At 41.9% G+C, this 141,066-nt stretch overlaps 11 protein-coding genes and 1 long non-coding RNA gene across 17 annotated transcripts in view; 5 read left to right on the top strand and 7 right to left on the bottom strand.

Moving 5' to 3' along the window:
* tmcc1a (transmembrane and coiled-coil domain family 1a) overlaps nucleotides 1–15,555 on the bottom strand; it is a 61,437-nt gene extending 45,882 nt beyond the window's left edge. The window contains exons 1-3 of one of the 3 annotated variants that reach the window (XM_080763972.1): nucleotides 15,473–15,555; nucleotides 4,596–4,645; nucleotides 824–1,149 (exon numbers count right to left, since the gene is read on the bottom strand). In XM_080763972.1, coding sequence (XP_080620098.1) covers nucleotides 824–1,149; nucleotides 4,596–4,602 — 333 coding nt within the window. In that variant the 5' untranslated portion in view covers nucleotides 4,603–4,645; nucleotides 15,473–15,555. Of the gene's footprint in view, nucleotides 1–823; nucleotides 1,150–4,595; nucleotides 4,646–6,414; nucleotides 6,436–15,472 lie in introns of those variants that run through there. The other 2 variants (XM_080763974.1, XM_080763973.1) reach the window with 2 other exon arrangements.
* Nucleotides 15,556–49,521: 33,966 nt separating this feature from the next.
* Nucleotides 49,522–52,185, top strand: trh (thyrotropin-releasing hormone). The gene is made up of 3 exons (XM_080764099.1): nucleotides 49,522–49,618; nucleotides 49,865–50,074; nucleotides 50,723–52,185. The coding sequence occupies exons 2-3, from the start codon at nucleotides 49,882–49,884 to the stop codon at nucleotides 51,325–51,327; spliced, it is 798 nt and encodes a 265-aa protein (XP_080620225.1). The 5' UTR covers nucleotides 49,522–49,618; nucleotides 49,865–49,881; the 3' UTR covers nucleotides 51,328–52,185.
* Nucleotides 52,186–56,125: 3,940 nt separating this feature from the next.
* On the top strand, nucleotides 56,126–66,182 carry rbsn (rabenosyn, RAB effector). The gene is made up of 12 exons (XM_080764579.1): nucleotides 56,126–56,225; nucleotides 57,115–57,387; nucleotides 58,219–58,353; nucleotides 58,966–59,066; nucleotides 59,178–59,223; nucleotides 59,309–59,470; nucleotides 59,927–60,198; nucleotides 60,998–61,068; nucleotides 61,176–61,262; nucleotides 61,385–61,487; nucleotides 61,859–61,963; nucleotides 62,117–66,182. Exons 2-12 carry the CDS (start codon nucleotides 57,228–57,230, stop codon nucleotides 63,215–63,217), a joined length of 2,343 nt encoding a protein of 780 aa, XP_080620705.1. The 5' UTR covers nucleotides 56,126–56,225; nucleotides 57,115–57,227; the 3' UTR covers nucleotides 63,218–66,182.
* Nucleotides 66,183–67,458: 1,276 nt separating this feature from the next.
* mrps25 (mitochondrial ribosomal protein S25) lies at nucleotides 67,459–68,897 on the bottom strand. The gene is made up of 4 exons (XM_080763883.1): nucleotides 68,705–68,897; nucleotides 68,458–68,564; nucleotides 68,175–68,262; nucleotides 67,459–67,754 (listed from the first exon to the last, which is right to left on the bottom strand). The coding sequence occupies exons 1-4, from the start codon at nucleotides 68,836–68,838 to the stop codon at nucleotides 67,562–67,564; spliced, it is 522 nt and encodes a 173-aa protein (XP_080620009.1). The 5' UTR covers nucleotides 68,839–68,897; the 3' UTR covers nucleotides 67,459–67,561.
* A 6,639-nt stretch (nucleotides 68,898–75,536) lies between these two features.
* LOC308315236 lies at nucleotides 75,537–77,468 on the bottom strand. Its single transcript, XR_013964008.1, has 3 exons — nucleotides 77,372–77,468; nucleotides 76,419–76,499; nucleotides 75,537–75,612 (listed from the first exon to the last, which is right to left on the bottom strand). It is a non-coding gene; the product is annotated as an uncharacterized lncRNA (long non-coding RNA).
* A 1,930-nt stretch (nucleotides 77,469–79,398) lies between these two features.
* nr2c2 (nuclear receptor subfamily 2, group C, member 2) lies at nucleotides 79,399–99,447 on the bottom strand. Of its 3 annotated transcripts, none has more exons than XM_080763989.1 (15): nucleotides 99,290–99,447; nucleotides 96,644–96,728; nucleotides 96,078–96,119; nucleotides 94,275–94,478; nucleotides 93,535–93,640; nucleotides 92,706–92,885; nucleotides 91,905–92,061; nucleotides 90,800–90,890; nucleotides 90,355–90,500; nucleotides 89,503–89,680; nucleotides 88,270–88,391; nucleotides 87,903–88,042; nucleotides 84,917–85,054; nucleotides 84,191–84,296; nucleotides 79,399–83,658 (listed from the first exon to the last, which is right to left on the bottom strand). In XM_080763989.1, the coding sequence occupies exons 2-15, from the start codon at nucleotides 96,701–96,703 to the stop codon at nucleotides 83,484–83,486; spliced, it is 1,845 nt and encodes a 614-aa protein (XP_080620115.1). In that variant the 5' UTR covers nucleotides 96,704–96,728; nucleotides 99,290–99,447; the 3' UTR covers nucleotides 79,399–83,483. The 3 variants fall into 3 exon arrangements, with proteins under 3 accessions (XP_080620115.1, XP_080620114.1, XP_080620113.1); XM_080763988.1 differs by having other exon boundaries at nucleotides 96,078–96,154; XM_080763987.1 differs by having other exon boundaries at nucleotides 84,191–84,326; nucleotides 96,078–96,154.
* Nucleotides 99,448–101,998: 2,551 nt separating this feature from the next.
* On the top strand, nucleotides 101,999–104,162 carry b3galt4 (UDP-Gal:betaGlcNAc beta 1,3-galactosyltransferase, polypeptide 4). Its single transcript, XM_080763617.1, has one exon. The coding sequence runs from the start codon at nucleotides 102,445–102,447 to the stop codon at nucleotides 103,558–103,560; it is 1,116 nt and encodes a 371-aa protein (XP_080619743.1). The 5' UTR covers nucleotides 101,999–102,444; the 3' UTR covers nucleotides 103,561–104,162.
* A 4,324-nt stretch (nucleotides 104,163–108,486) lies between these two features.
* wdr46 (WD repeat domain 46) lies at nucleotides 108,487–118,287 on the bottom strand. 2 transcript variants are annotated; one of them, XM_080763529.1, is made up of 17 exons: nucleotides 118,209–118,287; nucleotides 117,133–117,333; nucleotides 116,348–116,419; nucleotides 115,987–116,058; nucleotides 114,917–114,976; nucleotides 114,712–114,792; nucleotides 114,504–114,616; nucleotides 114,120–114,207; nucleotides 113,937–113,998; nucleotides 113,166–113,270; nucleotides 112,902–113,052; nucleotides 112,408–112,643; nucleotides 111,666–111,819; nucleotides 110,867–111,014; nucleotides 110,272–110,462; nucleotides 109,374–109,487; nucleotides 108,487–109,246 (listed from the first exon to the last, which is right to left on the bottom strand). In XM_080763529.1, the coding sequence occupies exons 1-17, from the start codon at nucleotides 118,284–118,286 to the stop codon at nucleotides 109,127–109,129; spliced, it is 2,046 nt and encodes a 681-aa protein (XP_080619655.1). In that variant the 5' UTR covers nucleotide 118,287; the 3' UTR covers nucleotides 108,487–109,126. The 2 variants fall into 2 exon arrangements, with proteins under 2 accessions (XP_080619655.1, XP_080619656.1); XM_080763530.1 differs by lacking the exon at nucleotides 115,987–116,058.
* Nucleotides 118,288–120,339: 2,052 nt separating this feature from the next.
* On the bottom strand, nucleotides 120,340–120,603 carry LOC308316359 (small ribosomal subunit protein bS21m-like; the record flags this gene model as incomplete). The annotated part of the gene is made up of 1 exon (XM_080764933.1): nucleotides 120,340–120,603. The coding sequence occupies one exon, from the start codon at nucleotides 120,601–120,603 to the stop codon at nucleotides 120,340–120,342; it is 264 nt and encodes an 87-aa protein (XP_080621059.1).
* Nucleotides 120,604–125,029: 4,426 nt separating this feature from the next.
* sult1st4 (sulfotransferase family 1, cytosolic sulfotransferase 4) lies at nucleotides 125,030–128,242 on the top strand (the record flags this gene model as incomplete). Its single annotated transcript, XM_080763807.1, has 7 exons — nucleotides 125,030–125,120; nucleotides 125,229–125,357; nucleotides 125,725–125,825; nucleotides 126,259–126,385; nucleotides 126,484–126,578; nucleotides 127,277–127,451; nucleotides 128,104–128,242. 7 exons carry the CDS (start codon nucleotides 125,030–125,032, stop codon nucleotides 128,214–128,216), a joined length of 831 nt encoding a protein of 276 aa, XP_080619933.1. The 3' UTR covers nucleotides 128,217–128,242.
* Nucleotides 128,243–128,913: 671 nt separating this feature from the next.
* LOC308315770 (serine/threonine-protein kinase OSR1-like) lies at nucleotides 128,914–130,497 on the bottom strand (the record flags this gene model as incomplete). The annotated part of the gene is made up of 1 exon (XM_080763903.1): nucleotides 128,914–130,497. One exon carries the CDS (start codon nucleotides 130,495–130,497, stop codon nucleotides 128,914–128,916), a length of 1,584 nt encoding a protein of 527 aa, XP_080620029.1.
* Nucleotides 130,498–131,806: 1,309 nt separating this feature from the next.
* LOC308315777 (large ribosomal subunit protein eL37-like) lies at nucleotides 131,807–132,200 on the top strand. The gene has a single exon (XM_080763910.1). It carries the CDS (start codon nucleotides 131,825–131,827, stop codon nucleotides 132,116–132,118), a length of 294 nt encoding a protein of 97 aa, XP_080620036.1. The 5' UTR covers nucleotides 131,807–131,824; the 3' UTR covers nucleotides 132,119–132,200.
* The last annotated feature ends 8,866 nt before the right edge of the window (nucleotides 132,201–141,066 follow it).

Here is a 141,066-nt window from a genome sequence, read left to right on the forward strand (position 1 = left end):
TGCGTGTGCGTGCCTGTCCACATCTCGCTCGAGCCTGAATAAATGCTGTTTGTGCTCATGGGAGATTAGAGGACAGAGGACAAAATATAAACAAATGTGTATAAACAAATGCGATTTCCATCCATCTGAGCTGGACCAGAGTATTGCTGTCCCCAACAGACAAAATGATCAGAGTACTGACAAAATGTCATGATAGAACAAAGCAGCAAAGTACCAAAGGGTGCCTAGTGGCTCGACCAGTTCGCACATGAACACCATCCTACTCAAATCCGACTACCGTCATGTTCCCTGTCTCTCGGACCTCAGACTCCTTGCGGTCCTTGCTGACCGGGAACGTGATGAATAAACAATCAGATATTCGCGTTTTGCGGGGATGCTCTCATGACACAAATATTTATCGCACAAAAATGCATTACTATCGGTCTGGGCCGTGGCTCAGCGGTCCAGGCACCTTGGCTGGTAATCGAGTCTGGCAGTGTGCCGCGGGTTTGACTCCCGATCCCGACGGCCTTTACTGCATGTCACCCCCCATCTCTCTCCCCATTTCCTGTCAGCCTACTGTCTATGCTTCCATAAAAAATATAAAATAAAGGCGAAAGAAAAAAACATAAAAAAAAAGAAGAAATTCATTACTATCTAGTATCTACAGTAAAACCCTCAGTGTGAATTTAACTCTGAGAGTGTTTAAATTTGGAACCAAATATGGTTCCATTTGTAAACCGTTATTGTAATACTGTTTTAAACCTAACCTGACCTGAAGTTCAACCCACAGCACACACACTGATCCCACCTGTGAATATGCTTCACAGCTGCTGTCACTCACCCGGTCAGCCTCGTCCGTCGACTGGTAGCCCGACGACAGCAGCACGTCGCTGGGTGGGTGTCCGGGGGCGGGGCCGCTGCAGGGTGGGTGTCCGGGGGCGGGGCCGCTGGGTGTGCTGTCAGAGGTGGAGGACGAGCGGCGGCGGCGGCTGTGGTGCTGCTGATGCTGTGGATCGTGCGTGTGTCGCCGATGGAGGGCCTGTGGGCTGCCTCTCAGGAGGGGGTTGCGGTCTGCGCTGCTGGACCCCGACCCGGAGCCCTTGCTGCGGCGGCTCTGCAGGCTGGTCCCCCGCCTCATGGTGCCCGCGGGGGCCGAACCCCGGCCAGCTGGGGAGGGAACCACAGGAGCAGAGGGGGGGTCAGAGTCATGAGGAAGAGGACAGCGGGACGCCGCCTGGGCATCCTCGGGGGCGGAGGAGGGAATGCTGCCGGTGGACACCACCGAGGAAGAGGATGAGGAGGAAGAGGAGGAGGCGATCGTGGTGGCGGAGCGTGCGAGGGGCAGACGCCTGCGTTGCTGCTGGAACAGCAGTCGGAGCCCCTGGCCGAAGACCCCCACGCTCTCCCTGGCACTTTGGCCAATCCTACGGAGAGAAGGGGGCTCCGACGAGGACAAGGCCCGTCTCAGGGTCCCGTGGCGCTGGGGAGTGGGACCCCTTGAGGTTTCCCTAGCCCCGAGGCCTGAACCTAAATCTAAACCCACGGCATCCGGTACCCTCTGACTGTTGCCCTCCTGTTGCATTTGGCCCCCTGCGGACCCCTCCTGAAGGTAACGATGGGGCCGTTGCAGTCGGTAACACACAGTAGACGGGGGACAGAGTCACAGAGAACAGAATCACTTGCCTCTCTCTATATATATATGGCCTCTATGGGGACAGAGTCACAGAGAACAGAATCACTTGCCTCTCTATATGGCCTCTATGGGGACAGAGTCACAGAGAACAGAATCACTTGCCTCTCTATATGGCCTCTATGGGGAGCGGGAGTCAGCTCGTCCCGACCTTGTCCCGTCACCTGTGTGGTGACTGGAAAATAACATGCATAGTAGAAGACTGCAACACAGCGGAGTCTGAGAGCAGGGAGGAATGAAGAAGTGGGGGTTTTCTGGGAGAGGGTCAGAAGAAGGGCTCAGCAGCGGTCAAAGGCACACGTCCACAGAAGAAGCATGCATCAGTGAATCAGGAACAAGTAGCCATGCTGGTCTAAGCACAGAGAGAGAGGAGATGATGAATTATGAGATGCTGGAATCATGTAGCCTGGACCCTGAATCGCTATGGTTTTCATTTTCACTCATTAATCATGTGACTTAATTTGGAATTCAATGATTCATGAGTCCAACAGTAGATCCCTCTGTTGGAGGCAGAATACAAGCATTCTCTGGCACATGCACTCACATGCTCACTGTTAGCATGTGCTTACAATGTACATGCATGTGAGTACACACAGCAACTCTTTGCTACAGTGATTTATCAGGAACGATCCAGCCCGAGGTTTGGCCAAAAGGAACTCCGAAAATCTTCCCAAGACAGCAGCTGAAGAGATGCTGAACTGTAATCGAACCATGGGCTGATTTATGGTCATAAATAAGTCAAAATATTGTCCATCGGTTTATGTGTTAGATCTGTGGTCTGTCATTGACGAACCAGATGGGTTTGTTTGAAAATCATACTTTCATCATGCACATAAATGAACGTACAACAATCGCTGGTACGTTGTTTTGGGGAAACAAAATGTATATCCTATTCAAATTTGCCAGGCGGCGGGTCACTATGACCCAGACATAACAAACCTGATATGCCCATTGCCCATAGGCATACTGTATGTGAAGATCTGGTTGTTCACAGCCACTATGCCAATACTGTATATGGTCATGTGCATATGGGAGCTGAAATTCAAACTTGGCATTTGCGTGGGAAAGAACCGGATGGATTGCGGTGCCCGCTATCGAGTCGTTCGGACTCGATATGCAGTTATCCAGAAGCGCCAATCCGACAGATATGTCCATATATAGGCATATAATATATGAGTCTGTAGTTGTTCAGAACCGCCAATCCAACGTAGGTGTGAGGGCCGCGTATCGGCCCGAACCTCTAGATATAATATATACACAAGCAGAAAACGCAGCACGTGTTATGAGCTTGCCCACTGTTGCTGTGGGTTATGGCACTGGTAGTAGTACGTGTTATCAGCTTGCCCACTGTTGCTGTGGGTTATGGCACTGGTAGTAGTACGTGTTATCAGCTTGCCCACTGTTGCTGTGGGTTATGGCACTGGCAGTAGTACGTGTTATCAGCTTGCCCACTGTTGCTGTGGGTTATGGCACTGGCAGTAGTACGTGTTATCAGCTTGCCCACTGTTGCTGTGGGTTATGGCACTGGCAGTAGTACGTGTTATCAGCTTGCCCACTGTTGCTGTGGGTTATGGCACTGGCAGTAGTACGTGTTATCAGCTTGCCCACTGTTGCTGTGGGTTATGGGTATGGCACTGGCAGTAGTACGTGTTATCAACTTGCCCACTGTTGCTGTGGGTTATGGCACTGCCCACTGTTGCTGTGGGTTATGGCACTGGCAGTAGTCACTGACACCTTCAGGTTTTTGGTAGCCTACGCAGCATTGGACAGGTTATCACGTAGGCGAAATAGACTGTCTCACTTTCTCCCTCTTTCTTTCTCTCTCACTCCCCCTCTCACTGAGTCAGGACCAATCCTAATAATCTCCCCCCCTCCCCTTCAGCCTACGTCTTGGCACTACCCCTCTATTACAGTATGTGGGTTCACGCGTAGGTTAGGGTGTCCCGTTCCTCTTAGCGCATCAAGGCGTAGGGGCCATCTACCCCTCCAAGCGTCTCTCCATCTGTAGCAAATGCTATGTGAGCTTCAAACCGTAGGAGAGACAAGTGTTTTGGGAAGTGTGAACGGAGCTTTTTGCAAATAATCATATGCAAGCATTTTAAAATCCACTAGAGTATCTTAGTTTAATGTAGATGCACTTGCATATGTCATTGATCTTTCAGCGATGTCAATAGAGCCCTGTGTAAACGAGGAGTGACAGTTATTTCCATGTCGCGTGTATGATGCTTGAAAAATAAAACCAGCAGCGTCACCGTTCATCTGATATCAGTGCCCGTCAGAAAAGTATATGGACAGGAGTGGACTAATGCTTATTCATTCCTCCGTTGTATGTGTTGCTCGCCAAAAATGTACAGTATGTGAGCTTGTTGATATTTTCAGCAAGCATGGCTTAACATCACACTGACATAGATGGTGTGTAAAGAACCATCCTGGTTATTGTCAATTTATTAATTGGTGTTCTGTTCTAAAAATAGGTGACTATGGTTGTTTATAATGGCAAAAAGGTGGACAGAAAGCGGACAGAAAGCAATATTAACACGTTAGTTGACACTATATGTTACTACTAGTACAACCGATAAAGATGATGGACAATATTTGGACCTTCTGTATATCAAGATGTAGCTACACAAATTAGGTTCCACCAAAGTTCGACAGTGCTTTAAAGTCTCATGAAATGCTAAATTTAAATGTGTTTAATGAGCGAATGCACTGTACATGAAAGTGAGTCATTCCCACGCACCAGGATCCAGGCTAACGTGATGACACACAGACTGATGCAAGATATAGTACAAAAGGTTGTAAAGCAGACAGACCCATGCAAGCTGAGAGAGCGGAAAATAAATGACTAATGTAGAGGTGAAAATACAGAGAATGAGAGAGAGAGAGAGAGAGAAATAATGGACAATATAAGAGGAAAACCCACCTACCATCAGCCCAACTGGCAGCCTAGTCTGACTCAGTGTCCTGGATTACCTTAGAGAAAGAGAGAGGGGGAGTATAATCAAGTCAATATCTCATAGAAATCACTGAACATTAGTTACCAAAAAAAGTGCTGTCACCTCCTGTTGTGATCAATAATCACTTCCTCCCTCAGCTGTGGAAATACTGGTTACTTGTACTGTACTGGCCATGAGTGTGTGTGTGTGTGTGTGTGTGTGTGTGTGTGTGCTACTGTGCTTCCACCGGGAGCTCATTTGGCGTCCCTAAAGATGTCACCTCCTTACCCTGCAACTAGGGACCAGGGTTTGCACACAAAAAACAGACGATTGTCCTTTCAGCCACATTATACACCCATATCATAGATAATATACAGTATTAATTCAATAATTAATACTTTTTTGTAAAACGGAGTTGGAGCCAACGATCAAAAGACCAACAGATTTCTTACAGGAAAGCATGATGTGATGATGATGTCATGTGCAAGTGACACAGCTGTACTACAAAAGTATTAGGCTTTTACACAATGGGGGAAAGTACTAAATAGTAAATACTCAAGGACTGTTACTTAAGTACAATTTTACTCAGTGTTAATGTTAACTCTGAGAGCGTACACATGTAACCAAATGGACACATGCCGACATACGCTCTCAGATTGTGTTATAGTGTGGCAGACTGCTCCCTCTAGCCACACATGCATGCGCGCACGCACACACACACACACACACACACACACACACACACACACACACACACACACACACACACACACACACACACAACAGGGGGCTTTTAACTGTAATAACAACACTCGGCTTGGGACACCTTGAACCTGTTGTTACCGATTATGTCCTTCAGAGAGCTGTGCACACATACGTACACTACTACACTTGCACGTGGCCCTTGTTTTGACAGCAGCCATCGACGAACAGCTCAATTTGATAGTGATGTAGAGATAATCCGGACCTGAGGGCCGTTCTATCATCTAACATTATGTTATCCATGCAGCCTGCAGGACTGAGGGGATACAATCACGCAACACTACTGGAATGCTTTCTGCATTGTCTACCGTTTTAGATTCTAAATCCTCTTTCAGGAGCCTTTAGGGACAAAGCTCTACAGTCGGACATGACCTGTCACTCTGTGTGTGTGTGTGTGTGTGTGTGTGTGTGTGTGTGTGTGTGTGTGTGTCGCGCCGCAGTACACTGCTTAATTTACAAACGGTAGAAAATAGACAATCTACAAAGTGTTTTTTTTTTTAGCTTATAATGGTTTCAGCTTGTGACATAATAGGTGAAAAATATTCTCCAATAGAGGCTATGCGAGTGACATCATTATCAAACCAGGAAGTTATGCGGGAACGCCTACTGAGTGGCAAAAAATTACTTTCTGGCCTTGACAGCCCATACATCCAAACAGAAAAGTCCTATCTGATTGCATTAAACAACGTTAAACAATGTTAAACTCACTTTGCATGTTGCTTTGCCACTCAATGTGCCATTCACTTTAAGCATGCGCATACCCTCTATTATGACATGCCCAAATTAGGGACGTCAAGTTGACAGTGGTTCAAAGATCACATCACACAACAAAGTACATGTGTGGATTCTACACTTAACAATTCCTGCTGTAGCATTGCGGTTAACCCTGGCATCCCACTATTTAAAAAAAACTAAATAGCATCTACAAGCATCGCATCCTGAGGCGTTGTGAGATTGTAACGTATAAAATAGGTCTTCAGTGGTTTCTTCCTCCATACCAGTTGACCGCAAATAAATACACACTCTACGGAGTACTATACGGACCTTCAGCTGTCACAATATTTTCGGTCGCTTCTGTAAATCTACGTCATTGGAACCAGAGACAGAGAATTGTTTGTGAACACTGCACACAGAGCATTCCTAGAAACGTTCTAGTGACTGGACGTTCACGCTCGCTGTGGCTGTGTAGCCGTAGCAGCAGCAGCAGAAAACAGAGGGGCGATTATCAGAGTCAACAGGTGTCAGCACCAGCCACAATGAGTCAGCATGTTTCTCCCAATCACTGCTGCTCTGTCAAAGGTGGACGAGCTGCGACCCCGCGGACAATGGCCTTTCTGGAAGCTTGTCAGGCTTGCATCCTGATAAACACACTCGTGCACACGTCCGCGTGTGTGCAGGCCCTCGCTCCTGACCTTGTCCCTATAGCAAGTCTAGCTCATTCCATTCAGATGAGCTGTGGGTCTTCCTGTGCCGGTGTCATTGTCTCAGAGACAAGCTGAATGAGAGGGACACAGACAGCACACTGGTGCGCACACATAAACGCACGACACACACACACACACACACACACACACCAGAGGATTGTTACTGTGCTGGAGATTATTAGTAAATTGGACAGCAGAGCATAATACATAAAGAGATAAATAGCACAAGTATTTTGTTATTGTGGTAAATACTACACAACTCTGGTTCATTCTGGCTTCATTTAAACAAGCAAATCCATAAGGTATGGTACTAGTAGTTACAAATGTATTACAATCTGAGAAATGCGGATAAGGGCCGATTCATACTCTTATTTTACTGCTGTTTTGGCGCTGTAGTGCCGAAATGATTTCAGTAGCACCGAAGAGTCGACTTTAGGACGGTACCCGCCCCCCCGAACCTCAAATGACGTCACATTGTAGGCTCTACAGAGCCGAACCGACTTTTATTCGGCTCTAAAATAGGAGTATGAATCGGCCCCAAGTGTTCACACTGCCTCCTCATAAGTAGACCGGCTACTCACTAGAAAATCAAAAAAGCGGAGATTTTTTCTATAGATGTTTTATCCTGATTGATCCCAGGAGTACCATTTCACTATTTGAGTGGTGCAACTACTCCTACAACCAGCAATGTCCGTGTTCACCTATGTGGCCATGAGCACGAGTATATGACTTATTAGTACCAGTAGGGGTCGCCAGAAACAGAGAGAGGGATAGTGCTGTGCCTGCTAATGAGAGAGAGAGGTGCGGGGGGGGAATTGCACCACTCAGTTCACACGGGTGTGATTTTTATATTTTGTATACCTGCACATCTCCTGAGCACCTGGTTGCTTCCTTGCCTCTGCCTGACTACTCAATAGTTTCCATCAGACATGTGAGTTCATAGAAACCTATAGTATAAACCATGCATCATTATTATCATGATTGAACTATATGAACCAAATCATATGATTAGCAGATCATAGCAGATGAAGTAGCACAATTACAATAGCACAAGCAATGGCAAAGTAGTCAAGTATAGTGCACCTGACAATCTGCAATTTAACTTGCAATTCAAGATGAATTATCTCATAATAGGCAACATTCTGCGGAAATAGCAGATTTACAAGCTTGTGTGGTGTGGTTAAGGAAAACGAGAATGTATGAATGAATGGTAGAACATTATACCCAAAATGTTCACATTGCAAACAAAAAACGAATTAAATATCAGCCCAGTTGTCGTTTGATTCCACAGTTCTGCCTCTATTCACCTGTCCATTTTACTTCACATAAAAAGCTTCAAACTCTCAGCAAAAGTGTGGTCGTCACTTTGCCCCACATTCTGTGACAACTGAAGCAGCCATGTTGTTGTTCATTGTTGAACCATACTGTAGGTTGACTCAAAATATGGCCATAGCTTAGACAAGACTGTACAGTGTTCTAGAAGAGAGGCTGCGATTTGATGTCAAACAGACCAGCCTTTGTTCCCCAGAGCCACGCAAATACACTCACACACACACACACACACACACACACACACACACACACACACACACACACCCCATCTCTGCTCTTTGTGCTGGGGCCTCTTTCACTGACCGACACACATCAATAAGACAGGAATTAGGCCAGAGAGTTCACGCTGCGCTGTGTGTGTGTGTGTGTGTGTGTGTGTGTGTGTGTGTGTGTGCGCGCGCGGGCTTGCACATGCGTGTCTGTGTGTGAGACAGAGAGAGCAAAATATAGGGATAATTTTTTTTTTTAAGAGTGTAAACGTACAGTATATACATTAGTGTGTGTGAGCGGAGCCCATGTGTTCATGTGTTCTCTTTGACACATGGAAATTTGACAATATGTCATTCTGCAGCTGTATAATGACAGCACAGGCAGGAAACAGGAACAATGGTTATTGCATTTGTGCGTGCGTGCGTGTGCGTGCGTGCGTGTAGGAGGGTTGGTGGCAGTGGGGCAGCGGGTAGGGCAGAGAATGGCAGTGTCAGTTCTTCTGATAGGCAGGAGACGTCTATACACCAAGCTGCAAATGGTATGATAAGTATGCAAGAGATGTGTGTGTGCGTGCATGCCGTATGTGTGCTCTCTTTCTGTTGCGTTGTGCCTGGCAGTGCAGGGTTGAACAGGTAATATGACTATGTGAATCAATAGCTGTAATAACTCACAGGCCAGGACAAAACGCCCTATTCTGCCGTCTATGGAGCCCTCTACCGTCTAGGGAACAGGACAAACCATAAACACGCACACACACACACACACACACACACACACACACGACCTTGGTAGTGTTAACCACTGATATAAAAGACATCCCATCAGAGTGTAGTCTAGTACTACAAAGTAGACTCTAGACCTAGCGATTGTCAAGCTGTGGGCCGGGGCCCACTGGTGAGCACTGAGCAGTGATCATATTACAACTAAGTGGGCCCACACATAATCACCGAAACACTGGATAATGTAAATAATATGAATATAAAACATCAACCCCGTGTGAAGTGAGGGTCACTAATATAAGTCTAACTCATGTTCATTAGGTGATGTAATGGTGATGTAAAACAAACGGTTCCAACACAAACATTAAACGCCATTAACAATAAAGAGACAATATGACGTAATGAGGTACATAATGATGTCAATTTTCACTTCATTGTCAATGACGATTACAAAACAAACATTGAAGTAAAGACAAACATTAAACCTGTGAAACATCACACTTGTGTGAAGTGAAGTGCACCCAGCCGCCCACTTAATTTATATCAGTCACATGATGTCTTACATTGTCATTTAGTACCCTAAACAAACATTAAAGTCCATAGACTTGGCTGGCAAATGACTAACATCATAAGTGCTCTAAACAAAAAATCCCATAGACTTGGTTGCCATCTTCGAAAGCCATGCATTGGCTCGCGCCCCTCAAAAATATTGCAACGGCTGCAGCCGTATTCGAACCGACAGGTGCTCAAGTCTGTTTAGAATCCTAACAAGGGGTGACAAAAGGGGACAGGGCTACACACATGTTGTTACTACCGACTTAACACGCAGGTATTTTTCCCTGGTAGAGGAAGCAGAGAATGTAGAGAGGCATACTGTATGGAGTGTGTCTTGTCCTGAGAGGTGTTTACTGGGGCCAGGTCTCTGGCTCATATTCCACAAACTCTGGTAACAAATCATCATCCTCAGCCGTCAGGTTGGAAAGCACCTGCATGGCTGCTGAAATCTCATACCGGAGATTAGGTCAAAGACAAGACAGAGTTGACGTGTGTGCGTCAGCGTCTGAGATCAAAGTGACCTGGCTGCTGTGAGGTTATTCGGCCACAGGGCATCTGCCTCCTAGCGGTGCCAGCGACAGGTGAGACCAAGTTAAATGCAATACCACATAAATAATCTCCCATCATCAGCATCTATTTAAATAGTCCCCTAGGCCCCTCTATCAGGTCCCTCTGAGCACAGGCAACTGGACACCTCTCTGACCCACCATCAGGGGCTAGTAAGGATCAGTACACGCTGTGGTACTGAAGCTTGCACTCGGAGACCGGGGAAGGGAGCCAACAAGTCAGTATTGGGCCAACAACCTCGACTTAACACCGTGGGAGAAGATAAGCACTGAAGGGTACTCTTCCATTCCTTCCATTTTTGTCCAGCAAAGAATTTGGTGAATTTTGTTCAATCAAAAGTTTTCATCGTCACAATTTTACAATCACATCCATATCATGGAAGCAATAAGACACCCAAGGTATGATATATTAACTGCATTAAACCATGGCCATGTGGAAGATGACATCTGCCGTGGTATCACTAACATGGTCAGATGAGACAGCAGACAAATGATCGCATGTGTGTGAAATGCTGGCTTAAATTTGAAAGCCAAGTTGAAAGCGAGTGTTTGAACTTCTGTGACACAGCATGACCCCGGCTTCTCTTCTGCTTCTTGGCTCCAGCCAGGAAGAAAGCAGGGGGAAGCTGGCAGCTTGTTGCCACTAGAAACCACAGCCTTTGAAAAGGAATTTCACCTTCATTCTGTAGTGTGGGAGTGTGTGATCTACTGGAGAGAACAGAGACATTGTGTTCAGAGCCTTAATCGAGAAATAAAAATAACGACTTTATTAGACGTTTATCTTTGCCGGTGATATTGGCAATGGATGACTTTCTCAAGAGGCTCACGACTTATTTCAGTGTGTGGATTCTAAAATTAGCCACACTGAAGGGTGATTTATACTTAGTTAGTTGTATGCCAGTATTGCAATTGAAAATAACAGATCTACAAGGCAAGCTCACAACGAGTCACGACACACTGTGAGCTTGTAGTCGTAGATCAGACATGCATGGGACATCTCTACTACTGCCCTGTGGCCTTTGTTACAGCATGAAGTAGATGGACATACGCAACATATGTAGATACATACAGGCTTAGTGATAATGACAAAATCAAATATGACTGTATACTGTATGCATATATTTTTGACGAAATGCCTCGATATTGATAGTGTGAGAACACTTATTTCATATCACAATATTACGATATCCAAAATCCAGGACGATAGGCCTATAGTCTCAAATCACAATAAATAGATGCAGGTATTGCACAGTGCTAATAATTGTCTTGCAGAGACTGAGAACATACTCTCTAGGTCGTCGTCAGACGAGCCCTCAATCGTTGCTTCCAGTCATACATCTGGCAAGCTCCGAGCTCGTTGGTTCCTCCTGCGTCTTTCTTGAGAACATCCATCCACATATGTTAATGTGGGACGTCCTCTTGACCAGTGCCCGTGTGTTGGTTCCCACAGCACTACTTTGCAGGCTGGCAGCTCTTGGTGTCTTTATCCTACTAGTCTCATTCTCCTGGCTGCTATTTTCTGGCTTACCCTTGGCATTCCATCATACAGGTTCTCGTTGGTAACATGTGTAATCTTGCTGATGTTAAGTGCTGCATCCAGCATTCTGCTGTAGTCTACTTCTGCATGGTTGGCTTCAATGTTCAGCATTCACTGGTATGGGAGAACAGACTCTACCATTGCATAGAAGAAGCTGAGTTTGGTTTGGTGGGGGAGGTTGGACTTCCATACACTGACCATGACGTTCAGGGCCCTCCATGCAAGTGCCTTCCTCATTTTAAGATCTTGTTCCGTTGAGTTGACCCATGAGCCCAGATACTTGAAGTCCTTGACTTCCTTCAGGCAGTGCCTCCTGTTGTTGTCAGAGGTGGATGCTCTGATGGGATGTTATAGGTCAGTGATTCTCAACCTATGGTACGCGTACGGGTGATAGGCCGGAGCCCGGAGGCCAACCTTTAGATATTTAGATATAAATGGGTGGCCACCTTTACACATGTCAGTATGTCAATTCATATAGCCTAGTATTATGCAATTTACTGTCTGTTGTAGGCCTATACATTTTTGAATGGCATTAACAAACGTAACTGAAATGTCTAGAGTATGACTAGAGTAGTTCTGATTTCTGTTTCTCAGGCCACAGAGGTTACACTGAACTGTGTGGGTTCAATAAAAACACGGCAACGAAAGAAAGAAATAACTCTGTTGTGAATTAAAAAAGGATGGCCATGAAATGAAACAGAGAGAGGAAAATGACTGCTTCCTTCCTGAGACACAGAAACTTCCTCCTGAATCACAGCTGCATTGACCCTGAGCCTTTAAATGGGCATCACTGAGCCAAATCACAATCTGCTGTGATGCTGTGTAGGGTAGAGCCAGGGAAAGTGAAAAGGAATGCCCCGCTAACATGGAGCCATGTCAATTTACAGAAATGAGACTAATGTAATTCACAACTGCTCTATGCACCTAAATAGTATGTCATAATCTGCAGTCCATATTTACAGGCAGTTGCACCAAACCAATCCCATTGCAGTATGTTATATTTACTATACATGTCGCCATAACTATAGCCACACACTCTGTTCCTTCCTTTCCAGACAAAACATTTCATATCACTATCAGCTTCACTATACAATAGCAGTCTGTACGTGTATTGCTTAACTACTACTAAACTGCAGGTTTGTTGCCACTCATTTATTACATAACACAACTAAAACCTTCCCGTTTGTCGCCGCCTTTGATTGAGTTATTTTTTTTCTCTTCTGCACTGTAACTGTATCTATACATTTTAACTTTTTTTGTTTTATGCATCCTAATGTCCTCCTTCCTTTTCTTGATGTTCTGTGTAAAGCACATTGAATTTCCTTGTTGTGGAAGTGTGCTATACAAATCAAACTGCCTCGCCTACTATATAACCTATCATATTTATAACTTTATGGAAACCCACTAGCGTTAAAATTGGCATCCATCTAAATGCCATATCTAAAGCAAACCATTCCTCCATTTATGTTGTAAAAGATGCCAGCAGCTACACGTGGTCCATTAATCAGCCGAGGGAAATCAGCTGAGCCAAATACTGAGCAGAACTTGGCTTCTGGCCGTGATCCAGGAGAAGCATATCTTCACCAAGTCCTTACCTTCAACAGTTCAACAAAATCGATCAGCTGAGGAGGCAACTCTGTCTGAGGTTGGCCCTTAGATGCCAGCCCTATATTTCCTCAGCAGCACAATTTTTCCCCAGCCCCATGTTCCCTCAGCCCCATGCTCCCTCAGCCCATATGCTCCCTCAGACCCATGTTCCCTCAGACCCATGTTCCCTCAGCCCCATGCTCCCTCAGCCCCATGTTCCCTCAGCCCCATGTTCCCTCAGCCCCATGCTCCCTCAGCCCCATGTTCCCTCAGCCCCATGTTCCCTCAGCCCTATGTTCCCTCATGCCCCATGTTCCCTCAGCCCTATGTTCCCTCAGTCCTATATGTTCCATTGTTCCCTCAGCCCTAGGTTTCCTCAAACACATTTCTCTTAGTTACTGTAACAGTTACTCGCTGTGTCCTTAACAACTTCTGTTCCGTTTATTGTTAACCACTTTCAATCTAACATCCCTATTTTGGGCATGTCATTATAGTTTTTTTACTGTACAAGCTAAGCTACGGTCAGGGGTGTATACAGACGCCAGATTAGGTGCTAAAAAGAAGCCATATTTTTTAAAGTGAAATAGCCCTTTAAGTGGTTAAAAGCTTAAACCCCAGAATCCATATCCATATTATGGGGAAAGCTTTCGCTGAAAATAGCAGATCGAAGTTGTGAGCTTGTCTCTCTCTCATATCGTCAGCTCCTGAATATAGGCAGGCACAACATGACTGGTTGGTGGAAGTGAGGGGTGTGTGTGCGTGCGTGCGTGCGTGCGTGCGTGTGTGTGTGTGTGAGTGACTGTGTTTGTGTGTGTGTGTGTGTCGTCATACTGGTGGTCTGACCAGCAACGTGAGACATGAATGGCTGTGAGGCTGGTGTCCTGAAGGGGTGGCCATGTCCTCAGCCACTTAACCCAGTGTGGTGAACAGATAGTGGGCATACAGTAGTTATCACTGTCACTCCCTCTAATGCTCTTTTTATCTGTGTGTGTGTGTGTGTGTGTGTGTGTGTGTGTGTGTGTGTGTGTGTGTGTGTGTGTGTGTGTGTGTGTACTGTACATGCGTTCTGCAATCCCAAAAACAAGTAACAGAGATAGGGAGAGCCAGAGTATCAGAATGGATGAGTACACATACACAAAGAGAATGACAACAAACCTTAAGGTCATAATTGTTATACCAAGTTCCATCCTCTATTGCAGCAGTGTATTGATAATCATAATCATAAATCAACTAGCCTACATCAGACTGCATGGTCAGTCTCTTCAACAAAGAGAACAAAGAGGGAGATCGAAGTTGTAATCATCTAAATTAATCCTTGGCAGGCAGTAGGCCTAGTGACTGTACTGTACTGTACACTGCCTTTGCCTTGCAGCATCAGTGGTACAGGAGTTTTGAATGTCCCATCCATTCCAGGCCATAATAGCCTTTTGGTTTGCATATATACTGACAAATGATAAACCAAACCAGGGTTGCAGAGCTCACTTGAAACTTGTGTAGCCTACATTGAAATGTGCCAATATATTTGAGGGCCAATGCCTTGGCTCTGAGAGCCCCTGTCATGACAATATGACAGCAGCATTTCAGTACAAAAAAAGGCTGTTTATTAATTAAATATATAAGTAGATATCCAAAGTAATAAATCACCTTTTCCCAATGCAGTGCTGTACTGTACATAAGCTTCTTGGCTTCAAAAAATAACTGTTTGCTATTAGCACAGTTAAGAAGGAGTTGTAAAATCTACAAGTGTTCTTTTAACACGAAATGGAACCAAACAGATAGGATTTTTTTTACTGAGTGTGCACGTTTAAGTAACCGGCTTTTGGACCAAATTGTCCCGTTGTGGAGGCACCAGAGGCGAGACTACAAACATCACTGATGCTACTTTATCAAACCACAGCCATTCAGCCAATGACAGCAACCATATTAAGACTTTAAAATAATTACCCACGGTAACAATGTAGCCGACACAGGTTGACAGCGCTACAAGTACCGCTACTCTAACTGAAGACTCACTCACACATCTGAAATGATAAAATATCTTATCTATATCGAAATTCAACAACAGACCACCCGCATGGCATACGGGTGTATAACAGCATACATAGCAAACTAAAGCATATCAAGGCGGTGAGCGTGGGAACATGTGAAATTGAAGTATAAATCGGCACTTACATTAGGCTACATGGGTGATGAGAAACAGTTGGAGCTGGCTGACTGACGTTCACGATCACCCCACCCCTCCTATGACAGTCGTTCACCCTCCCTCCCACAATGACGTATGGTCATTGGAAGGTAGAGTCGATATCCCATTGCCCGGGCGGACAATCACGCTGTGATTGGCTAGTGCTAGACTGCTAGTAAATGTTCGATTCACCCTGCGGCCTAGGCTAATTGTTTAGACAAAATAATATTTTCTCTGTGAGAATTTTAAAGAATAGCCTTGCCCTTTTCTCTTCGCCAGCTACCCTAACGTGTAAATGAAATGTACTAAAACCAACCGTTGCCTAACAACCAGCTAGCCAATCACTGCATGGTTGTACTGAATGTCCTCCGGGCTATGGGATTTAGACTAGGTCACTGCTGGCTTGCCACAACTGTTGTGATTACACAACTGAGCTGTACTGTCCAGTCCACGACCAGGCGACACATCATGATGTAGGCTATACAAGGGAAATGAAAAACTATGATGATCTTTAACTTTTATTTTTCATAACAATGCATATGAACTACAGGTATGGGAATTTATATAAAAGTTGAATGAACCAGGCCCGGCACCACGAGGGGTCAAAAGGGGTATTTGATACCTCAATCCTTGACACCTCAGAAGATTATTATTATTTTTGTGTAATTATGTCAACTAGGAGGGTTCCCGTGGGGCTTTTATGCCCATATATGGAGTTATTTGTAAGGCATGCCCAAATATGGAGTATATGCAGCCAGCTTGTGGAGTTCTGTGTCAGGCATGCCCAAATATGGAGTGTTGTGAGGTCAGAACAGGCCAAAGTGCACCAGAATGAAGCATTTTCATCGCAAATTTAAAATAATTCCCGCCGGGCAGTAATTTCTGAAGCCTGGCTATGGCCCGGGATGGGGGGCCACCGGAAGTAATCTTGCATAGGGCCACCCGAGTGTTTGATTTAACAACGAAATATGAAATAGGTAAGTCATTTCATCCTGTAGCCGGCTCTGGAATGAACTCAGAAGTACACATTTCAGTAAATTGCATTATAATACTAGGCTATATGAATTGACATACTGTCTGTTGTAGGCCTATACATTTTCATTTGAACCGATGAATGGCATTAAAAAACGTAACTGAAACATGTCTAGAGTATGACTAGAGTAGTTCTGATTTCTGTTTCTCAGGCCACAGAGGTTACACTGAACTGTGTGGGTTCAATAAAAACACAGGAATAGCCTACACTTTCACTTGTGGGAAATAGCACATGAAACATCAAACCACCTGTCTTCTGTGATAGAAAGGCGGTGGACATATTAATCACAATAACACCCCCCCTCTACAGTAATACAATAATACATCAGGACCAGGGGAAATAGCATTACATTACACTCGTTTTAGGTATGTACGGGCAGAAGTGAAAAAGTGCTTTTTGAGGTTTGATGCTGTTTGATGCTGCACAGAGACAGAAACACAGAGGATAACAGAATAATAACAAACACAGATGCACCCAGAGGCATGATGGGAAATCCCTCCTTGGCCAACTAATCGCTCCACAGCCCCCTCCTCAGGGGTTCACTGTTCCAGGCAGTATCCCTTCTCACCCTCAGACGACCTGATAGCCGATGATTAGGGCACACATACATGGGTACAAAAAGCATGTCCTCGATTCGACTCCCAGCTGTTTGTTGTTGTGTCTCATTCCTTTCCTGTCTCTATCTCTCACTGTCGCAATCAAAATGAAGCAGAAATACTGAAAACAAACAATAATAAGCATTACTACCCCAGCATAACGTCCCAGAGGTGCAGAGGCAGACTTTCTTGTGTTTCTCAGCCAGGGCTTAGGCTTAGGGTGTCTGTGTTCCCTGGGAAGGAATGTCCACTTTGTACTAGCGCAGCCTTCTACCTCCACCAGGTCCTGTTTTGTGCTGGTAAGGGGATCAGTAAGGTGCCAGACAACTTATAACCCTGTAGACCAGGGTTTATCAAAGTGGGTGCCATGACGCAAGTCTAGGGGTGCCGCTGGAATACTTCCCTCTATACTAGTCTCTACTATAGCATTGGTTCCCAACCTTTTTTACTGAAGTACCACCAAGACAATATTTAGCCACCAACTGATGTTAAAATACAGGAGCGTATATACCTGCCCTTTTTGTTCCATTCCTAAACCAATAATGCTGCTCTGACAAAACTCATGTCTAATCACTAAAGCACAACTGATGTGATAACAACTAATGTTCCGAAAATTCTGAAATTCTGAACTGAACTGAATGTGATAATCTGTTCTCAAATCTTCTATTAACGGCTAGGTTTGCTGTCATGCTCATTTCAGCACGGCTGGAGAGCCTATTTTAACCAATTGCTTGGTCAGAAGAACTACCTGTAGTAATATAAATATTTCATAAGGAAATAATTCCCCATGCATTTTCCCCATAGACATTTCTAAAAGTATTTATTTAAAGACCTTTTAAGGCTCGTACAAAGCCAACTGGAGTTGTGACAAATCATGACAACAAACACAATATTTTGGGCAGAAAAATAATTAGAACGAAGAAAAACAACAACAAAAGTGTTGTAACATGGCGTTTTTTTTCTTCTTTCTAATTATAAAGCTGAGGTACTTAGTTACCATCAGGTCTAATAATAATAATAACAACTTGAATTTATTTAGCGCCTTTCAAAAAACCCAAGGAAGCTTTACAAAAAAAACAAAAAACAAAACAAACAAACTAATTGCCAAAAGCCTGAGTGAACAAATGTCTCTTCAGTGCAGACTGCTGCAATCTTCTCAAAAGGTCTGGATGTTTTGCATAGGGGACTGTAATAATGTGTCATGTGTGTCATTTGAGGCCAGAATAATGTGTTTCGAAATGTCCAGGGAACAGATGCCCATGTGTAGTTTGAAACACCTCATTCTGCAAACTACTAGAGAGACTGTCAACGATATCCCACTAACATTGGCGGTCAAGAAGTATTTATTTACAGTGGCTTCAGCATTCTCGCTGTCAGTCAACTTGAGTCAAGGGAAATGTCTCATTTGTATTACCACTAGAGGTCAGTGGTGCACTGATGTCACAGTGTCTGTGATTTCAGCTGCTTCCAGTGAGTCAAATGGTCAAAACATCTGGGCATTCCAGAGAAGTAGAGCTGAACATGAATGAACATCCCACATCATCAGCCAGTAGACGTTTCCCTGTGGAAATCTGCCATAATCTTTGTGGCCAGACATTGGTCACATTTTAAACTCTTGTTTTTAGTGTTTCATTGCTTTTACGTCTTATCTTAATTTTAGTTAAGACACACGCACGCACGCATGCGCACACACACACACACACACACACACACACACACACACACACACACACACACACACACACGCACGCACGCACGCACACACACTTACATACTTAGAAAACAAAAAGAACACTTTAGGTAAGAAACTCTGAGTCATTCACTTCTCCAATCAGTGGTTTTTTCCCCCTTTTTTTGTATTTCAAATTAGTACAATACGTGTGAACATAGCAGCTTACCTGATCAAATGACATGTCTTTCTTAGTTCCTATGGAACTCTTCTCCACTAGTCCCTCCCTAACATTTTCATGTAGTTGTTATATTTCACAAAATTGTCAATATATTGTAGTCGACTAAGATTTTCGTCATGGTTTTAGTCGACAAAATGAACAGTGTGTGGGCAATGAACATGTTCAACTCCCACATAGAGAAACTCAGTGATATCAATGCTCTTCTTCTTAAACAAGGACTGCACTGGATTTGCAGAGCCTACTATGTCACTAAAGGGCCTCAATGAGTTAATGGAATTTGCTCTTTTGTTCCTGATGATTGTCATTCAACAGATACATAAAAATGCATAAGTGAACGACATTTCATTCCACTGGCTTCCAGACTACTATAGTTAAAAGAATGCTAAGAAATACTATATCACTAAAATCCCTTATCACGCATAATGGAACAGATCACTTTCTTTCTCAGACTGAAGGAGAAATGTATAAAGTTTTGGTCTAAATGGGTGAAATATATTATACCTTTGCGACCAGATTTGGTAGTGGCAGGGATTGATTTCCTTTTTTTTATTATTATTGATCACAACTTCAAATACTCTCTTATGTCTTCCTATGAGTATTATATTGTATTTTACTGTAACATTTCTGTACACATTATCTACTGTATCTCTCCCATATGCTTTATTTTTATTATTTGTTCCTGATTAATCCTGTTCCTGTTTTTTTAAAATGTAAAAAAAAAAATCTGTGGACAAAGAAATACTATTTGAAAAATGTTGTATAACATGATTGTTGAATCACAGTCAGTTCATAATAAGACATAGATATTGCACAACAGGAGTCTGTGACAGTGACATTAGCGGAGGCATTGGAGCTGCTTAGTGAGCCCACTCAGCCTGGGAGATAGATGACTTCAACATCCTCAGTGAAAGTCTTCACTCCTCTTTCATCATGCACACTTGACTTGAAGCTCTTTACCCAAACAGCAATGACTAAAAGATTTAGCCTATGCATGTTGTTCACAACTCAATCATGATTCATGAATTATATGTTTTGGATCACACAGGATGGGGATGTAGGCCTACTGCATTATATGTGATACACGAATACATAAATACTGTACATTCATTATTTTACACCTCTATCTCAATTTGCATGATAGCTTGTATAATTATGTGAAAACTCAGGGCTCTTAGTGAAGCAAAGAAGTGCTCGCAGACATTCCCAAAAGCCCGTCATAGGCTACTTTAGTTAAGCAATGGAAGTTGTGGATGTTTAATAATAATAATAATAATAATAATAATAACCTTTATTTATATAGCATCTTTCATGACATGAAATGCATGCTTTACAGAGCAATAAAAAAGCAAAGCAAAATCATAAAACATTAAAATAACAGCAAAAAAGTGAGGACATGAATAACAACTAAAAGCAAGAGTGAAGAAATAGTTTGCAAGCTTGATAAGCTTTCCCTGATTCTTAGCATGCAAAAGATGTAACTGAGAGATACTGCATGTAACTGTATACAGGGATCGTATGTGCTTACATCAGTAGATGGCAGCATTGATTCAGTGTTACTTAACTGCTGCACTAGTGGTGCACATATATTTCATGTCAAGGACCTCACATTAATATGCATGTAGCTCTTGTACCATCTTTCTTTTTTTTGCCAGGGACCCCCAACATTTTAAAGATTAAAAAAAAAACCTGATCTACAAGCTCACAACATCACATTGCTACAGGTGTTGTGGACTACACAATGTTGATGAAAACATAGTGTCCTCAAACTGATTTTGATGCTATATTAACTAAAGGAAATTGTCTCCATTTCCAGTCTGGCTTTCTCATTTAATTATACATTTATTTTGAGTTCACATAGCTTACATGAAGAATCTGTGACACTGAGGAATGTGCCAAAATAGATCACATATATTGAACCATTCTAAGCTTTATAATTGATCTTCCAGATCAGACTAGTGTAATCTGTAGCCTATACTAATAGTACAATTAATAGCATCATGGCATGCTCCAAATTCACATGCTAATGCCTTTGTGTGTGTGTGGAGGGGGGGGGGGGGGAGACAAAGACATAATATGTGAGTGTGTTTGTGTGTTAGGTTGCGCACAGGTGGTGAAAAACATGCTCAGACGCACCCACACACCCACCCACACTTAAGGAAGTGGTTGCACCACTTAAAAATTATGTAATTTATCCTGGGTAGTAATATTATAGCATGCAGTTTAAGCATGGTTATATAACCTTGAGATTATGAAAAATGTCCTTTTTTGTTATGCTGAATTACATTTTACTAGGTAGGGTACATTTATAGGAATGCAATAAAATAGGATTATCTGCTTTATTAATTAATATCAAATAAATTAAACCACCTGGGGTTCAAAGTCACAAGTTTACAGTTGGAATTGTCTGAATCTATTATACTGTAGAAGTGATCAAGCAAAACATAACAAAATATTCCACAGTAAGAGGCTGCACTGAATAGTCAATAGGTCACCAGCTTCTTTGTCTCCATCAGAAATTTGTTTAATATTAAACAGGCAGCAATTAATGCTGTGTTATGTAATTATTGAATACATTTGTATGTAGTACAATATAACTTATAGTGTGGTTATAGTATGGTTGTATTTGGTCTACCAGCTCTTCACATTTAGATCCTGGGGCTGGTTTGACGCAGCCTTTGACACAATCCTTTTTCCGGATTGACACAAATCTTGGCCTAAAGGTAAAAAATACAAGCCTCTAGTAAACATTTCAGCATTCGCATAGGAGACCAGGGTTCAGAACAGTAAACTTACACAATTCAAATACACCTTTACCCTTCCAGCAATTCTAAACATCAGTGTATTGGGAAATCTCAGGCTCTGTTTGCTTAAAAAAGATCATTCTGAAAGAGACTGATTTGGTGACTTGTTTTGGCTGGAGGGCCTGTGTACTGTATATCCAGGGACCTCCAGGGGTCCTTGGGGCGGGGGTTCCAGGGGGTCCCCAGCTAAACTATTGACAGTTATGGACCAAAAATGACCCTTACAGGTCTGTAACTCCGGGAGTTTACAGAAAATGGACTCTTTGGGTCCATTTGGTTACACTACACTACACTCTCAAATTTCAATTAACGCTGAGGATATTACAGGGTGGATTGGGGTGAAAAGGATGAAAACAAAATCATATCCATGAGTAACTCTGATCTATAACTCTAATGCGTTGCATTTGCAAATGCAACGCATTAGAGCTATGGATCAGAGCTAACCCATGAGGGTCCATGGTCTAATCGATGCATATCAAACTGGGGGTCCTTGAAATGAAAAAGGTTGAGAATCACCTTTAGGCTACTTACTTTAGGCTACCACTTGCTCATCTCTGATTAGATCTTATCACTAGGATCATCATCATCAACAGCAGCAGCAGCATCTCCTGGTTTAAATTGACAATATTATATGCAGGCATATAAGCAAGTAAAAATAGACCAGCTTCTCAGGCATCTCATTAAACTGGTAATGTTGTAATCAACCTTGCAAATAGTTATTGATACACTGCCAATTATTTTAATTCCTAAATTAAAATGTTCAATTAAAAACAATTAAGGGAGGGAAATTAGAAATGTTAGACCAGAAGGACTGAAAGGACCCAAGTGTCTTATCATGGTCATGAACTAAACATAAGCAGTGTTGCTATGATTTCATATGGTATAGTGACCGTTTTCAATTGTCAATGGAAACACCAGATTGTGATATTTAAGTAAGTCAAGCATAAAATCTCTTAACCACTTAAATCCTATATGGTTTATCATTGCACAGCATGATCATGATATAGCAAAAATAGTCATATGAGCTAAAAATGTTGCAACATTACATGTGCATTTTCACTGAATGGAGTTTATTTAAGTTAAAGACCTAAAAGTATTTCAATATAAATAATACAGCAGTTTATTGGTGCCTAATTCAAATACAACAAGAATGTCCTAGAAAAGTATCACCATAAATGCAATAAACCAATTGGCAGCAGTTGACCATTTACAGGGGGAGCAAAGCTAGGAAAGCTAACATTCACCCAACTGACAACTAAAGGGACTATAAGCACACACACACACGCAGCAAGTTAAAACACAGCAGGTAGGTACCCTCACAAAAACATGCAGTAATCCTGGTCTCTAAACTGCCTCCCCCTGGCCAGCCGCGGCGCCTAATGGAGGGGAAAGGAACTGGTTGGAATAACATGTTCCTTCCACGCGCTACGTCCAACCAGGGAAGCTCCCCCCTGTCAGGTGTAAAGGAGCAACTTGGACACTCAGGCATGAAGGGAGCGTGAGTTCAAGTCCGTTGCTCTCCCCTTGTCCCCCATATATGGGGACAAGGTTGGTGGAGGGTGTGTAGAGCCCAGGATCACATTAGATGATTGACACAGGGGTGAAAAATGGGTTACAAAATCGTGGGATAAAAAATATATATATATTAAAAAAGAAAGAAGGGGCGACACCATGCAAAGAGGTGCTCCCATCCACATAACACAGCAAACCTTTAGGGTCGTGGGCTAAAGTGATCCTAACGTGACACCCCTGCAGCCGGTCAGCTATACACCTGGGCTCTCGTTGACTATGGATAGCCGCAATACTACAACAAAACAAAACATAAATTAGTACAATGGAAATAGCTCAATAAACAATAAATTAAAGCAAATGATAAAACTCAGGCTAAACAAAACAGCAGTGGTGAAAACCTGGAGTGTTAGGGTTCATTCACAGTATCCCCCTCTCGGTACATGGCTCGTCACTTTAGGACTCGGACATATACAGTGCCTCAACCCAGGCAGGGAAAATGAAAAACACAGAAAGAGACCCCAGGTCACAGACCCCCAGCCAACATCAAGAAACGTGTGTTTGTTAACCTGCAGGGCCTTTAAATACTCCCACTGATTGGCCAGGAAGTGACAGTGCAGCCAGCCTATGGTGGCCCCTGAGGCTCAACTCTGCCTGGCTACATAGAGTTTGTGTAATAAAAACAGGAAGCAGTAATGCAAAGCAACAGTCCTGAAGAACATCCCACAGAGAAAAACAACCAACTGCCTCGTTAAATATGTTTTCACTAAGTCAATTTACGATTTAGGCATTGAGCAGAGCAGACACTTATCCAGAGCGATTTACAAAGTGCAAGATCAGAGTAAGTAGCATGCACATGTCAACAAACAATGGGGTATTGGGGAATGGGGAATCAAGTAAATAAAGTGCAAAGAAAACTTAAGTGCTACAAAATAACTAGGATAAATACTGCTCGTCTAAACAACATTCTAAATAACATGAATACTAGCATTTGTACAAGCAAACAGGGGAAGCATTGGTCCGACATATCATTGGTTCGAAGGAGCATTGGTCCGACTCGGGGTAGGGTTGGGCGTTAGGTTTAGGTGTGCTGCCCTGTGCTGGCGGTTATGGTTAGGGTGAGGGTTTGGGGTAGGTAGTCGATCAGACCAATGGTATGTCGGACCAAAGTATAGTACCCAGCAAACAGTACACTCTGAGATGTCTAACATAGCTACCGGTATATCATTATGTGAACAAGTAACCAACATACTGTACATGCATAGAATAGCTAGCATCTATTGTACCACAAAGAGACGTACAAGAAGCGACACAAAGAATGAGGAGCGCTAGTAAGGAGTGGGGTAGTCTGAAGAGTTGAGTTTTCAGACTGTGGTGGAAGATGGGAGTGAGTCTGCAGTCCTGACTGAGGGAGAGGGTTCATTCCAGAGCTTGGGACCCAGGAGGGAAAAGGACATTTTGAGCATTAATAGCCAGGGTATAGGGAAGGGAGGGACAGCGTCAGCTGATCTAGATATGTGCATGCATGGTAACGGGTTTGATCATGAAGGTAAAGGTGTGCCATGCCATTGATTGCCTTGTTGTAGGTAATCAGTGTTTTTAGTTGGATGCAGGCAGCAACTGGAAGCCAGTGATGGTAATGCAGAAGGGGCGAGATATGTGTGGAAAAAATGTCTAAAGACTAGATGTGCAACGGCATTTTGGATCAGTCGAAGGGGTTTTTAGTGAGCATGCAGAGAAGAGGGTGTTGCAGTAGACGAGCCTGGAAATGACTGAGGCTCCTTTGTGGCTCCTTGGTGAGGGAACGGTCCGAATCTGATTATCTGGATGTTTAAACGTACAGGATAAGTGATCACTGAAATAAATTATATTTACATTATCCAATATACTGTGTGTGTTGAACTGCATACATGCCTCCATGCACGCAGCAAAGTGCGCACGCACACATGCACGCAGACGCACGCACGCCCACGCACACACACACACACACACACACACACACACACACACACACACACACACACACACACACACACACAGCAAGCTGTTTTTCTCCTCCCACAGTAGATAATGGGAAACATTAGTGTGAGCGGCTGACGCCAAGTGATCCTCTCTTTTTGAGGCGAGCAGATGAGGATGCGTAGTCCCAGTGGCTCTCGACAATTATGACAGCCACTCCAGCAGCCGGGGGCCTGATGAAGAGTCCAGAGATTGGGAGTATAGTATGGGTGGGCAGGCGGGGATCGATCCCTGCAGCTTCGCTGTGACACAGGAAAGTCTGGGCACTGCAGGTCACCCTCAGGGGATGCGGTTCCTACCCATGACACTGTTCTATTTCACAACCTCCTCACTTCATTAGTTTCACTACTTGTTGTTGTGCGACAGAAATGTTCTCCTACTTGACCTCAGAACTTCATTAACGTCACTTGCCAGTATAATAACTACAAACTCAATGGTTAGCGGGATGATGTGGCTTTGCCATGGCTGTGGCCTTGTCCTATCAAAGCATACTTTGAGCCAAACGCCTAACCTCCTCGTCCAGCGTTTGGATAGCATCTATTAGTGAGTCATGTGTGAGGCAATTCTTTACACTGAATTTAACAAAAGGCCATTTATCTGATCTTATTCAGCCTCAGAGTCAGAAGGACAGAGAAAAAGAGCAGGGGTTGACACTAAAGGTCTCAGAGGCACTTTCACAAGTACAGGTCATGTTCTACTTGCTCTCAGGTCATGGCCACTTGCCACTTTAACTAGTGTTTTTTTAATGAATAAAAACAACACTATAACATGAAAGTAGCCTTACAAATGCATGGTAGGGGAACTTTTTCAAGGACGGAAGGACCCCAAACCTTATTAGCCCACAGACCCCCATTTGAAAAGATAAGATAATTTCAAGGACCCCCAGTTTGACATGCACCACAGAAATTATGGACAGTCACATAGGTGCTCCCAAATATATTTTCAGGTCGCACAGATAAAATTTCAGGTGCATTTGCGACCAAGACTGTCGCAATTTTGAACACTGGCTTGAGAAAACTCATGACTTTTGCAACATGGTGATGTTGTGAGCTTGTAGACTATTTTTCACCGGAGTGTGCGCCATAGCCACTTCACGCCCAGTGTGTGTGTGCGGTCGAGAGAGGGTTTGCTCTGACCACGTTCAAATCAAGACAATTATATTTCGTGTTGTGTTTATAGCGAATTAAAGACGGTTGCATCCCAACTCAAAATGTGCACCTGCCCGGTCGAGCAACCCGGTAGAAAACTTCACCTGCCCGGCCATTTTATTGACCTGCCCCGGGGCGGGCAGGTGTGTTAGTGTCAATCCCTGAAGAGTTACTCAATTACTGTAAAACCCCTCCATTTTGATCGAGTCAACAAAATGTTCAACATGAAAAAGGATATGCAAAGCGACAAAGATAAATGAAAATCAACCAGGTGCTCGATGGAGATGCAAAAAATAATAATGTAAAGTAGGCTGGTGCTTCAAAGATCAGTGGAACTGGAATACTAAAGAAAAGGCGGCTTTTGAGTGCTCGGATCGCTGCCTTCTCTTTAGTATGAAAAAGGATATACTGTATCTCGATTTAGACATGGCTTTGGTCTCTCTCTCACTCTCTCACACACACACACACACTCACACACACACACACACACACACACACACACACACACACACACACACACACACACACACACACACACACACACACACACACACACACACACACACACACACCTCTCAGACTGGTCTGTATTCAAAGTAGAGAAGCTTCTGATAAAGGTCAGGACTTTTCTGTCTCTCCTCAGTGATTATGCCATCAACACAGGTGATCAGCATGCTAATGACACTAATTGCCATTTCTACAGTGGGATTAGCATTCAGGGTGACATGGCTAAACAATAGCAGGCTGGACAGGTGTTATGGCTCATGCTACCACTAAAGAGGTATTATTTAGGTATTTAGAGGTAATCTAGAGATAGTCATTACAAAGTGTTGTGACCTCCCGTTTGATAACGGGAGGTACTGACCATCTCTCTCTCTCTAGGTCGTCACCGTCCTCATGCACTGCTCATCAAAACCAATACAACCAAGACATGTTTTTAAAGCTTTGGATCATGGCCCAGTGTGCAAACTTTCTTGAGTTCTTGAGTTCCAATTACACTTTGTTTTTGCATGTTAAGTTTTTTGTAATATATATATCCGGTGTAGTTCCTTTGTTGTTGGAATAGAACAAAGATAACAATTAACCACATGACTAATAAATCCACCATAGCTTCATTACTGTTTATTTAATTACATTTTCTTTTAGGCAATTATTGTTTTATATAGATAGCAGAGTGTAGAGAGGAAAGAGCCCCTCTCTTAGAACACATGGCTCCAGCTGGCAAGCCAATTAATTGAATTATTATTATCAGACATCTCCCAGCTCCCAGTCAACAGCCAAGAGGTCTACAGCCTAAAAAGAAATCCGTTTTTAATTGGTTGTCATGATGCCATCTCTACAGGCAAAGCAACAATAAAACAATAGGTATTGTTTATAGTGTTTTTGAGCTCGGATTGCATAATGAGACCGATATAGGGGGGACAGTAATCCATATGGAATCAGACCAATATAAGGATGTAGGTTGTCAATGCCAACGAATGAAAAAGAGCTCAGTCAAATCCCAAGTGTTTGCATGTCATCGTGCTGAATTAAGTGACAGGTTCGATTTGTATGGACGATGTCTGCAGGTCTGCAGTGCAGAACAAAAAAATTACAATCTAAAAATGCAGTGATGTGACATTTTGGCTTATTGTGCTTCCTCAGAATGAACAAAAAAATTGTTGATAGGCCAAAACCTCATTAAAATAAATCACTGCATATGGGGCCAGAGTATGAGAAAGAGAACATCTAAAAGTAGCTGTAATTAATTGAATAAACTGAATTGATGAGGTGAATAAAGAAGTTAGTTGACTACGGTCAAGCTTGTAGATCTGCTATTTCTGCCAAAGTTTTCCCCCAGTATCGGGACGCTATAGGCTTCATGTGGTTAAATCCTCATTTCTGCTTTGTCACAATCGAGGTTGACAGACAGGACAAGACCTCACCCGGAACTCTATCAGTCCCTCCCCTAACCCTAATGTGATCACAGACACAGACACACATGCCTAGGGACAGTCTGCTCTCCTCATTAGCAGAACAAAACACAGAACCCACATAACATGACACTGAACCCATTGTGTTCCTAATGCAAGAAAGGAAAATATTCATACTTCGGGTCAAGGATATATGCTACTTCTCACCTAAAACCCAATCTTCTTCTAAGTACAGTATATGTAAGGTTATGTAAGGAGAATGTAAGGAAGACTGAGGAGATTGTAGTGGATCCCAGGTCTATACTGTAGATGACCACACCACGATCACCATACATGGTCATGACATCAAACAGGTCACCTCCTATAAATATCTAGGAGTGCACATGGATTGTGATATAAGCTGGCACTCCCATGTGACAAGTATGTGTGCAAAAGTACACCAACGCCTTCTTTCTCTCCGTAGGCTCAGACTTTTTGGTGTAAGTAGAAACATAATGCTGATCTTCTACAGAGCTAGTATAGAGTCAATTCTAAGGTATGGTATCACCAGTTGGTTTGGAAACCTAACAGTAAAATACAAATCTAAGATCCTTAGATTAGCCAAAATGGCAGGGAAGATCATGGGTATGTCTACACCTCCGATCACCCCCCAGGTCATCTTTGAGCAGGCCACCATTGGACAGGTTAAGAAAATTGTGTTTGACCCCTCCCATGTATTATATCCTGAGTATCGGCTAATGCCATCAGGTAGGAGGTACGAGGTCCATGCGTCCAGGGATTTCTGTAGGGTTTGTGTTAGTGTCCAGCATACATACTGTACATAAAGTATAACTACACACGTCACACATGTCCATAGGATATTTATATAATTGATTGGTTTCTTTCTCACATGCATCAGTGGGGCAGGCAGGACAGGTTTCATTCCATTTTGTGCTCATTGATTGAGGATCAGTGCTCTGCACACTGCCTCCTGCCTAATTAATAGAAAGACCCTTAATCGATTCAGAGACGTCAGCCTTGATCTGTTACATACAAACGCATATACTCCCTAACACGTATGTGCACACACACACACACACACACACACACACACACACACACACACACACACACACACAGACAGACAGACAGACAGACAGACAGACAGACAGACAGACAGACAGACAGACAGACAGACAGACAGACAGACAGACAGACACGCACGACAGCTGTGACCTTCCTATTGATGGCAGTAGGAAGGACCTTTCTATTGATGGCAGTTTTATCCAGTGCCACTGACTAATCACTTGCACAATTAAGGAACAGAGAGGATAGGAGTCCACTGGATCTGGCTGTGTACACAATTGTAAGATTGGGTATGTGTCTGTTTAAAGTAACATTCTATAGCACCACTCCACCTCTAATACATATTGATTATTTCAATCAAAGTGACATGTGATGCATCATTTACACAGCTGCAGAATGGTGAAGACCTGCAGTGACAAAATGACAATAAACAGGTGCACACTGTATATACACACACACAGTAGCAACACTGTATGTATGTATGGAAACGCTCGTTATCGTTTAAACAACCTCCTGCTGCCTCCTGCATTATGTTCACATTCAAAACAGGTGGAACGCATAGACCGTTGAGTGATAGTCAACGAGCACTTCCAAACTCCAGCTAAATCTTTTGCAAGGAATTTCTTGACAGGAAGTAGCTCATAAAATGTCTACGGTGGATTTTTATGAAACAAACACTTGAAAGAGGATAATTCAAGCTTTCCCTATACAATGTTGGTGATTTTTTACGTTACATATAGAGAAGACTTTTCTGTTTGGATGAATGGGCTGTCTATGGTCACCTAGGTATCACCTTGCTGGCAAGATGGCTGCGGTCTGAATATGGAGAATTGCATAGCTCACAGTAGTGATAAAGTTATTAACAGTGGAGTGTAGGCTACTGAATGGAAGAGACGTGTTATGTGAGATATATTTCACACGGACGTTGTGAGTGATTAAACAGGTTTATTTCATGGCATTATTCAACGAGACGATTCATTTGCTGGAATTTATTCAAACACAAAATGATGACCAAGATAGCGGAGCCATTCCCAGAATTCTGTGCTATTTGTCTTGTGTGATATAAATTATACAGTGTAAAAATATCTATATCCACTAACACTAACTCCAAAAAGCTGTTCTTACACTGTTAAAGCCACTCTTAAATACTACTCTTTACAATAGAACACAATTATCATAGAACACAACGTAATGTTTCTGACCAAATGTTATTCATTGTGATCAACGTGCATGGGAAGAAATAGAGAAAAATGCTCCTCAAACAGATAATCACATTGTTTTCTGCTAGAACAGTTGTGTGACCGGGCCCCCCTCCTCCTAGTCCTCGGTGACTCCTGTCTGCCTGTCGTGAGACGTTTTTGAGGGACGCTAGCCCCTCCAATATACAGGTTTGTTTTCAGTTCAATGTTTGACGTCATCTTGTCCCTAACACACACATTAAATGCCATTAACAATAAAGAGAATTTAATGTTTGTGTTGGCACCATTTGTTTTACATCACCATTGCATCACCTAATCAACATGAGTTAGACTTTAATATATTAGCACCCCTCACTTCACACGGGTGTGATTTTTATTAATTTATTATTATTATTATTATTACCAGTAAGACGCCTGAGGGCGAGAAGCGACCTCACACTAAGGGGCGAGGCGTGTGCACTGTGCAACATCCACCTGGGCGACAGCAGACTGCTGGGCGAGCGCTGGTGCTTTGACATGGGAGGTCAGATCAACATATGGAATGAATTCTGAGGGCCCAGTTAGGGCCGGGCCTATATTTTCGCGCCTGATGAGAACTCTAGTGTGGCACCGGGGGCAGTGTCTTGAGTGCACCTTAATTTTTGGGCCTGTGTGCCAACAGCCAATTGGTGTGCCAACAGCCAGTCCCAGCCAGATCGGTGTACCAATTACGGTTTGTCAATAGGCCTATGCCACCTTCAATCCCTGATGCCACTCAGTTTCTCCAGTTTGTTTGCGTGTTTGTTTATTCGCTTCCTTCTTTAGGATTGAGAAGAAAAATACTGCCGAAGCCCGCAACACTCCTAGTTAGAGAGAATATGCCAGCACTCAATGCCAGTGACTCAATGTCACATTAATTATTTACCTCTGACGGACAGACAGCGAACACGCTTCGTCCTAGTGGGCCTTCCTCAGCGTCAATATATCTTTGTTGTATTATCAATATAATGTTTGTGTTTTGCCAATTATTTGAGAGCCCACTTGCAATATACGGTATATCCGCACGGCCGCCTGGTGATTGTGAGTCTCTGATAGATCAACGACTCCAAAAACAGCTCACAATCACCAGGTCCTCAGACCCCCTGTTTAGTATGATAGATTCTATCATACTCAACAGGGGGTCTGAGGACCCCAGGGGGACCTTGGAGCTGCTCTAGCTAAATTATTGATAGTTAGGAACAAAATGGACACTAACATTTTACACTGTAGATTGGGGTCCCAGAGATTAAGCATCGTATCAAATGGGGGTCCGTAGCTTATTATCATACTGGGGGGCCCTTGAAATGTATTTGTATGTATTGTTTGTTTGGTTGTATGTAGTCTTTTCTTTTTCATGTATGTTTGTTTAAAATTCAATAAAAGGTTCATGGAAAAAAATAAATGGGAAAGTTTGAGAATCTATCAAGTGCAGAAACAGGTGCAAGATTACTCATAGTTGTCACCAAACAATGGTCTGCATAATCGCTCTATAAACGTCTGGTGGCGAATTAATGAGTATAAATGATGAGGGCGTCAAGCACGCAAGCAAGCCAGGACCAGGACTGAAAGAATGAGGAGATGGTTAGGGGGGGGGGGGGGGGGGATCAAAGCAGCAGGCATAAAAAGGTGAATGAGACAAGAAAGAGATGATGAATAAGGAGACGGAAAAACAGAGAAGATAGATTGTTTGCGCGTGGTAGGAGAGACAGACAGAGATGTGACTTCTCCTTCACTCCACTGATTACAGATGAAGAAGACTCTCTGTGGAGTAGTACTGGTCTGCTTCGGCACTGTGTGTGTCTGATTCTCCCTCAGCTCTATTACACACACACACACACACACACACACACACACACACACACACACACACACACACACACACACACACACACACACACACACACACACACACACACACACACACACACACACACACACACACACACACACACACACACACACACACACACACACACACACACACACACACACACACACACACACACACACACACACACACACCATTATCTCGATCGCTTTGCGCCTTTCTCCAAAAGAAAGAAATACTGTTGTGTGGAACTCTCAAAGGAATACAGTTTTGAAGATTTCTACTTGCGATGGTGTCACGTCAACCTGCAAGCGCACGCCACGTCACAGATGCAACGCGTCGTGTGGGCTTGTAGATACACAGAGTAAATTAGGCTTCAGTGTCAGGAAACCTTTATAATTAAGTCGTATGCAGCCGCATGAGGCCTACCTTAAATGTACTCCTCCACCACCAGTGAAGACCCTCAATTATCACCCACACATTTTATCAGAAATCCACAGAAGGTGTTCGAAACACTGCAGCACAACACTTCTGGATTACAGAAACAGTGTTATATCGGTATTATCATGCCTAGAAGAGATCAGAGACACTCTGATCTCGGGGAATGTTCAGTTATCATGCCCTTTAGCACAACCAGAGTGTGTGTGTGTGTGTGTGTGTGTGTGTGTGTGTGTGTGTGTGTGTGTGTGTGTGTGTGTGTGTGAGAGAGATAATGCTTTTGTGCATCTGAGGCCCTTCTTCTGCACTCTGATCTGACAACGGATTTTGTGTTAGGCCCGCCCCAAACCACACCAGCTGCAATTCCTTGCAACTGCCTTTGGGAATAATGGTTGCAAAGAGTTGCATGGCGACTCCCTGGTGTGGTTAAGGCTTAAGAGGGAAATTTGTGTTTTGAACCTTAGATAAGGCACATGACAGATATCTATCTCTCTCTCTCTCTCTCACACACACACACACACACACACACACACACACACACACACACACACACACACACACACACACACACACACACACACACACACACACACACACACACACACACACACACACACACACACACACACACACACACACACACACACACACACACACACACACACACACACACACACACACACACACACACACACACACACACACACACACACTTTGCCTTCAGAATTCTAAAACACACCACAAACCAGCACATGTTGGATCTTGATCGATCATATTACACACCTTGGGCAAATTGAACGTGTGAGAACAGACTTGCCTGTGTGCATTTGATGACGCCTGACGTAGATCTCTCCATCACCCTATCTATCCTGCAAGCAAGAAAGAACATTTCAAATCTGTAAATACAAATATTAATTACATTCAGCCACAGCTGGGAACCATCTCACAGCTAGCATTCATTCATTTAGTATGTTAGTAGGTAAAAAACATAATTAATTAACTGTTTGCACACTGCAGAGCTCCCACACGTTTTGGGTCATTAAAACATGCTGGGAAGAACCCTGCAGTGAGCAAAGTGTTCGTTAAATTATTCTGGAATTCCTGCATTCTGTTCAGAACCTGCCCAGATGGGTTCATATCGATGTGTGTGTATACCCTCAAGTACAGAAGTTAAATAATAACATCAATCGTCCTATATGTCTAACAGGAAGGTGCAGCTGTCCATATCAATCGCACAGCTGTCTTCTTGATTGGCACTGTGATTGTTTGAGGTTCCAGGGCAGTGTCCAACAGGGGCCAGTGAGTCACATCTGACTGTCAGCCTCTGTGCCGCACAATGTCGACAAGTGTGGCAGCAGGACTGACAGGACGCATGGACGGGATGCCAGGGTGGGACAGACCCATACAAGGGTTTTACCTTAATTGCTTGGTTACATACTGATAATTAAAAGCAGGGGGGGCGGTATGACTATGGCACACTCCTATGTTATTTTACTGTAATGACAACGTGATAGATGTACATATATGGATGGCCCGCCATCGCCTCAGTAGCCTATGAGAAGGTCTACAGGTCAATTTGGGTAAATTCTCCCACTTTTCCAGTTTAGGTTAAAGGTTAGAGAAGGGTTCAGGCTGCATTAGGCTGACCTTATAGTGTGGTGTACACACTGTATTAACTGTAAGCATTGCAGCTGCTAATCAAATTAATAATGGGTGTTTAATTTAGGTGTGTCAATGTGCATTGACAATACTGTGGACTACAGTCTATGCTTGATCATTGTCTCACTTATGCCTGGGCACATGTAAATCTAACACACATTTATTCATTGTATAGTATTAGCTGCTGCTGCGTTGGTTACTAGCCTGCCATGTTTTTACCTTTGAGGTTTTAAAAGAAAAGTACACTATAGGCTCAATAAAAGCTATTATACCAAAACAAAGTCACCTGTTAAAAACGATTTACTGGATTTTCCAGTCCAGTGGCCCTTGACAGGAGTCCATCAGAGTTGTATAAGTGTCAATCATGTGTATAAAGTGCCTGTATGAAATGTGTGTATGAAGCGTATGTATGGAGCGTGCATGTGTGTGTGGAGAAAGACCTGAATGAGTGGAGAGATCTCTCACAGCACTGTTCTTGAGCTGATTACAAAGGCATCATCTGTGGGCTCTAAGAGATAAGCCACCTGATTTTCAAGTTAATCAGCGCTCTCCTGCCTCAAGACCACATTTATCGTACCATTTAAACCCTGGAGTCCCCCAGGGCGCTAAAATAGACCCCCTCCTGTTTTCAAAATTCCTACGGCGAAAATATCCAATCTTGTAGATCAGTAATTAGCTTTTTTTTTTTTTTTTGTATAATGTTCGCTCCAGAATAGAGAATAGAGTTAATTTGGTTAATGCATTAAGAGTTCAGGGGAATATAAATGTAATTATCAAATAAAATCTGAACAATCTAATCTGATCCACTCGGATAAGGATTAAACGTTTTGAACTAATGGACCGGGTGATGATGGTGAAAAGATGGTGAGCAGCGAATGTCAGCTAACGAAATGAAAATAAAGGAAGAAAAAGACAATTAAGAACTATACGATGGTGTCTCTTTCCAGTTTAGCCATAGTGGCTCAGAGCCTCTGCCTCTATTCAGGCACCTCTCTCCTCCTCTCCCTCCTCTCTCTCCCCCCCCCCTCCACCTGTACAATACAAGAAGAGAAACCGCTGACGGCAGATATACTGTGTGTATGATGATATTTAAACTTTCTCCTAAATATAAATGCACAACACATGGGACATGTCGTGTAGGTCAGCCATGATAAAAGTAAGTAAGTAAATAAATGTTATTTATAAAGCACTTTTCAAAACAAAGTTACAAAGTGCTGTACAGTGGACAACAAGGTAAAAACATCAAATAAATAAAAAATGCAAACGAAATAAATACATTTTCAGCAAATTAAAACTGTCAACAGACTCTGCATTCTTTATCAAAAAGGGGAGGGCATTCTAGTGATTCCACAGTGTGGGAGCAGCTACTGCAAATGCCCAATCACCCTTAGTTCCCAGTTTAGTCGCAGGGATTTTCAGAAAGCCCTTATCTGAGGACCGGAGTGATCTTACATTAGGCTTTGCAAGCAGTAGGTCTGAGATAAGCCACTAATGCCTTTTGAATTTTGAAGTTGATTCTGGATTGAATGGGTAACTAATGCAGCAAGCACCAGTGTGATATGGAGAGATATGTGATCTGCGGTTAGTGTTAGTAAAAATCCTAGCGGCTGTGTTCTGTATTAACTGTAATTGATAAATAGAGGAAGTGGTGAGGGAAGTATATAGTCCATTACGGTAGTCGAGGCGGGAAGAAATAAAAGCATGAATAATGTTTTCTAGGTTAATGTAACTCAATGCATCAATTTGAGACGAGATTGATATCGGCTTTGTTTTGAATTGACCAATCTAAATATATTGTTCGTTATAGATTCTCTGTTAACGAATTGTGAGATCTCATAAACCAGTGGTTCCCACACTTTTTCATGTCAAGGACCCCCAAATTGACACTAAATAGTCCGCAGATCCCCATTTGAAAAGATATGCCATAAGAGAAGATTTTTATGGCAGTGATTCTCAACCCGTTTAATTTCAAGGACCCCCAGTTTGACATGCATTAGTCTACGGACCCCCATTTAATGGCATTTCTATCTCTGGTACCCCAAATTTATATTGTAAAATCAATGTTAATTTAACTCTGAGAGCATACAAATGGAACCAAATGGACCCGTTAGGGTCCATTTGTCCATTTGGTTCCGTTTGGATTTGTACACTCTCTGAGTTACAGACCCATAAGGGTCCATTTGGTTCCAAATTATAATTTAGCTGGGTCCCCCCTGGAACTCCCTCAAGTACCCCTGGGGGTCCCCGGACCCCACTTTGGGAACCACTGTCATAAACAACGTATTTGTGTATGTGTGTTTTTATGTGTCCATCCATGCCTATTCATCGACAAGAATGGACGACATGCATTTCTACTATAGTAAGTTGTAGTTAATGGTTCTGTTGAATACAGTACACGATAATGCGTAATATGAGGCCGCTACCTACAGTACAGTATATACCACCCACAATCAGCATGCCATTCTGGCTCCAGAGGCTCCTACAGGGCCATTGGACTGAAATCAGCACACTTTCTCTGCTGCTCAATTGCATTTTAGCAGCCACAAAAGCCACAAAAGAAGTGATTTTGTGATTCAGTTGATTCATATCCAGATGTGGTCCAATCTGTTGCACCTTTGTCCATTCTTTGTTGACATCTATGTTTTTATTCAGGAAAAACAATCTAACAATAATGGTGTAAAGAGCGGGGGGGGGGGGGGGGGGGGGTGATCACCTATCTAAAGGAGAAGTCCAATGGCAAATCTACAAGCTCATAAGCTTGTGAGCTTATAGATCTGCTATTTTTGAGGGGCTAGCCCCTCATATACAGGTTTAATGTATGTTTTTAGTTCAATGTTTGTTTTAAAAACGCCATCGACAATGAAGGGAAAATCTACGTCATCTTGTCCCTAAACAAACATTAAATGCCATTAACAATAAAGAGAATTTAATGTTTGTGCTGGCACCCCTCACTTCACACGGGTGTGATTTTTATATAACATGGCCATCTTTACTTTAAGCAGTAGGCAATTGCAAAATGTACACAAACAATACCATGTTAACCAGTGTCAAGTTTATACAGAGGACGAGGGAGACCACTAAATAATGCAACAATGTATTTAAAGGCCTTTCCAGCTCTTATAGAATACAAAAACGGCTTAAAAACTGGGGAAGAGTTGTGACTTGAGTGTTGCCTTTCTGTTTTCATGGGCATATAAGTGCTGTAAATGTATTGTACAGTGGTCTCCCACTCTCCCTCCTTGACTGTTTTGCTATGGATCTTTTTGGGGACCATAGGACTCTTGGACCAAGTACTCTAGCTTCTTACAAGGTCTACAAGTCAAAGACACTAAAGGACCTCAAATATTTGTGCAATGAGAGTTGACGTCTCTGAATCTGGCCATGAAACAAGCTGGAAATAATGAGCCACAATATTAGAGCACTTCCTTTTCCAATTGTCACAAAAGTAGGTGGCGTTAAGTACAGTAGGTTCACAAGACTGCTCCCTCATTAAATAAAAATAAATATGCAATGGTTCACGTAAAAAAAAAAAATAATGGCTTCAGTCTGACTTTCTGGGGAAATTGTGATGGACGCACCCTTGCATTGTGTTTGAACACCAAGGTTGGACAATACTTTTTGAGTTCAGTCTCAAATAAATATCATCTTCCCTTCAGATTAACTCTGTCCCGTCTGACCTTTAAAACCTCTCCAAAGACTCCAAGGAGACCATTGGATCTTCATCCAAGTCTGGGTGATTAGGTTGGGGGAAACAGACAACCCAGCTGTCTGTCCTACTTTCTCTCTTTTTTCTTTACTGTAAACAAAGCCCACATTGACATCCCCAGGAGACCACAGACATGCCATACGGCAGGTGATAGAATACATGTATAGGTCTGAATTGAGATGGAACGATGACAATAGCTTGTTCCAGGAAATGGTAAACTGAATACAACCTCATTAGCAAATATAAAGCTGGTGAACAATAGTTGTGACCTAATCGGCTGTGGCTTCGTTTACCTTAACTTAATGAGAGCAATATTGTTAGTACTGATACAGGTGCCTGTCACTGCCGAGTGACAGCGAATGGAGATGCGGTGCATTGTTTTCCGGTTATAGGCTCTTGGGGGCTGACAGACCAGACAGGACCCCCTCCAGTGCTGTCTCATGGGAATAGGCCAATATGGAGAATAACCACCTGCCCGTGTGGTCACTGACCCAGCAGGTTTATCCCTGAATGGATTGTCATTGTCTATACTGTATTCTGTGATGAGATACTCGCAAACAAAACAAAGATCACACTGTAAAGTCCTGGGTGATAATGGAACTCAGAGTGTACAAATGTAACCAAAAGAACCAGAAGCCACCCTTAGGCCAAGATTCTCACTTGTCTTCAGTTTAAAGGCACTTTGTAGCTTTTAAATTATGGTACTACTTTCTTTAATCACTTTAACCCTGCTGTTTTTTCTCTCTCTCTACCGCCTAATCCCTGTATGTGTTGTGTTGCATTGTGAATTTGTAGATCTTCTACTGCCCCAGAATAGTGACAATAGGGTTCATGTGGATAATTTCACTTCAATGTTGTAGCTGTTAAAATATATTGCGGACCTCTAAGAATAGCAATTTCGGTTGGTTCAAAGTAAACAACTGCAAAGACAACAAATCAATCACTGTGAGCCAGAACCCTTACAGTGGATGGGAATATTCCACTGACAATATGCACTTGTGTCTGATGACAGCCATATCTAACCAGCAAAGAAATATTACATCCTCGTTCCTCTTTATCGAGGACCACGCCAACTGGAAAAGGGTGATATCAAATGTAAATATATGCCAGTAAGCCTGTGGTGAATTTCAAAATTTAGGCCCACATTTTCTGTACGTCAGTTGGCGCTAGCTCTAACCGGTATTGCTACTGTGTCAAACTTGTGATCACATCAATTGCACTGCCGAATGCCGATGAATATGAATGTTACCACCCTCAAAACTGCAGGCCTTGTTCGATCAAGGAAAACCGGAATTCAGGAAGTCATCTTAGACTCAGCTGGACTCCTGGCTTAACGCCGTTTATTCCTCCTCAACCGTCAAGATTGGATTCACATGGGTTCCTCAGTCTGTCAGACCCCAGGAAGCTGTTGTTCTTCAGGCTATGTTGTGTTGTTTCCCTATCAAATGATTGATTGTTTCCGACACTAAACAGCTCACTAATCCTGGACTCGTTTTCTGCCCCCTCCTAGTGTGCCGTAACGTGCGGACACGTCACCTTTCCATTTCTGTCACTCCATGGGGTGGAAATAATGTGTTTTCCAGGTGGGAGCTCAGAATCTGGGTTTACAGTAAATCCTGCTCATCAACTTCTGGCCACAATAATCTGGCCACAACACTTACCCCATCGATCATTGATACTGGCAGAAATGTTGTGCACACTCGGCTCCACAAAAACACATCAGGCGGTGCCTAGCGAATCTCCCTGTGGTACACCACTTGATTGAAAGCACAACATAAAGCTGCAAAAGGATGCAAGCGCGCGTGTGTGTGTGTGTGTGTGTGTGTGTGTGTGTGTGTGTGCGCGCACGCACGCGTGTGTGTGTTACTTGAAATGTAAAATCAACACCTTTATAGGTTGTTTCTTTACATTTTTTTCACCCAGTAGTTCAGTAAGGCCAGGTTTATTCTGTCTATTTTGATCTGGTGGAACTAATTAACTGGTGAAGGTGGTTGGCCTGTGTCGTTATTGTTGTTTCCTCGAGTCAGACTTTCTTAACTGACTCAAGGATGTTAATTATCCCTTCTTCCAACCACAAAGTCAGCCCTTTTAAAAAATATATATATGAATTAAAGCCACCTGCATGTGCTCTTGAAGGAGAGTAAGGTGACCTTCACACCAGAAAGCTTTACTGCGATTAAAACGAATCCTGCTGCACATCGTCGGAAAGTGTGCTTCGTTTGGCAGGTGTGAAGCCTCATTCGAATCATAATGCGCATCAAACATCAAAGAACCGCATTCTACACCGCCAAAAGAACAGGGCTTTCGCTTCGCTTCAAAACGCAGCAGAGTGCGGATCACTGCAGGTGTGAATGCAATCGCATTAAACATATGGGAATGAATGTACCAATGTGTGTACCAATAAAGATGACCCGTGGACACACGTCGTCTAATGAAGAGATAGAAGCCCTTATTGCAATATGGCCAGACCATCATACAGGCGTATATGCTGAAGGTTACACACACGGACAATGCAGTGTACAGGATATATACATATAGCAAGAGAATGGAGCCATTCTTCTCTGTTGGATAGGAGATGTTTTGCCCTGCCAGAATGTTATTGGCTTACCAAAATAAATGGACTTACTTGCCATTCCAACCCCTGCTCTATACCTTTGTTCCATGGCTTGGAATTTCCTACAAGAACTTCAGAAACAATTATATAGTGTAAGAATGGAGAATTTGAAGGACTTCTAAAGGCCTATTCATACTCATAGTTTTAGGTGACAACCAAAACGGTGGTTAGTAAAAACAGAGAGAGCGGTAAAGCACTTTACCACCACGACGTGGTGGTAAAGGAATAGTGTAAGAGTTGCAGAGTGGACCAAGTCCAAGAATGTAGATCTTTTTTGTATTTATTTACCTCCAAAACTAATGAACAACTTATTTACCGGATTGTCACAGTCAAGGTCTGAGGCAAAACATAATACTTAAAATAAAAAAATACTGGCCAAAATACACTTTAAAAAAACGAAACTAAGAAATAAGCACTTGACAACTAAACAAATACAAAAACAAACCAACCAAGAACTAAAACTGAAAACAGGCTATATGCTTTCCCTGAAGACCCTGGCAGCTCTCCCTTGGTGTTGTCTACTTGTATGATGAAGTAGGACGTCAATTTACAAAAAAAGAACATCAAAAGTTATGGCGCCCACTGGCCAAGTGGTCCAGGCGCATGCCTCATATAGGCTTTGGCCTGACAGCGCATCGCGTGTTCGAGTCCCGTTCATTGAACATTGAACAAGGTGGACTCTCTTGTAAACAAGTGTAGTGCTTTATTGGGTCGTCCAATCACAGTTAACAGTTTTTGTATTGAGTTGTGCTTGAAATGTACTGTAATTCTGCAAACTGTTAAGAAATACTTCAATCAATCAAACCTTTGTCTCCCCTTCTCTCTCTCCCTCTTTCTTGACCATCTTCACTTGATACTATCAATAAAAGGGAGAAAAGCCAAAAACTAAATCTTAACATAAAAAGTTGAAATGATCACAAAATCACAAAAATAGCTCATCCCATATTGTGCAGAGGTAAGGTAAGAGTTCGGTAAGAAAGAGTGGATAAGGACAATGGCATTTGCATGTTGTGACATTTACAATGTGATAAATAAGCTTTAAGGAGTCTACCGCCCATCGTCTCACTGAATGAGATGAATGTAGCCGAGAGGCGTCAATGGTGGGACATGCTATCAGTCGAGATGCCCCCCTCAGGTTGTATAATCAAGATGGATGTCTTGCAACACCTGCTCTCTCTGCTCTAGTGAACTACATGTACTGGTGGTCGTGACGCTCCTGCACTGGAAAGTGTTACTTTAACTCTTTAGAGTGTACAATTAACTCCTCCATTCTTATGTGTCCATTTGGTTAAAATGTATAAATTAACACTCATCATCATCATCATTAATCCAAATAGCTTGAGATTAAACTAGTAAATGATGCGTATCTCAGGATGCACATAAGTGGATCCAATACAATGTGGATTTCAGATTTCTATTTCTATGACTCCTCTATGAAGTACAACTCCAAATTGAAAAAGATGCCTCCATGTTGTATGTTTTAGAGAGGGCACAAAGGGGCAGGAAGGCTATCTAAAATAATAATGACGAAATTGAATTAATTAAAACAAAAAATGTAAATGCATTTATTTACAATCAATGTTTGTAGAGTGAAATGTTCACACCTGCTCAGCCCAGAACTAGACTAGTCATTGGACTCATTTGAAGATGAACATGGGTAAATGTCTAGGGGTAAAAGACACATTGACAGGAAAGAGAAGGAGGTATGATGGTCCAATCAGTTGGGACAGTGTGGGCGGGGTCTTAGGGGCAGGGAGGGCAATGGAGGCCATGGGCTTCATGGCCTCCGTGAAATATCCAAATGTTCCAAATGAAATAAAATGAAAGATTTAAACCTTCGCATATGCATTTGGCCCAGGCGTTGAGACAGAAAGATCAGTTCAATGTACTTCTATTACGCATGTCCAAACACTACCTGACAATGACGGAGGGATGGAGAGATGAAGAAGGACAGAGAAAAGGCATGGAGAGAGGAGGGTGATGATGAGTGATCTGTAGCATGGTGTGCTAGCAGAGCACTAATCATGGTCCCCGGCTGGAGAAACACACAGGCGCCTCTCAGGTTATTGAGAGATAATGGGATTCTCAGGGCCACCAGACATACGGCTAAAGACAGAGATGAAATTTGAAAATAAATAATGCAAAACTCCTTCTCTCTAACTGTCACCACTCACTTACTGCGTGTGTGTGTGTGTGTGTGTGTGTGTGTGTGTGTGTGTGTGTGTGTGTGTGTGTGTGTGTGTGTGTGTGTGTGCGTGCGTGCGTGCATGCATATGTGATTATGTGTCCATGTGTATGTTGTCTATGGGGCTATATGACTCAATTATGGAAAGATGGGAGATGTGAAGCTATTAATTGTTGCTGTGGGAACGGAAACAATGGCAGCTTTCTAAGAGCCAACTAAGTTAACACACTGCTGGGAATTCTGTTTTTCTTTTCTTCTTTTTTCAAACAAAGTCCCCTTGCAACAATTTCACTCAAAGATATTCAGTGACACGTTTGACCAATTATACATATTATTTATGGAAAACTGAGAGAAAGCGGGAAATGCATGCATTAAAGCATGAAGTGTGTGTGTGTGTGTGTGTGTGTGTGTGTGTGTGTGTGTGTGTGTGTGTGTGTGTGTGTGTGTGCATAAGACAATACGAATAAAAGCAGCTGATAGGGAAGAGGAACTGAAGGCTGTCGTATTTGTGTTTAATTAAAGCTTTGATGACTAATTCAAAGCAGCATCCCCCCCCCCCCCCCCCCACAATTAACAGGGGGCTGCTCTAGAATTTCACGTTGTGTGGGGCATTTACGTTTCCGCCAAGGAAAATACCCTCAAGATGATGTACAGTACATTAACCAGTATCTTTTCTAGGCCCTTAACATGCCCCGTATCAGGCAATGACTGCACATGTCAACAATCTTCATTTGAAGAAATAATTATGTACCGTACTAAATCATCGTAGAGTGTAGTAATTTAAAATGTATCTGCCACACACAGAAAAATGTATAAATCATATAAACCAACGATCAGAGGGAAGTGATGCAGAATAATAAAGAGAGGAAATGATACAAATGGTACAATAACTCACTAGACAGTTGAAAGGCTTCTCACACTCCAGTATTACACAGTTACTGTTGCATGAATTCTCTTTGAATTTTGCGTGTAGGCTACCATGAAACAAGCCTCCGAGCTTGTGAGACCCCCGGCCAGCACAGAACAAGACAGCATCAGAAAATAACCATATAGCCTTCTTAACATCTATGACCCCAGTGTCCAGAACTTGCCCAAGGCCGATCTAGCATAAGACCCTGTCAACCATCATTCACATCAAGCCACAATGACATCTGTCAAACCAGTGTCAGTATTGACAGAGGGGGTGGGGGTGAGGGGGTCATCCATTTGTTTATTTGTTTATTTTCTCTCAATGGTCAGGAGTCTCCTGTTTGCCTATACTATGTCTCCTTCTATACATCAGTTGGGTGACAGTGAATGGACTTTGTGGAGCCCTGCATATGCGCACTTAAAATAGGACTGGGTCTATAGGCTAAGTGCGTATACACATAAATGCACGCTGAAATGCCTGGTGTAGCTGGGCTATATCACATTATTTTTAACCCATTTTGGGCGGGAACCACTTTTGGTGGTTTAAGCATTATGATTATGTCATACTTTAGCTATTGAAAAATAGCAGATCTAGAAGCTCATAGCGCGGCACTGCCACATATTGTGAAAATGTGGCGCAAATCTTTGAATATATATTCTTTCAGAGCGAACGTTTTTAACTCAAATCTTTGCTTCTGGGAGGTCCCTGGAACAACATATTTTCAGATGGGGTCGGTGGCCAATTACATATAATGTTTGGGGTCCTTGACATGAAATATTGACATGAAAGACGTCAGGACTAAATGGGTTAATATTGTTTCTAGAAAAAGGGGGAAGACTTTACAATTGTATTCTGTTGGGGAGTTACCAATATGACATTTTGAAGAAATGATGCATTAACACCAGATGGCACTGGATAATGTGTGACTATGACTTGTTCCAAGTCAATGAATCAATTAGGTTGTGGTTCAGTAACTCTCAGATTGGAAACATTCATATTTTTGTCAAAGGGGGCAGTGAGTTTCTCGGCATTAAAAAGCAGGCATTGAGTTTCTTTCACCACGAATAAAATGGCCTTCTACTTTGACATTATGTGGATCAAGCCCCCAGAGCAGAGCTGGCCAACGTTGAAACCCCCGAGCTGAGCCCTGCTAGTCAAAGCTGGCAGTACAGGTGGGCGAAATACATTCATTGCTTTGTGAACGTGTGAGGTGACGTGACGTGACGTAGGAGGTACCAAGAGCAGTGCGTCATATAGGATCCAACCAATTATATCGAGCCAACAGAGGTACTTCCGGCAGACTTACGGGAACTTACGGGAGCTTCAAAACGCCACTGAGCAACTTCCATTGAAATTAATAGCCGGGGGGCGGGGCTGTCCGCTCTCTAGTTTATATATATATATATATATATAACTCTATGATGTGGATGGAGCTCGAGTATTATTGAATTCCTACTCAATGTATGTATATCTCATAAAACATTACACTATAAAACATTAAACATCTCCTCCAGGCCATGAAGGACGGGCCAGAGATTATGTTTTCACCGGATTTTGTAAATCTGTGTGTATGTGTGTGTGTGTGTGTGTCCTGCTTGCAAACTACGAACTCATGGTTTCAATTTGGTAAATCTCCAGAGCATTATCATGCACAACAGTGATCATATCCTCTTTAATATTCCCCTTACGCCTGCGGCCTCTACCCCCAAGAGGCCCTCAGCAGTCGGCACATTCGACCCAACCCCTCCCCCCCCCCCCCCTTAAATTATCAAAAATCCTCTCAGTCATCAACAAAACCACAGGTTAATGACCATGTCCCGAGCATAAGAAGGGCATGTAAATTAAAATTAAAATGTTTGTTTGTTGGAGAAACATGATGTCATGTGACAATGAGCATCACACACCTTTTTGATCGTCCATTCCGTTTTGTAATTGGCCTCCTAATTGTTTTTCTTTCTTTTTTTAATGCACAGAGATGGGGCCATTGTCTGTCATTTACATTCCTGTTCCGACTTGTGTTCACAGTCTAGCCCGATACAAACTGAACAAAATAATTGGCACTTGACCTTTCCCACCACTGCCCTGTGCCTTTTCAAACACAATGCCAAAACAATGCCATCACATGCGCAACAGAGACATGATTAAAGGAGGGAGGGATGTGCGTGCCTCCTGGTGGAGATTATCACAACACTGACGACTTTTTAAAACTGGATGTCTTATTAAAAGGCTCCCACTGACATCTTCATCATTCTAAAGCTATTGCCATTATGATTCTGGGCAGATAATTTGCACCAATAACCACAGAATCACTTTAATCTAAAACATTATCTCGTCTTTTACAAGCTAAGAGAGTGATAGCATTGACCTGGAAGAGGCCAGACAAACCAAGTATTACACAGTGGTTCAGGGAATTGTCTTTATGTTTACCTTTGGAAAAGATTACATACATTCTTAAGGACAAACAAGAGATGTTTCAGGAGGTGTGGGGCCGTTTTATAAGATATATTAAACAATCATTTGTCACATTTAATGGATGAAGCTGAAGAGGAGTAGTGCTGTTGTCGTTTTTCTTTTTTGGTGATTGTTGTTTTGTTTTCTTTGTATGAGTAATTTGGATGAAGCTGAAGAAGTAGTGCTGTTGTTTTTCTTTTTTGGTTATTGTTGTTTTGCTTTGAGTAATTGTCTTGTAATGTTCATTGTTGTTTTTTGTATATTTCAATTGTCATTTGTGTGGAAAAAGGAAAATCAATAAATACATTGTTGGGAAAAGAAAAAAACATCTCAACATTTCCCCATTTACCTGTTTGTAGGAAACATACAGTTCACCACCAGTAACTGCATCTGCCTGCCCATTACTAAAGCAGTGAAGATCCTGGGGTTTGGAGTAAAGCCTGAGGGCTTCATTATACAGTAAGTCATCCAGGAAAATGTATTTCTCGCTCTTAAAAGCTGCACATAGGGGTTCCTAAGAGGAGCTGATCTCCATAGACCATTGCTTATGACGCCTGTTTGCTGTGTTATGCGGCTTACTTCCTAATGGTTTTTTTTTAAACCAATGGTTCCCCCATTTTTTCATGTCAAAGACTCCTAGATGTGTTTGTCTGCGGACTCCCATCTGAAAACATTCTGTGCAGGGACCCCCATACACAGATTGGATATCAAAATAATACCAATCCAGGTTTTTTGGTTTTGAACTACGCCTAATCCAAATCTAATCCTCTCGGATAGGGATTACATGTCTTGGACAATTGGGCCCTGTGGATGACCTATAGTATAGGTAGAAGAAATGTGGTGCAGCTAAATTAGTATAGGTCCTATACTAATTTAGCTGCACCACATATTTTCTCTATATGTGCCACCATTAGGCCACTAGATGTCTCAAGATCTAATGCAGATCCCAACCATTGAGTAACTGAATGTAGTAGAGCAGTGGTTCCCAAAGTGGTCTAGGCGTCCTTGAGGGAGTTCCAGGGGGTCCCCAGTTCCAGGGGGTCCCCAACTTAATGATAGTTAGGAACCAAATGGACCCTTATGGGTCTGTAAAGTGTAAAAATGGAACCAAAATGGACCCCAACAGGTTCAGTTGTACACTCCCAGAGTTAAATTAACTTTGATTTTACAATATAAATTGGGGTCTCAGAGATAGAAATGCCATTAAATGCATGTACAATTGGGGGTCCTTGAAATTAAACAGGTCGAGAATCAGAGCCGTAAAAATCTTCTCTGAAGGGGGTCCCTGGCATATGATATCAAATGGGGGGTCCAATGGCTGATTAGTGTACATTTTGGGGGTCCTTGACATGGAAAAGTTTGGGAACCACTGTAGTAGAGCCATGGGCCTTTTAACATGTCAAAACATTAGCACAGGCTTTGTAACCGCAATATCATCATAGCATGCCCATTTCTGTTGTAATTAATTGGACACTATTAATGTGTTCCAGTTCTACAGTGCAATTAGCGTAATTCCATAGACAGAACATATGACTGAGGCAATTGGATGTCAGTGAGTTTTCTCTGGTCATACTGACACTGTGTTCTTTTGCAAGGATTACAGAGAAGAGGGGCAAGAGAAGGCGAGAGAGGGGGAAAGAGACGGGGGAGGAGGGGATATATTATTTTGTCTGATTGGGATTGCATTAACTAATTCATGCAAATATCTCTGGTGTGGTTTATGTATTTAGCTCCAGCTAACTTTATTTGCATGAATGGCTCATTTAAGATCCAACCCAATGTAAATGTGACATGCTGGAAATAATAATATGGCAATACTTTATCCATACATTGAGTCTGATGTATTTGTTTAATATTTGTCTTCTTTATTGTGATGATTAAAACAAGAGGAAGGTTGGGTCGGCATAATAATACGATTGGTTTATGTATGTATAACTGGTCCTAGAAAAGTCTTCTATTTAGCAGATACCAGAAATGCTGCCACACCTATTTAATTTATTGTATGTCTGTAAATGTCTTTTTTAAATAAAATGTATTGAATTGTTTCCACATAAAGATGAATCGTAAATGTATACAAATAAAGTAAGACAAACTAGAAAGGTATAAATTAAAACACATTCTGTAATGTCTTAATGAATTGAATACAGGACCATGTGGAAACATAACAAGCCCTTAATAGGGGTTTTTGTGTTATCCTTTTAGCAGTATAGAACTAGTTGTATAGCCTTACAGTTAGCCTATAGCCAGGATAAGTCACAAAGCCAAATTATATTCCACATGAGACTGATGTTTAGCCTATAAAAGCGTGACGGGACTTTAATATTTGATGTTATTGGACCTGACAGCACATTGAAAGCAAATAATTAGGCTATAGGCTTAGGCCTATATAATTATGGTCACTTGGATCCCCGTTGACATCTTCACTGACGTGACTTCATCTGAAAGTGATTTTTTTAGGCTATTGCATGCCATTATGAAAACTTCGCCTCGCAAGAGAGATGTTTAATTTAATGGACTCAAAACAAATGCTTGCTGTGACCATATCATATTAAATTAATTAATCTATCGCATCTCTCCTGCTGCTATGAGTCCATTATGTTATGCCGAGACGCCGACGTCACATACCGTCGTATTCTTGGTGCCATTGACAAGAAATGTGTCGTGACAGCCATTATTTCTAATGAAACAATGATTTGATTCTATTACATTATCCTGGCGTCGTTGCGTGGCAGGTGCAAGACAGCCAACCGTATTGTATAGGCTACATATTTGTATATCCTATTACTTTACACTCCTGTCACAATTGGGAAACAAATTACGCATGCTGCCTCCATCATGGATCACGTGGCAGGGCCCCGCAACCCCCGCTGCGCACGACTTGGTGACATCAATGGAGACGGTGAATCCCGAGAAATGACCACAGCGCCCCTGAGCGCCGTCTTGTATGACGAAGTGACCCGTGGGTATAAATGTGGAGACGCACAGTGTGTCCGCTCACACCTCTTGACTTGGCCTTTCCAGGTCATCTATCTATGATACATCCACCGCTGTGAGGAGCAAAGCATCTCTTCCATCTGGGGCTTCAACACACTGCCGCATAGCGCACCAAGCTGGGGGATTTGAAGCATTTCCAAGTAAGTTTTGTACGTTATATTGCAGACTTTGTAGCCTATAGGCTACACTCCACCTCCCACTGTTCGTTTAGTATAGTTAATTAATTCTAACCACAGTATTATACAATTCTAACCAATCTCGCAAGAAGATGGAAGGAAGGTTTAATTCAACATTGAGAGATGCTTAATTCTGCGAAACATCTCGGCTCTTCTTTTATTAGCCTCTGATTTTCCATTTCATTGTGTTTTTTTTCCTTTCTTCCATAGGACCAGCTCCATTTACCATGAAGTTGACTTGTCTTGTCATCTTGGCTTCTATAACGGTGTGTAACTTAACCGTGTGTAGAGGACAGGGTGCCCCCGAGGATGAGACGAGGGACCGCAGCAAGACCATAGACGACATTATACTACAGAGAGCAGAGAGCCTCCTGTTACGTTCCATTCTGAAAAAGATAGAGAATGACGATGGCTCAAATGGTGAGTAGGCCTATAGGCAATTTGTTGGGGTGTGTAGGCTAATTTTCACGCAACAACATAATCTAAATCGGTGCATGACCCGGAAACATTTAAAAAAGACTCCAAAATGGATATGCATTTGACCGCAGAGCCCCATTTGAAAATATGTTGTGTCTTTGAATTGTACTATCTGATTGGTCTTTAACAATGTGTTAAAACCGTTCCACGTTTTGCTGGGGGGGTGGGGACCCCCTGAAAGCCCCTCGAGGTCCCAAGCGGACCTCACTTTGAGAACCAGTCCAGAATCAATGATATTCATTTGCAATAGGCTATAAATATACCAGTTTCAATTTCACAAGCCTAATTGATTATTAGGCTAATTGCCTATATTCAAGTAGGCTAAATTCGACAAAATCATGCGCATCATGATCATCATCATATGTTCTTGATAAATATACATGCTAAAACATTGTGTCTAAATAACACAATGAAAATAATAATAAGTAATAATAATAATAAAATGCGTGTGTCATTGTTAATTGAATGTTGCCTATATATAACCATATCAAATGGACCCTAAAAAGGTTACATGCGTAAAGACGCAATTTACGCGCAAGTGACCGAATGTCAGAGTTTGTTGTAATGGAGCCTAATGTAAATGTTCCACAGAGGGATTCTCCTCTCAGCCAGAGTGGGTGGAGAAACGACAGCATCCCGGCAAGAGATACTTCAGCCAGGATCTGGAAAAACGGCAGCATCCGGGGAGAAGAGAGGAGGAAGACGACAACGACGAAGAGTTCCACGATCTTCAAAGGAGACAGCACCCGGGCAAACGCGAAGATGAAAATATGGACTCGTCGTTAGTCGAGTTGGACAAAAGACAACACCCTGGGAAGCGCGTCTCAGCGATACTGGACGAGGTCGTGTCTGAGAACCCCACCGAGCTCCTCGTCGGTGAACTTTCCAAGCGCCAGCACCCAGGTAAGAAGCGCGACTACGAGGACGAGACCGAAGGCTGGGAGTCGGACCAACAAGAACTCTTGGAGAAACGCCAGCACCCCGGGAAACGGGTTTCGGATAACACGGTTATGATCCCGGGCGATTTGGGCACAAACAGTCCATGTAACGCACTGGACCCTGTGAAGTGCAGTCAGGCCAACTTGTTGCTCCACTTGTTACACAACTTTGCCATGCAGCAGGGTCGCGTTGAAGAGAAGAGGCAACACCCAGGGAAAAGGTTTGCGCCCGAAGAAGATTTGGTAGAGCCGGAGTAGTAGCCTGTTAAATGAGGTTTGCTGTGTGTATGAGCTGCTGTAATGTAAACAACTAAATGTGCATAGGCCTATTAATTAACCATAACGAATTATTTGAAAGGTTAATTGTAATATTATGCCTTTTGTGCCATGGTATTTTTCTTTGGCAGTTGGCAATTCACTTTTCTCTCCATAGAGCACTAGTCTAAATGTGCAGTGATACGATATATTTCGTTTATTTTCGAGTATTGCAAAACATTCATCTGTTGTTTCTTTGGAGAGCTTGTGCGTAATTACGCACCGATTACGCTCCTTTAATTGTTCGATATAACGTCAGTGCCTAATAGCCTATTCTATAAAGGGAGCATCCTATTGAAATGATTTATGTTTATTCATCTAGTTTGTGTTAATTAAAAATAAGATTTACAAATATAGGCCGTCAAGTGTCATGATCTACTAGACCGAAAATGAAAGCATTTTGAATACATGAGGCTTTGGTGAGCGATGTCGCCTGTAGGTGTGAAGATTAGGAAACATGCTTTTGCCTATAGCTACTATAGTATACTCAAACTTTGAATACGCATTCATTTTAAATTTAAATTCTTTACCTGATTTGGGTTATACCGAAAATAACGTCGCTGATCTCAACAGGTTCAGCTATTGTCAGCGCGTGACACCATAACTAAGGGTGGTCACGTTCATATAGAGACCGTCTGTGGCAATTATTATGCCTATTTATTTTATACTAAATATATTTAATAACACAGCTGAATAATGTTTGTCTTTGGTTCCTTTTCTACACAACGGTTTTTGCATTATGTATTTGACATTTATGTATTTTGTTATACACAGTACAGTTACATTCCTTTGCCAAGGTTATCTGCCATGATTATGTTACACAATAAAATGCATTGGTAAAGATTGCTGTCATGCAGAATTCTAAAATTGTATTATTAACTTTCTGACTCCCTAAGTGCACCATCCTCAGTTGGTAAAAGTGTTTAAAATAACAGAGCAATTACAATCCAGTCCCACCTGCTGATTAATGCATGTCAATAACAGACACTTTGAGCTTCAGCTTAATTGGCTTCAGTTCAGTCCATGGCGCCTTGGGAGCATTCACTCACAGGCCTTGATCAATATGCAAATAGTTCAAATTTGAGTAAGATGGAGGCCTTACAAAACTCGCAACTGAAGAATATTTTAAAGTCAATCCAATTAAAAAAGAATAGTCTGGTTCCGTAGGCCTATAGGTTACATATACCGTTTCCAAAGTGAGTCTTGTTTGATCCCACACAGTCTTCAGACGGCAACATTCTCCCAGCAGAATAATTGCCCGTCTTTTCTGACTTTACAGACATTGATGTGCACATAGCGCATCAAGATCACTGGACTGTATATGTTTGTTTTCCCATTATGTTCCCTACATGTTGAGATTGCATTTTACTATCTGATTGGTCTTTGAATGTGTGTTGTTTGCCAAAGACATATGCCGTCAAACAAATTTAGATTCAAGTTGTTTACAGGTAAAGGTTATCTGGAAACTTTGTGATGGCCATGTTCAATGAGGGATGGAGGGGTGAGGGATGAAGGGATGATCATGTGAGGTTGAAGATATGAGAATTAGGGGATGAAGCGATGTGAGGATGAAAGAGTGAGGGTTTGAAGCAAGGGATGAGGGAAAGAGGAGATTTATTGATGAGGATGAGGCGATGAGGGGATGTGAGAAAGATCCCTGATACTTTGGACTCAAATAATTGGACTTCAAGGATGTGCAGATGACTGGCCCAGCTAGTGGTCCACCCCAATGGACTTAACCACAGGAGTCCCTCAGGTTCAGGCAGGGCTCGTTTCTGTTTTTGCTCTACGTTAAATAATCTTTCCTGAAAATAGCCGACCTACAAGCTTACAACACGTGGCAATTAACGCCTATACGTTATAGACATTTTCTGCAAAGCTTTTTAAAGTGGTTAAGTTAATCCAATTCACATACACATTACGCCATTCAAAACGAAGCAAGCAAGCAGTTACACTCAATTTAATTATAATAAAAAGACTTGACATTCAAGGATTTGGTAGCCCCCCTAAACAACCCTTTATGTTATTTATTTCAAGGACAAGGACAGTGCTTCAATTTAATTTATTTTAGCTTCCAAAAATAAATGCTAACGTTTCGGCATAGTTGGCCTTCATCAAAGAGTTGCTCTGGTGAATGTCAGCTATGATCTGCAGTTTCATCAGGTACGCCAAATAAGTCAACTGACCTATAATGTCATGCGACTAGGGGTGCTCCGATCAGGTTTTTGGGACCGATCCAGATCACCGATTTTGTTTCTCACGATTGGCCGATAATGATGATACCGAGGTTGTGCTTATGGGGACAATTTGAATATTTCCCAAATTATTAGTCAAAACTCAAAACCCATGTTAAAACTGTTCCTGTGTGTGTGAGGAGGAAGGGGAGAATGTTTAGGCCTGTCACAAAGATGTATTGATATTATACTAATATATCCGATTTAATTTTACACCATTTAAATTATAAGATTGGTTTCTCCAGATGGGAGAAATTGCCGATCACCGATTGAGTCATTTGGAGTGGCCGATAGATCGGAGCATGAAGACCCGGAAAGGTCTTCCTCCTTACCACAGAAGTGGATCAGCTCATTAAGAGCTCTTGCCAGACTCAAGTCAAGAGGCACAAATGAAACACAGCCACTTGATGAGTTGTCAGGCAGAATTCCCAGAGCTTAGGGCAGTTTGCAACTATTATACAGTACAGTCTATCTCTGCAAGTAGGTAAATTGTATTTCGATGGCATTTCTCACAGAGAGCTAGGACTCAAAGTGCTTTACATACTGTACGTATGTAACGTCGGGGAATCAAACCCAGGTCTCCCATGTGGAAAACCAACAACTTAACCACTATAGTCTAAAGGGGAATTCCCCGTTGACTGTCATCAGGCAGAGGCTCTGAGCCACTGCTACACAATACAATAGTAAAAAAGTGAGGGGCACTGTTGTCATACATCATCACTTTACGGCCAATCACAATTGGCGTCCTCACTTGTCTGTCCTCACTTTTTATCCTCAAGTCCTTTTATCCTCTAGTCCTCAAGGCTAATCCTCAAGGCTAACTAATCACTTGTGGTGTCCTCACATTTCTGTCCTCGCTTTTTTATCCTCAATACGTGCATTGCTCAGCCAATCAAATCATCGCTACTGGGTGCTCAGCCAATCAAATCACTGCTATTGGCCGGGGTACACACAAACAGACCACCCTGGGCAAGACCTGTCCTACGCTGTAGAGGCTATCATTTGTTTGGGCGGAAGTTGAGGGATTTTAGTGGAAGTATCGCCCAAGGAAATGACGTTGATGCTTTACATTCTCTGCGAATGAAACAAGTGTTGTGGTTGGTCGGGAAAATATCATATCCGGGGGAAATACATCTGACGGATGTTCCGGACGATACATCCGCCGATAGCTTCTTTTCGCAGATAAGTAAGCCTGGGACCGAGGCTACAAACAGACAAAGCTGGGAATCAAAAACACTGCATAGAATTATTTAAAATCAACACAAAGTATGTGTACAATTAATCTCAGGAAACAAAACAGAAAACATATTACACACATTTGCTCGTTTAAACAGTAGTGTTAAAGTTTATGGCATACCTGAAGTACAGTGCAAAGTTGAAGCCAAATGAGATAAATGTGATGCCGTCCCAGGCTGTCCACCACTTTAAGGCCTACTGTGCAACTCGAACATTACCTAATATTTAGGCCTGACGTCGAAATTAAAAAACAATCTTATAAATCATCAATCATCAAACCTCCTGTTTCTATATCGGTGGTGCTCAATATTTCATGTCAAGGACCCCCCAGAAGCAAATACTTTAGTTAAAAACGTTCGCTCTGAAAGAATATACATTCAAAGATTTGCTCCACATTTTCCCGATCTTTCAAAAATAGCAGACTTACAAGCTCGTGAGCTTGTAGATCTGCTATTTTTCAATAGCTAAAGTATAACATTATGCTTGAAACACCAAAAGGGGTTCCCGTCCAGAATGGGTTGGTTAACCCATATCCCCACCTGACACGTACAACAAAATGCAGTCCTACTCCCCAGGTTGATTTCCAATCAGGATGATTGAAATCTCCTGTTCTACAAGTTAACTGTCTAACTGTTTTCGGAAGTGCTAGATATCGGTCTGTATCCTACATTTCTATGATCAGACCTGTGATGTGGTAAAATCTATGATATAATCTGCTCTAAAGGCCTTCACTCTAACCACACAAACCCTTGCGACCCTATACTATACTGGATATGAATAAAATACAAATATGCAACACATTGTGAGGTATTTTTATGGGAAAACGTTTAGTGTAGAGGGGGCCGGGGGGACAAGGGTAGGGACCACGTTGACCCATGGGGGACCCTGGTCAATGAACAATAGCCTATAGCTTATAAGTGGTTAAAAGTGTAAGGTCAGATAGTGTAAGTAGATCACTCAGTGGCTCTCAAAGTGGGGTCCACAGTCCACTGGTCCAGGGACCCTCTTTGGGGTGTCCATCCATTTGTACACTTGTTATTTGGGACCATCTTTGAAATGAAACATTTTAACCACTGGTGTAGAAAACTGTAGATATATGAACAGTGGGCAGTACCCAAGACCAACAATGGTAGGCAGTGGGCACCACAAGGCAGCAATACACCAACTGGCGTGAAGTCTGCCTACAGCTGTGAAACAAGTGGGTGTTTCTGTGTTTGCGACTGGTACCGTATGTCCCTCATGCTATGCCGTAACAACTAACAAGTGTATGCTAGTCACATGACTAGGCAGGGCTGCTATGCTGCAGCTGGATATTTCAAGCTGTCAAAATACCCCAAACTGCTAACAATACTGTTGTTGTTCTGTACATTTGTAAGTATTAAACGATGGATTATTATTTTTCCTTCGCAGGAGGGACTTGAGCATTATTTTCGTATGAAACGATTATTTCTATGATGTTTTAGTTTACAACAAGACAGGACAGAAACAGGCTAAAGCTAATGAGGCGTAGCTCTGTAGTCGTTGCTGTCTGCAGCACTACGGGTAGCTTGAGCCAACTCAGAATGGGATTCAAATACATAATGCCACTCAACTTGGACCCGGTTCAGTCACAGTAAACTGTTAATGCAAAGTCCACTGCACGTTAATATAATTTCAGTTTTTCTATGTGCTTAGCCTTATTGGATCTAGCCCTAGAACGCATGTAATATAAGCGTGTGTGTACTCACCAATAATTTGGAGTTAGTCCATATATATCCATTTCAAAGTTCTGGCAGAAAACGTGTGTTTAGTCAAATCTCTCTACTTTTCCACGAGCTGCACACGGACGACATAATTTCCCACCACCGGGAGAGGGTTGGGAAGCGCTCGTTGTAAATAACTCAACATCTCGCGTAGTGAATTGAGTCACATTGAGTGATTTAAAACGAGTGCTTCCAAACACGAACACAGACAAATGACGTTTATTGACAGAAAGTTGCTCATAACATGACAAAGAGGACTATCCAAGCTGTCCATTAAAAGGTTACACATTAGTGAGTTTATCAGCGTTTATTACAATCAATCAGATAGGACTTTTCATGAGTGGTCTGTCACTGACAATGGAGCTTGTTTCAACTTAGTTCAATTCAATACAGTAAGTGCACCACCAGGTATCCCCGGCCCCTAGTACAATGATTTGAACGCCACAAATGCTCTCAGTCTTCAACAGGAGTCTAGTATATGCATGGTTGACTAATACACTACCTTGCTGTGATCCCAGGAACCTTTTCCTCTGGTGCAATGGAGCCGATATGGGGTGGGCTGCCCACCCAGCGTTGTGCAGACTGAAGCAGGATCCTCACGTTTTGTGCACACCAGCCAAGTCTTGTCATCATGGCCTCCGGCTACCCAGGCCCATTTGAAGGGGCAGAAATGAAGGAGGGCTTCCTCTGCCCTCTGTGTCTGAAGGACCTGCAGTCCTTCTACCAACTCCAGGACCACTATGAAGAGGAACACTCGGGGGAGGACCGCCATGTGAAGGGACAGCTCAAAAGTTAGTCTATACGCAACCTTGAGTGTATTTTGTATCTCATCAGGGACCATGCCGTCCCTGACACTTAATTATCAAATATGGTTCCATTCTGTTTAGTGTAGAGCCTCTGTTTCCATCCAGTGAGCCAACAAGCACAATATCATTACCCTGACTCTGTTTGACCTGAATGGAACACACCCTGCGATTTCATGTCATCATGGCTGCTGTGAAATGTGAATTGACTATATACGAATCCACAGAGGGGTGCCTGCATGGGCGCAGCCATTAATGCAGTGTACCATTAAGTGCAGCTTTACACCGCAGCACTGATTAGCTACACTTGGCCTCCATGGATTCGTCTATAGAAGTCTCCACCTTTCACCCCTCCCATTGCATAATAATCTCTCTTCTTTGTAATCCCTCTAATCATTGTAATCTGTCTTCCTTCTCTTCTGAACCGTATGTTTATTAGGGATGGGTTTTAATAGTCAACTAGTTACTAGTCCACTGGCACCCAGGGCCAGGGGTCCTTGAGTGGGTTTTCAGGGGGTCCCCAGTTAAAACGATCTAGTAGGAAGCAAATCTGCAAGTCTGTAACCAAATGGACTTTAAGGTTCCATTTGTACACTCAGTTAAATTTAACACTGGACTTTACTGTGTATTTAGGGTTGTATGAAATGGGGGTCCTTAAAATGAAAAAAAAAAAAGTTGAGAATAATTAGACTACCGGTAGTTGACCAACAGTCGACTATTTAAAGCCTTTAATGAAGCAATAACATATAGAGCAGTCAAATGCCTATATATACAGTATCGCCAATCACTAACGTTACTCATATGCCAACCTTTGTATAGGTCTGGTTCAGAAGGCTAAGAAAGCCAAAGACAAATTACTAAAGCGGGATGGAGAAGACAGGCCTGACACAGGCAGCTATGAGTCCTTCTACTATGGCGGAGTGGACCCATACATGTGGGAGCCTCAGGAACTGGGTGAGAGCCTGAATACACTGAATGCTTCTTGGATATACTGTATCTAATGCCATTAGGTCATTTTGCAGCAAAGCACATCTTGCTAATATTAGGGCTGCAACTATCTCATTATTTTCTCAGCGATTAATCGAAAAATTGAGAAGCGTGTTTATTTTTTATATAAACAAAATATTACTACATAGATTAATCTGATTAACCATCTAAAGGCCAGACAATGTAACTATACTATACTAGTCGCAACTCCTTGCAACAAAACAGTTTTAAGTCACATCAATGCAACTCCTTGCAACTGGCATTTAGGCCTATACTTTGTCGTACAATGCTGAAGAAAGGCAGAATTTTGAGAAGCTTGTAGATTGGCTTTTTTCACAGTTTTGTATTAAAAATATATGTATATTAACTATATTTATTTCCATTAGTTTCAAAAAACAAAACGATTATTTTCCACAATTGTTTAAATTCGATTAACTAAGTTAACTTGAAGTTTACTACAACCCATTTACTACATTGAGTCATTTGCCCTAGAATAGGGATGCTAAGGTTCATGTAGTTAACTTTTGCACTCCTAGCTAATATATTCTTATATCATTCTTTTCTTTGTCTCATTGGTAGGGGCAACCAGAAACCACGTGGACTTCTTCAAAAAACACCGGGCAGCCAGGATAGATCATTACGTCATAGAGGTCAATAAGCTCATCATCCGCCTGGAGAAGGTGCAATAGCAAATCGCTACTCGTTAATACCAATTACTTTATTGTCAGTGTTTCACTATTAGACTCAATGCTACCACCTCATCCCTTACCAAGAAAACCGTTTATTTTCAGCTGACGTCTTTTGACCGGACCAACTCGGACACTGCCACAATCAGAGGTTTGTCTCACTTTTCTGTGAGATTTTCTCCCTTTTGTTGTGGATTTAATACGAGCAAATGACCGAATGCCCGTATCTTTTACAGGGATAGAGAAATCTGTAGTGGCATGGGTTAGTGACTCGGATGTTCCCTTCTGTCCCGACTGCGGGCACAAGTTCAACCTGCGGAATAGACGGCACCACTGTCGTCTCTGTGGGTCTATCATGTGCAGGAAGTGCATGGAGTTTGTTCCCCTGCCGTTGGCTTGTGAGTATCATGTTAATTGGGGGGGGGGTTAATTGACGTAAAATATTTCGGAAAGTAAAACGTTTCAAACATTTAATTAGATACTTCTGTCAACTACTGGCAGCATACCTTTCTCACATTTCTGAATCACCTCTGAAAAATACCACATATTTAAAAAAAACTAATAAAAAACTACACAAAAAGTAAGCCTTTTCACAAAATAAAAACTAAACCAAACTAGCCAACCAACTTAAAAAACAAACTGGAATTGATAACAAAGTCAAAAGAAAATAATAAAGACTAATGACAAACGCAAAACTATGATAACCTTGCAGAGCAAGGGCTATAGCTAGATGAAATCCTATCCAATCATAACCAGTGTCGGGGTGGAGTCGGGTAACATTTCTGCCAGTTCACCACCACAAGTGTGAAATTTGAGCCTTTTTTCCCCTCCGTTTGTTCCCCCCCACTGCCTAGATAAGCTAATTAGTGGGACCAGGGAGGCGCTGTGTGTCCCCGGAAGCCCCGGCCAGTCCCAGCCGCAGGTGTTCCCGGCAGGGGGTGGCGGTGGTGGTGGGATGGGCTCGAGGAGAGGCAGCATCAGCAGCCTGAGCAGTGTCACCTCCATGCTGGAGGAGAAGGACGATGAGAGGATCCGCTGCTGTCACCACTGCATGGACACCCTGCTGAAGAGGCAGCAGAAGCTGGAGGAGAAAGACCACATGCCTGACATAGTGAAACTGTATGAGGTAATAGTAATAATAATAATAATAATAATAATGGTAGGTCATTGGTATTGGCAGTCAGCAGAACTCAATGGTAGAGGCCTGTTTTTTTCCCTTTCATTATCAACACTTTATTTGGGTTTTTACGTACAATTTTAAGTACAAATAAAACCTGTAAACAAAATTATCACAAACAACGGAATACAAATATTTGATTGAATTAACGGTTTGCAAAAAGAGGCACAGTGGCACAGATTTATAATAATTAAAATCATTCTAAAAGGAGGAATGTGCCCTTGAGGTTAAACCATATACTCTAAGGGTTAAACATGGGATGAGTTTACAAGCACATTTGTGCATGGTTTAGCCTAGATAGCCTAATAGTCGGTGAAAAAGTAATGTTTTTAAAGTAATGAGGAAGGATATGACTGGATACAAAACACACAATATGAGAGTCGTGGATGTCTGCACAGACACGAGGCTAACATAACCTCGCAGCTACACAAAGTATAATTTGGCCGTAACACTATCATTTAGAGTTTTCCTGACATTCCCCAATTGGCAAGATTATTTCTCACAATAAATAAAAACTTGCGCACACCTGAAAAACCATAACACGTATTAAGAAATAATGGAATTATGCACACTGCCATGACTTGCAAATCATTTTGGTTGTAGACCTTAATCATGCATAGATGCATTGCTCCATTTACTCTTTCATTTTCGCATCCTTATGTTTATTCTGTTATATCCTTCCTTCCTGAGAGTCATTCAGTTATTTCCTTCAATTCACTGGCTCATATTTTCTTTTCCTGTCTGACAGAGGCTGAGGTTGTGCATGGATAAAGTGGATGAGAGGGCTCCAGAGTACATCCGAATGGCCGAGTCTCTCAAGTAAGGCCCCTTATGTGGCAGCCATTTTAAACAGAGAAGACTGAAATTGGTATTCTTTGATGTCTGTAGATGATGTGTACTGTAATTCTCGCTGCATACACCTACAGTGCTGGAGAGACAACATACAATCTGGACACTGCTGGTGGACTGAGAATGGAAGTACAGAAATACTATGAACTAATTGATGCACTAAGGTAGATGGCAGATCATGCTGATACTAAACAGATTTGACTTTGAAGAGTATTCGTTTTTTGGTCACATTTGTTAAACATTGTTACGTTTTACCTGGATTAAATGTTTTTTGTGTTCTTGTTAGTAAGAGGATTTTAACACTGGGCTTGAAAGATGACCCACCACCACATCCCAAGACCCTCCAGCTGCAGAAAATGGTCCGCTACACAGCTACACTCTTTGTTCAGGTGAGATTTAAATAGTCCGCTACACAGCTACACTATTTGTTCAGGTGAGATTTAAATAGTCCGCTACACAGCTACACTCTTTGTTCAGGTGAGATTTAAATAGTCCGCTACACAGCTACACTCTTTGTTCAGGTGAGATTTAAATAGTCCGCTACACAGCTACACTCTTTGTTCAGGTGAGATTTAAATAGTCCGCTACACAGCTACACTATTTGTTCAGGTGAGATTTAAATGGTCCGCTACACAGCTACACTCTTTGTTCAGGTGAGATTTCCAATTTGACAACAAATGAATGTGTTTGTCTTATATTACATAATATTACATTATACATGTGCCAAACAAACCATTCTCCATTTTGGTCCACTTTCTAGGAGAAGCTGTTAGGTTTGATGTCTCTACCCACTAAAGACAAGTACGGAGAGCTGAAAGAAAAGAAGAAACAAGAACAAGAGAAGCGGCTTCAGCAGGAGAGATTGGTGAGGAGTAAATACGTACTGTTGATATATCTTTGTCACAACGCGGTGCTGCTCGATGAAAATGGCAAGTAGCAAGGTCATGTGATGAAGTGAACACATTTGGCTTCAGTCTTTAGTTACCTGTGAAGTTAGCATACCGTATGTGTCCACCAGGTTTCCCAGGAGACCCTGAAGAGGAGGCAGGAGTCCGAGAAGAACCGTCAAGTCGCAATCATCAACGGAGAGCTTCCCCAGGCGCCCACGGCCCCACGCATGACCAAAGCCGGTGGTTGGTTGCCCTCCTCAGACTCCCTCGTCACACGAAGCGAGTTTGAAGACCCGTTGCTGCAGCAGATAGAAAACATCCAGTCGTTCCTGCGGCAAGCGCGGGAGGCCCATCGGATGGATGAGGTGGCCATGCTGGAGGAGAACCTGCGACAGCTACAGGACGAGTACGACCAGCAGCAGACCAGCCTGGCCATCGCCCTCTCCCAGCAGCTGGCTAACGAGGAGAGCTTGCAGCAGACTGAGATCAGGCGTTTAGAGGCCCGCGAGAGGGAGGAGAGAGGGGAGATGGAGCCTGTGGCCCCAGCTCTCTCCATCGTCTGGGAGAACTCTCTGGACTTGGGCCCTGCGGGGAACGCTCAGCGTGACGAGGATGAAGATCCCTCGGAGGAGCCGACGCCGAAAGCCGAAAGGAGCCCGCCGTCTCTAAGGGCGTTCCCGGCTTTCACAGCGCAGGAGGAGTCGCCCCCGAGACTGAGAAGCTTGGGTGGACATGTGACTCCTCCCGGCGACGAGGAACAGAACAGTGCCTCCCTCAATCCCTTTGATGAGGAGGACTCCACTCCCGTAGAGGAGGATGTGTCCAATCCCTTCTTTGAGGAGATCCGGAAGGAGCACCGGGCAACCAATGGTAAAAAAGAGTACAACCCCTTCGAGGAGGAGGACGAAGGTGAGGAGGAGGGAGAGGGAGACGGCACGACTGGCAACCCTTTTGAGGAGGAGCACAGTGACGCCAGCAACCCTTTCGCCGAGGCCTCTGGGAATTCCCCGGGGGTCTCAACCAACCCGTTTGACGAGGCGGACGAGGACGCTGTTCTACGCGACGTCGACTTGATAGAGGAGGAGCTGCTCCTGCAGCAGATTGACAACATTAGGGCCTACATCTTTGATGCCAAGCAAAACGGTCGCCTGGACGAGGTGGAGCTGCTGTCGGAGAACCTGAGGGAGCTGCAGCACACCATGCAGGAACAGAAGAAAAAGACACGCTGACACATGGTTCTCATAATGACCGCACCGGATCACCTGCTACTTATAACAAAGGTTCTCCATCCACCTGGATAGCTCACTTTAAATGACTAATGATCCCTCACACGCGGTGAGGGCGAGGTCAGTTGTACGCACTGTATCGCAGTAGTTGAGGAGTAGGAAGTGTCTACAGATTCAGAAAGTTCCATCCCATACAAGCACTACAAAATGCATTTGTAGATTTGTGTTCGCAGTAACTCTTAGCTATTTTGATAGAATGGAGACAAGGGAAGAATACCACTGCACTTAAAGGATAATTCCTGTTTTTTTTTATGCAGTTGCCAAATGGGTCCTTTGAACTGGAAGTTGTCTACTAAGTTATGATATGCATAGTTTGGAAGTCCCATTCAGAATATTTAAAAAAAAAACATCTCAACAGTACCATGTTTCTTTATGCTATATTAAGTTGATTTGGCCCAAAACAAGAGAGATGTTTTAACTGCTTTTATAGCCCTGTGTATGGCTAATACTGTATGTTGTGTTCATGTGATTGTTACCAAACAAACACACACTACTTACTCTACAAAAAGCAAATTTGACAATGGTGATAACAAAACAAAAATAAATCACACACAAAAACGTTTTGGTCCAAGGATTGTGCAATTTAGCACTTTGAAGGACATTGACCATGAAATTAATTTACATGAAATATAATTTCACCATTTGGAATTGTCTTGTTGTTTGTTTTAATAGAATTGCAGATGAAAAGCACAAGGCACACTGCACGATTGCAGGAACGGGTCATGTTTGCTAGCAGAGAGCAGAGGCTGGCTTTAATCTTAGTCCTACTTGATAATAGAGTAGGTACAACTACAGTACAACAGAATATAGCTGACAGGATTACTGTACATGCACAACTAGAGAGGTTGGCTTTCATCTTAGCCCTACTTAACAATACAGTAGGTACATGAACTACATTACAACTGAATATACCTGATGGCATTACATGCACAACTAGAGCTTTCAGTCGATTGCAAACTATTGCTGCCAGACCAGGTGTCCACTCTAGTCTATGACGTATCTGGGACGTATGACAACACATTTGGGTGTAGTTTCAATTCTATTCAACCCTTAAAATGGACTCACGTTAAATATTTCAAAAATATATAAAACTTGAAAACAAGCTGATCGCACCACCAGTTTGCAAGATTAGATTAGCTCCATAAAGACACATAGGGGTGAAAACATGATCTCCCCTCTTGCCTTTGGCCTGGCAGAGATAATTAGGGCTGCAACAGTTAATTGATATATTTAAAAAGAAAGTTCAGTTTTTGTTTTTCAAACCATTTAAAAAATAGCAGATCTACAGGCTCAAAAACTATTAGAATTGTGTTGCGTAGATCTGTTCATATAGCCATATATAATCAATTATTTGATGAATCAAAAAAAAAATCGATAGTTGCAGCCCTAGGCATAAAATTGTATGAATGTCGTGTTCACCTCAGTTTGCTTTAACAGCTGTTAATTTGTTAATGGAAGTTTTTGCATTTTTAATGCAACAATACAAATCAGCATGTATAATTTGTGTTTGGCTACTATGTGTCTTCTAATGCATGATTCAGTTCAAATCTTTACAGTCCATGGTTCAAATATGTTCTGACTCACTCTTCATCTCAGGCCTTTGTCATAGTTGGTGTTAACGCTGGTTAAACTCTTTAAGACTTGTTTTGGAAATGTTGAGTGAAAATGTTGTTCGTCATGTGAAACAATATTTTCAAAATCCTGTTTTTTTTTGTTTTCTCCGGTTTACAGTGGTACTGATTTGAGCCACCGAGCACAGAATGAATGCATTATCGTAGCTTTTCTTAAGGTTGCATGATTCATGTGTTCACGACGATATCCTTGTGAATTGCTGTTTGATGCTGTATTTCTATGCAGGCAATGGTCTAGTAGTTTCTTGTCCCTCTGCCTCTACCGTACGTTTTTACACAATGTAGTTGTTCTACTGCTCTAGGCTCAGATGTAACACATCTTCCTGTCTGCTAGTCCAGTCCTGTGAAGCACCCTCCCTCTCTGCTAAGTCCTGTTATGAATTATGTACAGTGTACAAAGATACCATTCATTCATACACTATTCAGACCAAAGACTCGCAACGAGACAAACCGAAATGATGGTGTCATGTGCTGGAAATGGCTGATGCGTTGTTTATAGATCAGCTATTTTGGGACACGTGACACTGATGGAGCATACATGATGTGGAGAAAGAATGCAGTGGTCTGATTTACAATATTGTAAAAAATAATTAACCAAGTCACTCGGAAATGATCATTCGCAAAGCACTAACACTCATAGGCAACACAACATGCGTGTAGTACATTTTAGTTATAGTATGCATTGTACATTACTGACATAAATGGATCTCCATAATTCTTAGAACAAGTCAACTCAAAACATTAAATGAGATTTTGTGCACCGTCTAATTCCAATCTGTTGATAAGATTGATAAGATACTAATCAATATAGTGCCACTAAGTATTAACACAGATAATGCTGCTACTGTACAGTATGTCTCACCTTATGTAAAAGCCTAATTTATGGTCTGTACAACAGTGTCACCGTTGTGAGGGAGTATAAATTAAGCTTGTCTGAATAAGAGGGTGGTTTCATGCTGTTCAAGTCCACATTTCATTTTAATAAACTAACCTGTTGTAATATCAGAACAAATCCATTTACATAAAACATGTACTATGGTTAATGTGAATAACTTGTTCAGCTTTTTGATAGACTATTCACTTTACCTTTGGAAACAATTAGGTTTAACAAAGAACCCATCTTATTTAGACACCATGTTTCAGATACTTCAATTTTATTACCTTGAGAAGGCACCATCGTGACACTAATAAAATATATGGAAAAAGTTTAAACTGTGGTTTCTTCCTCGAACATTTTGTATTGAGTAAACAAATCAGAACTTTCTCTTACTGTACATCCCACTCATTTCCGCAATTACCATTTCTGCAATTTCCGCAATTACAATTTCCGCAATTTCTGCAATTTCCATTTCCACCATTTCCGCAATTTCCACAATTTCAATTTCCATTTCCAACTATTAATGGCAGCTGGGTTTCATCATTCAAATAAAATAGAATTCTGTCCGTTTAGCTATAAAATTATGTCAGGGAATAGGGATATACAGTATATGTCTTTCATTTGCATTGCATCCCCCCCCCCCCCACCCCCAAGCTTTTATTTTCGTTCGAGTAATAGTACAACTCTAATAGTATTACTTATAATAATGTAATTAAAGATAACTTCATTCAGATTTATTTATTTTTATTTCATTTTCCAGATTTTTTTTTCTTCTTTTTTTTAGATTTTCATTGGTGGGCCAGTCATAATGGTCCCGCGGGCCTGATGTGGCCCGCGGGCCTGAGGTTGAGTATCACTGTCGTACGGCATACTATAGCACGCCGTTTTTCATCATTTGAGGATTTGAAAAAAATGAAAAAATGAAAAAAACGATGGGTTATAGCCCATGTTTTTTGATATTTTGGAAAAAAAAGTTATCCTCGTTTCTCATCATTTTGGACCATGGGCTATAGCCCATATCGTACGGCATACTATAGCACGCCGTTTTTCATCATTTGAGGATTTGGAAAAAATGAAAAAAACGATGGGTTATAGCCCGTCCATGAGTAGCTGTCTGTCTGCCTGTCTATGAGTAGCTGTCTGCCTTCCTGCCTGTCCAATTGTCCATGAGTAGCTGTCTGTCTGTCTATGAGTAGCTGTCTGCCTTCCTGCCTGTCCAATTGTACTGCTAATCCTAGCAGTACACATTTCACAGAACATGCCAAAACAATACAACTTCTGCACATGGAAGACAAACTGGAGCTCAAATTACCTCCAGTTGACACTATTTACAAAACTGAAAGCAATGTTCAAGTTTTCTTTTTCAAACATGAAAATGACACCTGTGTTAAGTGACCAATGGATGGATTCTTAACCAATGGCACATCTCCCACCCAATCACAATTTGTCCTCACTTTTGTCTTCAATGTTTGCGTTTACACAGACCCTCAAAGCTGGACATAGCGCCCCTCAAAAAACAGTGGTTTAATAACACTTCAGAACGGCTTTCTCTTTCATCATCTTGTGAATCAGAAAATATAGAACATTAAAATAATCACAGAAGCAACAGAAACAAATGAAAACTGTGGCTTTGTGGTCTGTCTCTCAGGTGTACAGATGGGGGGGCCAGACTTGAGTGTGGAAAAAGTACTTTATCTACTAATTATGAACGTACAAAAAGAACCATACAGAATATATTACATGTTTTACAATAGTTATTGTCCATTGCTCTCGTCAGCCTCAGTCCTGCAAGGCAGCCATCTGGGCTTTTTTGTATTTTCCTGTCATCTCTTTGGGCAGTGGCGTGGTGCCAGGGCACATCACCTGGCCATCCACCTCGCAAATGCACTCCCTCAGACAGTACTTTTTAGGCCCAAAGTTGGCAGGGTTGGAGGCTTCCGTCCTGGCATCAGCCTCTGCCTCTAACAGTTCTCTGCGTGCAGGGAGGGATGAGTTACAAAATTAACAGATCCACAAACATGTCTTGGTTAAAAACAATTGAAAGTTGTTCCGATAGAAATCATTGTTCAGCAACAGGGGTCTCCCCATGTCTTTAATAAACAGAAAATACATTTGCAGGTGACCAATTGCCTCCAATCAGAGAGAACCAATTAATCATCTTAAAATTTAGTTTGAATTCCAATTTTGTATTCTGAAAAGTACTAGGATTGAATTGATTAAAACATGTATTAACGGTTTGTAGAATAAGCACAGTTCAATACAAGGTCTGCTAAGAGGATTGAGATATCCAGAAAAGCATAAAACTAGTTTATATTCAGATTTAAAATAATCAAAGTTGCAATTTAACTTAATTGTGTAGCAAATTCTAGCAATGGTGGATGTCATCACTTACTCTGATTTGCCTAGAATTTTCCTAACATGTTGTGAAATTTGTTTGAAGTCCTTTCCTTCAGTATCAACCAGTACTTGCTCCCCATCATCTGTAGGAGACAGGACAGAAAATTCAGAACAATTCAGACCGATCTAAACCACTTTCACTGTGACGTGACACGGCATGTAATTTTGTCTAGCTACATTTGTTCATGTCATCCATTATTTAAAAACAGATCTACATCGTGTTTTTTAAATAGTTCTTACGTGGTAAAAGAAGGATGAAAAATACACAGGCTTCTCACCTAAATAGAATTTCAAGAACGGCGATGGGGTCATGTTCTTAAACATGACTACTTGAACCCACGGATTCTTGTACTGGATTTGAGGAACGTTGAAGAACACAAACTTTCTGAAGAGAGGGTTAGATGGGAATATTATAGCATAATCATATAAAGTGAGGTGTAACATGTAATGATTCTTCATAATAATCTAATGTTGAATAATGCTTAGTCAAGTGCCACTGTCGAGTATTGGTTAGAATCCACTGACCTTGCTCCCTCGCTGAGCTCTCCACTCGTGTTGTAATTCACACTCATAATCTTCACTCTGTTTTTAAAGATAATGTCGCCTTTCTGGAGATATTCCAGCGTCCTTCTGATCGGAAACCTTCCTTTCATAGGCATATTTACGTCTTCAAAACTGCAAATGTGTCTGAAATAGCAGCGCAGAGAAGACAGCCGCTAACAAGGAGGCGCATATTGATGACGTCAGAAATAGTTTCGTATTTGTAGGCTGGTGGTATTTGTAGTTTTTAGCGTTCACTCATTGATACAAAAATTATAATAATTTGCCTTTAGTAGAACAATGAAACCTCCCAGCAGTGTTAATTTTGTTGACTAATATTAAGAGACTAAGTTTTTTGATATTTAGTCGACTAAGACTAAACAATTTCAGAAGACTAAATGGTGTTATTATTCAAAAAATGACAAAATCTGCTGAAAAAATGAACACTGCCTTCCAGTACATTAATTAAATAAGAGATCCTTGCCATAGATTTATGATATTACTGTGATATAAATATCACACTAATTATAATACAATAATGAGAATAACACGGTAGCCACAGTGCTAGTGTACCGGCGTACCGGCGTCATACGTCACTATGATTCTGTCATAATATGGAGTCCTATGTCAGCCATGCCCAAATATGGATGGAATCAATGGTGTCAGACAGACATAGATAAAGATACAGTAGATATGTCAGTTAGCTCCATATGACCATATATGGTGTTCCCGGTTATCCGTGTCATGGCCTGACCAGAGCCATAGAAGAAGAGAGTCGCGACACGCTTTGATCTCGCCACAAAGAGGGGTGCTATAGTTCCAAACATTGGAACTATCCCATTGAGATAGAATGAGCACTTCCATTGTTACAATGGGAGTCAACGCTAGTGTCGTCACTCTCATACTAGATCATGCTGGGCCTGACTAATTATATAATAGTGCAATAATAATTAGTAATAACAATCAGGTGACGTGAAAGCCTTCTTTAATTGATTGATTGATGGACGGATGGATGGATATAGTATAACAACCTATAGCCTCTGTCCCAGGCTTAACATGTCCGGTAGCCGTGGAAACCTAATATGCATTGCATACAGTATATTTATGACATCTGGGATCTCCATTTATGGGCATAAAAAAAGACAGGGACAGACAGGGACAGAGCTCTCCATAGGGGCATAAAAGAGACAGACATACTTCCGGTACAACGCGTATTGTATAACCAGGGACTGTGTGTTAATTGACATTATGGATTTTGATCTCCTTCCGATGCAGGCTGTCACTCAAGCCTATAACCACTGTGTCCCTCCCTCCTCTCCGGGCTAAAAGGAAGAATCTTAGGAGTCTGTGATGGAGAACTGGTAATTTAATAAAGAAAAATCACACCCGTGTGAAGTGAGGGGCGCTCTTGTACATCATCATGCATCATCTCATACTGGCCAATCAGTAGAGCTTTGATATCTTCTGGCCAAGGGCTTAAGCGCCCTTATTGGCCAAGCGCTCCCACCGTGATTGGTTAGCTGATTTGCTCATCTATATGACGTAAATTTTCCCGTCAATGGCGTTTAATTTACGTTATATTTGGTGGAATTTGTACCTAATTTCTCCTTTCATTGTCAATGGCAAATTTTGAGACGTGAGGACAAAAGCTGTATATAGGAGGGGCTAGAGACGCTCAAAAATGATTCAACAAAACAAACGTGATCAGCCAGGGTTCTTCTATTTCTGTATTCAACTGTCCGTAGTAACAATGACACATCTCCAGCAACATATACAATGGTAACGGATGCTCAAACAATGACACATCTCCCATCATCTCATTCCAGCCAAAAAGCTGGCCATTCATTGTCAATGGCATTCAATGTTTGCGTTAGGACAATGTTTGTGTTTACCGTTTACACAAACCCTCAAAACTGGACCCTCAAAAATAAGATATGAATGTACATGCTATTCTATCCAACCATGAAGATTTGAAATTCCATGCACTTTTTCTTTTTGTCAGGTGAAACCACCTGACTAATGAAAGCTCGTGAAAACTAGACAACCTTTCTAGCCCTAGTCATACTGACGGCCTAGTTTTCCATTTTGTAGTACACATTTTAATGACATAAGACAATATGGAAATATTTCTTTGATGTTGTCAGTGGTGGCCATGGCTCTCGGGGAGATCTGGAACAACCTCCCCTGTCTCCAAAATGGTATCACCAGGAAACAGTCTGGGTTTGACCCCCACAATGCCATAGGGCCTTGTAGCAACGTGGTATTTCACATAGTAGTGAACAATCCACGCAGGTATCAACAGACGTGTGAATGTGAACACTCCAGCTGTGTATGCCTTGTAGGTATAAAGCCTCCACAGAGTCTTGGGTTGCAGAAAGTTAGACCAGAATTTCTCGATGGCGCCCGGAGCTTTAGGTTTTATCACAGGCTCTCGTGGACTCAGCTCCTGGTCCCTCAGCCATTGTCTTCTGAGCTTAATGAGCTGACCCATACGGAGTTTTTCGTCTGGCGTGTAACCAGACATTGTGGAACAATGGAGCAGTGTCCAGGCAGGTACTCTGGGGCTTTCTGCTCTCGTATCAGTGTGGGGACACTTTCATGTGATGAGTAGAACTGTAGAACTGTATTGTGGATCATCCAACCTCTTCTACAATGTAAACTTTATTGGCACGGTGTTTCAACACAACCGTCTATGGCTGTGACGTGCCTTTAATAACCACTGCAACATCACATCGTGACGTCACCTGATGAGTCGTGAGCCCCAACAAGCTGAACCAAGACCACTAGTAATAATTATAATAACTAGAACTGCACTGTCGAGTGCCTACTTGAGCGCAAGTACTGTCGACCGCTACGAACTTTCAATTCTCAGCCTCTCTGTAAAACATTGAAATTAAATACTAAAGTCGGGTTATAACAGGCTGTCAATGGTGACGTAATTACGATATGTTTCAATATTGGGTTGGGTAACATAACATGTAACGTATGTATACGTACATACGTAATGTTGTAAGTTGTAAGTACTATACTGTGGTCGGCTGGCTTTTATGTGCGTATGCTCGCTTGCTCGGCAGTATATATACTGATGTTGAGGGTGACATACCGGTAATTTAGATCGTATCAATGCTGGGGTATAAATATCTTAATTACGTTACCATCAACATCAGTATATATACCTCCGAGCATACGCACATTCATACGAGCACGACCACAATACTTCATCGGTAATAAGTAATAATCGGTCGGGTAGGCATGAAATCAGGTGGTCTTCAAGGCATGTGACCAGAGCCGTTGAGCTGACCAATATGCCCATCGCCCATATATATAGGCATATTGGTCCAAACTCCATTTGTTTAGAATGTTAATAAGCCCATACAGATGACATCAGGGATCTCCATGGGCGTAAAGGGACACACAGACAGACAGACTGCATTTGAGTTTCAGTTAAGTTGGAGAGTACCCGCTTCACACAGGTGTGATATCATCAGGCCTGACAATAATAATGAAATAATCTTTCAAATACCCATTTTCACAGGAAAACTCGATCTTAAGATCTTTCAACCTGCTCTGCTTATCTTGGCCATGCCGTTCTGGCTGAACATCTGAACAACATTATTCATGAATATTCATACATTTTAAACATATTCATGAATATTCATACGCTAAACACATATTACTCCAGAAATATAAAGAAATTCAAAAATAGCATAATTATTGTACAAACTCAAAACACGCTCTCTGAGCTTATAGAGCGGCTATTTTATAGGGACTCAAGTAGTTAAAGTTGTTCCCAACCTGTGGGTCAGGATCCCCTGGGTCCTACCGTCCACAGATGACAGCAAATTGAAAAATACCAATAAAAGAATTACAAAAAAAGCACTTATACTGCATCAAAACTAATGCAACAAACTATAGATAGGAGCCAACAGGAAGCACGCACATCTCCAGAAATTCTACAGGTGCTGAACAAGAAATATACGTACAATGAAAAGGAAGGGTTGTCCGTACAGTTGTGTGGACAACCCTTCCTTTTCAACAAACTATACTATAACATAAGAAAGAGGCAACACTTGTGAAAATCACTGATATACAAGCTCACTTGTATAGCAGATGTACAAGCTCGCATAGCGTCAGCGTGCATGGCACCAAGCTGTGACAGCTTGAATATCTTCTATTTTTGAACGCTTGACTATAAAATGACACATGCTTTCCTGGTGTTAATGCGTTAAAGTGGTTATGGCTACAACAGTTTGTACTCAGTGGTCTAAAGTAATTGAGACTTTCACTTAAGTACAATTTTGCTGTATTTGTACTTTACTGAGTATTTCCAATTCAAATACTATAATTATTTCTACTCCACTACATCTCAGATCCTAATATTGTACTTTTACTCAACTACATTTTTTTGAAAACTTTAGTTACTTTGTACATTTTTATTTATTATTACAGTAACAAGTAACTTCAGCCCAATATACATTTCTATCATTTGATCTACTAGCTAACATTATTGTGAGTCTGACGCATTGAGAGCTTGTAGATCTGCTATTTTCAAAAGATTTTTAGACATTTGAAAACTTGAAATGATAGACATTCTACATAATGAGTACTTTTGGTACTTTAAGTAAATCTTAATGCCAGAACTTTTGTACTTTTACTCGAGTGCATTTTGAATTCCGGTCTTTTACTTGCAACATATAGTATTTGAATACTGCAGTATTGATACTTTTACTTAAGTAGAAAGTACTTTTTCCACCACTGTTTGTACTTACATGTTTGGGTTTATATGAACTTCACTACTAATTACTACTGTAGCAGAAACACGGAGCTGCAGTTTGATCAATGAAGTGAAAACCATCACTTCTCACAGATTGAGGCCCTTAGAGATGAACAGTACGCATCAACCCATACTCCAGGGTCAGCCCCGGGAAAGAACCTTGTACAGTCTCCATCGCCATTGGGAGTAGTACCTGCACAACAATCGTCACTGCCCCAGTACCTGCACAAAAAACAACAATGTATTGAACCACATGCACTCAGTCACTCACATACAGTGACTTTGATAGAATTACAATATAAAAACATGTTAAATGTCTCACTGTGTTGTCAGTGGTGTTCCATCCAGCCACGTCCAGCTGCTTCTGCGCCCAGTCCTGGTCAGACCAATCCATGAAGAATAACCAGCAAGTCTCAATCCATTGATGAATACCTGATTATTTGTACATGATTGAATCATCATTAATTGTGTATCCAATACATTCACTTCTTCACTATAATCATGGAATTAGATCACATGCAACTATGTGGACAATCTGAGAACCCATCGTCATAAAAGGAAAAATCACACCAATGTGAACTGAGTGGTGCAACTCCCCCCCCCCCTCTCTCTCTCATTAGCAGGCAAAAGTGCAGCACTATCCCTCTCTCTGTTTCTGGCACAACAGCGCCCCTACTGGTAATAACTGGTGCTCATTAACACATACATAGGCGGACACATAGGTGAACACGGACATTGCTGTTCCTTAGAGTTCAAAAATAGCACCCTATTTCCTTGAGTCGTATCTGGATGATGGACTCCTGGACACAATCACGCTCAAACACACACACACACACACACACACACACACACGCACGCAGACACACACACACGGACACAACTGACCTGTTCTTCTCCACTGTTAATGACCACCAGATCAGCTCCTAGACTCAGACATCCGTCTCTACCTTCCTGCCATGATTTCAACTCAGTAGTTATGTAGTAGCAGCTGCGTCCAAACTTCTTCCATCCACTGGGACACGACTTGTCTAAAAACATCAAACAGGAGATTTACTGATGGATTTTCAATGTACCGATAATGAATTCTAACACATAGTTGTAATAATAATAGTAGTCAGAGATGTAGTGGAGTGGAGGTAAAACTATTCATCTATTATATCAATGATGTTTTCTACTCCACACATTAATTTTACTCCAGTAAACCTTTCTGGTATTTGTACTTATTCGTGTAGTTAATTAACCCAATTGGGCGGGAACCCCTTTTGGTGTTAGCATTATGTTATGCTTTAGCTATTGAAAAATAGCAGATCTACAAGCTCATAGCGCGCCACCGAGTGGCGCGCTACGAGCTTATAGGTCTGCTATTTTATTTATATCAAAGAACGACTGATATAGAAACATAGCTTTTTCCGAAAACTGTCAAAGTTAAATATTCCATTTTTGTGGTAGGCCTATGTAGCATTACGTGGAAGCGTGGATTGAACCCGGGGGGCCGGGGCTCCCACTCACCAGACCAACGCGCAGCCTACCGTGCCAATAGGGCTGAGCCCGATTAGCAGGACTGTTGCAGGCTGGGTCTCAGCTGCATGGAGGCTACACCTACTTCCTACTACTACAAATATTGTAGTTTTTACTCCACTACATTTATTTGACAGATATAGATTTAGATTATTAATATTAAATCTATTTCAGCAGCCATTGATGATGTCATTGGTAGGCAGGTTTCTGAACTGTCCACATAGACAAATTATGCCATGTTATAATGAGCATTAGTGACGCAGATAAAGATGAGCTTGAAAACGGGTGACGTGCATCTTAAGAATAATGATTGTTCTATGATAGTTGTCATACATCAGCAGTGATGAGCTTACTCAGAATCTCTACCTCTATATCCCAGATAATAATTTAAATATCAATGATATTATTTAAGTTATTTTGTATCTTCTCTCACCTGCTGTCTGTGTCTTCAGCTGGTTTACTTCACTTTGAAGCCGGTCCTTCTCCTGCGTCAGTTTGGTGTTCTCCAAGATCAGAGTATGGTAGTTGGACTTGTTGGACAGCGTGTTATGATCATGTACCAGGGTGTCGTTGGCCATGATGTTACTGCAGGGTGAACGATCTGCGAAGGACAGAAATGGATGATAAAGACAGTTATCGCTGCTGTTCATGATGAGGTCAATCATCTGTGGTGGAACACTTTATTTGAGAAGAAAATCTCAACGTTGTTAATTATCCTTTTTTTCATGTGCATTGTCACTTGTCAACACTACTTTATTCATCATACTTTTCAGATGCATATCATGCAATGCAACAATACCAAAAGAAACGATGAATTTGATTACAAAAATACAAAAATACGAGAAAGCATTTCCTGTGTTGCACAACGTGAGTTGAAGTACTGGAGTGCTTTCTTTTACAATAATATAAGTGCACATACTTGTACTCTGTCTTTATTAAAATGTAGACGTTAAAAAAGAAACTGCGAGTTTGTTGATCTGCTAGTTTCACTATTTTAAATATAAGGCTTAGAAAGGTAGTGGAGTCAAAAGTATGTCAATAGTATCATATCATATCATACCATATCAAGCCTTGTACCCTATTCTGAGAGATTTCTAGACTCCACCTTGGTGGAGCCTTTGCATGCTCTTACTGGAACTGGGACAGACTACGCAACTCTGAAAAGGGAACTCATTGTTGCAAAGCCAATGTTGGCCAAGTCATGTTGTCCAAACGAAACAGACCTGGCCACTGTTTCTAAACACATGAAGACATACGAGAATTAAAAGCATTTCCTCTGTTGCACAAGTTGTCCCAAGCCCGGGTAAATGCAAAGGGTAGTGTCAGGAAGGGCAATTGGGTTAGCATACTGTTGGTCAAAAAAGGAGAAGTGAGTGATGTGGTAGTTTAGTGACATGTAATACTCACAGTACACAGCCTGGGCTATGTTGCCACCCATCAGTATAAGACACAAAATCACCATAGCAACAACTCTGAAAGGCCTTCTCCCTGTTAAGACAAAAACAAGATAAGAGTAAATGCCTTTAGCTAAACCCAACCGGACCAAAGTACTCTAAAATAAAATACTAAAATACTTTTACACATAAAGTGAATCACTTCTATAACTGTCCTCGGCCTCAACTCTCCTCTGTCTCACATTCTTTGTCAAGACTGGAAAAGCATAAATATATGTATATGTATGACAGCTTTCAAGGATGAGAGGCTTGAACTATTGACAAGTTAACAAATGGTAACTATCTTGATTATTACTCTTAGAGTCCTTGATTGGTTTATTGAAAATGGCACTTATCATGATTTTTAGTAAATGATGTATACTTAGTTAATTCAGTCAGAGAACTCACAAATATACATAAGATGTAATGCGAGCGTGAATGCTCTTTTATCTTGGCATCAAAAAACAAAACAAAAACTGCAACAAGACAACATTTCACATAACATGGACATAACGTAGACATAACACATGGATCATTGCATCATGTAGGCTATCTGCTATAGTGATGATTAGTGAAAACATGAACAGGTAGTCTCAAGATGAGAGGACAGCACAGTTTTAAACAAATGAAAATATGTTATTGAACGAATATGGACAGGCAGGTTGTTCCAGTCACAGGGAGCTTTGAACATAAATTATTTTTTGCCAACTGATGTGGGTATATTAAAGTAAACCTGTGAGCAATGTCTAAGTTGATGTGTAGAAGTGTATGGTATCATAAGCTGTTTCAAATACTGTGGATAATTGAAATGAATACATTTAAAGATGAAATGCAGCCAGTGCTGCTGTCTTCTTGAGGTGGGAGATGGTAAATTGAGATTTTCGTACAAGGTACAGTGGTGGGTCAGATATTAGTAATATATCTTACCAGACAGCTTCTTCTTGGTCTGAAGATCTCCATAGACGGCATCGTCTATCTTGTGCCGATCAAGACTCTCATAATGTCCTTCTTCAGACATTTCTACATTAGTTCTTCTTGTAGTGACGGTGGTTTCATTCTCATAGTCTGCATCTTCTTGGACCTCAATGTTTTCAGTATGCCTCGCTACAGCCATCTGTACCTTTATGACTTCAATTCTTCCTGAACCTTAACCCTCTCCCAACCCTTCATATGATCAAGAAACTGCATCAGCTCAACATCCCCCCACTTCTCATACACTGGACTCACAGCTTCTTGAGCAATAGACCACAAACAGTTAAAGTAGGTACATCATTTTCATCAACTGCCATCACCAACACAGGGGCCCCTCAAGGCTGTGTCCTCAGCCCCTTCCTCTACACTCTGTACACAAATGACTGTATTAGCCCCTCACCCACTAACATCACATACTTTAAATACTCTGATGACACTGCCATTCTCGGACTGCTCCATGACTCTATTACGGTCTATCAGAATACCATTTCTCATTTCACACAGTGGTGCACTGACAACTATCTAGAGTTTAATGTGGTCAAAACAAAAGAACTGGTCATTGAAACAACAACCCACACTGGACTTAACCCACTCCTCATTAATGGTAAAACAATAGAACAGGTAGACAGCTTCACATACCTTGGACTCACACTGGACAATAGACTCAGGTTTGATCAACACATTACATCTATCCAGTCACCTAATACAAAAGCATTATTCAACCTGTTCTGTTCTGCATGTTTCTACACCATACTGTCCATGCCTAACAGGAACAAACTTTTCAGTATCACCCGTATTGCTTCCAAAATCATCGGACTTCCTACACCCACACTTTCTGATATGAACAATAACGCCATCACACGACTAGCACTCTCGATATCAAATGACACTGACCATCCTTTGTATCGTTTCTTTAACCTCATGCCATCTGGACAAAGATACAGAACCTTGCCATGGAAAAAGGTCCGTTTTAGTAGGAGTTTTGTCCCCTCAGCCATCGCGGCATTAAACAAACTGCCCCGCCGATAGGATGGTTCTGTACACAGCTTGTGGGGACCTCATGTTTAGTTTTTTGTACTGTCTTGGTGTTATGTGCTCTGTGTTGTTTTTGATGTGGGTGTTGAACTGTTGAACAGATTGTGAAGACAAATATCCTTCGGGACAATAAAGATTATTATTAAATTATTAACGCACCCCTCACCAACCTTAATAGGCCTATCTCACAGCCCTTCCCCGCCCCCTTTCCAGACCTAGTGGTGCTGACACTCCATAGACTTTACATGTTAAAAGACCTACATTCAGAAGCCATAAACAACGCATAAACGTTATTCTATTTGGTTTAGAGGTCTTAACATCTTGTTTTCTTCATAATAATATTGGTCTTTTACATTTTAACATTTGGAAAAGGCCTTAAATGGTGCAGAGAAAGCAGGTAGGGATTTAGCTCTGGTCCATAGCCTTACTCACGCCCATTCCTCCTCATGTTTAAGTGTGGGAAAAAATCGCGGCACTCCATCTTTAAGGAAATGGCGTCCTTGGAATACGACCAGCTGAGACCCCAACTTTAGCTATAACATATCTGAAAATAGCAGATCTACAAGCTCATAGCGCGGCACTCGGTGCCGCGCTATGAGCTTGTAGGTCTGCTATTTTTGAAAAATCGTGGAAATGTGGTGCACATCTTTGAATATATATTCTGTCAGAGCGATCGTTTTTAACTCAATCTTTGCTTCATGGGGGGTCCCTGGAACAACATATTTTCAGATGGGGGTCGGCGGCCAATTACATATATTTTTGGGGTCCTTGACATGAAAAACATTAAGAATGACTGACATAGAAACATAGGCTTTTCAGAAAAATGTCAGGATTTAGAAGACATTTGCAGAAATGTCTTCAGGTCTAAATGGGTTAAAGTGGATAGCAAAGCTTAGAAAATAGCTTAAAAAAATACAGTGAAAAGAGAAATCCACTACTTGAGCATGAATAGTTTATTATTTTTCTGAACTGCGCTTTCTGGGGCTTCAGACTCAGAGATACCAGCCTCAGAGAATGGAATGATACAGAACAGGCGTTCAATCATCAAATACATGTTTCATTGATATGAGGTAGAAAATGTAGGGTTATGACAAACTTGAGCAAAAACTGAATGTATTTTTGAATAATCATTCAATCACCATATCCGAAGAAATTCGTATTACATGAGCGAATACGTACACTTATAAAACTTTAACCATACTATGCTTAATCCATAAAGCAGAAAAAAAAAACACACGCACACCCTTTAGCATGGTGACTGTTCATGGTTAGTATTTTAAAGCCACAACATTTAAATCAACATTTTTCATACAGCATTTAATAAAATGCATTTAATGTCTTCATGCACTGCAATGCACTATAAAAAAATAACAATAATGCTCCTTGTTTAAGGGCAGACAGTGACAAGATTATAAAACTCCGCTTAAAAAGGACATGCACTCATTTTTAATGAAATTACACGTACAAAGGTCTGTTCACTTGAGTGCCTTTAGAAACAGTCTTTACAGGTTTTAAACCCACATATTACAATTTACATTTATTTTATGAGAACGTAATCGCAGCTGACTTAATTTAATTTGACTTCATCTGTGTCATTCATGATACTGCTGATGCTCTTCTTTGCCAACGATATCATCAACACAGTATGCAAGCCTATGCATACTGCTACAGCCTAATCGATACTCTGTCATACACAGCGCAAAAATGACTGATCTACATATTCACAATGCATCCAATTAGGACACATTGTGAGCTTGCCTCAAGTGCATTGGTGCACTTCAGGCTGAATCAACTTTTTTACTTTCATTAAAAAAAAAACTAAAAAAACTCACAAACCTGCCCAAAACATACTTTAAGTACACTTAATTGGACGTATTGGACACATTAATTTGTTCACAACAAATCAGATTTAAAGTTTTAAAGCAAAACAGGGTTTTAGTCAGCATGAATGCAGCGGGACACCAGAGGCTGATGGATGTGCACTTAACAGAATACAAATGCCACAACAATGTATAAACAGTAGCAACGGAAGTAACCATATGAAGCAAATACTTGAAATTTGCAGATTCCTTGTAGGAAAAGACGCTATTTGATAAATATAGCACATAGAAAAAGCAGATGTACAAAAGCAAGGCTGACATTAAACTACAGCATGATAATTAAACATAACTGGAGGAAAAACAGCATAGAATTGATTGTCATAAAAGGGAAAAAGTGATGTGTGGTAATTGCACAGACTCCTATGCCAGAAATAGTTACACTCTACATAAAATCTGTGATACTATTCAGAACAAAACCATCCACTGAGAGAGCTTTTATTTTAATAAGCTCTATGCACAGCAGCTATATTGGAAATTGAGCCTCTTCCTTATTTCCTTCACAGTTACCAAATATGCTAATTAAGGCTCTGTTCCATTCTGGTCAAACAGAGTCAGGGTGCTGATGTTGGCTCACTGGAAACACTTGCTACACCAGTGGGTCTCAAAGTGGGGACCCACTATGGTTCCTTGAAGGGGCTCCAAATGGCCCCTTACAAATGGAACCAAATGGACCCGTAAGGGTAATATTTAGCTGATTGTCTCATTAATGTCTGGCTGATGAGATTTGAGACTAACTTGGGAGTATTCCAATGTTTTCTTCTTTTAAATGCAGGTTTGAAGACTTCATAGATTTGTTTGACAGCACGGTCATCATCAGTGTGTTAAAGGTAGGGTAAGTGATATTTTCTGGTTAAAACAAAACGTATTTTTGTTAAAAGGTTAAAGCACTATATTCTAATAGTAACCATTGTTGTGTGTTTGTTCAGTAACAGGAGTCTCCCATCTCTTCAGGTGGGTGGAAACATTTCACTTAATCAAAGAGTACCTATTTATCAGCTTCAATTGTAGTGTTCCAATTTTATCTGCTCATTTATTTTAGTGCCATCACTTCCAATTTCACTTGTTTAATCTGTTTTCTGTACAAGTTCTCTCTCCTGATTGGATTAATATCCAGAACTGAAAATGCATTTTGTTTACTAAAGAGCAGGAGTGACGGGAGACTCCTGCTACTGAACAAACACTATATATATATAGCTATTTAACACTTATTTTAACCAAAAAATATCACTTACCCTACTTTTAAATATTTGTATTTGCTAATGATATGTTGGATTCATGTTAATGTGTATTTCCAGACATTAACTTCAAAACTAAAAATGCTGGCCCCACCTCTGGCTTAAGGGCTACACACACCGTCTGCGAACGCCGCGCGTCAAAACAGCCGCCTCGCCTCGCTCCGATACGCCACTGTTCTATTTTCCAGGCGTTGCCGCGTCGCTGCGCACCCGGTGTGTGATGGGCTTCAGATGAACTAAATGTCTCAATAAAAGTTAAATAGAATAAATCTAACCATCAAATGGTTTTGAACATCGGTTCTGTGTAAATTATGAATGGAGTTTAGAGTGGAGTGACCATACAAAATGGCTAATTAATCTGAATATTTCACAGATTAGACACTGTACTGAGGTTAGTTGCCATTAAACTGAGTTAATTCTTGTACCTGATTTAGCTGTTAACCTTTCATGTATATTAGGAGGAAATAGTTATTATATAACTAACTGTACAATGAACAAGTGCTCCTGGTTGTACAAAATCTTAACTATGAAAAACATTTAAAGAAAAACTGAGAAACAAAACAAAAATTATGTATTATAACACACATTTTAAACATTCAGAGAAATCTTATTTAGTTTTAAATTATGACTTCTTGTTTTAAGTTACAATCCTTAATTTGTTAACCACTGTTACATACACGATATCTGCTCTGTCGGGTGGAATCCTCATATGTACAAAACTGTTACTTTTCAAGATTCCAATTCAAAATAGCAAAATAAATAATATATATATATATAGATATATATATATATATATATATATATATATATATATAGTATGTAAGAGGGTTCCGCCCGACAGCAACAATATCTTTTTTCTTATGTCAGAGTATGAACTGAAAGCGCAAAAGTGACCACTGCATTAATAAAGTTCCAATTCAACATACAAGCCTATTTTAGTGCCAAATGTTGACAAATAATACAAATGCAGACATTGTGTAGCTTCAACTCTTCTTCACTGTGCATTTTACTGTAGGTAGGTACCAAGACATCCTTTAGGTATACCTTTTAAAATGGATAAACCTCTAATCCCACCTTTAACCTTTCTATTATTTTTGTATTAAGGACTGTGCTTGAACATACTGTACAGCTTTCTGGTATTACTGTAGAAATGGGTGTTAAATGGTATATTTAAATATATAGTATATCTGTATATATCTATATATACACACTACTCATCATGATGAGTGTACAGCAACAGGCTTATATAAGACTAAAATAACTTGAAAGACTTAAAGGTTAAATGATCATGTAAGGAAATGAACAAAGTGCGATAAACCTAGAATGAGACCAGGAAACGGAGACAATGGTGTGGAAAGCGCTCTTTCATAGGAGCGCAGTGCCATGAACGCTCACGAGTGGCTCCAAGAAGCATCTCCTCTGGAGATGTTTCCAGCCCTCCTCATCCTGGTGTCAACACTAACAACTGTCCAACCTGAGCCCAATTCATTTCAAACCCGACCTACAAGCTCACAAATCGTTGCATTCGCAACGTGTTGCGAGCTCGTAAGTCGGCTATTCACACCATCGCGTGACGGGGCATAAAGTAGGCTTCAGTCTTACAGCGATCCCTGAATGGCTTTACGGCACACACCATTAGAAAGGTCTTTACACATCGGGAGCACAAAAATCGATGTCAAGTTACTTTGCATCAAAAGTATTCATATAGCCTATTCGCTGTGAAAAATCTACCTCATTCTGAATAGCCATTGCGTCACTTTTATGTAGTATTCTGTGTGGATGTATTATTTATTCATTCACACAAACGGAAAATTTATTTTTGCCCGAATAAATCGCACAAAACAAAAGGCCCCCTGTGTGTAAAGACCTTAAGACAAGCGGCACTGCACCGATTTGTATAGTTGTTCTTCTAGGACGTCAGTCCGTAGCATCGGGTTCTGGGCTGCTGTACTCAGCGTTTTCCATCTTGAGAATGTAGGGAATGATGCTGTCTATTGAGACGTTACCTATTAATCCTGTGAAGAAGAGCTCCTCTGTGATGCTGGAGTTCATTAGACGCAGGGCCGGGAGTCGCGTCAAGATCCGGGTTAATCTGTTGAAACCATAGAAAGATTTCTTTAGATGGGTTGAAACCATAGAAAGATTTATTTAGATGGGTTGCTGGTAGATGATTTGATAGTCCATCATTTTGCAATGTTTGATTCTGGCTGTAGAACTGTGATTCATGTCCTCCTCTCTCTGACATCAGTTTCCTATCTCTCTACTACGAATACACTCCACTCCATTATAGCAAGTTAAGTTTGATATCTGCTGCTATGCGTTGTCTCTTACAGTACTTGCACAAGACTGTATATTCTCTGATACATATATCTGCTTCTAAAGGACGTCTCTTACAGTGCATGCACAAGAGACTGTGATATTATGTCTAATATTTATTTATTTTTGTTAAGTTTTCCTATTATCTGACTTTCCCCCCCGTCAGCTTTCAGTCAGCTTGTAGACTGGCTATTTTCGGCATGCAATAACATCATACAGCAAAGTATAAATCTGGCTTAAACCCGTTTAGTCTCATTGCAAATCTTTGTTCTGAACTAGGCTTTAGGATGGCTCAGAGCTATGTGTACCTGTAAGTGTCATCGGGATAGGTCTTCTGCACATAGTCCTGCAGCTCCATTAGGGCTTTCTCCTGAAACTTCTCAATCTGGCTGCTGCTATCCAAGCCTGGGTGGTCTGGTGAGTGGCACACACAATAGCCATTCTCTGAAATGGTCAATGTATGCTTGTTCAGTCAGTAGTTTTGTTAAACAGTTCAGTCACTCCCACACGGGAGTTGCATTAGCTTAATTAAAATAAAATAGAATACAAACTTAATGCGCTCTCTAAATAGCAGGGGAATGTTGTGCTCATGTGCTGGGGATTGTGTTAGACTTTTGAGCAGGTCAGTGTAGGTCTCAAGCACAATAGCTTTTTGATTCTTCTCTCTGGGTTTAAGATATGGGCGCTGGATGGGCGCAAAATAACAACATGGCCTCTGGGCAAACAAAAAGACATCTGCGTCAGTTAGAAAATGCCAATGATAATTGCGCTGCTGCTTAGCATCATCTTGTGCCGGGTGGAAGATAGGGCCCTTTGTCTGAGACACCTCACACTACAGAATCATTTTGGCACATAATCAGTTCCGTACAGCCTCAAATGGGGAACACCTCCGTAATTGTACATCGGACACTAAATCAGGGTAATTATGCTCTAGTGTGGGGCCACCTTAAGCCCTATAATGACATGGCATGCAAAAACAGGTTGAAAGTGGTTAATAGTCCCTGATCAAGGTCTTTTCAACATACTGTACTCACCAGGACTGAACAACACTATAGCCTTTAGGTAGGCAAATTCGTAGCTATCCGTCTCCACTCGCATCATACTGTTACAGAACTCCTGCAACTTCCAGATGTGCTCCATCACCTGCTTCACCCTCTCCCCAGAAACCTTGTCTGAGACAGAAAGACAATCACCAATTTAGGGCCTGAACCTTCAGAATTTGCTCTTATTAACTTTATTTTTAATGTAATTCTTTTTGTGGATTTCGCCTTTATTTTTATATTTTTTATGGAGGGACAGATAGTAGGCTGACAGGAAATGGGGAGAGAGATGGGGGGGGTGACATGCAGTAAAGGCCGTCGGGATCGGGAGTCGAACCCGCAACCTAAGCCGCGGCCCAGGCCTTGTGAACTTTATTTAATCAAGCAGGGGCCTATTTCACGAAACTTGGATGAACTAATCCAGGATTTAAGCCAAAACCAGGCTTATTAAATCCTGGTCTGTTCAGCCTGGTTTATTCCATTCCACTAAAGCCAAGCAAGGCTTAGAATGGATCATAGCCAGGATCATAAAGCCTGGCTGAATGCAGAGTCTGGCTTTTCCTCTCTAGACCTTCGGTGGAACACTGATTTACAGATCCTTCTTCGTGGGGTATTATGGCAGCTTGCATCCTTAATAGTTGCATTACTGGCTACTGCCCCCTTCTGTATATCTTTGTCCTTGGCTGTTTTTCTGTCTTACACAAGCGGAGCAGCATTGTCTGAACTGGTGCCACGCTGTCACAGGCATCTAAACATATGTTTTCACTCCTAAAATGTTAACATAAAACGGTATGTGTATGTAAAAAAAAAGGGAGAGATTTCCAACTTTACAAGTAATTAAAATTGCGCAATTAAAAACAATATAACATGTTTACAATGTATTAGTTTGTGCTTAATCAAACAGTGCTTTACTGGCCTTGTTATGCAAGCGCACTTGTGAGATGATTTTGGAGCGCATGCGGTGATGCGGCATATGTGATTATGATATTATTTAAAAAAAGGCATAAATGGATTGCACGCCTTTATTTCCAAGTGACAATGACAAGCATACAGCTTGCCTATTTGTAGTAAGTACTAGCAGGCTATAGGCGTAAGGGGCTTAATCATTCACCATTTAAATAAGTGCTTAGACAGGTTTTGACAGTTTTGACAGTTCAGATAAAAGCGAGATCATTTTCGGGGCTCGGGAGGACGGGACCGCGGCGTGCGTCGCCAACACATACCAGCACACATGCAAGCGGCAAGCCTTCATCCATATGTTTATGATTCGTTCATCAATGATCAAATCAGAAATCACTACATAAACGTTGATTATGATGACTGCCTTGACGACATGATAGCCTCTCTCATGCTGCATGAGAGAGCTAGGCTATCATGTCGGCAGTCACCTACAGGACTTTAATATCACAGCAGTGCGCAGTCTTCGCCGTGCACTGCGCACGAATGGGTAAAATTAATATAGGCCAGCCTACAAACTAATTCCATTCATGGCGATGCGATGTCGATGTGTCATGTATATGCGTGCATGCGTGGACATGACAGCAAGGCAAGCGAGAGGGAAACAGACAGGGTAGGCCTACAACTTTATTTAATTCATGCAGGTGTTCGTTCTTTATTTATTTAACAAGACACCAGTTAGTTGGGCTTGCAAGTTGCGTGTGCTTCTGTGTGTGTGTGTGTGTGTATGAGAGAGGTGGGTGAGGCGGGCAGCAAGGCACGGGAGAAACTTTTCCCACAGGTCGTATTTCATGTGTTCAGTCGCAAAAACGAGGGCGAGGCTTGATTTCATAGGGCGTGCCAGATAGATTTCAGCCTTCACATTTATTAACGTCAGAACGAAATTAAGGAAGGATCAGCTGTTTGCGATCACTTTATAAATGCCGTGGCGACGTGGGTGTACTACGAAACCTGCACTCGAATCTGTGGCAGATTTTACACTCAATTGATAAATGAGGGCCTTAATCTTCTAAAATAAATACTGCTGCTGTAATTAAAGAGAGAAAATACTGGATATAGTGGATAGACTGAATGATTAACTACCCCACAAATATAGTCTACATTTTACCACTACTCTTAACTTAAAACTTCATAATGAAATAGTCATAAATGTAACAGAATTCTTAATATTGTAAGCATAATGATATTGTAGCATTGTGATATTTGGCCATACCTCCCTCTGAGGGAGCTACCTTTGGGGAAGGGGTTGTTGCCCAGACAGGGGCCAGACTGGTGAACTGTTGGTCATGGGTTCAATAGTGGGTGAAATGTTGCAATGGTAATATGTTGTAAAACAATGAGTAATGGTAATATTTAGTAATGTTTTCAATGTTACAAAAAAAAATCATTGGTTTGTGATCAGATTGAATGCTTAATGAACAGTAAAGACATCAGGATTAGGTTAAACCTGGCTGTTAGCCTGGTCCGGAGCAGGTTAAATCCAAAGCATTAGTTTCCATGGGAACTAATATGGCATTGCTTTCATGAAACTGAATCAAGCCTCAGGATATCTGTTAAATCTGGGTTTAATCGCTAATCCAAGTTTCGTGAAATACGCCCCAGGTTACTTACACATAACAGCTGTTAAATTCATAATGGCACAGCTAGTTAGACTAAACAAAAGAAGTGTAATTCCATGCACTATAATACACCAACTACTGGGTGCCAATCATTTCACTGAAGCATTTACATGCATAACGTTAATTATGGTAATAATCCGGGTTCACATGTTTTACTCAAATCAGGTTTCTCCGTAAAGGTTTGTAAATACTTCCCATGTGAAGTGAAGTTGTTGCATCTTGTGGCACAATAAGAAATTGATTGTACCTTGATTTAGGAAATTAGATAACAGCGTATACATGCCGATTTCAATGACCAGTGTACTGCCTTAATAATTGGAGTTTGATCTGTATAGTGCCCAGTCTGTCCACATAAATGCACTCAATACAGTATAGCTCATTATGAGGTATGAATGCCATCCTACCATCCTGAATGCTGCTTTGCAGGTGGTTGATAATGGCAGCTAGGATAGTGGAAAGGTTCATCACATGAGCACACTGAGCAAGACCCAGAGTGAACAGCTCATTCCAGCAGGCTCGTATCAAACTGGTGTTCACCTCCTGACTAAGAGAGAAAGAGAAAGAGGGGCGGGGAGTGGGGTGAATAAAGGAACCATAACGTGCTCACTCTTTTGCAGTGGTTACAAATGTACGCATAACACAAGGAGAAGCTGTCTGCGCTACTGACGAAACAGATTGTGGATCCGCTGTTGCCAGTTGCCACCTATAATGATATGCCAAAGATAGGGACGCCAGGTTGATAGTGGTTAAGGTGTCATAGTGCGTTCTCACCCGAGGGCTAAGAAGGCGGGGATGGAGCGTGCCCAGTGCATGGAGAGGAAGAGGAGGCGGGATGCGGACTCACAGATGTAGTGCACATTCAGATACTCAGGCATTGGACTGGGCATAGTCAACTGGAGGAACGAGATTAAAGTAAGAGAGTGAAATTGTTAAAAAAAAGTTCATTATTTTATTCAAGCCTACAGCATTCGACGACCGACGCCAAACCTTTTTTTCAGCTTGGGCAGGTCTTCTCAGAACGAAGGTAGTTTCTCGGGGACAAAAGTGTTTTATACTCTGGAACTGTGGTTTTACCAGATTCTTTGCCGTTTGTTGTTCACATCAATCTCCAACGTGCTTTGGTATAATTTGTCAGTAGGTTTCACCGTTTGTACTGACAGACACGGTGGACAAAGTGTGTGCCGATTAATGAATTGCCATCTGGTTGAGTTTGTAGTTGCTCAGAGAGGGATTATAGAGGTGTGTACCAGCCATCCTTCAAAACTGTTCATGGTACTACACTGGCAGAAATAAAACAATACAATGCACGACCGCATTGAGTGTCTGACCAATCACACACAATGTTGAGACCTGCCAAAGCAACAAAAAATAATTGTTCGGTTGGCGAATGTGGTAGCTTTAAAAAAGTTAGGGTAAGTGATATTCTTTGGTTAAAACAAAAAGTGTTTTGTTAAAAGGTTACAGCACTAATTTATTTCAATGTAGAGTGTAAGTTCGTCTCTCTCTTTTCAGGTGATGAGTACTTTTTCAGCTATCAGGAGAGAGTACCCATTTATCAGCTAAGATTTATACTGTTCCAGTTAAAAAATCTTCTGCTCATTTCTTTGTGTCACCACTTCCAATTTCACTTACCCAATCTTGGCGGGAACCCCTTTTGGCGTTCTAACCCTTCTGGGGTTAGAACATGCTATATAAATATCTGAAGTTTTTCAGAAATCTTAGGTCAGGATTTAGAAGCGTTTTTAGAATTGGCCTCAGTCCAAAATGGGTTAATCTCTCCTGATTGGATAGAATTGGTATCCAGACTTGAAAATGCAATTTCTGTTTAGAGACAGGCAGGCCCCCGTTACTGAACAAACCCTCTATCTATATCAATGAGCCAGGTCTATCATAATATATAGAGCTCAGCTATTTAATACTTATTTTAAGAAAAGAATTAAGACTGAAGCATACTACATTAATTTACCGCTGTCTACCTGCGAGTTGACTGGATGCTGCGCCCACCTTAAAGCCGACGTGCGTGTCTGTCAGCAGTGGCCCCTCCACCTCGATGATGGGGCTGTCCTGATCATGGCTGATCAGCTGGATGGTGGCTCCACTTTCACACTCCCCTTTAGCTGCCAGGCTCTGTCCCACCCCTGTTTCTGATGGGTTGAGGGCTTTAGCCAGGGTGTCAAAGGCACTGTTTGTAAGACACCAACACACATGACAACAACACCCAAATATAACGCAGGTAAATACAAATGCGCACACATGCGCACACACACACACACACACACACACACACACACACACACACACACACACACACACACACACACACACACACACACACACAATGTGAGAGTATGGCTGAAGGCTTAGTAACCACTCAAGAGCACGTGAAATGCATACTAAATTTGGGAAATATTACAGTACGCAATAATGGACAACAACATTTTGCGTATTACTTTGCGTAGCATGCAGCGACCAAACCTCTGGTGTGATGTCTTGTCAATTACTCTTCCATAAAACAACTCTAGAATGTAGTCATTTGCTGAAACCTATTTGACATGTCCAATAAACAATGTTTAATGCTATACAAATTGATGAACAGGAACATGTAGGTGTAGTGTAGTACCTGAGTTTTGTCACAAGATGGGGCACTTTCCTAACATTCCATGATAAGTATGTGTATGCAACTATGCACTGAAAAGTAAGTTGTAAAATAGCATACCAATTAGTATACAGCCAGTAGTATGTGATTTTGGACAGATCCTTTATTCAATCACTGTCAGCTGTCAGGAGACCAACTCTTAAAAGAGACAATAGTGTTCATCAACTTGAAAAGTGTTCGTCACAGTACTGCTAACTGACCGTGTAATCTCACTGTCGGACTGCTCCTCCCTCTGGTTATCCGAGGTATCACCATTGTTTAGGTTGTCTTTCAGGGAGTCACTGAGGTTGGCTAGGGATGTCACCACGCTGGCTAGTGTCCCCAGGCCCCCCTGCCCAGACTCCATCTGGAGGGGTCACAACATATGTAGCCATGCAAATGATTAGCCCACATTTAGAGACTTGGAATGTGCCTGCTAGAAACAGTGCACCAGTAGAAAATCATATAGCCTACCGTAAAGCAATAAAGTTGCCAGCACTCCAATTTGAAAATACACATCTTTAGAAATAGGACTAGATTATCCACTTTTACTGTTTTTACAACACCACTGACTAAAATGAAATTCATTTTCTGAGACACACGCCACCACATATAGTCCACAAAGACTTGTCCAGCAGCAGGACAGACAGTCATTAGATGCTGTACCTCTGAGTCGGTAGCCAGCAGCAGTGTTCCATCAGCCTGGATGAGAGGCTGCTGAATGTTCACCAGCATTCCCTGGTCTAACAGACTGGATCTGCACGGGATACACAGCCATCAGCCACGTGTCAGTATCAAAAGGTTCCAAAACATATTGCATTATTATGTGATGGTTCCCGGAAGAATTGAACCATTTTAATCTCTAAATCTTCAACAAGTGTGGTGTGACACTGACAACTTAGAGAAGGGAGGGGGAAAAATGTTTAAACAGTATTCCAGGATTCCTAAATGTTGTGTTTGAAGCTTTGAACTAGAACAAAAACGCCAGATCACCACGTCAGTGTCACACTACATTGTTTGTATTCAGCTATCCAGCAGAGTAAAGATGGCATCAATAAACCTAGACTCACATTAGACTGAGGACAATCTGAGAGATTCTGTTGCTAAAACTGGGTGGAAACAATGAATTAAGTTTAAAAAAAAGAAGTGCATTGCAGAAGCAAAGTCTGCGGGGGCGGTCATTCATATTGATACAATGGCATGATTGTTTTCTTGATGCTGTTCTAGCAACAACCATGGATTTAAAAGTCCCCAGAGTAGAGTCCCCAGAGTAATCAAACTATTGTTTCATTAATATTTCTAAATGAATCAAACAATATTTGTCATTGACAGGTTGTAACTGTAGTGTGCGCTGCTAACGCTGTGTATATCGTCATTGTTAGTGTCCGGTAGAAATCTTGTATGTCCATAACCAACCTGTGTTCCAACTTATCAAATGTAATTAGTCAGTCACAAGCTCTTCTAAATACTTGCAATTGGTTAAATATTTATAAAGCCCAGACAGACTTAAACACTACTTTCAACCTGGTGTCTCTATCTTGGACATGGCATTATAGGTGAAAATGTTCAAATAAGATTTTCTCACATTTTCAAAATATAACAAAAACAAAAGTGAAATAGCCAATACATTTGCATGACATACTATGAGACTTTATTATTTAGAGTTTAACTATGTTACCATGATACTATGTTATCCAGTATATGTACCATACAGATGGATAAAACATCAATTAAATAGAGCTTCCCCGATTGGGGCTTAAATATCACTTACCGTGAGCCTTCTGTGTCTGTGTCAGAGATGAAGGTTGGTGTTGCGATGAGAGGGCTGTTGAGGTCTTTGCGGATATAGATCTTCTGGGTTGAGGCAGCACAGTTGGCGTGTCTCTCTCTGGGCACAAGGTCAATGGGCTTCCTCTCACTCTGTACAGCTGTCGACACCAATACAAAAACAAGTATAGTAAACACTAAACAGTACAAATCATTTCAGCGGTTCCCAACCGTTTCTGGATCAGGGCAGACTTGAAATTCTGGAAGGTTTTCAGAGCATTTTAATGATCAATCAATTGATTGATTGTGTTCTGGCTTGAATCAATGGAACTAATGTAGTATACTTTAAGTTCCTATTTATCAATATCACAATGAAAACACATTTTTCTAGGTTTTAAGGAGGAAATACCACAAAAATGTTTGAGGGGTCCCTCCTATGCACAGCTGTGTGTGTGTGTGTGTGTGTGTGTGTGTGTGTGTGTGTGTGTTGTACCACGGAATGTGATGATTTGATTGGCTGATGTATGATGATGTATGATAATAAGAGTGCTCCTAACTTATAATTGTTTTTACATTTTAATACAAATATACTACGTTATATTATCATCAAAATCGTGTTTTGCAAATTATTTGGGGACCCACACGTAACCTCATGGACCACCAATGAGCCCCAGTCCTCAGGTTGGGAATCACTGCATCAATGTATTCACCAGTGTGACTCATCATCATGACTACTTACTTGCGCTCTAACAGTCAACTATTATTGAACGTATTCATGCGTGATACTAGGATGGCACAAACTCACACTCCATCTTCATCCCCATCTCAAGGCACTTCCTCAGCCGGCAAAACTGGCAGCGGTTACGGTGATGTTTGTTGATGACGCAGTCCTGTTTACTGCGGCAGCTGTAGGTCAGGCTCTTTCTCACGCTCCTCTTGAAGAAGCCCTTACAGCCCTCACAGCTGACTGCCCCATAGTGACGCCCTGAACACATACATGTAGTAGATGTGTGCGAGTGTGTGTTGTTTTAAAGCCAGATTTTCCAGGTTAAATACAATTGTTGTAGATGCTTAAGGAAAGGACCATCTCTTAAACCTCCACACCTTATTATAATATGGCCAATATTATAATAATTAACAATTTCACAGTGAACCCTTAGCCTGCCTCAAGTAGTGACATGTCTGGCACCTGTTGACCTATACAAACGATTTATAAAACAGCGATCAAAATGCCATATAAATAAGTGAAACTTTAAACATTTTTAAAACCAATGTTTAGGAAAGCTGACAAAAGAAGACGTATTAACCCATTTAGACCTGACACCAGATTCTACATGTCAAGGACCCCCAGAATTATATGTATTTGGCCGCCGACCCCATCTGAAAATGTGTTGTTCATAGCAGAGCTTGTATATCTGCTATTTTTCAACAGCTAAAGAATAACATAATGCTTAAAACACCAAAAGGGGTTCCCACCCAGAATGGGTTACATTTTTGGGCTGGTGCACCTCATTGAAGAGGTTACTGTAGGACGGTACACCAGTGCAAACAATGTGTAGTTAGTCTCAAGCCCTAATTGGGTGAGCTAACAAGCGTGCAAGCAGTGCGTGTTCAGTATGTAAAGCTGGAAGTACCTGAAGCCTTGTCTCCGCAGACCACACAGTACTCCACTGGCTGCGGTCGGTTCAGATCCCCCGCCTGCCCTAGCAGCCGCTCCATCGATGCCGCATCTGTGACAATCTGGGAAAAGGGTACACGGTGCAGTCAGACAATCTCCTCTCTAATTCAAAGTCTGTCCTTAATACAGTTGCGGTATCACCAGGGCCATCAAACTCCGCGGGTGCGCAGGAGCCGAAGCACCCGCTGGCAAAATAATAAGCCAATAATAATAAGTTGCGGGGCGGGTGGGCACCTTAAAATATATAGGCTACTCTAAGGTGGGCACCCACTGTCGTTATAGGAACCTTCCGCCACTGGGTATCACTGGTGGCACAGCTTTAAAGTATCAAGAGTAGGACACACCAGAATCACACATGCCTCCAGCCACAAATACCACATCTTATCATGGTTGTGACGTAGTTTTAGAGTTTAGACCAATGATTCTCACACTTCTTAATTTTAAGAACCCCCAGTTTTATATATATGAGGCCATCGACCCCCATTTTAAACTTTTTTTATTTTATTTTTTTATCTCTGGGACCCCAATCTACCCTCTGTACAATGTACCCTCCTTACAGGTCCATTTGGTTCTATTTTAGTTAGTTAGTTCCTAATGATCAATCATTTAGCTGGGGATCCCCTGGAACCCGCTCAAGGACACCTGGGTGTCCCCCGGGCCCCACAATGAGAACCGGTATTATAGACAAACGTGTACCTGTATCCTGCCGGGCATGAGGCCGTCTGCAGCAGTGAAGATGAGCTGCTTTGTGTTGTGGCTGTCCGGTGAGGCCAGGATGACCTTGCCCGCACCAGCGCCATCCGCAGTGGTCAGGATGAACTGCTGCTGCTTGGCAGCACTGGACGGGTTCATCGCTGTCACGATCTGGATCTTCTGCCCCGTCTGCTGCTCAGTTACAATCTGACAGCGACGAGCAAGGAGACACATGCAGGGAAAAGGAATAGATGGATGTCCATGATTTGCCTTGATGATTTAAATCGATAATCAGAGTTGTAATCGATTAATTACCATCAGTTATTAAAACCATCAGTTGATTCATATTATTTCTTTGCTTATTTAGTTTTTCTTTATTTACTTTCATTAGAAAGTCGGGCTACTATCTGATAAACACTGTATATTGTCTTATTTATTTATTCAATCTATAGCAGTGCAGGGTATGTAGCTAGCTCTCCACCGCACCGACGTCGGAAAGGGTTGGAAATCGTCTGTTGCCGACAACCTGCTGACAACTTTTTGTAGCTGGTGCCGTGCCGTTGGGTTGTGACTTCTAGTTGAACATCGAATGCTGACCGAAGTTTCAAGAGAAGAATTGTGAAAAACCTACTCAACAGTGGCAGGTAATCAATAGCCTAAATAACAAATCTATACGTTTGTTTTAAGATAGATACGATCTGAATAAAAATAATAAAATGATTTAATTATAAGGATGATTGAACATTATGATGATCTGGTGCAGATGGAGTCAGCAGGCAATTGCCGTTAAGAAACCTGTGTTGGCGAGGGTCTGGAACACTGGACCAAATAACTACCCATTTGGAATAAAGTTGATCAGAGGGTAGGCTGGCGAGGCAACGTGATGTTGTAATGGCCCTTCTGGCTTTTTGTACCTAAGATTTTCCCCCAAGGCACCACTGGTATTGGTATTTAGTGGCCTAAATCAGACAAAATCTGAATATTATTAGCCAGTATGACATTGAATCTTGATGGAATGAAAAGAGTAGAGGAATGATGTATAGACCTATGACATGAATCAAGCTTGATACATATTAATAAACACGTGCATATTTCTCTTGATGAATTCCTTTTGCTTGTTGAAAAGTCTCGTTGACAGAGCATTAGTTTTTTCCCTCTTGTCTGCTGCTGTTGAAGGAGCAAGCCTACATACCTGTAGGCCAGAGACATTGAAAATCACACATTTGAACTAATAACATAATATTCTCAAGTACCAACGAACTTGGCAGACGCATGGAGAACCGGGATGACTGGAAACAACGACGGAGGGCAACCTAAAGAGAGAGAACTACTACTACAACTATGTCTATGACTAGAGGCATCGCAAAAATGCTATGTCTCGCTTTTTTTACCAGCTTCCGCCCTCTTGAGCAGTGCAGGCTCCTGCTAACTACTGCCACCTCCTGGTATGGAGTTGTTATTTCATGTGATTTCCTCTCACAAATGCGCACAACAAAGTACCGTCGGCCGAATTTGCAATAAGAAAATCACACCCGTGTGAACTGAGTGGTGCAACTCCCCTCCCCTCCTCTCTCTCTCTCATTAGCAGGCAACAGTGCAGCACTCTCTCTCCGTTTCTGGCACAACAGCGCCCCTACTGGTACTAATAGTCATACTCGTGCTCATTAACCAACACAGACACACAGGTGAACACACAGACACACATAGGTGAACACGGACATTGCTGGTTGTAGGAGTGGTCAAAAAATAAATATTTCAGACTCCGACTACAACAGAGTGCCACTGCCAGTCTGTTTTGCACTGTACCTGTATTCGCTGTGGTGTTGAAGCGGGCTCAGTGGAGATCACCTGGAAGTGTTGCAGAGGACCACTCATCACTGAATCTGCAGGAGGGCACATATATGAGACTGAGTTACAACAAGCTTCAACACCAACACGTCCAATTCAAATAAACTGCAGCAGGCACACTGTTAACTCCTCTGACATCTAGTTGCGATCGGTCAAACTAACGACGACAACACTAATGACGACGGTCACTGAACCTGAGGCTGAAACTGACGTGTTTTTCCAAGGCAACGCAGAAGACAGAATACACCACACGTAAGTGCATACTGCAAATCATTACTTAGGTTAATCAACAGTTAATCAAACTAATCAATTAAAAAAAAGACTTGAGTCGATATGCAGGGATAAAATATAGTAATCTTAATTTTCATTAGTTTAAATATATATATATATATATATATATATATATATATATATGAGCCATTTTTTCTATTTTGGTCCGACACCGCTGTACGACGACTAATCAATTGAGTTGATTATAAAAAAATCATCATTATCTTGACACACACTCACTCTCTCTCTCTCACCTCTACCACCTGCTCAGTGGCCACTTTCTGCTGAGCAAGCAGCTGCAGGTTGGTTGTCATGGCGATGTAAGGTCATCAGTGAGGTCTGTTTGGAAAAACGCCAAAGTTGTGTGTGAGACCTAGAAGTGCATCCTAGCACAAGGGTTCCAAAACTTTTCAGGCCGTGAACCCCCAAAATAATCATATTTGAACTGGAGACGCCCCCACCCTGACAAGCACTTGGAATGTAGTAGTTGAGAAATTCAATTTTGTTTGACTCAGTTCCACAGATAAATATTATGAAAATAGCTGATCTACAAACTCACAATGCCTCGCAATGTTTGTTTCCTTCTTTCGTAATATTTGACAATTTGGCCAATTTGATAATAAAATAATAAAAATCACACCCCAGTGTGAAGTGAGCGGTGCCTTTGACAAGTTGATCTGCTGCACACACTTATCAAGTACATGACGATGTGACGTAATAGTACTAGTAATAGTAATTTTGCCATTGACTTGAATGGGAATTGGGGGTGGAATTTTTTACTTAAGATACACACAGTCACTTGTTGGAGCACCTCTCAAAAAGAAGATCTTAAAAGTCATTAAATTGTAACATTAAAAACCTTTCACTCCCCTCTGGTGTGAGGGTCAGGGTAGTGCAGTAGAACAGGGGTTCTCAACGTTTTGTAAAATAATTTGTGAAACCCCCCCCAAATAATTTGGCGACCCCTGCAGTAGAACACCTGAAATAGCAGTTGACAGCATCTCACTCACTGGCACTGGAATGGGGGTGTGCTGTTTTTTGTCCCCCCACCTTTCAGTCTGGCCACTCCGACCAAAGTAATTGAAATGGGCCATTGTCTAATGTCTGACGCATGCTCCGCTTAACAAAAGAAGATTAGCTGGATCTAAATATCCAGCGAATCCAGTGTTCAAGGGTTTTTATTAAAGAAACATTAACCCATTCTGACCGGGAACCCATTTTGGTGTTGGCATCATGTTATGCTTTAGCTATTGAAAAATAGCAGATCTACAAGCTCATATCGCGCCACCGAGTGGCGCGATACGAGCTTGTAGGTCTGCTATTTTTGAAAAATTCGAAGAACGACTGACATTTTTAGAATCTGATCTCAGGTCAGAATGGGTTCATCAGACCAGTGTGTGTCCAGTGGAAACCTGGTATGAATCTGATCTCAGGTCAGAATGGGTTAAGAACGTAGTTAAAGGGCTTAAACTTATATATATTATATCAAGACATCCTCTGCAGGTGATTATTTTTGCAGTGTTGCAGTTTGGAAGCACTCGTTTTTGTTAACGGGTCGCGCTGCTGCCTCCTGCATTATGTGCAAATTCGAAACAGGTGGTACGCAGGGCCGTTCAGTGACATACGACGAGTGCTTCCAAACTCCAGAATCACCTGCACAGAATTTCTTGACAGAAAGTAGCTCATAACATGTCTACGGTGGATTTTTATGAAAAACAAGCTCGGCAGATTGAAAGAGGATAATTCAAGCTTGGACTACAGCTGCAATGTTGGTGAGTTTAACGTCATTTAAGACAAGCAGATCGCAAACCAAATTGGATGAGTAAGGAGTCAATGGAGGGTATTGCAACTCTAGATTCATCCCATTATTAAAAAATCTAGCGTTGCAAATTGCGGCTAACATTGACTGTGACATTCAAAAAGAAACACTGCTGTTGAGGGGCACTAGCCCCTCCTATATAATACAGGTTTAATGTTTGTTTTTAGTTCAATGTTTGTTTTAAAAACGCCATTGACAATAAAGAGAATTTAATGTTTGTTTTGTCTCAATGTTTGTTTTACATCATCATGTTGTAAGATGATAAGAGCGCCCCTCACTTCACACAGGTGTGGTTTTTGGATTAACTGGTGACATGATCTTTGAAAAGTGATAAATGCCATGCCTCATGTCCACTGCACTAGCCCCCATTGGTTGAGGAGGAAAATGTTGTGTGCTGATTGGCCGGACAGATGATCAATCAATACTTTCTTCCATTATGGTTAAAACACAGGACAAAATGGAGAGCCTGGCAATCAGCCAGTAATAGGGTGCCGAAGCCAGTTATTAGAAGCATTACAGTAATTTTCTTATCAGACCAATATGTCAAAAATATATATTGACAGCTACGTCAATATGGTGGGAATAAAAGTAAAACGCCATTATGTTAACAAATAAAGGGTTCCTTGCGCATTAGAGCATTAAAGCCAGTTCCTGTCCCCGGGATGGCAAAGGTAAAAGGGTCGAGTTCACTGCTGCAGGAAGCTAGGCTAACAGCTAATGTTAGCTTCTTTAGCTGAACAGCCGTGTACTGCTGTCCTGTCCGTTCCCCTTTTGGGATCTTTATCTTAAAACTTATCTTGAACATTTGACTTGGGTTCTTCTAGCAGTACCAAAGAGAACATATCTACAAGATCGCGCCTCGCATCGCGACGCGTCGTTGTTAGCTTGTAGATCTGTTCTTTTTTTGGGGCAGAGAGGGCTGCTACTACACCGACTGGCTCTCACACCCAGCCCCGGTCTCCCAGGCATCAGTGTCGGTCTAGGGGCAGAGCACGCCGCGGCTAGCCGTCTAAAAGCTAACGGTGTGAGTTGATCTTTTCTATTGTTTTGAATGAGGAAAGAAGCAGCAGACTTCACTTACCTCCTGCGTACCTCCTGCGGGTTGTTGTGGAGATGCACAGATTTGTATTAAAGTTCCAGGGTGTTTTTAATATAATAAAATGTTTGTTTTGGTTTTCTTCTTCTGTTAAAGGTCATAGTTCGTGACCCCCGCCGCACCGCCTTGCCAGTGCGTTGAGGTCGTTGAGAGGTTTTTTTCCCTCCTCCTGTCTACGCCCCCACCTCCCTGCACAAGCGAGCCAGACAGCACTGACGTCATCCCGTCTGCATGAAATAACCTGTCAAGGGAGTTTATTAATTAAATTCTTATTTATCCAATTATTGAAGGGTGTGTAACTATAAATGAAATATGAAAAAATATAATATATATATATATATATATATATATATATATATATATATATATATATATATATATATATATATATATAGTTTTATTTTGTTAAACGTATTAAGTGACAAATAAATCAATGGGAATGTAATCTTTGTAGGACAAAATGCCGATTTTCTCAGACACACACATGACGTAAATGCATGTACAGTATGGGGAGAAAGGGGTGTGGGGGAACTCAGACTTAATTTACACGGGCCAGCCCAGTTTCGAATTGCAGCCGTCCGTAGGTGCTCTTTGAGAGCGGTTTTGAAGGAGTCAAGGGATTCCACATTTTTGTGGCATAGGCAAATAAGGCAACCCATCTGAACATCTATGTTCATGTTTACTATTAAAGTAAAGAGCTGGAGACATGGCACCTGTAGTGAACAAACACTGAATACACAGCTTTAGGGGGGGGGGGGGGGGGTTATAGGGTATAATGTTGCTGCTTCTATTGCTCCTGATGTGCTGGTTGGTTGGTGCCTTGCATGGTTTCCGCCGCCATCGGTGTATGAATGTGTGCGTGAATGGGTGAATGTAATTCACAAATCTATGTAAAGCGCCTTGGATAAAGGCGCTATATAAATGCACCATTTACCATTAACAAGAACTGCACTGCTGATGAAGACCAGAAGATGTCATCAATTACCACGAGTTGGTATTTGGGCTGCAGAAAGACATCAGAGACATGCACATACCAGTACTTTCCAGTTCCACAGATAGTAGATTACAAATGTGTTATTTTTTATTACTGACATTATGACAAACAACTCTCATATCTGATGGGCGAAGTACAACAATGTGCAACTGCAAACACAGCAGCAAGATGGGAGAAATATATCAAATGGACAAATGGCCAACCACCCTAAAGACTAGTAGCTCTGCTAGACTATAATCATTGATTGATGATTGAAGTATTTATTAACAGTTTGGAGAATTATTTCAACATTTCTTCATTTCAAGCATAACTCAATACAAAACTGTGGACGACAGCATTACACGTGTTTACAATAGGGTCCACCATGTTCAATTCATCATAACATTTAGAGACGTACAAATATACACTTCTATATAAAAACAGGAAAATCATCATAGAGGAGGTAAAAAGGGGAGAAAACATGAGGGGGAAAAGGGGTGGGTGGGGGATTCAGATTTTACGGGGGGCAGTTTCGAATTGCAGCCGTCCGTATACGTGCCCTTGGAGTGCGGTTTTGAAGGAGTCAAGGTATTCGCATGCCTTAATGACTGTTGGTAGGGTGTTCCACAGTTTGGTGGCATAGGTTGACATTAAGGAAGTATTTAGACAGGTACATGGGTATCTTGGTGGTGTATCGAATCTTGTGGACCAGACCCATTGCAAGATGCTGTACTCTGTCATCAACCCTAAGCCATTCCAGCCTGTCAAAGTGGGCAGGGGTTGATTGATTAATTTATTAACAGATTGGAGAATTACAGTAAATTTCAAGCACAACTCAATACAGTGTTCCGTTCACCTCCACCATCTGTTCTCTCCCCTCCAGGTAGGATTGCATCCAGTTCACTGATGTGCTATCAAAACCAATTGCTTTTAGCTTGTTAACCAGTATGGAGTGGTTCACGTCATATGTCAAAAGCCTTTTGGAGGTCCAGCATGACCATGCTGCAGTATTAACCAGCATCTGCACCTTGTTGCTCAAATAGAGGAGGCATGTGTCAGTGGAGTGGGGTGTTCTGAAGCCAGATTGGAATTCGTACATTAATTATTTTGCGGCAAGATACTTTTAAACCTGTTCATAGACAATTTTTTCTATCACTTTCGAGATGGAGCTAAGAATAGAAATAGGGTGGTAGTTGCCAGGTTCTAAGCTCCGGGTTCTGTAGGCTCAGGGATGGACACTTGGTTGAAGCCCGCCAAATGTAGTTGGCTGATATAAATCAAGATAAGTTATTTATAACCACAAAATATCAAAGGCCTGTGTTCATATATGAAACAGTTTAATGTTTGTTTTTCCTTAAACAAACATTAAAAACGTCATTGACATGGACAGAGTTTAATGTTTGTTTTGTCCATGTTTGTTTTGACTTAATTACGTCATAAAGGATGTAGGCCATAGCGCCCTCACTTCACACGGGTGTGATTTCTTTCTATGTTCTTAATCTGATTTTAACCACCGAGTTGCAGCGTGATCTGAGTTTATTGACCCTACAACTACAACAACATAGCAGATGATTGACGCGTGACATCTCAAAAAAGAAAGAAACCACCCGGCCGATAGGCTATAGGCCTACCTAGATTATTATTAGATAAAAAGACAAATCAGGTTTTACGAGTTGTGATAGTCGACACAAATTCTAAGTAACCGTCGAAGAGAGGAGAGGACGTCGCACTACCCTGTCTCGGCTGTCTTTGTTGCAGCTGCAAAATAGGCTATATCTGCGCAGAACTGCAGATTGTGCAATGTTCATTCTTCAGTCTGCAGAATAGGGTCAAAGACAGCTTCAGGCTGTTGGGGGAAGATCGACCCTTTCATCCGCGCAACTGCATGTGTGTCGAAAAGAGAGTGATGCTGCAGCTGCATCGAGGAGGAGACAACAACCACCCACTCCCTTCCGACTGCGGACGATTTGAATTCACGATCAAGCAAGGGTAAAAGGAACAAGCCGATATCACGCGTGGCGAGAGATTCTCGCTGGGACACAGTTATTGAAGAAGCATATTTGACAGCCAAAGGGGAAATAAACAAATCGCGTGAGTTTGTGTGTGCTACTGCTGCAACGGTCTCTCTAACGTTACCTCTCATCATTGTGGAGGTTGTAGGGAGGTCATGTTGGGACGGGGACTTTGGGTGTGTATGCCCCGATTTGGAAAGAGGGGGAGCAGGTTTGGGATTTTGCCTCTTGTCATTGCTGCGATAGTGGTTGCTTGCTTGTTAGCGCTGCTGTTTGTGGACTCAATTGAATTATGGGTCACTGCTATGAACATGAATACAATGGTGGAGCCACATGCGGGTATTATTCCTCCCCAGAACGTCCCTCCAACCAGATCCGAGGAGTTCTTGCTCATGCCCAGTCCTCTGGTTTGTCAGCGTGCCAAGCCCTATCTCATCATTATGGTTACGTCAGCCCCTGCCAATCAGAGAGCCCGCCAGGCTATCCGGGACAGTTGGGGCGGGGAGATTGAGGTGAGGGGTCTCCGGGTCATGACTCTGTTCATGGTTGGGGTGACGAACGACCCTGGCCTAGCCAAGCTGCTGATCGAGGAGGCCCGGGAGCGAGGAGACCTGATCCAGGGGCGTTTTCTGGACAGCTATAACAACCTCACCCTGAAGACTCTATGCATGCTGGGCTGGGCCCGTCGGTTCTGCCCCCAGGCCCACTTCATGGTTAAAGTGGATGATGACGTCCTGTTTAACCCCAGCGCCCTCCTGCACTTCCTGAACAGGAGCCGTAACCCCTACGAACAAGGAGACCTGTACCTCGGCCGGGTGCACCTTAACGTGGCCCCGGATCGAGACCAGGACAGCAAGCACTACCTCCCTTCTGGAGCGTACCCTGCCAATGTCTTCCCAGATTACTGCAGTGGCACAGCCTATGTCCTCTCTCGCTCTGCCTTGCTCAAAATTTCCCTGGCAGCCGCTACCTCCCCTCTGTCAACACCTCTGCCCCCCGAGGATGTGTTTGTTGGGCTATGTGCCCGTGCAGCTGGAGTGCTGCCTACACATTGCCCGCTGTTCTCCGGAGGACCAGCGGTGCCCTATGGGCGTTGCTGTTACCAGGCCATGGTCTCCATCCACCACATCGCACCCCGGGAAATGCTGCGGTACTGGGCAGATACCCATTCTTCACCCCCTTGCTCTTGGCTGGGAATGCATGCATCTCTGGGTGTTTGCAAATTCAGGTCCATGCTTGGGACAGCTCTGGGCCTGGAGCAGGGCTTGTAAAGATGTCCTGCCCGGCTTAATGTACACTGGTTAGGGGCTGTGCCTTGCTTTAATACTGTGAATAGCACAAGCGCTCTGGCTGTGAAGACGCACTGTGCACACTGAGAAAATGTAATTTTATTTTTATAGCTCTTTTTGTTTTTAAATTCTTGAATGTCTCTCTGTTTGTTTTTTACAGGCTTTTTGTTGGTGCCAAAAGGGAAATGTGTTGGTGAATGACTTAGTAGGGAGCATACCACATTATCACACGTACACAGACACATTACTGTAGATGAGAAACAAACAGGCAAATGTTCATATTTGCATGCCCCCACTTGACAGTGAAGAGATAGAACTGCTTGTTATGTGTGACCAATGCTCTGCTTTTTGAGTGGTGCAACCACTCCAAGGAACAGCAATGTCTGTGTTCACCTATGTGGCCATGAGCACCAGTATATGACCAGTAAGACGCGCAAACGTGGGAAGCGAACGCAGCTCGTACATATTTGGGTTTTGGACGTATAGCTGCTTTGGGGACTCCTTATATGGTTATGGCTGAGTCATGGTGACGTAATCACTCAGCTCCATATATGGGCACAAAAGCGGAACAGACAGACAGACACACAGACACACAGACAGACATGATCTGCTAGGTCTCATAGTAAGTGCTCACTGCGTTCGCAATCACTGCGTTCGCAACGAATGAGTACCAGATAGTTGCGAATGCAGTGAGCACTTACTATGAGACCTAGCAGCTCATGTCTGTGTGTCCGTGTGTCTGTGTGTCACGCTTTTGTGCCCATATATGGAGCTGAGTGATTTGTTTGTGATTGATGCAACACACTCCATATTTGGACGTATAGCTGCTTTGGGGACTCCTTATATGGTTATGGCTAAGGTTAAAACTTAACTTAAAAATAACTTAACTTAAATATGTACGAGCTGCGTTCGCTTCCCGCGTTTGCGCGTCTTACTGGTATTAGTGCTGCACTGTTGCCTGCTAATGAGAGAGAGAGGAGAGGGGGGAGAGAGGGGAGTTGCACCACTCAGTTCACACGGTGTGATTTTTAGGTTAACAAGCAGCATGAAAGCTAGAGGCTTCTGCCCATATACTGTGTACAATGTACATCCTAACACATTTTGGGACTAGATCAAACCTGTTTCCCCTGTACAGTTAGTCAGAATAAGTAATTACAGTGAATGCATGTAACACACCAAATATAACAGAGAATCCATTAAAACTACACTGACGAGAAAATAAACCACCCTCAAGTTCAATAGTAATCTGCTTAAACTATATCATTTTGTAATCTAAACCTCTTATTAATATTTAATAATTTGCTAATATTTTGTTGGGCTACATTTGCAAATATACAGAAGGTACTGTGTATAACTTATGTATGAAAGGATTTCTGGTAATAGGCTGTAATTCAAGAGCATTAATTAGATGATAACATGCCACATGTGAGACTATGACATTTATTTAGCTAGTGTGGATGTATGGTATATTAGATAGATCAAACACGATTACACGTTGCATTAAAATGTGATCTGTATCTGTATAAGCATTTTCAACCAAAAATAGCTCAACGCATTGCAATTGTTATGCGACAGGTTGTGTACCTTTCCGATATTGTAGACTGGTGGGAACACATGCATCTCAGTTACTACCTCCTTTACCTCGGAGAGTACTGAGCGATGCAACCATTATCATAATACTTGAAGCTCGTCAAATTGACGACATCAGGGAACTCCATATATGGGAAAAGAGTTCCAGTACTGTAGTTCTCGCACTTTTCAGGCCATGACCCCCAAAATAATCACATTTGAACTGGGGATCACCACCCTAACAAACACCTAATTGGAAATTGGAATGTAGGAGTTGAGCCATTACATTTTGTTTGACTCAGTTCAACAGTTCAATATTGTGAAAATAGCTGATGTACAAGCTCACAATGCCTCGCAACACAAAGTGAGGTGAGCTTGTAGATCTGCCATTTTCAAAATATTTGTCTTTTTCTTATATTATTTGACAATTTGGCCAATGTTTGACCAGAGTTTGTTGATTACCTTTGATACCCATAATAGTACTTGGAGGTACTATAGTACTTCAAGAGTTTCATTGCATACTTCATTAGTTTTCTGTTTCCAATTAAGTAAGATCAATCTTCTTGCCAGTAGGCTGACAAATGATAAAATGCTCCCTGCTGTTTCTTACTATTTTAGAATCTATAATTCGTAGAGCTTCCTTCAATGAATCCAAGACAATGCTATACATTCTTAATAAGTTATAATAAATATTAGACTCTTGTGTAAAATTGTCATCCACTCAGGGTAAAGGCATAAGAGAAGGTTTCTTGAAAGATCTGTCTATAATGTCCTGACCTGGGAAGTCAACAAATGGAGTGTCACCTTATAAGCCCAAACCACACCAACTACTCGCAACCATTATCTCTAATGGCAGTTGCAAGGAGTTTCATTTCTCTGAACCATGCACTATTTGCACACACACACACACACACACACACACACACACACACACACACACATGCGAGCATGCGTGTGTGTGTGCGTGTGCCGATTCACTGATTAAGCAGTGAATTCCATTTCCAAACCAATCATATTGTATTGTTTAATGCACGTGAATAGGATGATTTGGGCATTAGAGAGAAACAGCCTGCCTTCTATACAGACCACATGTTAATGCAATGTGTAAATGGGGTCAACACTGTATGCCATCTCTTCTGGAAATATATTTTCCCCCCAGGGTTGGAACAAACCCAGATATGACACCATGGAACAGATATGAAGGATCACACAAAGCAATAGTATTAAACCTGCTTCATTAACTAATGTAACCATATGTGTTGTGGGTGATGGCTGATTTAAGACAGCTTAAATCAGCGATCACCCACACCACATGATATAATGTGAATGTTGGCCTAACACAGGTACTTGAAGGATTTCTGAGTCCGAGTACAGGACTCAGGCTGGGAGATGATACTGAATGTGTGCAAATACACTCAGGAAATGTAAATGTGAACGGAATATTGTCATTAATAAACCACTACATTTTCTTCAATGCTTTCCTGTCTTCAATAGACAATTTGGATATTCATGCCTGCTTGCTAATGTTCATAAACTCCTCACAAAAAGAAACGGAAATGTTACAACGAGGTACAGTTTGTAAGGACTAGGCATTGAGCAACACAGATAAATATGTAGGTAGACCCCCCCACCATATATAATAATAATAAGTGGGAACGCATGCATCTCGGTTACTACCTCTTGTACCTGACAGAGTACTGAGTGATTCCCCATTATCATAGTACTTGGAGCTGAGTACTATTTTGACGACATCAGGGATTTTATGGGATAAATAAGGCTCCAGTATTGAAGTGCAGTGGTTCTCGCCCCTTTTCAGGCCGTGACCCCCAACTGGGGACCCCCACCCTAACAAGCACTTAATTGGAATGTAGGAGTTGAGCCATACATTTTGTTTGACTCAGTTCCACGGATAAATATTGTGAAAATAGCTGATCTACAAGCTCACAATGCCTCACAACATAAAGCGCTGTGAGCTTGTAGATCGGCTATTTTCAAAATATTTGTCTGTTATAATATTTGACAATTCACCCTTTGTCAAGTCCCGCCGGTGGTTGTGCCCCTCTTCGCACCCATTGGTTGCTGTTTTGTGGTTGGACAAAAATCTTTCTCTCCATCCACCATTGAAATAATATGTTTTTCAGTTGCTTCGTATTGATATTCTGCGCATTCAATTCTTATTTTAAACTTGGTGTCAGTAAAAATGGAACATCACACACAGGTGCACCATGGTGACTTGGCAGTTGGCATATCATGTTGACAAATGGTTTGGCCAATGTTTGACCTTTGATACCTTACCTATTGGTATCAAAGGTAATCAACAAACCGCTATCTTCTAGCCAGTAGGCTGACAAATGATAAAATGCTCCATGCTGTTTCTTACTATGTTAGAATCTATAATTCGTAGAGCTTCCTTCAATGGATCCAAGTCAATGCTACATTCTTAATAAGTTATAATAAATATTGCTCTCTTGTGTAAAATTGTTATCCACTCAGGGTGAAGTAAGAGAAAGGTTCTTGAATGATCATGTCCTGACCTGGGGCAGGGGAAGTCAACAAATGGAGTGTCACTTTATAAGCCCAATTAAAGCAACAAAGCTCAAAGTCCTTCACTAATAAAAAATAATTCATAGTTGCTGCCCTATTTGTCAACTGAGACCTGAACCTCACAGAGAATCTATTATTATATGTTGGCCAGGTGTAAGCCTGGGTAAGGCGCCAGGGCCGGATGGCATCGTGTCAAAGGTGCTTAAGCTCTGAGCCATGGAGCTTTCCCCATCTTTCACTCTCTGGAAAACCAACCAACCAAATCCAACATCATATCGGTACCCAAGAAACCCTGCCCCTCAGAACCTAACCATTATAGACCAGTTTCACTAACCTCAATAATGATGAAATGCCTGGAAAGACTGATTCTAAACATAATTCTGCCAACTGTCAGGTCACAGCAGGACCCTTTCCAGTTTGCCTATAGTTCTGCTTTCAACACCATTCAACGTCATCACATGATCAAGAAACTGCATCACCTCAACATCCCCCCACTCATCCACTGGACTTAAGTCAAAACTTCCTCACTTCCTGAGCAATAGACCACAAACGGGTAGGTACATCTTTCTCATCAACTGTCAACACAGCCCCCCACCACCCAAGGTTGTGACCTCAGTCCTTTCCTCTACACTGTATATACAAATGACTGTATTAGCCCCATACCCACTAACATCACATACAGTAATTTTAATACTCTAATGACACTGCCATTCTCAAACTGCTCCATGACAATAACTCTATTACGGTCTATCAGAATACCATTTATCATTTTACACAGTGGTGCAGACAACTGGTCATTGAAACAACCCACTCCTCATTAACGGTAAAACAGTAGAACAGGTTGACAGTTTCACATATCTTGGACTCACACTGGACAATGGACTTAGGTTTGACTTCGATCAATACATTACATCTATCAGATCAAATACCTGGGCGTTTGGCTCGATCCAGAACTTTCATACAAGCATAGCAAGTATAGAACATATTTCTGTAACTTATAACACAATTGTATAATAGAAATATACAAATCTGTTATCATGTTTTTATTCTCAGAACATAATTCTATAAAACACCCACAGGAGTCCATCTTACAGGTCAAAATTCTGCAGATACGTGTTATGGACTCTGCTAAAAGATTTGGTACTAGCACCTCATTGTAAATGAGCCATGCTGATGGCAACAGACAATAAATGGATTTGTTTGTCCTAGAAAGTGACCATGGGTTACACATATGAATTAATCAATGACTATTTTTTACAAACCCACAGTATGGAGAGTTATTATCAAAGGACTAACAATCAGAAAATTACTGCAGGGCCTCTTCATGTAAAACGACTGCAGAGAAGCAGACGGTGTTCCTTTTACAGAAAGTTCAAATGTCACTCCCCGCACAAAATGTCACTGACACATAGCCGAAACAATGGTTCCTTTTTGTCTATTTCTTGAATCTATCGAGGGCAGACTTCTGGCTGGAAAATGACTTCCTCTTCTCTTTCTCCTTCGCCCTTTGTTTTTCCATCCTCATTTTGTCCTCCACTGTTTTCCTGATCACAACCTGGAGGGTCGAGAAGGAGTCAAAGACAAGTTAACAACATACTGTAAGTGAGGGTGATGGTGTATTAAAATGTGATCACATCAATATCCTAATTAAATTATAAATACAAAAAAATGGAATAACTTACCCTCTGGTCCTCATGACCCACTTGCTTCTTGCGCCTTTCAATATTTCCACTTTTGCTCCGGCCCTTTTTCTTTAACCGTGGCTTGAATTTATCTACTGCGAGTGGATCATAACCCTGAGAAGACATCAAAACATAAACCCCTGGTTTTAAGAGAACTGGAGGCCATCAATAAAATAAATAATATTGTCTCAGTCAGGCAGAAACCTTCTATATACATATTTTGTTTCGTTTCATAAATTAATGTATATTTCCATGTTGATTTTTCCTTATTTGTAAGTGCTACATACCCGCTACTATATATGCCATATGTATATCTTCCTCTGCTCATATCGGAACATTTAATTATCTGATCCCGTTTGGTTTCCTTCTATCTCTATCCACAAGTTTCCAGTGTGCTACTATTGTTTCCATTGGAGGCGAGACGTTAGGGAGCGCTTGTTTTCGGGGCTGCGCCTACAAGCAGAGTTTCCAGTGTGCTACTATTGTTTCCATAGGAGGCGAGACGTTAGGGAGCGCTTGTTTTCGGGGCTGCACCATAGACTGGGCTGCACCCGTGGCAGAGGTGGGCTGTCTCAAGCGTACGTGAAGCCCCCCCCCCCCCCCCAGTTTCTGTTCCTCAAAGACATGAGCCCTTGCATGAATGTTGGGCATCACTTCCTGTTTCTCTTAGCTGTATCCTGTCCTGTGTTTCATTATGACTGGTTGCTGTTGTGACCAATGATTCGTCATTCAAAGGCCGGCCCCAACCCCCCACCCACCCACCCAACCCCTGGCCGGACAACAGGAAATGATGCCCAAAAGAACACAACCCCTTTTCCCCAGTGAAGATTTTCACCTATAACGACATGGCCAAAATATGGATAGCAGATTGAAAATGGTTAATGTGTCCAACACTTACCAGAGCCTCGACCCTGTCTTGGTGCCTCTGCTTAAAACCGGCATAGTCAACCAGGCCCAACTGGCCTGGATCTAGGCTTATCAGCTCTGGTTGTATCTTGTCCAGTAAAGCCTTGACCTCCCATTCCTGCCTCTGCTTTACACTGCGGTATGGATTTGCATCCAAACCATCAAAGTTAGGCTCACCAGCACCTGTGGAGAGAAGAGAGATATAAGGTGCCAAAGTTAAACAAAGCAATTTAATAGATTATAAAAATCACACATGTGAGAAGTGAGGGGCGCTCTTATAATTATACATCATCTCATGAACAACTAAATGTGACTGGTTAGTTAAATTTACGTCATATTTGGCAGACATTTGACCAAATTTCTCCTTTCATTGTCAATGGAAAATATTGAGACGTGTGGGGACAAAAGCTGTATATAGGAGGGGCAATAAACATTACCAATCGATAATTTTATTAAACAATCAATCCCTATTTTGGGCATGTTATTACAGGCCGTCAGTGAACACTGAACAGCTGCATTCATTAACACAGAGGAAAAGCTCACCATCTTAAAATGAAAATTGAAGACAAATATTTCAATGTACGAACCTGGTACCACCATACTGGTGAAGCCCTCTCCATGCCCCACTCCAAGGACATCCTCAAATGGACAGAATTGCAGTCCCCACACTGGTCCCCGCAATCTGTGCGCCATGTAGGGCTTGGTGACTGGGGTGCTCCATACATCCCTGTACACCTGCACAGAGCCACACACACCATTTATGAATTGCATAAACGGGGAAATTATTAAGGCTGTGCCCCTCAGTACAGTACATCAGTCGGATTTGACCATAAGTCTACTAGGATTTTGTTGGTTGATTAGGTTTTTTTTAAGCTTTTTTGCCCATGCACATCTAAATATTTATTTATCTTCTCTGCACATCTCTTCTAAATAGTTCAACCCTTTAATTATTGCGAGTCAATAGCCAGTAGCCATTGTGAAAACAAAATATGCTCAGTTCTCAACCTCAACCTGTAAAGGTTGTACTGTGTGTGTGTATATATATATATATATATATATATATATATATATATATATATATACACACACATATTATTGTATATATATATATATATATTGTATATGTGCCATATACAATTTGAAAGATTTGTCACCAAATTCCTATTATGATCAAGATTTTTACCCGAGGAGTATTATGCATGATGTAATTTGTGATGTAAAAGCTTTGTTTAATCCATGTTTCAACTGACATGAGAATGAATGGTCTTTATTTGAGGGTTAAATCAAGGGAATTCCATTCATAAATAGGCCTGTGTGTGCAGGTCAATAGCATCCCAACTCATAATTGACGTATTATATTCATTAGTGTGTGGATAAGACAGTGACCTGAACAATGTCCCCTGTAGCAGCAGAAAGCAGACCCCTCTGGCTCAGGGAGAGAGAGGACGCTCCAGCAGGCAGGAAGTAGGACTGGAGGGGTTTGAAGGTCCGGATGTCATAAACCTTTAACTTCTTGTCCATACCTGATGTCACCATATAGCTAGAAAGACACCAGTGGAAATTATAAGAACTGCCCTCTGGTGGGCATTAAGAGAAAGGGCAAGGCATTCAGTAACACTTATACATATCATACATGTAAGGAAATTTGTATTGCCCGTTTCTAATTCTAATTAGTATTTCTAATTACTGCCGGCCTTTGTTCCAGTAGCCTAAATGTAAATCTTAGTGCTACCGCTACAAAGACTCTAGACAACTGTGTGCTTCCAATTTTTAGTAGATAGATAGATAGATCGATAGATAGATAGATAGATAGATAGATAGATTTGAGGAAGGCGGTTTGCCGTTTCTGTTCAGACGTCAGCAAAAGAAATGTGGCCAGAAATGTTCACTACTTTACGGAGTGAAGTGTAAGCATTCTTTCTGCTGTGCACTGGAATTATAAAACTTGAATAGTGATGATCAGACACTCCTTCGACCATAACATATACGTAGTATGATTCCAGGGGGAAAGCTATATTGCATTTCCTTCCCACTCTCCCTGCCCTCAGATTCCCATATCTCTACTATATCTAAATAAAGCAAAAACTGCCCCATAAGAAATACTGAAAAAAAGAAAATAGCAACCTACGTGCCAGTCTTGTCAACTGTGACAGAGCGCACACCGCCTTGGTGACAGAGCATCTTGACAAGAGCTTCTTTCTGGTTGGGGGACCAGAGGGTCACAGTGCCTTTGGAGTGACCCAGGTGGATGATGGCATTCTGAGGGTTCTGGCACATAACATCAAGCCGCCCTGCCTTGGTGCCAATGGCTGCCACCTCCTTCCCTACAGACACATCCAGGTACTGCAGGAAACCTGTGGCACTCTTTGAGCGGTGAAAAACAGTACAATGTTATGCCTTGTTCTCTGCCACACAACAGTATTGCTTGCTTAAAGAAATGGATCTTCAACAATGATCACAACGTACTAAGCTTTAACAGAACTCTCGAAAAAGAGTTGAAATACAAACTGTAATACTATATACAGTATATTCATGAAATTTATAGTATATTGGGTATCCATTTCTTTATTCGAAACTTTCAATATCCTGCTAATATTTGTGGACAGTTTTTCAAGGGCTCACCGCTGTGGCCAGCAAAAAGTGATAAGGCAGGTACTGCATACGAAGGACATCGTTGAATTTACGAATGCAGTGAAGCTCAATGCCGTTGGAGTCGTAGATATACAGCCACTTCTTCTGAGCCACTGCAAACATAGCCTCACTATGTAGCCATCTGAAGGTAGCGACATATTGAATAGGGTTTACAATACTGGATTATAATCAAATTATGTTTTTGCTGAATGACGATTAAATCTAACATTCCATGTTAGATGCAGGCCAACTTACTTCACATCATTAACAGTCTCCATAACGTTCATCTCACACATCAGCTGCTTCGACTGCCAGTCCAGACAGGCCACATGACCTCTCCTCCCACCGACAAGCAGTTGGCTGAAGACAACGTAGAAAACACAAATACCATGAATCACCAACATATTATTAACAATGCATATAGTGTCACAAGACTGATAAAGAAAACTATTTTAAATACATTTTGTACACGTAAAGTTGGACGACGGAGTCGCGTGACACAAAAAGACCTACAAGCTCACAACACATCACATCCATCATAAGATGTGATGGGTGGCTATGTTAGTTCTGTTCACAAAACAAAATGGCTGTGTGCACTGGTTATGCAAAGGGATTTTATATTTAATAAAAAGCAGACTGTGGAAACCCAAGGACTCTTGAATAGCGCTTTCCATTTGGTAACTGAATGTCCCTCACAGGATCAATAAAGGTCTTAACTTATTCACATACAAACATACCAGGAAGATGAGGAATTTACAACTAGCAGGTTCCCCAACAGCGAAGAGACGTCTGCATAGCATCTATACTATACTTGCAATTAAGACTTATAAGATATATTAGAAAACAAACAACATTTCAGTCCTCCGACGTTCAATAGGCAAAAAGCCTTACACTTTTTCTCAAAGGTAAATTAACACCATGTACGCAACCTCCTTGACGCAGCATCAACCAAACTCCTCAATCTCCTCCCCACACTCAGACATAACGGACAGCCAACAGAATACAAATAGGTAGCATGACACTGACCGTCCAGTCTTGCTATAGTCCAGTCGATATGGCCCAAACTGTGACAGATGAAGGTTAAAATACTAAAGAGAAAACAGGAGAGAGATTTGCATTTTTAAGACAAGGCAAACAACATTGTCAAACACAAATCAAAGACTGAGATATTTCACCATTCCCTGGATATCCAGGCAGTCAGTTACTCACCTTTGCCCCGGATGTTATATCCACAGCATCGGTTATGTCCTCTTGGGAGATGGTACATGTGTCCTCATCCTCATCACCTTCTAAGAATCTAAGTGTAGAAGGAGAGGTGTCACGACGAAGCAGTTCACAAATGGTCTCCAGTGTTATTCCTGTGAACTCATTGAAGTACTTTTTTGACTTATTTTTCACAAAGTGCCTACAGGGCAGGCCAAACACGTTTTTAACTTATTTTTAAAAAGGCTTATATTGATAACATTATAATCATGACCTGTGCTGAACTATTGCTACTACCCCTTTACCCCTGCACCACCCGAGCATCCTATTACCCCTTTCATCTTCTTCATACACAATGATGTTCAACAGTTGGTATTTCTAGAACTTTACCCTGCATCCTCTGGGAGGAGGAGGTCCTGTCGTGCAGCTTGATTCTGGGCCAGATCTGAGACAACCTGTGATTGTGCCATAACTCGTCTGAGCTTGTAGAGCTGACGGGAAGGCTAGAAAACCAAGAATAAAAGAGTTGTAAGTGTCATGCTGGCAAAAGAGAAGCACCATAATGTGAATAAATTGTGACAGAAAAAATATGACACACCAGTTTGCATTTGTCTTTCCTCCGGAACTTTTTCAGCTTCTCCTCTGGGACTGGAGCAGATCCAGGGAATGGATCCATTTTCTAAAAGAGGAAAAATCAGTGCAGAGGCCTGAATACATCACAAATAATCTACACAAAAGACTAGTCTATGTGTACTGTAGGGCGACCCAAAGTTGTGCAATCATAAAAATATCAATTTACTTACCCCCCCGGATATCCCAGTCTTTTTACTCCTCTCATCTTCTTGTGTTTTGTTCTTTGCTCCCTGTGAAAGAGTATGACCATGAATCACCTTAAGACATGCTGCCGCGGCAGCGTTACTTTATCTCTGAAGCCGGGAATGCGTGCACCGTCCTTGTAGTTTTGTCTTTTTCAGGACTTTTCTGGATTCTAGATTTCCGGATTCAATTCTGTGAAGTTTCTCAGAAAGACCTCAGGTTTAGGGGTGTCTTTCATAAAACTGCCGTAGGTTTTAGAAGGCCTTAGGACTAAAAGGGTTAAAACCTCTAAAATATACATAAAAAAGAGGCAAAAATGTATCTTTGGAACCGAGTCAAACTGTAAATGTAATGCCTCAACTCCTACAATTCCAAGTGTTGGACAGGGTGATGGTGGGGGGTTCCCCACGGGGCACGGTGGCACAGTCGGTAGTGCTGTCGCCTCACACCTATTAGGTCCTGGGTTCGATTCCCGCTGGGGACACTGTGGGCGTGTTCTCTCCTCCGCGTCATCAGTGCCATACCCGAGGCGGGGTTGGCGAAAGGGCCTTTGGGTGTGGAGTTTTCATGTTCTCCCCGTGTCCCCTAGGGTAGGTACCCTCACAAAAAACATGCAGTAATCCTGGTCTCTAAACTACCTCCCCCTGGCCAGCCGGGGCACCTGATGGGAGGGGAAAGGAAGGAACTGGTCGGAATAACGTGTTCCAGCCGGGGAAACTCCCCCCTGTCAGGTGAAAATAAGCAGCTTGGACTCCTCATGCATAGAAGGAAGCATTAGGTCCGCCCCCCCCCCAGGTTGGCAGAGGAAGTGTAGCGCCCAGGATTACATTAGATAATTGACACTGGGTGAAAAAATGGGATAAAATCGTGGGATAAAAAATATAATTTAGGTGGGGGGTTCAAATATTATTATTTTGGGGGGCCACGGCCTGAAACGTTTGGGAAGCCGTGGTATAGCCAGGTAGGTCATAGTATAGGTGGAGATCTGTGATCTGACTGGCTACATGAGACTCAGGCTTCACATAAGTTTGTGCAGTCGCCCTTTCCATTTACTTACCACCAACATAGGCTTCTTTTTAACTCTTTGATGATTTTCAGCTTTCAGGTTCAGTTTTCTTTTCTTCTGTGCCTGTTAAAGAGTCATAACAATAATCAATATTTGACTTATGTTGTTGCGCCCAGGATTACATTAGATAATTGACACTGGGTGAAAAAATGGGATAAAATCGTGGGATAAAAAATATAATTTAGGTGGGGGGTTCAAATATTATTATTTTGGGGGGCCACGGCCTGAAACGTTTGGGAAGCCGTGGTATAGCCAGGTAGGTCATAGTATAGGTGGAGATCTGTGATCTGTCTGGCTACATGAGACTCAGGCTTCACATAAGTTTGTGCAGTCGCCCTTTCCATTTACTTACCACCAACATAGGCTTCTTTTTAACTCTTTGATGATTTTCAGCTTTCAGGTTCAGTTTTCTTTTCTTCTGTGCCTGTTAAAGAGTCATAACAATAATCAATATTTGACTTATGTTGTTGCATGGGTTGCATTCCATTAATCTGTATAAAAAACAGCAGGATGACACTTGAAAAAATGTCAAATTTCCACAGATTGAGGTTTGAATGACAACTGATATAATGATATCATTTACGCAGCCCGTGTGCATGCTGACTTGTGGGGGTAGGCTATAGGGCACGACGGTTTGGTGATACATAGTACATACATGGAAAACAAACTACATTATACCACCATCTGACCATGGTATATTTTCCTAATGTTTAGTGTTGTCGGAATATTGTTGTGCAAGTTGAGAGTGAACTTCATCAAATCAACGACAAGCCAATCAGAAGTGTTTAGAAGTAGTATTTTATTTAGCACTTAAGCTCTTATTCAAACTGACTTAAGCAATCGGCTTTCAAGTGGTCAGCAACTAATTAACCAAACAAAAAACAAAATGTAATTTTAGATTCGTACAAATTGTTAAATTGATGACTTTTCAGTGTAGATCGGGTGGCCCGGGAAGATGAAAATCGTATCAAATAACAGGTATGTGGCTCAAACTGGTGAAATAAAACGATTGAGAATGAACTGCTCTAATCAACCAACAACGAGCAACCTACCTACATATCTTGGGAAAGATCATTGGGGCTTCACATGACATGACTTTTGTTCCATCACGAATCACGATAACTTCCATGTACTTACCACAGACATAGCCTTCTTTTGAATTCCTTCCTGATTTTCACCTCCTCCATGTTTTCTTTTATTCACTCTCGGCTTCTTTTTCTCTTTTGTCTGCTGCTGTGCCAGTTCACTTTTTTGCCCATCAGTGGGTGTCTCCTTCTTTTGTCCATCATCTGTCTTCTGTTCTTGATTCTTCTTTATCTGCCAGTAGCGAGGTGTAACCTGCCACAAAGAAATACATACATGTTTATCTGTAGGATGGTGCCTCCATCACAGTGGTGGAGGAAGAACTCAATTGCTTTATGGTGTCGCCCACTCACAGTTAACAGTTTTTGTATTGAGTTGTAACTTGTACTTGAAATGTACTGTAATTCTGCAAACTGTTAATAAATATTTCAATCAAATTGGTTTTACTTTAATAAAAGTAGAAAAACCACAATGTAGAAGTCCTGTAGTGCTATTTTTACTTAGAAAGTATACAAAAAAGTACCAAACTCATTATGCATAAAGTCCCATGTTTTTCAAAAGTTTTCAAAATGTGTCAAAATCTTTCAGAGGGTACCTAGCGATGGATCACATAACGTCATGATTCAGGGTTTAATTGGGTAATGAACGAAAATAAAAGCCTGGTTTAACAAGGATAGGGCTAAGGGAATGAATAAGTATAAGTATTGCCCTTTCGGTACCCTTGGCTACCTTTTACCTAGCTCAGTTCCATAGCACTAATGCCCTTTGCTGCCGTTGAAGGCATTAGAGCTATGGAACAGAGATACCTTTTCAAGGGCTAACTATCTTTACTTATGGGGGTCCCTGCCTGGCACAATTTCTTTTAAAATGAGGGTCCGCGGGGATCCTTGACATGACAATGTTTGAGAACTACTGCATTAATGAATGTTTATTATGTGCAGCCTGCATGATGGTTGTTGGACCACGGTGACTCCACACCACACCAGCGCTGATACAGTGGAAACCTCATGTGGATTCCCAAAGCAGTGAAAGCACGAGTCGCTTGTTTATTCTCAATGTGTCATTAGAAACCATGGCAGAAATAAATAGTATTTAATAAAGATTATTATGACAATTGTAATTATGAATACCTTCTTCTTCTTATTGGTGTTTTTCCCCTCTTTCCCCACGTGTGTATCATTCACTACAGTGTCCTCGGACGTCGCCATCTTTGTTGTGATACGATTCACGAAACGCTCTGAACTTCCGACCACGTCAGAGGCGAAACCTTAAAGAAACAGTGCAACATGACTCTGGGAGCAGTGATTCTCAAAGTGGGGGTCCGGGGACCCCCACTGGTAATCGAAGAGGTTTCAGCCAGGGGATCCTCAACAAATTAAATTAGCATCGAAATCAGTTTTAACACTTTACCCTATTTCATGCTTTGGCCATTTTAAACACAGTTCTTCTCTTATGGGGGATTATTCCTGACAAAATATTTTCAGAAGGGCCACTCAGCAACAACTGTGTAGTAGGCTAGGCCACAAAACCATCCTATGAATTAAAATTCACAAACAGAAACATGCATGCCCATATCCATCATATGGAGACTGTGGACATCACAAACATAACATGCATTGATGTCAGACACAACAGAAACCGTTGTAGAACAGTGATCAATCAGTGCATTATTGAAAAGATCAGTGCATATGCCTATATGAGGGATGGGGTTCTCCTCACACTCAGAAGGAAGGAGTCATGTATTTCACACCACAGCTCAAGACCCACTTCTACAACATTGCTTTTAATTGATCTTTTATTTTTTGTTATTCATGTCCTCACTGTATTGCATTACTGCTTGTTTTTTCAATGTTGTTGCCTTGATTTTCTTTTTTATTCGCCATTGTTCTGTAAAGCACTATGAGCTGCATTTCATGTCATGAAAGGTGCTATACAAATAAAGTTTTATTATTATTATTATTATCAGACCATGACACAATTTCCTTCCTTCTCCCAAATGGTGGTCTTTGTTTATATACTTCGTTGTGACGAATAGCGTATTGTGGGCTTGTATAGGTTTGCTATTTTCGCAATTACGTTTTTATTAATCTTTTAAAAAAAAAAGCCTATAAAGACATGCCCTAAAAAATAGAGAGATCAGTTTGAAGTATACACAACACAACACATGCACAGCAAAATCATCAAATCTGGACATCTGGATTTTGCTGTGCATGAACAAAGACTGATTCAGAGCACAGAATAACAGACACCAAGAATTCAAACCACATCATGCACAGATCTGTCATCTGGGTTTGTTGTAGCCTGGCTCCAGCCCTGAATTGCTAGCCAAGCCCATTTCTTCTTATTCTTCTTTTTTTTTTTACAATGAAGTGAAACTAAATGAGAATTCAGACTGAGTGTCAGGCTAGGTTTGTTGACTATCACAGTGGACATGACAACAGCATCTTATTGAAAAGACAGACATACGTGACACAACAACCATTGCCTAACAATGACGATGTGCAAAAGGGGGCCTGCTCTCCATCGGCTAGTTCAGAAACCCGTCCACCATCATCGTGAGGCAGATGTTTTTTAAAACAAGATTAAAAAATATACATATTTAGATTGTTATCATCGTGAGTTTCTATTAGTTTGGATTCCCCATCGATGATGTCACTGGTGGATGGGTTTCTGTTCTCCACATACATGAGCAAAGATGGCCAACCAACGGAAATAAATTATTATGATGCATTTCAAATCTTGCCATTTTGTCCGTTGAGAATGATACATTATTTTTCTCCTTGTTCGTTCATTTTCCAGTGTTCACTTTATTGTGCATTCCTTTTTAGGGTCTTCCATCCTGCTGGCCTTATAACGGCAGGACCATTGATAATGTTCTCTATTGCAACACATGGTTTGTATACAGTAAGTTACATGTCATGTAACTTATAAGAACAGTGAACAAGGAAAGACTGCTTTCAATTATTATGCTCCACACAAACTTCCAAACTGTCTCCCTGAAACTGGTTCGATTGGGACGGGTGCTTCTTGAGGTCGGACAGACTACATAGTGACTGCATCTGTTACATGTAACACTATATTTATTAATTTGCATGATCTGTGGTGTTCTAATGTAGTTCAAATGTTTGTTATTGTTTTTCATTATATGTATTGTGTTGCTGTGATCAGGGCATCCTTGAAAAAGAGAGCTTGCTCTCAATGGGCTTACCGTCTTCCCTGAACAAATAAAGGAAAAAGAAAGAAAGGAAGATGTCCATGTCATTAGCAACCGACCCAGGCATCTTGTCTCTGTGTCTTGGAGATAAATGAGAGCTTTCTGGCCATGTCGGTGTGGTAGATCCGTTTGCAGTTCTCATAGCTTTCCCGCCTTCTCTTTTGGCAAGGCTTTTCATAATAACGCCTGCGTTTCACTGCTTCGATGATCCCATCATGGGCCAGGACCCTAGTTAAAGCCTTGTAAGCTGCATCAACGTTGCCTTCTTGAACCATCACTGTCCGAGCAACGAAGCGAAGATGGTTCGCCATGTTGAGATTCTCAACTTGAGAATGGTGGTGTAGCTACAAATATTGATCGAAGTATATAACGTTTATAATTAGGTCAATGGGATTCTGATTGGTTGAAATATTGCCCAAATTTGGAGCAATACACCATAGACATGTCATAGACGTCTGATGTCATGAGAACCACTGCTGTAGTGCAGTAAACAGGGCTAATTTGGGGCTGAAACAATAAAGCCTCTTCTCCTTTACTTTACACGTTTTCTCTGGCTGCCTATTACCTCCCTACACACATCATATCTGTCTCCTTCATGTCATTCATTGTTTACTTGCTATCCTCCTAGGCAGTCTCTTGGAGGTCGGTCCTACATGGTTCACTCTGTTTGTGTGCTGGGGTGGGGTCCGGCCCGGCGACCCCCAGGTGTCCTTGGGCAGGTCCCCAGCATAATTAGGCTAATTATCTTTATATATACTTGTGTATATATCCTATATGCCTATCTCAGACACTTGTAAGTCACTGGATAAGAATGTCCGAATGTCAAAATTGTAAATTGTTGTCTCTTCTCAGAACTGACCCCCGACCCCCGACTCATTGACACAGCAGTATTCAATATGAAGCAGTCTGTCTTCAAGTTCAATTATTATACGTTCAAATGGGTTCGGAATTCGGATTTACAAAGTGTCTGTTCATCCGTTCTACAGTTAATGATAGTACGTTCCACTGGCCCCTATCCTGGCAGTGGTCACATAGACCTTTAGGGTGCTTCTTAATTACATGCAGATTTTATTTAAAGGCCCGCTGACATGCCCCTCGGGAGCTAATAACTGCTATCAAACTATGCTATCATGATTCTGACGTCAGGGTGGCGAAAGCTTTCCCCAACGACTTCTATGCGGGCTCGCCGGGCTTGGTGGCCGTGGTAGCATAGCAACTTATGCTACTATTTTGGTGTCACATTTAGCTTGAATACTGGGTGAAAGTCTCATTCAAAAAATTAATTTTTCGCAACATTGTTCAGGTGAACTGTGTGTTTATGCTTGTTCATTGTAATAATCAATATCGCTATGATTATTTTATTTATCGCCGCGTCGCTCCGCATGACAACATACAGTCTAGCCCGTCTCAGATGCAGGCTGCACACACACGGACGGACGGACGTATAGTCTCTGGTCAGGTCTCCGCATTGAACTGGGCATGTGTGTACGCACACACACACACACACGGCTATAGTGCATGACAGCGGGGAAGAGAGCTACAGACGCCCGAGGCAGATTCCGTGCCATTGCGTGTGTGTGTGTGTGTGTGTGTGTGTGTGTGCGTACACACATGCTCAGTTCAATGCGGAGACCTGACCAGAGACTATACGTCCGTCCGTCCGTGTGTGTGCAGCCTGCATCTGAGACGGGCTAGACTGTATGTTGTCATGCGGAGCGACGCGGCGATAAATAAAATAATCATAGCGATATTGATTATTACAATGAACAAGCATAAACACACAGTTCACCTGAACAATGTTGCGAAAAATTAATTTTTTGAATGAGACTTTCACCCAGTATTCAAGCTAAATGTGACACCAAAATAGTAGCATAAGTTGCTATGCTGTGTGTACACACATGCCCAGTCCCCCGTAGAGGCTCATGATCTCGTCCGCAAGACTATGCCTCGGCATAGCGATATTTATTATTACAATGAATACAAACATAAACACACTATAGTTCACTTGAACAATGTTGTGGTAACTAACTACGGTATTACAGAGTGAGAGCGAGGGTGTACATGTCAGCCTGCGGCTGAGAGGGGAAAAGAACAGTAGTCGCGCTGCTCTCACAGCGGCCAGACAACAGCAGACCGTCCGTAGTCGCGACTGTCGCGCTGCGGGGCTGAGAGGTCTCAGAGCGGGCAGACAGGGGTGTTGGCGACCGGGGGAACATGGGACTCCAGTCCAAAATGTGCGCTTGTGCTGCAGTTCCCCTAAAAAAACCCACGCCAACCTCAATTGCATTCAAACTAAGCATTTCTGGCGAAAAAATAATTTTTTTCAATTACATTTATAGCCAATATGACGCTAAATGTACCGTCAAAAACGCTAGCCTGACCTATAGCCACTTGTTGCTAGCGCCGTAGCCCCGTTTCAAACTGTTTCAAACTGTTTTCAGTCAGACCACGTGATGTGCTGTACCACCCATATTAATTTCGGGGCATGTCAGCGGACCTTTAACACTCTATGTCCCAGTCTTAACCTTGTAATGATGACCTCCTCGCTCTCTTGCTTCTAGTTAAGTGGTTCCCAAACGTTTTCAGGTCAAGGACCCCCAAATTCACACTAATTAGCCTGCGGAGAAGATTTTTACGGCTCTAGCAGTGATTCTCAACCCGTCTAATTTCAAGGACCCCCCAGTTTGACATGCGTTAGGCTACGGACCCCCATTTAATGGCATTTCTAGACCCCAATTTATATTGGAAAAAAAAACTCTGAGAGTGTACAAATGGAACCAAACGGACCGGATCCGTTTGGTTCCATTTGTACACTCTCAGAGTTACAGACCCATAATTTGGTTCCTAACTATCATTTAGCTGGGGACCCCCTGGAACTGCCTCCCCACTTTTGGAACCATGCACTGCTCTACTCTATACTGGCTACTAATGCGGTCAGCCCAAACTTTGATTCTGTGAGGGTGGATTCTGCCAATGCTTTTCAAATGGAACAAAGTGGTTTGTTGCCATTTGTGGATTTCTATGAAAATAAAAAATAAAAATAAACGATCTGTTCCCATTGTCTCAATGCCCAATTTGCAAACGTTGTACTGTATGTGCTCAATTTCACTAGAGTGTCCTGTACAGTAATCTGGCTTGTGAAGTTGTGAACTCAGTACTGCCGCAATCTGGCGGAGTCAGGTTTATACCTGTACAGTGCAGTGGTTCTCAACCATGTTTAGCCAGGGGGCATCAGGGCACACTTGAAAATCCCCAAAGTGCATTTTCAGATAATGTTAGGATGAATCAATTGAAGTAAGTATTTTGCCAATTACTTTGGGGGCCCACTTGCAGTACCCTTGCGGCCTATGAGTGGGCCCCGGCCCACAGGTTGATCATGTCATATGACTGATGACTTGACTGAGGCTGAAGTCCGAGATCCCCATTGGAGCCACGCCCTTCCATGTGGATCCAGAGATCCACACACTATAAACTATAAAATTCCTGGACAGTGGTCAATATGCCCATATATGGAGACTTAATGCTTGGCTCACTGATTCCCTTTATTGGTATGCTTGGCATGTACTTGTAGGGTCCTGAAGGGGGCTCCTCCAGAAAGGATACAGGCTACATCCTCAGAAACACAGAAGCCGAGCCATGTGTTTCACATCAGACCATGACACACTTTCCTTCTCCACCCTTCTCCCAAATGGTGGACTTTGTTTATGTAGCCTACTTGTGAAGAATAGCAAAATAGCTCATAATGTTGTGAGCTTGTACAGTTAGATTTGCTATTTCCACAATTACTTTTGTATTAACCTTTTTTTAAATGTTGGTTGCCTACATGCCAAAAATAGAGAGACCAGTTTGAAAGTGAAGTTAAGTATACACAACACATGTACTGCTAAATCTGAAAATCTGGACATCTGGATTTGGCTGTGCATGAACAAAGACTGATTCATAGCACAGAATAACAAACAGACATCAAGATTTCAAACCACATGGGTGTGACATGAGACACAGAGGGAGAAAGGTCATTTAATTCAGGGCTTGCTGTAACACAGAGAGGAAGGAAAATAATGTGACACAGTCAGACAAGAAAGTGGTGGCAGAGAACAGAGGAGGAAATCACTTCAGATACAAGGAAGGACACATTACTGAATTGTCAGCATGTTACGTGCTGTGGACAAGGTATAGTCTGTTACAAATTTTATCTACTTTGCCTACTCTGTTAGGTTTGCAAGGAGTTATTGAAGAAAGATAAATACTAAGTACTGTAACCTGACAAGCACAAGTTTATTGCTGATTAAGGGCATTTCATATCTTGTTATGCACTTTGAATTGCCTTGGATGCATGTGCTATAAAATACATTTATCTACTTTATTATGACATGCATTGTTGTTCACGTTAATTTACACTTTGTTAATTTTTAGCCTGGAGGTCTAGCCTTGGGGTCATGTGATCAGTGACATCTTCGTGATGTCACTGATCACATGACCTCAAGTTCTAGACCTCCAGTTCTAGGGGCGACTTTTTTACTCTAAGGTATATATTAAAGATTCATAATGTTGAAAATGAGTGGTATTCCCCTTCTGCCTTAATGAGGCTCACTTCCAAACGAAACATTTCTTTTTTTCAAAAACGCAGCTTTATACCTCTCATTAACTCCAATAATTATAACTGTCCTGGTCATTATTATGTTTCTGTTTCAGAAGGTACCTCCACGACCAACATTGTTTGACTTCCGTGGAGTCTTTATGGTCAACTATTTCACAGACAACTGGGAGAATGTTGAAAACTTTCAGGCCAGGCCAGATGACATTCTCATTGCGACATATCCTAAAGCTGGTCAGTGTGAGAAAGTGAGATACCGGTACTCCAGTAGTTTGCATGAAATGAAATGAAAGGGACGTTCACCCATAACTCTCTCTCTCTCTCTCTCTCTGTCTCTCTCAGGCACTACATGGGTCTCGTATATTCTAGACCTTCTGTATTTTGACCAGACATCTTTAAAGTGTCAGACATTCATCCCTATCTATGACAGAGTACCTTTCCTGGAAGTCATGTATCCTCCTTATCCTCCAGGTTTGAGCATGAGTTTCCTATACAGGAGTTACTCCTAAAAAAGAGAGAAAAATAAATACCTGTATGCAACTCCCAGTCTGCTTTAATTCCATTATCATAATATAAACACATACGGTACATGCTTGCCTTTTGGTAAACTGAAGTTTATCCTCACAGGTGTCTGAAAGGTAATGTTCTTTGTAGGATTATTACTGTATATTATTACTGTTACATATTATTTAATGTAACAGGACTTTGCAGAGCCTTCAGACATACTGTATGTTACATTGCAGAACAGAGGGGGGAAAAAATCCCAATTTAATATTAAAGAAGTTGTTGACTCCCAATGACAACATCCTGCAGAGCTCACCTTTATTCCTCCATACAGGGACAGAACTGGCAGATAAACTGACCACGTCTCCTCGCCTCATCAAAACCCATCTTCCAGTCCAGTTGGTGCCAAAGTCCTTCTGGGAGCAAGGCTGCAGGGTACAGCATATATGTACCGTAATACATATTTTTAAATCAATTATAACCCCATTACTTTGACATGCAGTACAATGTAATCAAATATACTGAGGAAGTAGTAAGGGAGTTATTGAATCTTGGGCACGTCTGTATATTCACACAGATATCGGGTTCAGTGTTCTTTGCTTGTGTCTTTGTTAACACACAGTCACGGTTTAACTATTACATTACATTGCTTTTCCTTTTTCCTGGGAGCAGAAGGTCCCAGGTTCGAGTCCTGTCAAAGTGTCCCTGAGCAAGACACTGCCCCTAATTGCTCCCCACCTGCGCCCCCCTGTGGGCAGCACTCAGCTGGGCAAATTAGCTGAAAACCGAATTTCACCCATGGGATGAAATTGTTCTAGTCATTATTCTAGTTTGTCTGTTGAGTAATTTCAGTGATTTCTTTAAATAGGTTGTCTATGTGGCTCGGAACGCCAAAGACAATGCAGTGTCCTATTTCCACTTTGATCGAATGAACATGTCCCAGCCAGAGCCAGGAGACTGGAGCAGCTACCTTCAGAGATTCATGGACGGAAAGCGTGAGTATAAAATTAAGTAATAGAAACAGCTAGTTTATAATGGGATCATCAATATGTTTTGTCTAGAAGTTCATTAATTTGTTCTTCTATGGTTTCAGTGGTGTTTGGATCTTGGTATGACCATGTAACTGGCTGGTGGGAGAAACAGGCTCACTCTAAACTCCACTACATGTTTTATGAAGATCTGATTGAGGTGCACATACTGAATTTGTTTGTGCTTAACATTTGGTGGCCAATCTACAAGCTCACAATGCGTCGCAATGCGAAGCATTCTGAGCTTGTAGATTTGGTTTGGTAAAGATATTTTAGTGTAGAGGTAAAATAGAAGGGTATCTAGACATTTTAGACCTGGTGCTATACCTATAGGTTGTTTTACCTTTAATGCCAGCTGCGCCCGCTGTGTCACATACACCTCTGTGTCTCAAATAGCAACATATTTTATTTTCTCATTTTTTTTAGTAGGCCTACGAAAGTTAAAAAAAACCTTAGGTTAGGTTTTAGGAGGCATTTTTAGAATCGGCCTATAATGTCTAAAAGGGCTAGTATAGACCCCTGGGGAAACCAGTCAAATACGTATAGGGTTTAAGTATTTAATTCAGAATTTAGAGAACTCTTTATTATATTTATTATATACACAACAGAAATAATCCTATCACTGCTTAGGGCAGCGGTGGCCGAACGGTTTGCGGAGCGGTCTTGATATCGGAAGGTCGCTAGTTCGTATCCCCGGACCGTTCGTATTACCACCGCTGAAGTGCCCTTGGACAAGGCATTGAACCCCTACCATGAAATGTTCTATGAGCAGGGCCTGGCTGTAAACAAGTTATTAAGCTTAGTCCAGTTACCCTGGGTAAACATAGTACCTTTCCTTTCCTTTGCTTGTGTTAACAGGACACTGGACTAGAGATAGACAGACTGTGCTCCTTTCTTGGTTTGTCACCATCAGCCGAAGAGAAGGAGAGAATCAGAGCAGGTGTGCAGTTTGACAGTATGAAGAGCAACACAATAACCAACTATTCGACTGACTCAGCTATGGATTTCAAAGTATCTCCCTTCATGCGGAAAGGTGAATAAATAATATAATATAATAATAAAGAGGGGATAATTAGCCAATTTCTCAGTCACGAGCTCCTCCGATTTGAATTGTCCCTCCCTGCTCATGTCATGACTCAGCCATAATCAAATCAGTAAGCTCCATATATAGGCACAAAATGGGGCATGCCAAATGCCTATATATGGGAATATATGATGACATCAGGGATCTCCATATGGGCATTACAGGGGCAAGAACTGACAGATACAGAGATCTCCATATATGGGCATACAACAAGGGACTCTCCATATATGGTCATTAAAGGGACAAGGCCTGACAGATACAGAGATATCCATATATGGGCATATCAGCATGCCCATAATATAACCTTAGTAGGCGGTGTATATGGTTTGGAGCCAGGCTATAATAACCTCTTGCAGATGTGCTATCTACAGGGTTCTTAGTCCTACATCAAGTCAGTCAAACTGTCCTTAATTATTCCTTTTCTGTTTATTTTCCTTGTGGCATATCTAGAATATGATTATATTATTAATATATTATTATACAATGTTGTGAAGAACCAGTAGTCAATTAGTAAGTAGGCCTATTACTTTTATGTACCTAGGACATGATATAACATAACAATAAAGAACACCTTGAATCTTTTGATTGATTGATTTTCCAGGAAAGGTTGGTGACTGGAAGAACCATTTCACTGTGGCCCAGAATGAACACTTTGATGAAGACTACAAGAAAAAGATGAAGAATCCCACACTACAATTCCGCACAGAAGTTTAGATATGTCTGGTCAGGGTGGATCAACCTACTTGTACATTAAAATACTGACTTGATGCATGATATGGTGCTGATGTGCCTCAAGCCTGATTTATCCTAGGTTGCACATTGTGTTTTCTACAAGTTCGGTTTGCGATGCATTGTGAGGTTGTAGATCTGCTATTTCTGGTGCGAGACACCGGTGTGTAACCAAGTGATCAACCCTTATATCATACAGTAGTGATGGCACCTAAATTCCTCAATGAATTTGATGTTAATTGGTTTAATGGGTAACATTAACATGGAATAAATATTGTTGGCTATTTTTATTGATTCAATGTGATTTCTGGATGGAATATAAATCGATCTGAACCTTACAGTAAAATAATACAACATTGTTTCATTTCACACATATTTCTGGTAAAAGATATTTAAAAAACACAAGAAAGTTTCATTCTCTCAGAGTATATAGTGTATACATTAGCCTATGCTTCTTACCCAGAAAAAGGTATAATGGTTCAAGTTAAGTGTGACATATATATGCTGTAGACATAACATTGATATTATTAATATTGGTTTCTTTGGACTTGTCTGCCATCGGGATCACTGTTTTTCATTTCAGCGCAATATTGTGAACTGTTATTTATTCTGGCAATAATTACTACTAAACCGGTTACCTGTCTATTGGCTGGTTAGCTTTTGAGTCCTATTCTGTGTATGACTAGCTGATGCTGAGCTTGGCGAATCCCAATAGGTTAACATTATCAGGAATTTCACTCGCATCCAAGCCTGATTCCAGTTTGAAGGTAACATTTCTGTTGTTCTGAGGATCATCAACGATCTTTTGTAAATTGGCAGCAACAATGACTAGGTCTTTACCATTGATCAGACTGGCTGAGACCAACTCCTGAGCCACCCCATTAGCTGAGTCTCTACCAGGCATGAAATCAAATTCGATGTTATTGAGTTCCTTATTTACATCCCTCAGCTTCAGCACCAGGCTGATGGGGACGGCATTGGTGCTTAATGCTAGCGGATCCGGTCCAGCCGGTGGTCCATGTAAAGAACTTTCTGTACTTGCAGGGGCCGTTGATAAGGCCTCTCCGCCCATCTCTTCAGCATTCTCAGTGCTCTCCTGGGCTGGAACGTATGGCTGAAGACATGGGGTGCCAACTATTGGCGAAAATCTCAAAATATCCACATTCTGTGATGCGTTGTCCTTCACCCTGGGTGACCGCAGAGCTGCCACTGCAGTCTTCCCCTCCTCACTCTCCTCGTCCATCTGATGGTCGCTCCACTCCCATTCTCCATCCTCTGTCTTGTGGAGACGACCGCTGAATCCAGGAACACGGTGCACCGTTTTTGATCGATCCGATATTTTTGGTCCCTTAAGAGTCTTCTTCAAGTACTGATTGTTCTTGGCTTTTTTTGTGAAGAATTTGTGCTTTAACAATTCAGCAGCAGTAGGCCTTTTCTCTGGGTCTTTCTGTAAACACAGGGAGATCATCTTCCTGAAGGACTTTCCGTATTTCTCCACCATCTTTTTGTCTTTTAAGCCTGTCTCCAGGCAGGGAGGGTCATTCTTCAGGATCAACAGCAGCACCTTCAGGGGTTCTTGTGTGTGATACGGTGGGGCTCCGGTGGCGAGTTCAATGGCTGTTATACCGAAACTCCAGATGTCAGCTTTGACGTTGTAACCCCGCACATGCTCTATGACCTCTGGGGCAATATAGTAAGGAGTACCTACAATTGTATGTCGCACATTTCTGGTCATGTCTCCTCCACCATCTAAGAAGGCGCTCACACCAAAGTCTGCAATTTGCACTGAGCCATCGTTGCCAAGAAGAATATTTGCAGGCTTCAGATCCCTGTGAATCTGTCCATTTTTATGTATGTATTCAAGCCCCTTCAACACTTCTCTGAGGATGGTGGCGATGCAGGCTTCATCCAACACTCCGTTCTTGTGTTCACCGTACAATTTAGTATGCTTGATGATGTCATACAAAGAGCCACCTTTGAGTAGCTTCATCACCAACCAGAGTTCATCCTTAACCACAAATGAGGTGTAGAAAGGGACGATGTTTGGATGGTGACACTGTCTCAAAGCTTGGCTCTCTTTCAGTATCTCATCCATGCTGGTCTGACACGTTTCCAGGTTGATGCGCTTGATGGCCAGCTGTTCCTTTCTGGACTCACAATATGCTGTCTGGACCACAGCCGTGGAACCACTCCCTATCACCTTGTCCTCATTGAGAACATAATCATCCTTATTGTTTGACCAGGATTGAGAGCACTCCTCTGCCATCCTTTTGTAAACTGGCTGTACACTGCAAACAAACAGTGTGGTTAAACTCTTGTAAAAACAACTCAATAATGCACTGGTTGACTGGGAACTATACCGTTGCAGGGGAGTGGGACTACAACTTAACAAAATTATGCCTATGTCATATATGACTACTAGCAGGTTCTCTTTGTTCTCTGGTGGAGTGGTTACTCAGGGATGGAAGGCCTGTGAAGCCTCTTTATGCAATTCAGATCCTTTAGAGGATGATTTAGAAAGTGAGTGATTGCTTACTTTCATCTGTTCTTAAGCTGACCGCCTGTGATGCTCTCATCATCACTATGATGTCACTACGAGTCAGCCAATGCCCAAATATAGAGTTCTGGGTCAGCCTCGCCCCAAATATGGAGATCCCTGATGTCAGTCTCTGCTGGCAACCATAGTAATCTGATATCAATTGTGTTGGGTAACCATAGCAACCTGACATCAACAAACACGGATGCCATGAAAATATTTTGTAACATATTGCCTTCAAGGTTAACAACAGCAAGTGTTGAGTGACACTTAGCAGCTTCGTGTCACTGGCTTCCATTGAAGATTACTTGTAGCCTGTCACTTTGTCGGCACTAGTGTAAACACAGCATTAAGTTGGCAGGCTGTGACACAGTAATCGTCACTGTCACTAAAAGTAGGCCATATGCCCAAATATGGAGTTCTAGGTCAGTCTTGCCCAGATATGGAGATCCATAAAGTGAGATTGTACTCCGAGTAGCAATGTCGGTGGTTCACGCACCCAGTGCCGCACACGCACGGACACACACGCTTTAATGCTTTAATCTTCACCTTTATTACAATTCATGTACAAGTAAATAAATCTTGAGAATGTTCAAGAAAATTTGTATTTTGATTAGTGTTGCCACAGAAACAGCTGACAGCGTGACATCAGGGCATGATGTCACATCAGCCTATAAAAGCATTGCACATAGAACTATTCTGCAGATATACTAGTCAGCATAAGTATTAGAAAGTAGTCTATGCATTAGGGAAGTACCTGTTTATGACCAGGTTTTAGCAACTGACTAGTTCACAGAGCTCCCTCCCCCCAGCGCCTAAGGTGAGATACAGATACCCATAAGCTATAAAGTCCACAAATAGGACTAAGCTCTACTGACGGTTTCAATTAGTGTTTCACTGTTGTCTGTACCAAATGACCATAATGTACCGAACAATAAATATGTTCTTGGATTGAGGTCTAGGGATAGAAATATTATTAGGTCTTGGGGGTTGTTAACAAGAAATAAACTAAAGCTTGCAGCTTGCTACCCTCTTTTCCCATCGCTTCAGGAAGAAAATGACGAAGGGAACGTCCTCCTTTGGAAAGCGGCACAACAAGACGCACACTTTGTGCCGTCGCTGTGGATCCAAGGCCTACCACCTGCAGAAGTCCAGCTGTGCAAAGTGTGGCTATCCAGAGAAACGCAAGAGAAAGTACAACTGGAGTGCTAAGGCCAAGAGGAGGAACACCACAGGCACTGGCCGTCTTAGACACCTGAAGGTCGTCTATCGCAGATTCAGGAATGGCTTCCGGGAGGGGACTACCCCTAAACCAAGGCGGGCAGCAGTTGGCCCGTCCGGCGCCCCTTAAGTGGACTGCGCTATTCGTTGCTACTTGGGCAAAGCTAACTTGTTCCTGGTGACTTTTTCACAGTTGGCTTTCAGTGTTGCTGCACTGTAAGAAAAAAAGCTTACAGCTTGTTTGGAGCCTGTAGATCTGCTATTGTCAGTGCAAGTAACTACTATAAATAAATTGATTTGTTGTACCTTACAGTAAAATACGAAGATCTTCTTTTTTCTGTTTCCACGCACATATTTCCGGTAACATAAAAAAATAAAAGAAAAAAATAAATCATGTCACTGACTTTTATTGTAAAGTACTCAATGTCGCCTTGTAGTGTAAATGCAGGATAAGGGGCCATGTCCAAAGCTTTGGATATCATGTCAACAAAGCCTTTATTGATGTCCCTATGAACCATTACTGTTGGTGTGCCTGAAAGTCCTGTCATCTGAATTATTAGCACAAATAGCCTATAGCTGGAACAATGTAAACATGAATTTCATGGTTGTAGTATAATGAATTCAATGTCGGTCGTAAATTACTAGCATGTCAGATACAATCATTAGTATCAACTATCAAATGACCAACACTCCACTCCAAAAGTTAAACTATTATCTATTTGAGGCACCCAGGCGTTACGCCGTTGGTGGGTCTTGAAACTACCCACCTGGTTGAAACTCTTGTCACACTGTTTACAGTGGTAAAGTTTTTCTCTGGTGTGGGTTCACTGTTGTGTCTTCAAAGTTAGTACTTGACTGAAACACTTGTCCCCCTGTTTACAGTGCAAACGTTTTTCTTCAGTGTGGAGAGGAGACGCTGGTTACTAGCTAACTGAATGAAAGAAACTCTTGTTGCACTGTTTACAGTGAAAAGGTTTTGCTACAGGACGGATACACTGGTGTGTGTGCAGGCCATCTAACTGATCGAAACGTTTGTCACAATGTTCACAAATGTGAGTTTTCTTATCTGTGTAAGTCATCTGATGTCGGTTTACTTCTCTTGGTTGAGTTAAAGTGTTGGTTAACTGTTGACAACTGTAATATCTTGGTTCGTCTGTGCCTCCTGGCTGGCTATGGAGCTGGTTCTTTCCTGACAGGCTGCTGGGAGGATCTGTCCACTTCTCAGCATTTCGCAGTAGGTATTGATGTGGCTCAATGAGCAGATTCTTCAGCATTTGGCAGTAGAGATTGTCGTGGCTCGTTTTCAAGTGTTTATATTAGAAGACCTGAGACGTGAAGGCGTATGGACATTCAGGACAGGACAATACCTGAGTCCTGGACGATTGGGACACGACTGCTTCCATGACTGGAAAGCTGCTGATATACAACGACTGCGATGGGACAGAATGTGGTTTGATTGATTGATTGAAATCTTTATTAACAGTTTGCAGAATTACAGTACATTTCAAGCACAAACTCAATACAAAGACTGTTAACTGTGAGTGGACGACCCAATTAAGCCTTACACTTGTTTACAACAGGGTCCACATTGTTCAATTCATCAAAACATTTAGAGACAAACAAATAGACACTTCTATGTAGTTAAAGAACAGAACAGGAATTCATCATATAGGAAGCGAAAAGGGAAAAAATATATATATACAGTGAGGGGAACAGGGGGATAAAAGAAAAGAAAACGAAAGACAGAGTGTAGGGCGCCTGCACACATCACCATGCGTTGATGCCATGTGTGCATATGTGCAGGCACCCAACACCACGTCCATACAAAAACATAGTACAATCCATAGTACAAAGACAGAGTGTAGGGCGCCTGCACACAACACCATGCGTTGATGCCATGTGTGCATATGTGCAGGCACCCAACACCACGTCCATACAAAAACATAGTACAATCCAGATAAAAATTCAGCTTTTACAGAGGCCAGTTTCGAATTGCAGCCATCCGTAGGTGCCCTTTGAGAGCAGTTTTGAAGGAGCCAAGGGATTCACATGTCTTAATGACTGTTGGTAGGGCGTTCCACATTTTGGTCGCATAGGAGCGAAAAGAATTTAGTCCCTTGTTTGTGCCGAATCTGGGTTGTACATGGTTTGTTGCACTCCCTCTGGTGTTGTGGGTGTGGACTTCGTTTACATTAAGGAAGTATTTAGACAGGTACATGGGTATCTTGGTGGTGTATCTAATCTTGTGGACCAGACCCATTGCAAGATGCTGTACTCTGTCGTCGACCCTAAGCCATCCCAGCCTGTCAAAGTGGGCAGGGGTGAGGTGGGTTCGGGGGGTGAGGCCAAGTAGGAGCCTGACCAGTTTGTTTTGGGAGGTCTGGAGCCTTGTTTTAAGGGCCTTTGAGGTGCTGTGGTACCAGGAGGTGGATGCATAGTCAAAGAAACCTTGTACAAGGGCTCCTGTTAAGGTCTTCAAGGTGTTTTTGTCGACCAGTGAGGAGATCCTGTAGAGGAATCTTGTTCTTTGATTGACTTTTTTGATTACGTTGGTGGCCATCTTATCACCGGAAAGATTGGCCTCCAGGATGGAACCTAGGTAGGTAATTTGATCCTTCCGTGTGATAATATCATCACCAACTCTAACCAAGAAGCCATCTGCCTTTTTGAGATTACTATTTGATCCGAAGAGAATGGATTCAGTTTTTCCCAGGTGTAAGGATAGTTTGTTATCAGCGAGCCAGGTGCAGATTCTACCGAGTTCAGAGCTGAGGGTCTTTTCAACCTGCAGTTTGTTCCTGTCCGAGACCAGCAGTGCTGAGTCGTCTGCGAACAGGAACAAGTTGCAGTCACAAGCTGAAGTCATGTCGTTTACATATATTAGGAACAGTAAAGGCCCTAGTATGCTTCCTTGTGGGACGCCACAGCTCACTGGGAGGGGGGGGGACAGTGTTCCGTTCACTTCCACCATCTGTTCTCTCCCCTCCAGGTAGGATTGCATCCAGCTCACTGATGTGCTATCAAAACCAATAGCTTTAAGCTTGTTAACCAGTATGGAGTGGTTCACGGTGTCAAAAGCCTTTTGGAGGTCCAGCATGACCATGCCGCAGTATTTTCCAGCATCCACCTCGTGTTTGATGTGGTCGCTCAAATAGAGAAGGCATGTGTCAGTGGAGTGGGATGTTCTGAAACCAGATTGGAACTCGTACAACAATTTATTAGTGGCAAGATACTTTTCAACCTGTTCATAGACTATTTTTTCCATCACTTTCGAGATGGAGCTTAGAATAGAAATAGGGCGGTAGTTGCCGGGTTCTAATTTACTCCCTTTTTTGTACAGGGGGGTTACTTTGGCCAGAGTGGGAACTCACTGAGTCCTCTAATCGTCACTATGTCACTAAAAGTAGGCCATATGCCCAAATATGGAGTTCTAGGTCAGTCTTGCCCAGATATGGAGATCCATAAAGTGAGATATTTGTACTCCGAGTAGCAATGTGTAGCCCGACACACACCGGCGCCGCGCAGCAACGCGCCGCGCCGCACACGGTCACAGACGGTGTGTGGTGGGCTTCAGAAACCCTAACAGTGGTTTACGCACCCACAGTGCCGCACACGCACGCACGCACGCATCATGAGTGATGATGAAGATAGAAATATATAAGAAAATCCAGACTATGAATAGGCCTTTAGTATAGAACACCTGTGTTCCCAATACATTTTTACAGAATTAGCTGAATTAGCCCTGCGTGTCCTTGTTTCTTCTTCCCCAAGCAAGTCAGTTCAGTCAAAGAAAGAAAGAAAGAAAGAAAGAAAGAAAGAAAGAAAGAAAGAAAGAAAGAAAATTCAGCGAATCATCGTGGACTATCTCTGAAATTGATGAGAAAACAATAAATGGAGTTGTTATTACTTGGTTGGTTCGTTGTTGTTGTTATGGAGGATGGAGCATACACAACACTATCATAACATATTTACTTTTAAGTGTTTAAGTAGTCCCGTCCTGTTGTGACCACCATTCCGGTTTCGCACAAGCCCAAATAACTTTGACCTTAATGGATCTCCGTAGCAAGTGGAAGATCTACAAGCTACAAACGTCTTGCGTGGCGAATAGGCGATGCGTTAATTGCTTGAAGATCTGTTATTTTACATGTGACCTTGTCTCGCTACGAAAGTTGGGGTTCTTTTCTTCTTCACATCGGACTGATCGGAGCTGAAACTAAAATCTACAAGGTAAATTGTGAATTGTGATTATAGTTGAAATTTAATACCGTATGTAAATGTCGTATAACGATAAATGCCACGTACGTGTGTCGTACTCGGGGGAGAACAAACAGTAGTATTTGAAAATAAACATTTGCTGCCAACTAAACATAGATCGTTTTAGAAAGACAATATGGCTACCACCATATAGCTACCGTATATCAACTACAATCTATGAACATGCCGTCGTGAGGTCGGCAGTCGATGCTGCTTTAATAAGAAAATTGTGAATTGTGATTATAGTTGAAATTTAATACCGTATGTAAATGTCGTATAACGATAAATGCCACGTGTGTCGTACTCGGACATATAGGGGGGAGAACAAACAGTAGTATTTGAAAATAAACATTTGCTGCCAACTAAACATAGATAGTTTTAGAAAGACAATATGGCTACCACCATATAGCTATACCGTATATCAACTACAATCTATGAACATGCCGTCGTGAGGTCGGCAGTCGATGCTGCTTTAATAAGAAAAGTTAAAAGTACATTTTATATGCACCATGGCATGTCTCCGTCTGTCTGTACGTAACTCGAGAACCGTGTTCGCCACACCCAAATTCGACACGGGCCCGGTGTCGAGTCGGTTGGACGGGACCCACGGTTCTCGTTGTCCAGAACCGCCCCCAAAAGGCCTCTGCCCCCCTGCCCATGGTCCATATGGAGCTGGCGGTGCTGGCCTGTTCTGACATCGCAAACACGGACACAGAGACCCATACAGAAATCTCCATATATGGGAATAAAAGGGACACATACAGAAATCTGGCCTGTCATTGCGAACGCAGTGATTGCGAATGCAATGAGCACTTACTATGAGACCTAGCAGATCATGTCTGTCTGTGTGTCAGTCAGACACACAGACAGACAGACAGACATGATCTGCAGGGTCTCCGCTGCGTTCGCTTCCCGCGTTTGCGCGTCTTACTGCATTTCCAACCAAGGCCCATTATGTATTCAGCATGGCCTGTCTCAGTATATAAATGGACCTGTTTGCTTGTTTTCTTCATTCCTGCCCTGATGAAGACTCCTGTGAGTCGAAACATTAAACTTTTCAGTATTTTGTTATCGTTGGATAAGATTTGGTCCACAATTCCAAGCTGTATTAATGTTGGTACCATAGGAGAGATAACAGGCAAACGTTGATCAAAATAACAATTATTTTACATTCTCTAATTGTGTAAACCAAATGGACCCAGAAGTGTCTATTTGGTTTCATTTTACACTCTCAAGAGTTAAAGATCTAAGGGTCCATTTGGTTACCAACTTTCTATCATTTAGCTGGGGACCATATGCACCTTGAATCCCCTCAAGGACCAATGGTGGTCCCTGGACCACTGGTTGAACACCACTGTGTTATAATAATGTAGCTTCTGTTGCAAGGACTCAAATTAATTCAAAGGACAGGTTTTAAACTTTACTCCGGTATTTACTTTATTTAAAGCCTGAACGATGCTTACAGAAAATAGGAGGTCTAGGGATAGAAATATTATTAGGTCTTGGGGGTTGTTAACAAAAAATAATCAGAAATAAACTAAAGCTTGCAGCTTGCTACCCTCTTTTCCCATCGCTTCAGGAAGAAAATGGCGAAGGGAACGTCCTCCTTTGGAAAGCTGCGCAACAAGACGCACGCTTTGTGCCGTCGCTGTGGAGCAGGGGCGTGGCACCTGCTGAAGAAGTTCTGTGCAGCCTGTGCCTATCCAGCGAAAAAGATGAAGAACAGGAGTGCTAAGGCCAAGAAGAGGACCGCCACCGGCACTGGCCGTCTTAGACACCTGAAGGTCGTCTATCACAGATTCAGGAATGGCTTCCGGGATGTAAGTATTGTTTTCCCAGATTTGCCACAATCTTCGCTATCTTTAACTAACTAAGAGCTCCTCCTGACGCATCTGTTTAAATGTCCTGATTTTTTATATTCATTTGTATCTTATCAATAACACATTGTTTGTATTGCCATTTGTATTAAAGACATGGGGCTATTGACTGATGTGATCACATATTGCCATGTTAATATAAAGGAACCTTGAAGAAGAAAGCAAAAGCAAGCACAGTTGGGTGCACGGTTCTGGAAGATACTAGACTTTTCAAAAAGTATTTATATAAAGTCGTTTACGCCGTGGACAAAGCCAACTCGGATCATGACAAATCAGGACAATAAACACAATGTTTTGGGCCGATCAAATAATTGAAGCAGGATAAACACTTTTTGTTTTGTTTTTCTTCTTACAAATTACCGTATTTGTGTTTATTGTCATGATTTTCACGATCTGAGTTGGCTTTGTCCACGGTGTAAACATCTTTATATAAATACTTTTTGAAACGTCTATGAAGAAAATGAATGGGGAATTCACTTCTGGGTCTAGGATTCTTGCTTTATTTAGTTTCCCCCAGCAGTGTGGGTGTAAAGAAACCTTCTTAACTGTTTACGTGATGATGATTAATTAAGATCAATTTGTCATCTCCTCAGTGGGTTAACTGTAACTAGTCGCTAGCCGATGATCGCACAGTTGTTGACCAAAGGCAGTGGTGGAGAGGCGACAGAAACAGCAGGAGGATCAACAGCATGGCAAAAAATAAAATAAAACAGCGGAGTGTGACAGACAGTGTGTTGCTAGGCTAAGGCTAGCCGCTTCCTGAGCACTGAGCAGCTACAGGATAAGTTAGCTCACGGAGCTAACTGGAGGAATCGTTGCGATCCAGTCAACCAAAGACTAATCGCGCAGGGACCGTTGAAGGAGAGTCCGGGCAGTACCTCACAGACAGTAGCTGTGGTGGATTGAGCTCAGGTCTCAGGGGAGCCAGGAGGATGATCCGGAGTGCTTGGCCCACTGACACTGTAGCTGCACTGGTTACTGACGCCGGCCAGCCCTAAAGCCGCCAGCGATGCAGTCGACTCGGGGAAAACTGGTCCCAGCCAACAAGGGCTAGAACCGCACCGGGACCGATAGAAGAAGTCCGGGTAATTTCCAGGAGTAGTTCCAGGAGAGAGCCCCAAAAGAGTCCCAGTGAGGCAGCTACGTCCGTAAAGCAATCGGTGGAGCCAGCAGGTGAGTAAACGATCCGACTGAAGCCAGAAGGGGATGAGTCAAATTGTTGAAATTGTTGAAATGTTTTAAAAATAGCAGAGAAGAGAACGATTAAAACAGAGCAAAAAAAGAGTTGCTAAATAACGTAGAAAACTAGATCTAAAACTAATCTAAAACTCAGATGGAGAAGCGGCGTCCAACAAGCGCCAGCGTCCTCTCACATCCGGCTATTTTAAATAATTACTAAAAAGACTTGCCCAACACTGGTAGTGTGTACTGTGTATATGCTATAGTAGAGGGTGTATATAGTAGTAGTATATAGTAGAGCTGCTACAGTATATATTTACTCTTGGAGTGAGAAGTAAAACAAATATGAAGTCTTGAATAAAGTCATTGGTTTAAGAAAACAGACAATCCACACAGAAAAGCTAAAATATTCACTATACCAGTTGCATATCAATGATTGTCCCCTCTCTAAAATCGGTTATCGGTATCAGACCGTACAAATTCTGGCTGTTTTTCTTCATTTATTTAGCAGGTTGCTACATTTTCCCCAACAATGCGTATAACATCAGGTGTTTTCACAAACTGAAAGAGCCAGACAGATTGGTTTGACTTTATTTACTTTATTGTTAAGTCTTTCAAAATTATTACAAGTGATTTTGTTTTTTGTACTTTTAGACATTCGAGACATAAGATGTCTCTCTTCTTTGAATCTATACAAAAGTGATTAAGCCTGTTTTATAGGGTCTGGTTTTGTTTGAAGCTTATTGGTAAAATGGCTTTTTTCCACTGCTTTATCCCCATTTATATAGTGGCGTGGAGGAAGTGGAGGAAGTGTTATATATACGATGATATAATAAGTCCAGAAGGTCAGTGGATCACAGAAACAATACCGAAGGAAGGAAGTGGAGGAAGTGTTATATGCGATGATATAATAAGTCCAGAAGGTGAGTGGATCACAGAAACAATACCGAAGAACCCCACACCCCCACAACCAAAAAAACCAAAACCAGGAACAAGTGGAGGAACCACCAAGGAACCACCGAGGAACCCCGGTCCACCAACCTCGGAACCATGATATGTAGGGTAAGTGTTTTATTTATTGTGATAATAATCATTGCTCATTCCAATATAGCGCCTCCATGGCAGCTGTGGTAACTGCATTTGTTACTCTGCTGAGCTCTGCTGTTCACCGAAACCAATTCCTAACATGTTGGCATGTATGGCAATAAAGGCTTCTGATTCGGCTATGAGCTTGTAGACCTGCTATTTTTCAATGGCTAAAGTATAACATAATGCTTGAAAAACCAAAAGGGGTTCCCGCCCAGAATGGGTTAAGAGCTGAACAAACACTATACCAAATGTTTCAGCGCGTGCATGGTGGTACTCATGGCAATATCCCAAGGTTGGCAGGTCTGGTTCAGTAGAGGGGTGAGCTGAGAAGATGGAACTGACTTTGCGTTGTTTCTTGTTTCAGAGGAGTTCCCTGACTGAGTAGGACTACGCCTCCTGTCCTGCCCTTCTTTGTTTTCTTCAATAAAATATGTTCAGAGGAGTTCACTGAGTAGGACTACGCCTCCTGTCCTGCCCTTCCTTGTTTGTTCAATAAAATATGTTCTGAAACGCCACTGTAATCAAGTCTTGTGTGCTTTTCTTTTTTTGGTGTGTATGGATCTTCCATTGGCATGATGCAGGGTGCACGGTTCTGGAAGATACTAGACTTTTCAAAAAGTATTTATATAAAGTCGTTTACGCCGTGGACAAAGCCAACTCGGATCATGACAAATCAGGA

Source organism: Protomyctophum bolini (assembly GCF_963924005.1).
Source record: "Protomyctophum bolini genome assembly, chromosome: 5".
NCBI classification, from domain to species: domain Eukaryota; kingdom Metazoa; phylum Chordata; class Actinopteri; order Myctophiformes; family Myctophidae; genus Protomyctophum; species Protomyctophum bolini.

Bases quoted from the DNA above. Each gene is read 5' to 3' on its own strand.
- nr2c2 (XM_080763989.1), bottom strand. From the start codon at position 96,703: ATGACAACCAACCTGCAGCTGCTTGCTCAGCAGAAAGTGGCCACTGAG. The intron at 94,479-96,077 runs GTACAGTGCAAA...CGTCGCTGTCAG, and splicing joins CAACACCACAGCGAATACAG to ATTGTAACTGAGCAGCAGAC. The intron at 84,297-84,916 runs GTGAGTACAGTA...GCCACTCACCAG, and splicing joins TATAGTGTTGTTCAGTCCTG to ACCACCCAGGCTTGGATAGC.
- b3galt4 (XM_080763617.1), top strand. From the start codon at position 102,445: ATGTTGGGACGGGGACTTTGGGTGTGTATGCCCCGATTTGGAAAGAGG.
- trh (XM_080764099.1), top strand. From the start codon at position 49,882: ATGAAGTTGACTTGTCTTGTCATCTTGGCTTCTATAACGGTGTGTAAC. The intron at 50,075-50,722 runs GTGAGTAGGCCT...AATGTTCCACAG, and splicing joins GAATGACGATGGCTCAAATG to AGGGATTCTCCTCTCAGCCA.
- mrps25 (XM_080763883.1), bottom strand. From the start codon at position 68,838: ATGCCTATGAAAGGAAGGTTTCCGATCAGAAGGACGCTGGAATATCTC. The intron at 68,565-68,704 runs GTCAGTGGATTC...CCCTCTCTTCAG, and splicing joins GAGCTCAGCGAGGGAGCAAG to AAAGTTTGTGTTCTTCAACG. The intron at 68,263-68,457 runs GTGAGAAGCCTG...TGTCTCCTACAG, and splicing joins GTTCTTGAAATTCTATTTAG to ATGATGGGGAGCAAGTACTG.
- rbsn (XM_080764579.1), top strand. From the start codon at position 57,228: ATGGCCTCCGGCTACCCAGGCCCATTTGAAGGGGCAGAAATGAAGGAG. The intron at 60,199-60,997 runs GTAATAGTAATA...CCTGTCTGACAG, and splicing joins ACATAGTGAAACTGTATGAG to AGGCTGAGGTTGTGCATGGA. The intron at 61,488-61,858 runs GTGAGATTTAAA...TCCACTTTCTAG, and splicing joins CAGCTACACTCTTTGTTCAG to GAGAAGCTGTTAGGTTTGAT.
- wdr46 (XM_080763529.1), bottom strand. From the start codon at position 118,286: ATGGCGACGTCCGAGGACACTGTAGTGAATGATACACACGTGGGGAAA. The intron at 116,420-117,132 runs GTAAGTACATGG...ACTCTTTAACAG, and splicing joins AAAAGAAGGCTATGTCTGTG to GCACAGAAGAAAAGAAAACT. The intron at 109,488-110,271 runs GTAAGTGTTGGA...ATGTCTTCTCAG, and splicing joins AAGACAGGGTCGAGGCTCTG to GGTTATGATCCACTCGCAGT.
- LOC308315777 (XM_080763910.1), top strand. From the start codon at position 131,825: ATGACGAAGGGAACGTCCTCCTTTGGAAAGCGGCACAACAAGACGCAC.